Source organism: Callospermophilus lateralis, chromosome 10, assembly GCF_048772815.1.
Source record: "Callospermophilus lateralis isolate mCalLat2 chromosome 10, mCalLat2.hap1, whole genome shotgun sequence".
NCBI classification, from domain to species: domain Eukaryota; kingdom Metazoa; phylum Chordata; class Mammalia; order Rodentia; family Sciuridae; genus Callospermophilus; species Callospermophilus lateralis.
In genome coordinates, this window is record NC_135314.1 from 26,912,441 (window position 1) to 27,042,699 (window position 130,259).

The following is a 130,259-nucleotide window of genomic DNA, read 5'->3' on the forward strand; positions in this document are numbered from 1 at the left end:
CAAAGTTAAAGGCCACTTCAAACTACATTCAAATTATAGCATGCCAAAATGTTAGTGGACTACTACCGCAATGATCATGGAAAGCATGAGTATTGATAGCAAGATCTGGCTGAGGATTGAAATGGCAGAGTTCCAAGGCATAATTTCAAAATTCACTCTAAGTATCCTAGAGTCATAATGGAGCCTGACATTGAATAATAGATAACATGCTAATCTTCTACTAGTTTTTGTTTGTTTTGTTTCAGTTACTGCTTAATTTTGGTGATATAAGTCAGGCAACTCTCTATTCTGGCCTACTTTTAAAGTTCTTCATATAAATAATTGACATTGCAATTTTTTCTAGCTACTTCTCATTTTGGCATGGTTTTCCACTATTATTGATTATATATCTCTATTAGGAAATAAAGTAATCTCTGATTTATAGCTTTTAAATAAGAGAGAAAATCAAGGGCTACTAGATTATATAGGTGCATAGTTTTCTCCAAATCCTGCAATAATATATAAAAACAAAACCAAAACAATATAAAAAGGGAGAAAGAGAAAAGAAATATGTCTGGGTCAAACAACTCTAACAGTAGAATCTAAGATCTTTGGTTGCTTTCACTGACCCTAACTCACCAGTTAAGAACTGTTATTTCAGAGGTAATCAATTAATTCAAATATGACATTTTTTTACTCAGAGTGTTAAAGTTGTAACATAAGACAACTTATGGAGAACTGAACATTTCTAGAAAAATTGTATATTAGATATAATGAAGAGTCTTCTTACTTGAGGTGGGGAAAACAAAAGAGCGTCCATAAGGAAAAACAAGATTATTATTATTGTGAGCTAGGCTCCTGATAATTTGAGAATAACTTTTAAGGGACTAAAAAATAAGTTGCTAAAATTTAAAGGGAAAGCCTAAAAGAGTCCTCAATAGGCAGAGATACCCTGAGGGCAAATTCCAAAATCAACACCCAAATCCTGGGCCACTAGTAAGACAGGGAAGATCAAGTTGAGACTCAAGAATCTAGCAAGGGGGCTTTGGATGGGACTAACATGGCCCCAGGCAGGTTACTCTGATCTAGTTGGATCATCTTCTAAATTGTTTCTAATACTCACATAAAGAACAAAAGGAATAAAAAATATGCAACACATGCCTGAAAAAGATGTAGTAAGTTATTTGCCCTAATAAACAGCATAACCCACTACAATAATTTTAACTACATAATTTTAAAGACTTAGATCAATTGACAAATAAAACAGAATAAAGAGCTAAGAAAGACTTGTATATATTGAAACTTGACTATATATGAGAAAAGATCACGTAAAACATTATAGCAATTATGAAGTATTCAATAAATAGTACTGAGCTAAAAATTATACATATGGAAAAAATGGGATAGAATCCTTATTCTAGACCACACACACAAATCACAACCAGGTTGGTTAAAGACACAATCTGAAAGCTATAAGAACATAACACAGAAGGATATATGAACGACCTAAGTATATTTTAGGAGTTCTTAAACAAGATTAAAAAGTACTAACTCCAAAACTGACCACATTATATAATTTAAAAAATTATGATAAATAATTAAAAGTTATGTTATCTTATTTTACAAATATCATAAAATATCCTAAACATAAGCCACTGAGATATTTCTATATATTTATCCTGCAAAATAATAGTATTAAAAATATATAAAAACCAGCCACAGTGGCGCATACCTGTAATTGCTCTAAGGAAGGGTGATCACAAGTTTGAGGTCAGCCTCAGCAACTTAGCAAGGCCTTAAGTAACCTAACAAGACCCTGTATCAAAATAAAAATAAAAAATAAAGGGCTGGGGATTGAACCTCTGGGTTCAATCCTTAGTTTAAAAAAAAAGAACTCTTATAAAATAGATACAAAAAAATTATAAAAATGTGGAAAATGTATATGAACAGACATTTAGAAAAAAAAAGAGAAATGGAGACTAAACATTAAAAATACTTAATTTTATTAACAATCAGATAAACATGCAAGTATGTATCACAAAGATTTATCTTTCCGCTTTCATTAGACTAGACAATATTGAGCAGTATGATAATGCTAAGTATTAATAAGCATGTAGTTCAATTAAAACTTTAATATGGCATTGGTAGAAATATAACGTGGTAAATATTTCTGGAAGACAGGTTAGCATTATTTTATAAAATTAGGTGATAAGTCTCCTATTTATAAACCATGGAGAAATGGTTGTACAATTTACATTAGGAGAAATATATAAGAATATCCACAATAACATCCTTTATAAAAGCAAAAACTGGAAACAACTGAGATACCACATATAGTAGAACAGATAGAGATTTTCATAGTGGACCACAATACAGCAATGAAAGGTAAGGCTATATACCTACACAAAACAAGTTAGAAAGTTGTTTTTGAGTGAAAAAAAAAGTCACAGAAATCAATAAAGAATTAATACCTTTCTACTGTGTCAATTTAATTACCTTGGAATTACATGTCACATTTTTTTCTGTGTGATTTTGAATTAAATATTCTGTAGAGAAATTTATCTAATATTTGTATGGGGAAATTTGGAACAATACAATCAACAAACATAGTCTATACGAGTGAGTAGAGAAGGTACATTTATTTGTTTTTATGTAATTTTTAACTTTTCTTTTATAATCCATAATTTTATAAATATTTTCTAATTCCCATCAAGACTTTTTTTAAACAATAAGATATCAAAAGTTTGCAATTCAGTTTTCACATGTATTGCTCTTTTAGTTCCTTTTCTATTGTTGATTTCTACTTTCATTGCATTTTGAACACAGAAGATACTCTGTTGAGATTCATGCGTAGTTTCAGATCACACATTTCCACTTATTTTGGCAAAACTTCTCCTTCAGCTTCTCTGATTTTGGCCAGGTGTGGTTCAGCTTTCTGGTGAAGAGAATCACCTTGCCTTTCAGGTCACCTGCATCATCAGGATTGGAGACTAGCAAGACAGACTTGCTTCTGGCTTTGTCCTTGCTTTTTCCTACTTACTTCATTCATACCCACCTTTGCTTCCATGGTCAGGGCCTCTGACTTCAAGCTCAGAGAAGCAAAAAAAAAAAAAAAAAAAAAAAGGACGTAAATAGTCAATCTAATTAGTTATTAATTCTAATTAATTTTTATTTTAAAGCATTTTGGATTTTGGATTTTCAGACTGGGGATACTCAAACACGAAAGTTTATACAAATCTTCCAAAAATCTGAAAAACTCTGAATTCTGAAAAATTCTGGTCCCAAGCATTTTAGAAAAGAGGATATCCATAATAGACCCACAATAAAACCTGTGATAAAATGAACCGTTATTTTACATGACTCACATGGGTTCTGCTTTCCTGAGCAAACCCTGATACAAATAATATGATGTCACTGTGGGGCCTTTTAGGTAGCTCAATACTAAAACTAAATACTGTACTGCTTACATAAGTATCATAAATGATAAAACATTTTCACACTGCAATTATTTATTTTTATTATTTTAATTGAACACATTTATGGAATTCATTGTGATAATTCAATACATGCATCCAGTGTGTAGTGATCAAATCAGGGATATTTAACATTTCCCTCACTTTATAATTACTTTGTTTTGGAGGCCTTGAGCTCCACTTTTCTAATTGTTCACAAACTATAGAAATAAACTTTTTTTTTTCTTTTTTAAAGGACATGGCAAAACCAAAATTCTTCTCTGGGAGGGAAGTAGGAATTAAAAATTAAAATAAGGAAAGATTGGTAGATTTGGAGATATTTGGATTGATGGTCTTAGGTAGAAAGAGGGAATCACTTACTGGTGTTCATTTTATCACAGGTTTTATTGTAGGTCTATTATGGTTATCCCTTTCTAAAATGCTTAGGACCAGAAATGTTTCAGATTTGAGTTTTTTTCAGGTCTATCTACCAGCCCTAAAGAAAAACTGTCCTAAGAAAGAGCAAAGATTGGAAAGATTAGCAGGCTCAGAAGCAAGCCATAGAGTAATTACTATAATCTGGGAATGAAGAGTGCCCTTAAAGCACTTTGGTTTATAGCAGAACAGCTTGTCTGTCATATGTGCTAAGGCTGCAACTAGTGAGGGCTCTATTTTGCATGAAGTTGCAACAGGTTCCTAACATAGTTCCTATAGCCAGAGAAGCAATGGAATACTATCCCATCACTCTGCTTCATTACTGTACATATGAAAATAAGAACACCTGTAAACATTCATAGTTATATTTCCTTCATTATCTTTTCATTTTAGAACAAAAGACATTATCATTATTTGGAGATGACAGTTACTGAGATCAATTAAACAGACTAAATGTATCAAAAATTAATACCTTAAATAGATGGAGCTGGAGAATATCATGCTAAGCAAAATAAGGCAAACCCAAAAAACCAAAGGCCTAATTTTCTCTGATAAGCAGATGCTGATCCATAATATGGGTTGGGTATAGAGAAGAATGAAGGAACTTTAGATTGGGCAGAGGGGAGTGAGGGGAGGGGAGGGGGTGTTGGGGTGGGAGAGATGGTGGAATAACATGGACATTATTACCCTATATACATGAATGATTACACTACCAGTGCGACTCTGTACCATGTATAGCTAGAGGAAGGAGAAGTTATGCTTTGTTTGTGTATAATGTGTCAAAATGCAAATGTCATGAATAACTAGAACAAATTAAATTTTTTTAAAATTTAAAAAAATCAATAACTTAAGAGTGTTTAATTAGTAATGTAATTCTAATAAACACTGTGTCACAATACCAAAAAGCTACAGAGTATCTTTAAATAAACTTAACCCAGAATATACAATATCTATATGAAGAAACCTATAAAACTGTATCACAGTATGTACAAGTCCTCATTAAATATGGTAATATATCTTGTTCTTGATGAAATTTCATTGTTGTAAAGATGTACAATATCTTACGTTCAATGCATAAAGTTTTATTACAAATCTTAATGAGTCTTTTGGAGGAAAAGAAACTAGGTTGAGTTGATTCTTAATTCCATGTAGAAAAATAAATCGATTGAAATAGAAGACAAGATGGTCAAAATGAAGTATAAGAATACATTTGTCCAGCCAGATATAATATTTATGATAAAGCTTAAGTGAATAAAATAGTATGTTACTAATCTTTATAATCGCTTTAATGAAACACAAGTCAGGCAAAAAGGTCTATCTGCATATGGGAATTTAATATATGGCATATGTGGCATTTAAAACCAATGAGGAAAAAATAGTTTATTTAGTTAATTCTATTTTAACAATTTCTTATCTATTTAAGAAGAAAGTTGAAAATCAATCTCACAACATACATTAGAATGCACTTATATTAAATTCATAATTTGAACATAAAAAACAACAAATATATAAGAGTTAAAAGCACGAGTATAGTTGAAACTGAATTTGGAAAGTCATTTCGTTGAATGGCACCAACCTTATACGCCCTAAAGACTTAATTACATAAAAATCTAAAACTTTGACATAATAACAGATGGCATACACAAAACAAAAAATGAATGATGTACTGGGAAAAACAACTACAACATGTAATTGAGAGTATTTTAATGTGAATATTCATAACAAATATCTATAAAATACTAGGTAAAATGACTAAAAGATAAAAAAAATAGGGAACAAATAGCTCACTCAAATAACTGTAAATGAATCATGAACATTTTTTTAAATTTATTTTTTAGTTTTAAGTGGACACAATATATTTATTTTATTTTTATGTGGTGCTGAGATCGAACCCAGTGCCTCATGCATGCTAGGCAACCACTTTACCACTGAGCCACAACCCCAGCCCTGAATTGTGAACATTTAACATCATGAATAAACAAATGCAAAAATACAGTAATTATATTCCCCCACCCTGATCAGATCAATATTTATAATAAGCAGCATTGGCAAGAAGGCAGAGGGGCAGAGGCTTGTACACTTTATATTGGACTATAAATTAGTACAGTTCTTTGAAGGGCAAATTGGCAGTATCTGTCAAAATTCTGAATTTACAAAGTGTTTTACTTCTAATAAGTGATAACAAATAACTGTAAGGAAAAACAGACATACAAGGATTTTACTGCATAAGTATATGGTTATAGTAAAAACACTAGAAATAATCCAAGTATCCAATAAGAGGGATTATTTCAGTAAATTATACATATTCATGTAGTAGAAAATTATGTGGCTATTAGACCGACACAAAATTATGTACATCAACATGGAAAGATATCACAATATATTGTTAAATGAGATAATAAAATTACAGACCAATATATATGATATAAACACATTTCTGTTGATAAAAATGTATAGCTATGTTTATGTATGTCTATGCAGAAAAAAAAAATCAAGAAAACATACCACACAGGGAACTTGGATTGTTGAAAGGGAGCTTTCTTTTTAACTTATTCAACCATTGTGGTGTTGAAAGTTTTTAAAATAGGCTATATGAAGAAAATATTTGCAGCTGGTCTAATATGTAAAGGAAAAAAAATTCACATTAGAAAAAGGATAAATCTAGGGCATCAGTATATATTTAACCTAGTCCTCTGAGCTCATCATCTTCATGAATAAAACAACTCATTGCTAACATTTGAAATTCTTAAAGAAAATGGCACTGAAATAAGCTTAATCCATCCCCTAGGATATTGAAAAAACAGAAGTTTTAGGAGAAAGACAACTAATTTTACTAAAAATATATTTGAAACATTAACATTAGCTGGAAGACTAAAATTTATTATTTTCTTTATTGAAATCTTGGCACAATTAATTCTCTCTTTCATTACCAATTACATCTTTCATTATAATTTTTAAAAGACACAAACACATGCCTTTAATAAATGGAAGTAGATATATCTAAGTTAAAACATGAAATAGTGTCCCCAAAGCCCCCTCCACCAATATAAACATTTCCTTGAAGTAGTTATTACTCCTCTTAACATTTAATCACTATCTAAGCAACTAGTAATTAAATGTCCAAGCTCCTCCAACTAGGTTATGAACACCCTGAGCTCAGAAACCTTCCATCTTGATTTCCTACTGTATTTGGAGAATGTAGGAAATGGTAAAGGTAAAGTAAATATTTGTGGAAGGAAAGAAGAAAGGGAAGGAAGGAGGCAATTAGGGACAGAAAAAAAGGGTGGGAAGGAATCACTTTTTAGAAGAAGAACAACTGAATCTTCAAGGTCACCTATTTTCAATAGATATAATCAATGTCATGTCATCAATGTTTACAATATAAGCATCATACAATCAACGTCACAGAATATCTCTGGAAATCTCTTCTGATATGGGCCCATTATTCTTTCTGTTCTTATATGCAACAGATTTTATTCTGCTCCCAATCAGTGAATTTCATTCTAATTTGAACCAACAGAGTATCTCCATGTACACTATATAACAAACTTGATAAAAATTTAGTCAACTCTTCAACACTTCTGTTTTAGTCAGCTTTTTGTCTCTATAACCAAAAGACCTGACAAGAATAATTCAAAGGAAGAAAAGTATATTTGGCCCTCACAGTTTCAGAGGTCTAAGTCTATAGATGACCAACTCCAAGAAGGATGTAGCAGAAGAAAGCAGTTCAGGACATGGCAACAAAGAAGCAGGGAAAGAGTTCTATATACCAGGAACAAAAATATATTCCCCAAAGGCACATCTCTATTAACCTATTCTCCAACCACACCTTACTTGCCCACAGTTAGTCACCACCCAGTAAACCCAGTCAAGTGAATTAATGCACTGATTAGGTTAAGGCTTTCATAACCCAATCATTTCAGCCCTACACTTTCTTGCCCTGTCTCACACATGAGCTTCTGAAGACACTTTATATCTAAACGATAACAACTTCTAAGGTAGTTGTTAAAATATTTGAATCAGAACATTTGTTTAGGAACAATGGGCTGGTAACATTTTTGACCCCTTCCCTTCTCTCCTTTATCTGCAGCCTGCATATAGTAGAGATTAGAAAGCTCTTCTTTATGTGCCTTTATTGAAGCTTTTATTGTGTGCCTTTGTGTCAATCAACAATCTAAGATCATAATTTTGTATTATTAAAAACTCAATAACTAAATACTTTAAATATACCACTGAAGATTTTTCTCTGTTGAAAAGAGAAATCTAACCTAAAAACTGATACATGCTGTCATATTGCATAATCCATAGTATATTCATTCTAGTCTAGCTTTGCAAAACAAGTTTTAACTATCAGTATAGTTTGACTCATGTATTCAAAAGCCATATTGTAAATCTAATGATTTTGCTATGGCCAAATACTGTTTTGATGGGTTCAGAAACAATGAAGATGACAATAAGGATTAAACTATTGAAGTCTCATAAGGCATAATTAAGTCTAGGATACGAAAGCTAACTTGAGACATATAGCACTTATTTGAATTCTAAAGCTGCTAGAAAAAAAATTAAAGGGTATAATTTGCATTGGAAATAATGCATAACTTAGTCATACTTTGGAGACAAAAATTAGAAAATCATACAAGAACACAAATCTGTGTGATCATCAACTTGTTCTTTTTAGGGGGTGAAGTCACTAATTAATTCAACAAATATTATGTGCCAAAGAGTTATTCATGGAGTTATTAATTACAGTTCACAAAGTAAATCATGTATAAAACAAAAGTGAAAAATAACCCAAGGTATTAAATTATTTCATCTTTAACAATTATAACAATACTAAGTATAAAATAGTATTTTATATATGTATCCAAGAACTATTACAGACAGATTGTGCCCCTCCCAAATTTGTATGTTGAAGTCTTAACCTCCAATGTGAAATGTGACTGTGACTATCTGGGGATACAGTTTTTTTTTTTTTTTGGGTGGGGGGGCAATTAAAGCTAATGAGGTCATAAAAATTGGGTTCCAGTCTGACAGGGATGTGGCCTGGTAAGAAGAGGAAAATGCTTCTCTTTCTCCCCAGCTTTTTTTCAACCAACTGAAAGGCCAAGAAGAAAACTCCTAAAAGAAATCAAGTGGTCAGCACTTTTATCTTAGACTTCCCAGTCATCAGAACTGTGAGAATAGAAATTTTCATTCTTTAAGCTACCAGTCTATGGTATTTAATATGGCAGTCCAAGCTGACTAAAACAAGAACATACGTTTCATTAAATAAGAAGATGTACTCTTAAATTCTACCTTTAGTTTCCTGTTCGTAAAAAAGGTATTAATTCACCCCTAAAATCCATTTTTAGGGGAAAAAATTTATAATATGTACAAATCAGCTGTTAAGAAATCAAACAAATGGTAACTTATTACTTTATTCTTTACTCATCATTTAGACTGGTTAGCAAATCACACACTTTCACAACTTAAGAGGAACTTAATACATATTTAAGTGCTAAGTCATTCTTAATAACAGGCAGTCCAGAATGAAGTGATTTTTCTCTTATGAGTCCTTTCTCTTAATTTTTAACATCACAGTAATGTGACTTTTAATGACTAATTGCATGACACAAAACACAAATGACTATTAAACAAGATAAAAGATTATACAGTTATTTCACAAAGTTTATGTAGTATTTGATGAGTTTTTTAAAATACATGATTTAATTGTTTGTAAAAATTTACATAATAAAGTAAAAATTAACCTTAGAATGATATTTGACACCATAAAGTCAAAGCCTATATAATAGATAGATAAGTCTAATTACCTTAGAAAAATGGAAATATTTATGATGATCTGCCCAAAACAAATTCATTAAATCACTATTCAAAAACAACTGATCTCCATGTATGGAATGCTGTGAAAATACTAAAATAAGTCTTAATTTTATTCTTTAAGCAGTTGGCTCCTCAAGACTTAATGAAAAGTCCCAAATATGTTTTATTTTCATATATGCTTTGTATTTACTCTATTTTATTTTTATTGACTATATTTAAGCATCCATAATGTATTTACCAATGTACTAGGATGTGAACATGCAACAGAGACCATGACAATAACTGGTATTGTTACTGTGTGTTTACATCTTTATACTCCTTATGACTTGGGCACACTCACTAGTGAAACTTTTGGCACTCTGTAATAAATAAGGTATTTAGACATAACAATATCATATGTGCCACACTCCAATCTACTCCCATGGCAGACATTGTTAATTAATTATGGCTGTCATTCTTAAAGAGTCTAAATATGATGTGAAAATTCTTTTCATTACAGTATTTACATCAGCCATTATCAATCAATTACAGTTTAACAAATAAGTTAAAATATCTATTTCAACCTGAGTAGAATGCAAAATGGAGGGGACAACATACTATCACTTCTACTTTAACAAATAGAGGCAAAATGCACACATCCAAAAGTCAAGTTTGTAAAGACATCAACAGTCAGGAAGCAAACTGGACTACATGAACTATTTCCAGAGATGAAATATGCCTTCTTAGGAAAGATGAAACTAATAGTTTTATTTATTGGGAACACAGGAAAATCTGTGCACATACTAACAATCAAGCTGACTTAAGCAAAAATTCACAATGAGAAAGAAAAATCAGCACAGCTTTTGGTGGTCACTGAAACTAGAATCTCAAGGAGCCCAAATATGTAACCGATGTGATTCTCCAATCTGTATTTGGGATAAAAATGGGAGTGCATAACCCACTTGAGTCTAATGTATGAAATATGATATGTCAAGAGCTTTGTAATGTTTTGAACAACCAATAAAAAAAATTTTTAAAAAAAGGAGCCCAAATATGAATGCTGGTTTGGTACAAAGGAAAACAGAAACTCCTGCTTTCTTGTAATGCTTAGGTAACAAAGCTCCTAAAAAGAGATGGATCTGCAATAAACACAGGATATGTCTCTACTGGTCTCTACTTTAGAGAAAGACTAAATTTAATGAGATAGACTACAATAGTACTAATTTTTAGATGTGGGGTTTTAATATATTTTATGTACAAAAGACCCCAATAGTTCAATGACAGCAGTGCTAAATGGAGCAAAAAGTGCTATAAGATTCTTGTATTCTTCAAAACATGATAAGAAGACCATTTGTGATAACTCAAAGGTATGTGCTAAAATCACTGATAGCCACTAGAGAATAAAAGAGAAAATAAAATTAAAAAAAAATTTAAATCATCTTAAGAAAAGTACAAAAGAAGTAAAAGAAAAAAAATGAATTAGGAGATTTTTTTGTTAAAAGCAACCTTGGTAGACTAAATCTATTTATTAAGCAATATCCATAGCTATATTTAAAGTAAATAAACTAAAGATTTCAAGTAAAAGTCTAATTGTCCCAACTTGCATTGAAACTAAAGCCTAACTGTATACTATTTACATGAGAACCTTTAAAGACATAATTGGATAAAGAGACACAGGATTGGAAAAAAATGTACTAAGCATAGACTAGCAAAAGAAAGCTATAGTTACTATACTAATATGATAAGGCAGGGCTGGGAAGAGGGCACAGCAAGCAAGTGCAAGTGCTTAACCCACTGACATTAGAAAGTGAGTAGCTCCTAAAGAGTGAGGCATCTATCACACAATTTAAGGAGATTCTTCCCATTATAATTTGGATCTGGAATGCCCGTCCCCCAAAAAAGCTCAGGTGTTAAAAGCATAGTCTCCATTGCAGCAAGGTTCAGAGATGGCACAGATTCCCTGAGCTCAACAAGGACATTGTGCTCTACATGGGATTTCCTTCTCTATACTGTGGCCTTGGCAGTTCTATCATTAGCTGCTAAATAAAAATTGTCAAAAATAGGGCAGGCCATCTCATTGGTTAGTTCTGTGAGAGTGTTCCTAAAGCAGGTGTCTATGACCTGAGTGTTTTCCCCTTTTCTCTTGATGACAGTCTCTAGTTTCATGGGGTGTGACAGCAAAGACTCCATTCTTTAGAATAAAATTTCAAATTATACAATGAATCAGCAAATCTAGACTGTGAAAAACTTTGTAGGACAAATTTCTTCAAAACTACAAATTGAAGATTTTATTTGGATTGGAATTCAAAGAGTCACCTGGAAGGCAATAAAATATTTATTAAGCATTTGGAAACTAGAGCACTGACAATTACTAATAACAAAATATAACTATGGATATTTAGGATTAATAATATTATTGTGTGTGTTTTTGAAAACACTGTTAGATAAATCTATTAAAATATTTAAGGATAAAATAATATATCACACATTTGATTTAATGCAATATAAAATGAGAACTGGGTAGAGATAGACATAAAATTGAATCTAGATGAGGTACATGAAAATTAGTTCCCTCTCCTCTAATATATATTTAAAATTTTGTATAATAAATTTATTGTTTTTTGACCCCAAAATGTGTTCTATTTTCATTTACTAAAATGTATTGTTTCGGTTTTAGGATAGTTTGACAGCTTTTTTCTTTTATTCTTAAATTTACTTCTGTGGATTTTATCTTCTTTTTTGCTACCACAAATGTGATATTTCCTGCCATATATTGTTTTATAACTGGTTCTTATTTGCAACAGGAAAGTTATCTTTGTATAATATTATTGAACAAGTTCCCACTTAATTCTTATTGCTTCTCAAATATTCTTAGCTTATTTTCTTTGTAAATAATCATATGTTTATAAAATAAAAAATCTACCCCTTTATTCTTTTCCCAAATTTGTAACTTCCATTTTATTTTTTTGCACTAGATATTCAAGAGAAATATTATATAATAGTTGTAAATAGGCATTTTTATCTCATTTCCAATTTTACTGGTTGTAATTTGAAGTTTGGTGATGCTTTATTGTTTGAGATTTTTTTTTACATGTAAGGAAATATCCTTTTAATTTTTGTGTTTTGTTGTTTTTAGATATGGATTTTAAAGGAACAATCTGGTAATTTTTGGTCTACCCCATTTGTATTTGTTAGTATTGATCCTAAATCTGTCATCTATTTTTTTGTTTCTAGTGCTTTATTGATATGCTTGTCCTATGAATTTTAACAATTAAATTGACTCTCTTCTATAGAAAACACAAAAAATTTACATATTTTTATTTTGTTCCATTTATTTTTCTTTATAACCTATTCTTTTTTTTTAGTTCTTCTAATAGTTGCATTTTTTTACTTTGAATTATATCTTAATTTCTCCATTCTACATAACACCTATTAGCTCCATGCCATGAAAACAAGAATAAATAAGTACATCTACTTTTATTTCTCTGTTCCTGCTCTTCTCATTTCCCAACACCGCTGTCGAGTTCTTGGTCCTCGGGAATATAATAATATTAAAAAGAACAGATTTGGGCTTTTGAGCTGATGAAATTTGGAAGAGCTCTTCAGACTTTAAGTTAATGTTAACAGGATGAGATTTGGAAGGGATGCTGCATTTTGTATACGTACAGTTATGAATCTTTGAGAACAAGAGGGCAAATCATGATATTGGAAGAATAACTGCCTCCCAAAGAAGTTCACACTCTTATTCATGGAACTTTTGATTATGTTTCCTTACATGCCAAATAGGATCTCTGAAGATATGATAACGTAAAGAGCTTGAGATGGAAATTATCCTAAATTTTCTGAATGGATCCAACTTAATCACATGACCTTTTTTAAAATATAATTTTTATAATTTAATTTTATTTATTTTTTATGTGGTGCTGAGGATTGAACCCAGTGCCTCACCAGGGCTAAGCAAACAGCTCTCCCACTGAGCTACAGCACCAACCCCAATCACATGACCTTTAAAGGACACAAAACAACGTCCTCTAAGAGGGACCTGACCCACTGTTATTGGCTTTAAAGATACAGTAAGAAATTTCTGAGCTAAGGAATGTGGGTGGCCTCTACAAGTTGGGAACAGCCTTTAGTTTACAGACAGAAAGAAAATGGGACCTTGATCCTATAATCACAAGGAAATAAATTCTGCCAACTTGAATGTACAGGAAATAGATTCAAACCTAGAATCTCCATAAAGGAATACACCCTGATTACTACTTGATTTTTATTTGTTCTGTATAGTTGTACAGGGCAGTAGAATATATTTTGATATATTTATACAAGCCTGGAATATATCTTTAGGATCCCAGTCTTTTGGATGTACACAATGTTTAAATTCACTGAAGTGTATTCACATATGTGCACAGTAAAAGTATGTCTGATTCAGTCCACTGTCATTCCTAATCTAGCCCGCCTATTTCCCTTCATTTCCCTTTGTCTAATCACTGAAGTTCTATTCTTCACTCCCCTTGTTGTGGTTAGCATTCACATATCAGAGTGGACATTCAACCTCTGGTTTTTTGAGATTGGCTTATTTCATTCATTATGACAGTATCCAGATTTTAATCCTGTGAATTCCATATCAAATTTCTGACCTACTGAATTGTAAAATAATAAAATCTGTATTAGTTCAAGACATCAAATTTGTGGTAAATTTAAGACAGCATAGAAAATTAATGTTCAATTTAAATTCCTCCCCTTAGATAAAGGCCTGCCACTCTGAAAGCATATAAACTCTAGCTACTCCTTGAAGAAGTGAGAATACTTTTACCAAGGAGAAAGGAATGGGTGGCAGGAAGCATGACAATGAGCAGTGACTGACACAATCTTCCTGATCTGCTTTGACTTCTCTAGTCCTATTATAGCTCATACTTCCACCCATACTTCATGTCCCTAGAGTTTCTAACCTAGGGGATGTTTTTCGGCTCCTATGTTCTTAGTAATACAGTTTCTTCTACCTAGAAATCCCCAGCCTACTATTCATACTACTCCACCATTAATCTATGTTTTGGTTCTCTTTACCCTTCAAAATACTGCTCATATTCTCTTCTACAAACCGCTTCAAGTTAAGAGTATAGTATTTCTTCAATTCTGTTTCTGCTAGCTGTCCAGGCTGGTATTATAGTATATTCCATATACTACAGTATATAGCAACTCCCCAGCAATATTTGTTAGTATCATCATTTCCCATAACAGTATTCAAAAATTGAATATAAATTCTTCACAAAAATTTTACTGAATAGTACTTGTTATAAACATGTATACATAAGTTTCACATTTTACATGCTTAAAAAACACAAATAGCATATTAGAATGAATCCTCAATAGTCTTAATTCAGACTCAATAACCATTTATATATACAATTGAATCAGCTAGAAAGCTAATAGAGGTTTATTCCCACAGAAAACAGATTCAAGTCTCCAGGATCTTCAGTCTCAAGAACTTTAGCAGTTAAAATGTTAGGGAATTGACATATATGAATGGTGGGAACATGAGGTTAAGAGAATAATTCTATAAAATTGGCACCTTTGTGGCTGACCCTCACATGCTTTCTTTTCCAAGAAGCAATTTACCTGCGGGCCTGTCTGACCAAAGTGAACAATGTATGTCACATTCCTGAGCAGACTACCTGTTAACTGCAAGAGAAATGCAGGCCCAAGATAATGGCAAGGGAGAAATCCAGGAGACTTTTGTGACCAGATCCTAAAACTCTGGGAGATAAGAAGAGTTCGTCCCAACTGTAAAATCTGTAAAAATGGATGCTTAAGAATCCAATGAGTTCCAGTCAGCATGGGCCAAGGTACCATGATAGTGGGCACTTTGAAAGTCTGATGTCACCCTTCTGCCAGATAAGTCATGAGGTGTACCTGGGCAGGACTCTGGAAGCTTCTCTAGGATCCCCAATAAAACTGGAGTGCGTGAGAGGCATATTGTTTCTCTCCTGAGAGAACAAACTCCCTCCCTTGAAAGTGCCCCTTTCCCTTTCCTAGCCCTTAATAAATCCATGCCTATTACTAGGAACGACATGTCTGAAATCCTTCTGACTTAGTCTCAAGGATCAGGGTTTGAAGAGGGTGGTCCTCCCTTTGCCTCAGTTTCTCACAGGCCCCAGCTCCGTCACAAAAACAACAAAAGTAGTGTCAAAAGGAGCCCACGACTAAGAAACCAGAAATCAAACATTATCAACTAAAAACTTAAAAAACATTTCATAAGTATTCTAACTAGCCAATATATGTTATAGGACCATAAAGGACATTCTGGCCACTTTTGATTTAAGATAAAGCTAGGTTTATTGTTTAGTTAAGGGCCCACTTTGATGCTTAGCAATAGAAAAATGCGCTCTTAGATAAATCGCATTCACTGAAGATTACTTGAATTCGTTTGTCCCAAACCAAAAGCAGAAGCCTGAAGAGCCTACTAGAGTTCCAGGTCTGTGTCCAGGGTAATGAGTAGGGACATTAGGGCCTCCTCTGGGCTTGCACTGAGGCAAGGGGAAGCTGGCGGGGCCTGCGGGTTTAGAAGAACTCCATCTAAAATCTAGATCACAGGCAAAGAAACACGCTTTACACGGAAGCCGAAGGAAAAAACAAAGGCTAGCCCCCTAGGGCAGAGACCAAAGAAAACATCACCCTAAGGGTTTCCACCCTCCTTCTCACGCTTTCCGCCAGATAGGGCACAGGACTACACTTCCCAGAATGCAAAGCGGAGGGGCGGAGCTAAAGAGACTGTGTTTACCTCAAGTTGGCCCCAGGCGTTTGAGGTTTGATAATAAACTCTAGTCCGTCCCCGTGCCGGCCCTCCATCTCAGCCTCACTGGTTCCGCAATCCGCGCGTGGGAGGGCGTCTGGGTCGTCACTGGCAGCGGTTGAATGGAGGCTCTCCGCCCCGCGGCCTTACGGTACTTGATGTCCTCGCTGTGGACGGAGCAATAGCTTCTTCCACTGCGTCAGAACAGAACTACTACATTTCCCAGGGGGCGGCGGGCTGGCGGGGCGGCGTGGGGGCGGTGCCTCACGTCTGGTACAGTCATCCCAAGCTCCTTCGGCGGTACTGTAATGGCCGGAGAGATGACGATCTTAGGTCAGTGTCTAAGGGGTCTCTTTTGCCTGGGTGGATGTCAAGGCGCTCCGCGGAGGCCATGGTGGGCGGAATGATTGTCTCAGCTCTTGGTTCCAGCCGGCATAGAAGGGGACTTGGAAAAGCTGACTTGGAGGCGATTTGGGGCTTTTCGGACCTGGTGGGGGTGGAGGCGCCTCCAAGAGATGTCTGGCCCTGGCAAGCTACGTACAAATCGTACCTCTCAGGGATTTGCGGCTTGGAGATGGGTTTTTTACAACAGAACCTCGGTTTTGAATTGCTGACCGAAATGGGGCCTTTGAGAGGCCGCGGGAACCTACACCTCCGGGACCCTTTGTGGAGGAAGGGGAGGAGCCGCAGCAGGAGCATCCTGTGCTGTAGATGCCTGGGATGCTGAGCCTGAAGGGATGTAGGGCCTTTTGATGCTCTTTCCACCGTATCGGATGGGATTTACCTTCCCCTGCTTGGAAGGTGATAAACTCTTTATGCAATTTGCCTGTAGGTGGAAGGAAAGTGACACTTGATTTCATTTCTTTGAGTTAGTGTTGAAGAGGATGAGCTAACACAGGCCTACTAACTGACGTTTTTGGTTGTAATGTAATATAAGTGTACACAGGTGTTTAACACAGCCTCCTGAAATCAAGAGCATAATTCCAAATTTAGAGTAGTTTTTTTTATACTTCTCCCCTAAATATTATTGCTACAATATATATAATTAAACTATATATATATATATATATATATATATATATATATATATATATATATAAACTATGTTCTGTTATGAAGTGATGGTTTAATACCTGAGCAACTTTCAAAGTCATTGTATCTGATGTATCCATTTTATCCTTTTGAAAAGGAAAAGGAGATACAAAAGTAAAGAGTTTTAACTTTATATTATTAGTAAAGGTTTTGGTGTGAGAATTTCAATAATGGAGCTTCTTTTCAAAAATGATAACATAAGCTTTATAAAATTTAAATATCAATTGTTCAAGAAAATTGGATAAAATTTAACTTTAACTTCAGATGAAGGGTGTTTCCTGACATCATGAGCAGAATTATTCTACAAATATTATTAAATATTTTTACATTTTATTCCTGTATTCTACTAGTGAACTACACATACAATTACAGGATTTTTTTGTTTTGGTTTTGTCATTACTTTATTTTTAATTATAACTAATTTACATTATAAAAAACTAGATGTCTTAGAGAAGTATTAACAGTTCTATAAAATTAAATGAGATATATTTTTTAGTCTTGTTTCAAAGATTGGTATTAAAGGGACTGCTTTAGTAATTGAGCATATTAGACTTTGCTATAGTAATTTAGTATATTATCATAATCTGATAAGATGTATCTTTTAATTTGCCTGTTTTCAGGATCAGCTGTTTTGACTCTCCTATTGGCTGGCTATTTGGCACAACAGTATTTACCATTGCCTACTCCTAAAGTGATTGGCATTGACCTGGGCACCACCTATTGTTCTGTTGGGGTGTTTTTTCCTGGCACAGGAAAAGTGAAGGTGATTCCAGATGAAAATGGGCATATCAGCATACCTAGCATGGTGTCTTTTACCGACAGTGATGTATACGTGGGATATGAAAGCTTAGAGTTGGCAGATTCGAATCCTCAAAACACAATCTATGATGCCAAAAGATTCATAGGCAAGATTTTCACTCCAGAAGAGCTTGAAGCTGAAATTGGCAGATACCCATTTAAGGTAAGGGATTAATCCAAAATATGTTTTGTTTATTTTACTGTTAAATAACTTATTTATTGTATTGTTTCAATTAATACTTTACCTTCACGTTATAAAACATTCTGTTTTAATTTACTTAATCTACATGGATGTTATGCTCTCTCATTCAACAGGAAATTCCACAGCAGCTCCAGGGTGAGTTATTACAAAGACTCTCCAATGTTATCAAGAACTTAGAATCTTATTATACTTGCTCTGCCATTTTGAGAATGTGTCCTTAACTTTTTCAAGGTAGCAGGAAGGTTGATGAAGCCCTATATACTGTAGATAGATATTATCTATGTATGTACATATTTGTTTATGTCTGAATAGATCATACAAGGCATGGTGTTTTCTGACTTACTTGACACTCAGCAATACGTCATAGATGTTATCTTAATGGTTGTGTGAAACGACTAAATTGATCAGTCTCTTTTCACTGTATATTTTCTTATTTTCCTGACTTGAATTCTAGAAGTGGAATTGATAGGTCAAAGGTGCACATGTTTTTAAGGCTTTGATTTTTATTAACAGATTGTGCACCAGAAAGGTTATATGCTTTTAACTGTTATTTTTTAGAGCACCTCTATCTTCCCTGGTTATTATTGTTTTACAATATTTACCAGTCGGATGAAAGAAAAAATGAAATGATGAAAGAAAAATCAGATGAAAGAAAAATGAAATCTTCTGTTAAATTTCATTTCTTCGCTTTCTACTGAGATTTTTTTAGAAATTTTTTTATTCATATTTTTATTTTCCTTGGTGAACTATTTTTTGTTGTTGTTCTGTTTCTTTGACGTGATATTTTTTTCCTAAATGAAAATCAGATACCTTTGGTTTTGTTATTTTTTTTAATTGTTTATACTTTTAACTGATAATTTGTTTTTGAGTTGTCAAAATTTTAAGTTTGTATGCAGCAAAATTCCCTCTTAATTTTATAAAAATGGCATTGACTCTTACTGTGCTCAATATGGCTTTCTTATCCACTTGTTTTGCTGTTTTTGTTTTGTTTTGTTTCATTTTTCATCCTGATGCTTTTATATAGGTGTGGGTTTGTGTTTTGTTGCTGAGTGTTTTTTTGTTTTTGTTTTAAACATTTAAATCTTTTTTATTAATGTACAGTTTTTCTTCTAAGTTATGAACTAGGATTCTAAATTAATTTTAAAATCATTAGGCAATTCAGTCACTGCTGCTTGTTGAATAACCCTATCCATAAAAATTTTTAAACTTTTAATCTATTTTCAGAGAGAAAAAAAAATTGCTGTACTTCTAACTTTATTACTTTGTTTTTAGTTTCTTTCATTGGGATTCTTTTGTTAATTTATAATCTTTAGTGATAAAATACTAAAGCTATACATTTTCTCTAAGTTACAGCTTTGGGTGCATTACTTACTGGTTGAAGAGTTATTTTAAGTTATTAAATTTCAAATGATTCTAAACAATTTGTTTTGGTTTGGGGTGGGCCTTATGGTACTGTTATCTTTGTATCTTATATTCATAGTAGATCTATAGCTTGCTTTTATTTACAAGGTCAGATTTTCTTGATTATAACTTAATTATGAGGTCTAGAATGGCTGGGGAAAGAGTCTTATAATTTCTGGATAAGATTAATTTTCTTTGCTATTGCTGTTAAAACAATCTGTTCATGGTTTATACTAGGGTGTGTACAAATGTACTAGGTAAAATGTACTAAAGTAGTACATTTTAGAGTTAATCTAGTTTTTTAAATGTATGCATGCCCACATTAGAGAAAATGAGCTAATACATAGTAAATATTTTCATGGAAATAAGAATGTAAATGATGTTTGATTCTTGGATAAGGACATAATAAAGTACTAAAATTATTATTATCAATATATATTAGGAATTTCTTTAATTTTATCTTTTACTCTAGGAAACAAGCTAACTTGGAACAAAAGAGAAAGGGAAGATCCTGAGTTATATACATGATTGAGCAACTGTTATTCCTTATATTACTCTCCCCCTTTATTTGTGATTTTGCTTTCTGTGGTTATTTTCCATGGTTTTAGTTACCTGTGATCAACCACTATCTGAAAATATTAAAGGAAAATTTCTAGAAATAATTCACAGATTTTAAATTGTATAACATTCTGAGTAGCAAAACGAAGTCTTTGGAATGTTCAATCCCACCCAGAACTGGTATCACCCCATATCTATTTTGTATGCTACCAAGTCCTTTGGTACTTATACTGATTATCAACTTGACTCTTGAAGTATTGTGCGTGTGTTCAGGTAACTTTATTTTACTGATTACTGGAACCAAGATTCAGGAGTAGTGATGCAGACAATTTGAGTATGCCAAAGAGAAGCCAAAGCAAATGCTTTTCTTTCAAGCTGAAGGGTCATCATCCACTGGGGAACTTGGAACATATCCCTGTGTGGATAAAGGGAAATTCCTGTCTTTCATCAGAAATTCATTAAACAAATCTATATACTTGGTTATGAATTTTATTCTGCTCTTATTAAAAACTGTAGCATATACTTTATTTACTTTATAGATCTTAAAGTATAACATTTAATAAGCTCTAATCTTGGCAGATGGATACAAATATGGAATTTATCACTTTGTAAAGGTAAGTTTTTATTAAAAAAAATCTAGTATGTATGTGTGTAAGTACTTACATATGTTTATACTTAACAGACTTTTATTCATATTCCTTTTTTTTTTTTAAATCCTATTCATAGGTTTTAAACAAAAATGGATTGGTTGAGTTTTCTGTGACAAGTAATGAGACCATCACCGTTTCCCCAGAATATGTTGGCTCTCGACTATTGTTAAAATTAAAAGAAATGGCAGAAGAATATCTTGGAATGCCAGTTGCTAATGCTGTCATTTCTGTACCAGCAGAATTTGACCTAAAACAAAGAAATTCAACAATTGAAGCAGCCAACCTTGCAGGTAATAGCATTCTTGCCTATGATGGATTTTTCTCAAAATTTTATTTGGTATTTGTCACTTTGTAAATCACTTAACTATAGGCACAAAAACAACCTATATGGTGGGTAAATTAGTGGATTTTTATATAGGTTGATAAGTGATAATTACAAGAGCTCTGTAGCATGATGTAGAATGTGTATATTAAAATAAGAATCAGTCATAGGTACATGACAAAGGTAGAAAACATGGACACATTAGCGGGAGGGATATTTTTCCCCTAAAATTTCTTTATCAAAGTTAAGGTAAACATAATGTCAAAAAATCTGATGTGAAAATATTTTAAAACTTTTCAAAAAATATTGGGGCTGGGGCAGGGGCTCAGTGGTAGAGCGCTCACCTAGCATGTGTAAAGCACTGGGTTCAATCCTCAGGACCACATCAAAACAAAAATAAAAGCAGATGGAATTTAAAATAATAAAACAAATATTGAGTGTCTCACAAAATAAACAGGTACATCCCTGTTTTTGTGCACCTTATGTTTGACAGGAACATAAGGAACACAGAACATTTTGGGCTCAATAATTCTTGGGTGTGGTGGTGGCAGTCCTGTGCATTTAAGAATATTTTGCAGCATGTTATGACAATCATGCTTTCATTCATTGCCATAGATCTCTTGGAGATAAAATCACCTCTGACTGAATATCATTGATACAGTGTGTATCAGAAAGTAACATGCTATGAAAAATAAAGGGACAGAATTGTTTGTGGTGGTCAAGTGATTAGAGGCAGCTTGTTAGCTTTGAGTCAGGGTGATCGAAGTACCTGATGAGAACAACTGAAGAAGAAGAAAGATTTATTTTGGCTTATGTTTTCAGAGGAATCAGTTTATGGTCAGCTGGCTTCTAGGCAGAAACCTCTTGGCAGAAGGGTATGCAGGTATTCAGATCATGGTAGCCAGGGAGGAGAGAAAGATAAGCCAGAGAAGAAAAACTTCTAGGGCGTGCTTCCAGTGACCTACTTCCTCCAGTTAGGTCCCACCTTCCAGTAGTCCCTCCAAGCCATCAGTGGATTAATGTTCTGATGAGGTGAGAGCCCTCATTATCTAATTAATTCCCAAAATCTTTACCTCTGAACACATGAGACTTGGGGAGACATTTCAGACCCAAACCATAAATAACAGGGGACTTACACATTTAAGTAGGATGATCAGTTGGCCTCATGGAGATATTTAAGCAGATTTGAAGGAAGTGAGGTAGTTAGCTATGTAGACACATGCAGGAAGTTCATTATAGGGGGAGGAAACAGTACAATTATAAAATAGGATTTTTGGTGATATATAAGGACAGGAAGACGAGTGGTGGCGCTCGCCTGTAATCCCAGTGGCTCGGGAGGCTGACACAGGAGGATTGCAAGTTCAAAGCCAGCAAAATCGAGGTGCTAAGCAGCTCAGTGAGACCCTGTCTCTAAATAAAATGCAAAATAGGGCTGGAGGTGTGGCTCAGTGATTGAGTGTCCCTGAGTTCTAACTTGGGTACCCCACCACCACAAAAAAAGGAATGGGAAGTTGTCTAGTGTGACCAGAGCAGAGTGATAGAGAACCACAGGAATAAAGGAATAGGTATTAGGATATTTAAAAGAATTCTTCATTTTGAATGTTGTTTTAGCTCCTGAAACATATATTACTTTTCAGTCTACTCTTGAAAGTTAGTTTGCTGAGCGACAAGAAATTTCTTAATAACTTCCTCTTATCAGTTGTCCTTTTCTCCAATCAATCTTTACAGGACTGAAGATCCTGCGAGTAATAAATGAACCTACAGCAGCAGCAATGGCCTATGGTCTCCACAAGGCTGATGTCTTCCATGTCTTGGTTATCGACTTGGGCGGAGGAACTCTAGATGTGTCATTACTGAATAAACAAGGAGGGATGTTTCTAACTCGAGCAATGTCTGGTGAGAAAAAATAGAGAATTGAAGAGATTCAAGCAACACTTAACTTACCTAATATGTAGTTTGTGGGGTTTTGGGGTTGGTTTTTTTTTTTTTTTTTTTTTTTGGTTTGTTTGTTTTGTTGTTGTTGTTTTGTACTGGGGATTGAACCAAAGAACATTCTCCCTCTGAGCTACATCTGCAACCTGTTTTTAAATTTTTATATTCAGACAGGCTCTGGCTAAGATGTTTACACAGCCTTAAACTTGATCCTCTTCTTTTAACCTGCTGAGTATTTGGGATTATAGACGATGTACCACCCCAGCTTATAATTTTCTATGTTATTTATGCCACTATTTGCACATAAAAAGTTATGTTTAAATGATAGAAAACCCTATAAATCAAATTAACTTCCAATTTTATCATATTGCGCTAATAAGGCATTCATGGTGATGGTGAAGGAAACAGTGGGAAGAAAAAATTCCTGAAAAATAAAAAGGGATAATTTCATTATATTTGTTAACATATGTTATTATAGCAAGCCAATCTGTTTTTTCATCTCTAGTTTTGAAAAATTATCTGATTATTAAGATACTTCTTTCACATCATTTAGATATTTTAACTTTAAATGTGCACAGTTTTTTAATAGTATGGGTCAGGGTTCAAATCATTTTAACACAGTATTTAATAATGATCTTTGAATAAAATTTTAATGCATTTTAAAAGAAATTTATTACATTAGAATATAATTTTATATACATACATATATATGAATATAATACAAACTTTTTTGATTTTTTACTTAGGAAACAATAAACTTGGAGGACAGGACTTCAATCAGCGATTGCTTCAGTACTTGTATAAACTGGTGTACCAAACATATGGCTTCCTCCCATCTAGGAAAGAGGAAATCCACAGATTAAGGCAAGCTGTGGAAATGGTCAAATTAAATCTGACTCTGCATCAGTCTGCCCAGATATCTGTATTGCTAACAGTGGAGGAAAAGGATGGAAAGGAAGCTCAGAGTAATGACACTGAACTGCCAAAGGACAAACTTAACCCAGTAGATGGTCATGCAAACAGAAAGTTTGGACCCGGCCTTTTGGAAAAGAAAAGTGGAAAAAGTCAGATTTTATTTGAAACAGAAATATCTCGGAAGCTCTTTGATAGCCTTAATGAAGATCTCTTCCAGAAAATACTTGTGCCCATTCAGCAAGTATTAAAAGAAGGCCACCTGGACAAGACTGAGATTGATGAGGTCGTTTTAGTTGGGGGCTCTACTCGTATTCCTCGAATCCGCCAAGTCATTCAAGAGTTCTTTGGAAAGGATCCCAACACATCTGTAGACCCTGACCTAGCAGTGGTGACAGGTGTGGCCATCCAAGCAGGGATTGATGGAGGCTCATGGCCTCTCCAAGTCAGTGCTTTAGAAATTCCCAATAAGCATTTACAAAAAACCAACTTCAATTGAATTCTGGAATAATGATGTGTGAGCAAATACAAATACATGATCTTATCTGGTGAGCTCTTCCCCTTTATCAGAGCACCTCCTCCAAAAAAGAAAATTACTATCTAAAATATGTCACAGATTTACCTAGAAGGCAATATTTAGATAAAATAAAATTTTACGTATTTTTTTTTCTTTTTTTTTTTTTTTTTTGGAGAGGTCTCATTCCAGTACATACTCTTATTAGAGGAGCATAGGTGGCTATATTTTCTGAATTCTGGAAATAGATAACCATATGCACTTAACATTGTATTCTGTAAACATTAAATAGTGCCAATTACAAGATTTCCCAGTTCTTAACTAAATTGTGTTAATAGGAGCTGGTAATTTCTTTACTTGGTCATCACATGTAACTATAAATTTGAACTATACTTGAATGAGAGTGTTGATGTCAGGTATTTACATTGGAAGGTACCAGTATTATTAAGCTGCATATGTATTCAATAACGGCCATATACAAATTTACTTTTACAAATTCAGTGTCCAGTTATGTGTCATATGCACATATTCTGCATTTTCCAGATTATCTTAATGTATTTCATGAATCAGTTTTGCTTTCTAAAATAGGTACAGATTTATTCAGATTTTTCTGTATCAGCTAGTAGAAATACCCAATTTTTATTGTAGGTCCTTCATCTACTGTGCATCATTCTCTGCTTGGATTTCCATGATTCTGCTTGGCTAGAATACAGTAGGGAATTATTAGTTGCATTCTTAAAATGTGTTATTGTCACAATAAAGTCATTGCTATTTCATTTTTGTAATCCAGGACGTGCAGATATTAGTAAATAGCATTAATTACCTATTGTGTTTCTGTTTATTTCTTAATTTACATTTTCAGTGAGTTCTGGAAAATATAGCATGGATTTGAACTACAAAAATTAGTCTGATTGAGTTTCATTGAGATGTTTTTTTTCCCCATATTTTGTTTCAAATGAGGAAAATGTATCAAACTGTAAAAACCCTGTTATTTAGTCTGTATTATTTTTAAATAGTTACACTTGGATTATTTTAGCCATAAATTGGGGTATGATGAGATCATAAAATTTGTGAATACTGGAAATAAATCTAACATAGAAGGCAATATGGGAAAATTTTCCACAAATCAGCATTTGTGGAACTTGGATATTTTGTTGTGTTTTATTTGTTTTCTTTAAGAAAACCCAGAGACCAAGTAAGAAAAATAATAGCAGTTTGATTTCTATGATTTCCATGTATTTTCACATGTATTTCTTTAGTGGAGACCTACTTCATATTAATATTCAAAAATTTTATATCCTAGTCACCTTTTTTTAAAAATTCTTCTTTATCCGAACTTGAAAGATGTTGTTTCCAGTCACTAAAGATGAGAACCAAGCAAATACATTTCAACAATATCAAAACATTGAATAGTGTTAATATTTTTTCAGATATAAAAATAAAACGTTTCTTAGCAGTGAAATTGATTTTGAAACAAATTTCAAATACATTTGTATATAGAAAATACCTGTAGTAGGTAAAGAAAATACAAAATTCTTATTTTAGAACTAATTGAGAAATGCCAAAGATGAATCCACCACTGCATTATGAAAATATTTAAGTGTTCTCTTGGACTTTATATAAATTTTAATAGATTAGAATTGAAAAATATGTTTGGAAGGTCTTTGGGAAAAGTGTTCAATCTCTACAGAGTATCAGTTTTAACCTAAAATGTTTTAAGATTAAAAACCTTGAATTTCTTGGATACTTGATGTGGTTCATGACAATCTGTTAACCTGTTAACTATTTTTTTTTTTTTTTTAAGGAAGCAATGTGCAAAACAGGGCAGCTAATCACACAATAAAATTGGAATTTAAATAATTTGACTCTTTGAAAAATAGAATAGCAGTGTTGGAATTTGGGGGCAGTAGTTTAGCATATTCTCTAGTATAATTATACCTTTAAAAAATGAAGGAATTTCTGTCTTCAGTCATATTTTAGGGCTCTATCTATACATAGTCTTGACATCAGTGTAGTTTATTTAAAAGATAAGAATGCATCCTGAAAGGGGTCATTTATTAATAACAATCTGAAGTTGTTTTTTGTAAAACAAAACTTTTTTAGTTGTACATGTGACTAGTTTTTTTTTATTTTTTTCAAGTACATAACAAATGTCTTGTATAAATAGAGTATGTGAGTAATTTATTTTGTATCAGGAATGTTTTGGTACTATGTTGTCACTCAAACCACTAACTTATCAACAGATAACTGTAATGTGTGCTGAATATTACAATATTGTGCAAAACAGATTGTGCCTCTTAAATGTGTGTGTACAGGTAATTCATGTTTTAATGTAAATAAATACCATTTTGGAGTTTGTTTTTTAAACTGTGTGCTTTATTTTCTATTAAGAACTAGACTAAAACACAGTTCTGATGTGTATAAATTCAAAAGTTGGATAGAGGTGGTCTGATGCTAATGGTGTCCCTCAACCTCAGTCTCAATGTCTCGTTCCAGAAATGTACATTTTCCTGCTTCGTCTCTGGGATTTCTAATAGACTTTTTGCTTATTTCCCTAATTTAGGAAAAAGAGTTCCTGCATCATATGAACAGTGTCTTTGGAATTCTGAATATGAGTTCATTGCTTAAGAATGTAATGAAACCACAAACTGAGCTAATTAGATAGGTATTAATTTTGCAAAAATAGGATGTTGTAATTCTATAAAGTTTGTGTTATTCTTTGGATAACTGATGCTTTTTAAATTATCCTTATGATAGTCCCAATCCCTTCCGGAACTAGTTCCTGTGATTTCTTCATACTTATTTAAATTACCTTACTGAGGAACTCAAACAAATAAGGAAATATAGTGATACTTACATATTTATTTTACTTAACAAACAAAAATACAGTGCCTTTTTTAGGTAGGCAGCCTCTAATTTGGATGGCTCCCAGTAACACCCCACCTTCTGGTATCCATCCCCACAAGATACCAAAAAAATCCATCTTCCCTTGAGTTTGAGTGAGATTTAATAACTCTGCTAATGAATGACATGGCAGAAGTGTTGGGATATCTCTTCCAAAACTGAATTTTTTTAAAAAGACTCTTCTATCTCAGGTGTTTCCTTCCTCTTGCTGCTGGCTATCTCTCTCTTGGAATTCCAACTGCATGTAAAGTTCAGCCTATTCTGTTGGTAAATACTGGTAAAGAAAAGGCTCTAGGAAGAGGCATTCCCACTGACTGCCAGCACCAATTCACAGCTCCTTAAAACATTTCAATGCTAGTCAAGGCTTAGGTGTTGCAGCCATAATTGAAAATGTGAATGTAACTTCATCAGAGACCTTAAGCCAGAAACATCCATTAGTTAAGTGACTTCCTGATTCTTTACCCACAAAAACACTCATTTTTGTTTTAAAGTACTAAATTTTGAATAATTTTACCCAGCAATAGAGAATAGAACTCTTAATAGGAACCAGGACACTGCTCCAAATGTTTTACTAGTATTAACCAATTTAGTTTAGTCCTCCAAGCAAACATGAGTAGGTGTTGTATCCCCAATTTCAAATGGGGCGATTAAGGCACAAATGTATCAGGTAAACTTTCCAGGTTTATGCAGCTAATAAATTGGCAGTATCAGGATCCCAAACCAGCTCAGCCCCAATGTTGTGCTGCCTTATGTGATGACAGAAACCTCCGAAAAATAAAATCTAGAAAAGTGAGACTAGAGGGAAAGCTGGAAGGAGCTAGGAGATCTGCCCTCACCCCTTCTTCCTCACCTTTGTTTGATCTAACTGGAAACATGCATCATTGAGAATCATGCCTCACTATAATCTCCAGTTATCCCAATGTTGTCCATTGAACAGACCTTCATAAATATTGGCTTAGTTTTATTTTTATTTGCATAATAGTTTATCTTATGATGTGACTTTGTAAACATGAGATGTTATTCAATGTTTTCTATATGGCAGACACTGTTCTGATTATATATTATATATACTATATTATATAATATTTAGTTTTCCAAACAACTTCAGGAGTAAATAAAATTATTACTCCCAAATAAGCACAGAGAAGTTAACTTGCCCAAATTTGTACAAGTCTAAAATGTTTGAGTAGAGGTTTAATAAAGGCACCCCCATTTCAAGACCCTGAACCCTTAACCACTGTAATATTTTCATATTTTAACTGTTTTTATTCCTTTTTCCTGAAAAAAAGCCCCCTGGATCAGGTAGAACTATTTATAATTTGTATGCATATTATAAAACAACATTAAATCTTCTTAACCATTAAGTTTGATATCAAACTGTGTTTAAAAGTAGATGTAATTGCCACTACTCCATCAACCTATGAAAATGATTATTGTATATGGTTCAAACTAATACTATATATAAAGAAGCATAGCAGCCCCATCCCAATATTTAATTTAATTTACTATACCTACAATATTATTGTTTCAATTTCCTCCCCCATTCTTGAATTACAGACTCTTAAGTGTTTCTTGTAGGAATGAGACATTGGTGGAAAAATGGAGTCACGTGGACTGGATTTTGAATCTTATTGCCTAAGATTCTCTTGGAAACTTAGTGTCATTTTTGGTGAAATTGGTAGATAATATGCTGTTCAGTAAGGACTGAAAGTAGCAAATACTTCAAATGTCTTCAAATGTCTGGCATTGAGGACTATCAGTAATAAATATTCCTCTTGTCTTCAAAGTAGTTCATGCTGTTTAGGATTTTCTTTCTATCTGATAAGGTAGATAATTTACATATTGAGTTTATATTCTTAATCTATTTTGAAGTTACAATCCTTGAACAAATTAGATAATCATGGAGTAAACTTTTTTCTTAAATACAAATGTATGACTTCTTTGTAATCTAATCATTTTGAGTACCCTGTACTTTGTTTCGGGCATATTTCATTGATTAGCAAGCTTAATGTGGACAATTGGAATATAATGTGGAAATGAGAATAAAATAATAATTTCTCAAAACATAATGAATTCATCTTTGAATAATTTTGACAATCAGTCATTTTTTTAAAATTAATTTTTATTGTAGGTTGTTCAAAACATTACATAGTTCTTGATATATCATATTTCACACTTTGATTCAAGTGGGATATGAGCTCCCATTTTGTATATGGGGTAAAAATGGGAGCTCATATTAGTCATTTTTAATAATTTTAGTTTTGTTTAACTCTTAAATATCATATGTAACAATATATAATAATACTGAACCAATACTCAGATTAAAAAAACAGAACACAGCTATTATCCCAGGAGCTTACTTTACAGACTCCATCACTACACCCTCACATACACACACCAAGGATAACCAATATCCCAAATTTCAATACTATAGATTAATTTTTTTTTGGTTTTGATTTTAACTTTAATATAAATAGAATCATAGAACCATACAATGGTATTTCTTTGTACCTAGCCTCATTGATTCAGCATTATGTTTGTGAGATCCATCGTATTGCAGCTGTCATACATTTCATCCCATGACTACACAAAGTTCCGCCATTTATGCAGGCTACTGTTGATGTCACCTTAGATTTTTAAATTGTGCAGCTTCTCTGATTTATTAAAACTATAAGAAAAGAGAGGCACTATGGGGCTAGGGTTATGGCTCAGTGGTAGAGCGTCTGCCTGGCATGTGTGAGGTACTATGTTTGATCCTCAGCGCCTAATAAAAAAATAGATAAATAAAGGTTGTCCATCTACAATAAAATATATAAAAAAAAAGAGAGGCACTATGGTATGAATTTGTCCCCCAAAGTTCATAGGATGGAAAAAATCCCAATCAACAGTGTTGAGAGGTTGAGACTTTTAAGGGTGATTCACTCATGAGGGTTCTGCCCTCATGAATGGATCAGTACCATTATCACAGGAGTGAGTCCTAATAAAAAGATGATTTCAGCATACTTCCCTCTTCTGTCTCTATCTCTTCTCTTTTAAAGTCTTCCACAATGAAATGGCAGAGCAAGAGGGCCCTTGCCAGATATGAACCCTCAATATTGGAGTTTCCAAACTCCAGAACAATAACCTAAACAAATTTCTGTTCTTTATAATTTACCCAGTGTGAGATATTCTGTTAAAGCAATACATAATGAACTAAGACAAAAGCTAAAACAAGTTTTAATGGTATTTCTGAAATGCCTATATCCCTTAATGGATTCTAAATAAATATTTATTCAGCGTTTATAAATTACATCAAGGATTGTAAAGCCAGGACAATATTTCGAATATCTTACATTCTATTAGAAGGAGATTTAGTTAATATTTAGTTTTATAGATTAAGGCAATTTTTTTCATAAATACCCTTAGGAAATGAAGCAAATATATATATATATAGGGTTGCATAGAAAGGAAAAAGGGGAAGACAAAGAAATGGTTGATGGCCTTAGCAAACATGTTAAATAATTGTTTAAAATCATGTTGAAAATGCCACTGAAGTTTGATCACTTCAAATCTGAAAAGCAATTCAGACACAATGTTGATTTTATTCCAAAAATCTGAATTAAAAATTCCTTCAAAATATGATTTGTACTATAAGTCAACAATATTATCACAAATGTATACCAGCCAATAAATATCTCTCTGAGGTTGATCCAGATATCATAGAAAATTGATATTTTTTAGGCAAATAGTAAAAATTCTACAAAACGTTTTCAAATAAATCAGACAATAAAATTCAGTTAAGATATAATTATCAAAAATATTGCCCTTTCTTTAAACCTAAAAGCAGCTCAACTTTTCTTTGATTTCTCCATCATTTCATAAACTATACAATAATTCAACACACACATATACACACTCTAACACCAAGTTCATTATTCTATAAAAACATTTGCTGGGCTTGAGCAATGTGAAAGGGTCTATGCTAGGACCTATCATATAAAGAAGATTAAAACTGAGCACCTGCCTCAAGTAGTTTTTTTTAAAGGGGGACAGACAAGAAGTAGAGCAGAGCCCATCACTACCATGATAAAGATATGCACAAGAGGTAAGTAAGGGGACAGATGAGGGGCACTCAGATCAGACTGGAAGGCAAATGAAGATGAGTGGTCCTGCACTAAGGAAGTTACTCCTGAGATACTTAGCTCATGGGGGAATGCAGAGAAAGCAGGCATGAACAAAGTACGAAGCCTGAATGCAGTGCCTGATGGTGAGAAATTGGGGCGTCTGTTAGTGTATGTGCCAACTCACAGTCAGGAACTTGCCTTTGAGCATTTCTCCCCATCCTTATTTTTTCAATACTAATGCTGAACAATTGTTCTATTCAGTATCATCAATAGGCAGCTAAAGTAATTGATCTTTTGTCTCCAAGTCCTGTGTCATTCCAGCTTCTGTTGTCATTTGAAAGAAGAGTCCTTTCTGGTGTATCAGATTCTGTGGTGCCCCAAATTCTATAATCCTTCCAGAGTCTAGAACAAGCACTCTGAAATAAGAAGAAAACCAGTTAAATAACCTGCAATAGGGTTTTCTGATCTTAGAAAGGTAAGATTTTTAAATTGTCTTATGAATTAGAATAAATACAATAAAAAATTTTTAAAAAACAAATTACCATATGAGTTATTTCATTCCAAAAAAATATAGATACTACTTAACTCGGGAAATAAATCAAGTTTTCTAATATTCTTCTAGCATTAGAGTTTTCCTCTAATTTGGAAAAGATCTTCTATATCATATGGGGAAATATAGTATTTCTAATACAGGTAAACTTTCTTATTAGAGGCAAACAATTAACGTGTTTCCTATAGATATTGTTTATTTTTTTGAAAACAAAGCATACCTGTCTGAATCAAAGATAGAATGTAGTCTATGAGCAATGGTCAGGATGGTGCAATCAGAAAACTCCTTCCTGATTGTGTTCTGCACCAAGTTATCAGTCTCAAAATCAATAGAGGCTGTTGCCTCATCCAAGATGAGAATTTTTGTTTTCCGAAGCAAAGCACGAGCCAGACAGACGAGCTGCCGCTGTCCAACACTGTAAATGTAAACACAAAAAATGTAAAATAATTTCAGCATTGGACTTTATGGTAATGACTCCTGTTCCTAAACCCTGATATTGTTATTCTTTTTTTCTCATTCATTTTCTCATTCATTATTATTTTTTTCTATAAACCAGACACTTGTCTAGGTTCTAGAAATGGAGCAATGAAGGACAGACAAAAATCTGAGTAGAGTTTGGATTCTCCTGGAGGACACAGAAAATAATAAAAATAAAATAAATAGAAAAAAAAGAGATAATTGAGTAAGTGCATAACAATAGTAAGGATACCAGTATAGTAGAAGTGTATTATAGAATTTTCATAAAAATATGTATATAAAAAGTGCTAAGAAGAATTCAAACATTCATGAAGAGGGGTTATAAAATGTGGGTGAGGAGTGGACATGAAAGGCTAAGAAAACCCTCACCAAAGGAGTTGCCTTTCAGGTCAAGGCCAAAAGTTAACCCCCAGAATTCTGGTGCAGACTTATTCCAGGCAAAGTGAATAGCATATGCAAAACCCTTGAGGCAAGCAGGTCTGGCCTGGCAAACTCAGGAAACAGAAAGAGGTCATTGTGCAGAAACTGGATCAGGAGGGAGATTAATCAAAGAAGTGGAAGTCCTGCTGTGCAACCTTGAAAGGGGGTAGCTCATTTTCCCTGGGTCTCTGATCACCTGAAAGGGGTTGTCTTAAGACAACACACAGAGATGAAAATAATACCAACATTTACTGAGGCTGCCCCTTTATTACCTGTCCCTCTTCCCTGAAGGGAACCAGCAAGGGTATACTTTAAACAATGCCAGTTCTAAAACCCTTGGAAAGCTCTGTTCTTGCAACTTACCTGAGGTTTTCACCACCTTCTGAGATCTCATGCAGCAGCTTCTTGGGAAGGGACTGCACAAATTCTTTTAAGTGACACAATTCCAGCACCTCCCACAGCTCACTATCAGAATAATTGTCTAAGGGGTCCAGGTTCATTTGAAGAGTTCCAGAAAATAAAACAGGATCCTAAAAAATAAAGTAGCCTTCTGCGATCTTACTGTCATATGAGTCAACACATTTTTTAAAAACATATCAGAAAACTAACAGGAAAAAAGCAAAATGATCAAACCTATTACATTTATAAAATCCATTTTACATAAATAAATAAACTACACAGTACCACCCCCCCCCGCCCCAATCTGCTGTTCTATTCCCCATGGTTTCAGTTACCCATGGCCAACCATGGTTAAAAAAATATATTAAGTAGAAAAGTCCAGAAATATACAATTCAAAAGTTTTAAATTGCATGCCATTTTGAGGAGTGAGATCATATCTCCCACCATCCCACTCTGTCCTATACAGAATGTGAATCATCCCTTTGGTCAGTGTATCCACACTGTATAACCTACATGCCAGTTAGTCACTTAGAAGTCATCCTGGTTATCATACCAGCTGTCTCAGTATTGCAGTGCTTGTGTTTAGAAAATATTTATTTTACTTATTAATAGTTTCAAAGTGCCAAGTAATGCTGGCAACTTGATATGCCAAAGAGAAACACTCAAATGTTTCCTTAAAGCAAAAATGCATCTGGGCACAGGGGTACATGTCTGTAATCTCAGCTAGTTGGGAAATCAACTGGGACAACTTATTAAGACCTTCCCTCAAAAGAAAACAAAAAGAGGGCTGGGCATATTTCTCAGTGGTATAGTGCTTGTCTAGCTTATGAGAGGTCCTGGTTCAACCTCCAAGACCAAAAAAAAATGAGAAGGAAAAAAAATTTAAAAATTTATGGTGCTCAATAAGGAAAAAATAATTGTTTGCTGAGGTTCCTAAGACCTACAGTAAGAATGAATCTTGTGTGAAACTCTCACAAAAGAAAAAGAAATTTGTATTAGTTTTCCTGTTGTGCCTTATACTAAAAAAAGGGGGGAAAAGTCATAAAAAACTCATAAAGTTTATAAATAAAAATTTAACCAAATTAAAAGAGAGAGAGAGAGTGCGGGGTGCATTCTCAAAACTTACTATTTTTTTAAGAGAATATGGCTATAACTGTTCTGTCGATAGTTATTATTAATCCCTCATAGTACCTAATTTATAAGTTAAGCCTTACCATGGGAATATAAGGATAGGAAGGAACATAAGCAAAATGGTTGGAAGTGAGGAGAGAAAGAGAGAGAGGAAAAAAAATAAGAAGAAGAATAAAGAGGAGGAGGAGGAAGCAAGGGAGGGAGGGAAGGAGGGAGAGAGGGAGGAGAGAATGAGGGAGAGAGTGTGAGCAAGATAGCTCACCTGAAATGAGTTAAGAGATACTGCTTTCAAAACAGGTCTTACCTGTGGAATTATATTGAGTCTACCACGAAGGTCATGAAGCCCAATTGTTGATATGTCTATTCCATCAATAATAATTTTGCCTCCTGATCTCTCCACAATTCTAAATAAGCTATTTGATAGTGTTGATTTACCTGCCCCAGTCCTTCCCACAATTCCGATCTGTAATGAAATGATCATAAACAGTTCACATGGTACATTTTGTAAAGGAACAGAGCCTTTGCTCTACCCAAATGTGTTATTTGTCTCATTTGGGTCAGTGGGATCTAATTCTGCCAACTAGACTAACTTTGACTGGTGTGGAAGATATAATGTGTCTTCCCAAGATCTGTTGTGTGTAGACCCTCTTTACCCACTGAAAAGACTCTGGATACTAAGTTTTCCCTCTAGCTTTGAGTGAACTAGTTGCCACTTAACTAGAGAATCCCAGTCACTCCAGTGACAGTAGGTCATCCCCGAACCATTCCTGAACATCCAGTATATGGGCATCACTGAGGATGAGGTAGTTTAACTGGAACTTCAGAATGAGAATTTTCTCTACCCTTCCTCCCCACAACAAACAACTAATTAACAAAGGGGACTGGAAACTTTTGCCAGACAGGTTGGAAAATACGAAGGGATATCTATAATTATCCCTGGTGTATTAAAACAACTTCATATTAAATTATCAAGGGACCCACAGGTAATGTTAAGGGTCTTGGACTCCTGACCAAAATAATAACCACCCCAGTGACTGAACATGTTCCTATAGTCATAAAAATTAGTACACTATTTTCTGGTTGCTGATTTGCATATTGGTGTTAATAGAAGAACACTAGGAAAAGAGTTGTTTTGCCCTAATGAAAGATCTTGAATCTGACAAAATGCATCAGAAAACCAAACCAAACCAGAATCTCTTGTATTAACTGGGGTAAGCCAAATGCTAGATTAATTTTACTTGTTTCAATAATATTTTAGTCTTTAATACCATGGCAGCAGATCTGGTTTAAAGTGTTGGAACAAAATTCAGGTTACAAAAGATGAATCTCTGATAAAACCCAAGTAGAACATTGCTGTTATTTTTTATGTTACTTCCATTTATGTGTAAAGCATATTTTTTAAATGAAAATAATGTTTCAAATACAATTGTAAAAAAAATAAAGGAAAATTACAGAAGAAAGTAAAAGATCATCTGGAATTATATCAGAAATAACAGAAATAACAGCTATGTTTGATGACTATTCTTATATTTTTGCTAATGTGTCTGTTTACTTTTTAAAAGACAAAACTGATATTACACTACCAAATGTTTTTCAAACAATTTTTAAACCAAATTTCATCTCAATCATTAGAAAACATAATATCATGAACTAATTATGCCATTATATGGATTTACCATATTTAGGTGAATATTTATTTATTTTTGACATTTGCTTTATAGAGAAAGTAAAAATAAAATGTACTAAAACTGTGTTTCATAATAGTGTACAATTTAAAAATATATTTTTTTCTTAATAGAGGGAAAATTAATTTTCTACTATCAACCACATGTCTTTATTCCTCTTGCATTTATGAAATATCTTTAAAAGACCATCTTATAATAAATATTATATTATACTTAACAAAGTGCATTAGATATGGTACCTTCTCTTCCCCATTAGTCTGGAAAGTGATGTCTTGTAATGCCAAACCAAGATCATCTCGATATCGAGCTTGATAATTAATAAACTCCACTACCCCTTTATTGGGCCATTGTAATGGAGGCCTTCTAGACAAAATCCAAGGTGCCTTAAAACAAAGAAATATTCTTTAAGTTACACTTACAATAAAATAACACCTTCTTTTCCCAAAAAATAATTCTTCTACATGCAAGCAAAAGTGAGGAAAAATGATAAAATACATTTATAGATATGATTTTCTGAAAATAAATACTTAGGAACATAAAACTTCTCATCAGATTATAAGAAAATTTTAGAAATAAATTTTTAGAGAGAGCAAAGCTTCCCATCATCTATCAAGTTTTCAAGACAAACTTCTTAAAATCCTATAAAGGAGTTTAGGGAAATTTGAAATTTTAGCTGAGAGGAGGACAATTTGTCTCTCATTCATTCCCTAAATACTAAGTGTTTATAATGCCAATTTTACTTACTGGAGATTCAGCAAAGAGGAAAACAGATAAAGTGATCTTCCACTTTTGAAGGATATGTGCTAACAGGGAGGGAGATAGAACTACATAACATAATAACATAACAGGAGGAACATTGGATGAACAAAGTTTTGGAGAATAAGCATTTGGTAGAGGTGGTAGGAAGAGGGCATGATTGTGAGCAGGGTCATTAGCAAAGGCTACACTGCACACCGAGAGGGAACAAGTCACAGGAATGTCAGCAGAAGAGGATTCAGGGCAAAGGAAACTGTGTGTGCCAAGGACCTGAGATGGAAGCCTGCCTGGAATACTGGAGAGACTTCAGGAGGTAGAACACACAGGACTGCGTGTACCTGGGTGGCTCAATGAAGTACTTCATGGGAGGGTGTAAGGATGGCCTTAGACCTTATTCTAAGCAACTCCATTTTAAAACTCCAGTTTGAAACCTGCAGTCTCACCAGGCACACCAATGGAGCCCTCCAGTATGCCCCTCAGGCTCAAACAAGTCACTTCTCCCCACCCTGACAAACTCAGAGTGAAGACTCTGGCATGTTGCCCTCACCCTGATAAGAGCGAGAAGCAAGAAAATCAGGGAGAGGATCACCAGACCAGATTCTTTAACCTCAGGACGAATGATGTCACTGAGAAATCAAGTAGCAGCTGATAGGGATTGAAAAGACAATCAGAAGCTCCCAAATTTAGTATAAATGATGGAGCAAATGAGCAGACATTCAGTCAGCAAAGAAGGATGCACACAATCCTGAGAGCCTGATGAGGAACTGGACTGACAGCCCAACTCTTCTCATCTGCCTGATCCTCTGTGTCATTCTCACCGCTCTCAAACTCTACAGCAGCTTCATGATTTTGGTGAGAAAAGGACTTCTCCCTGACCACCTCCTCATCCAGCCATTAGCTCCACCCCAGGAGAAGCCTGCCTTGGTTCCTGACCTGATCGCCATGGTCTGAGTGAGTGTGCATCTGCTGAACTCAGAACCTAAGGCTTGAGACTTTTGATCTGACACTTGAGCTTAGAACGCAGAGGGAATGTCTGTCGTGAGTCTGTCATGATTAAGTGTGTTTGCAGTGCTTAGAATTAATCTAGAATTGTTTGCTGTGAATTGATTATGTCTATTGTAGTGCCCAGCATTAAGGACTGTCATTTTCTTGATTAAGAACCTATGGAGTGAAATAGATTGACTGATTTGAAAAAATCATTGAAAAGGGCAGAAGCGCATGGAAATTCTTTATTTCTCCCCCTCAACTGCATAAATTGCACCTTTTGCCCATCGCGGCAGAGAGACAGATGGCCAATGTCAAGTTATACCTCAGGTAACATGAGAACTGAATATGGAACATTTGTGATCTAGGTAAGAAAGGTTCCATGAAGTGGTGGAATCAGAGGCCTGTTTAAAGAAGAAAGGAACTAGAGACAGCAAGTACCGGAAAATGTTCCAGAGAATTCTTCTACAAAGGGAGCAGAGAAAGGGGGCTCTGGAGGGGGTGAACAAGGTTATCTAAACAGATAAACCTCTTCTTCATCAAGAGTTTTTGCAGGGGTATTTGTCACAATTTGCATCAAATTACATGAAAATGTTTCTGTTTTTTAAATATGTGTATACCTACACATGCATTATATTGTATTTTTCCAATATGAAAGAAATATATATTTATTAAAAATTTTCATAAAATAAAGAAAATGTTATTTTTATGTAAGTCATCATATGGTAAATGGACTAAGAAAACTGAAATTTGGTTCCTAAAGATTATGAATATAGAATAATTGTCCATGAGAAGGAAAGGCAAGAGCTAGGAGAGAATCCAGAGGACAATTCAAAGTTTAGGAAGGAGTTGGAGGATGTGGAAAATACTTTAGCTTATTTATAGGTTGTGTAAAGTAAGGGAGTAGGAAATTAGAAAGGTAGGAAAAAAAGGTAGAGAGGTGGTTAATGGAGAAAGGTCTGAGAAGACAGGAAGAAATAAAACAAAAAAATATAATTGGAAATGTTAGATTGTTATGTGGGGAAGATGTATTTCTTCCTTAGGGTCCAAGCAAATGAGAGTTATATGCAAAAGAGGAAAAAGAAATTCAAGTCACCTTCACTATCTGCCCTATTAATTTATGGAACTTGGAGAGGGAGATCACTTGATGAGCAAAATACAAAGATAACTTAAATTTTATTCTTTATCAATAGTTAAATTTTTTGCCTTCCCAAATTATAGTTGATTAAAAGGAAGATTTATTTTCCTTCTCCTTCCCATTCACTGAGGTGTTAATGATGAGTTAATGAAACAGAAGGTATAATCACTACAAACAAAATTAATCTAAAAACTGTGAGGACTCCAAATAATTATAAGATGACTATGTAAAGACTTTTTTCACAATGTTAAATACCCCACAAAGTTATAATTGTAAATTGTGTATTTTACCCTATATCAGTAGAGGACAAATCATCATGTCTTTTGAAAACAGGTTATCCTATTTCATTCTCATAACTTGTTGAAACACCTTACAATTTGTGGAGAGTCTATTTAATCAGCAAGGTTTTTATTTCTATTTTAGTGATATATACAATAATGGTGCATTTTACAGTATTTTTTGTTTCAATGTCATTGAAATGCTGAATATTAGAATGTGAATTTAGAAATTGAAGGCTTTGTTTAAAATTTAGTTTTCAAGATGTCAACTGAAGGTGCATCACGATGTCTTAATCCTACAACATTTACTGGTTATTGATGAGTACCTACCTCTTTATCAATATCTTCATATTCACACACTCTTTCAATGGACACTGCATTGGTTTCAATTTCACATGCCTTCCTTACCCAAAAATTCAGAGATTGAGTAATCTTGGGGATGAGGATAAGAGAGGAAGTAAGAGATTAATTCATATTCTTTCATCGTATATGTAAAAAGTAAAACTATATTTTATAAAGTTTCATAAAACTTTATAAAATATAAAAATTCTCTGAGTTTTAAAATGCCTCCTATCTTTTGATTACTTAACAACTCTAGAAGAAAACATATTTATACATATGTACACATCTGTGTTCCTTCAAATATGTTAGACCTACAATATAATAAATAATGGAATGATTTGGAAGACAATAAAATGACCAGAATTCAATACATAGTAAAGAAATCCATACTTGGTGTAAGGAATAATGACTAACAAGATGGATAGGATATGCCTCACAAAATCTATATCATAAATGAAAATAAAAGATAATTAATGACACTGGGGATTTCTTCTCTACCTTCCACAGAAGGAAGACTCTCCTAACTATTTTATTTCCTCATTAAAAAAAAAAATTTATAGTCCTCACTACAGCAGTGTATATACTAAAATTGGAACAATACAAAGAAAATTAGGATGGTCCCTGCGCAAGGATGACAAACATATTCGTGAAGTGTTCGATATTTTTCAATAGAATATTACTCAGCATTAATAGAGAATAAAATTATTGCATTTGCAGGTAAATGAATGGAGTTGGAGAATATCATGCTAAGTGAAGTAAACCAATCACCAAAACCAAAGGCTGAATGTTCCCTCTGGTAAGTGGATGCTTATCCATAACGGGGAGCGGGGAGACATGGGAAAAATGGAGGAACTTTGATGAGGCAAAAGGGAGGGAGGGATGGGGCGGGGTCATGGGGGCAGGAAAGATGGTGGAATGAGATGGACATTATTACCCTAAGTACACGTATGACTGACTGCACATATGGCACGATGCTACATCATGTACAACCAGAGAAATGAAAAGTTGTGCTGCAATTGTGTACAATAAATCAAAATGTATTCTGCTGTCATATATACTTAATTAAAATAAATAAATTAATAAAAGTTTGAAAACACTAATTTGTTTGTTTGTTTCTTTGTTTTTCACCGTGCCCTCAAATATAGGTTCTCCAGGTTGTAACTTCAAGTTTACTTCTGGAAGTCAAAAGCTTTGGCTTTTATTTTATCTTCAGTTTTGTGCCAACTTATATGATTGCCTACCTGACTTGAACAGATGTGGAGCTCCTTAAAATGTTTATTGAACCCACTTGAGATATATATTCACACATTTCACTGAAGAAATAGTAACATTTGATTATGGGATTTTGCCCCAACCCCTGTATATGTATTTTATATTCTCTTTCTAGAAATCTAAGTCCAGAATACTGAAACGCCCCAAGGGTTTTGAATACAAGACTAAGGTACATACCCAAATCATCTAGACTTACCTGTGTAATTAATGTGTAATTACGTTAACCAGTTTAAGGCATTTACTCTTTCCAAAGGAGATATGGACACACTCTTAACCAGTGCTTTAACGTGTAATATAAAATAGGGCTTAGGGGAAAATTCATAAGCAGAAAAGAAGTGGAGCATATACTGCCCCCAGAGCTTGCATGTATCTGCTTGCTTCAGCAGGGCAAAGTGAACACACCAGCTATGGTGGGGAGAGACCATACCCCATAACCCTCTGTAATTATAAGGATGGGGAGCAAGAGACTTGTGGGTCATTATGGAAGGTTCCTGTTCCTCCAGGGCTCAGCCCATTCTTTCTGGGAGCTAACTGAAAATTGCTGAGCCAGCTCCTGGCTACTACCAAAAGAGAGGAAGAAATGAGCCTCCAGGGTAATCCAGATTTGCCTCTCATTACTTAGTTAATACAATCTATAATTCAGACAGGCAAAGGAGAAGAGTGTTTAATTAATTGCATTATAAACATGCCATGTACCACAAAATCATTATTACTTACATTTAGGGCATAGGATATAGACAAACCAACTATTGATGAATCTATGGAATTGCCAGCCAGCACAGCAAGCAGAGCAGTAAAGAACAGCATTAAGTTGCCAAGAAATTCAAGCCTAACGGACAGCCACCTGTAATAAATGGAATGTTCCTGAGAACTGAGATGCAAAAGTTTTGGTGCAGTTATTACTAACTCTACTCTGGGAAATTGAGAAAAAAACATCAATGACTACTTTCTTTGCCTGCCTCCCACCCCTGTCCTTACTTGGAACTCAATTAGGAACTCAATTAAACCCAGGATTATCACAATGATGCTAGCTTAAATAAAGGATTCCTCTGCATAAAAGTTCACATTACTTTTGCAGAAGTTTGCTTTAAAACTTAATCAGAATTAAAAAGCAAAAGACAAGAACTTTAGCTAAGATGAGTTACTGGCTAATAAGTTACTTTTCCAATTACATACACTATAAAATCAGATGCATTTCATACTGATTAAATAATTCTCTAAAAATTAAAATATGCCCAACTACTATTCATTATTTCATTATTACCTCCTTATAAGATTATAACTTGAAATTAAAACTATCATAGAAGAGTATACACAAATAAAATATATTCTACAAACAGTGACTACAACAGAAAGAATCATGTTAGTCATTCTAATAGCATCCTATAATTTCTTCAAAAAACAGAACTTTGTTTTCATATAAAGTAGTATGTGCCTTTTATATGAGTATATATGTAGATATGATTTAACTGAAATGCATATTAAACACTAGAAAATATTCATGATTTACATGTATATATGTGGGTGTATATATAAATATATATTTAACTAATTAATGTATACTAATTTGATGAAATGGCATTAGAAAACAGGGTTTTTGTTTTTGTTTTTGTTTTTTTGGTATTGTGGATTGAACTCAGAGGCACTTGACCACTGAGACACATCCCCAGCCCTATTTTGTATTTTTTCTCTTTAGATACAGGGTCTCAGTGAGTTACTTAGTGCCTTGATTTTGCTGAGGCTGGCTTTGAACTCGCGATCCTCAAGCTTCAGTCTCTGGGATTATAGGAGGGCGCCACTGCACCTGGCTAGAAAACATTCTTTCATTTAAAAGTCAGTGAACAAAGTATCTAAGAATAGACAGATTCTATGCTAGGTTTATTGATGAAACGTACCTGTTTGAAATTACATTATTGTAGAAACAGACCAAGTTCTCATTCACTACCTCTCTGTTTTGCTGGATAAACCTCTGTTCATGTCCGAATGCTCTAATAGTGGACACTCCCAATAAAGTCTCACTGAAGTGAGAAATGACAGGGGAACGGGACGCTGCTGATAACCGCCGAATCTGTCGAGAGCTGGCTATGTAGTATCTCTAATCAGAAGACAGAAAGAAGTAGTTGGAAAGATGTAGCAGAAGTTGCTTCAGTGACTTAAAAACTACAAGAACCTTGTGTTGTGACTTAAAGTGTCCCCCCCCCAAAAAGCTTGCGTCCAAATTCTAACACCTCTCTCTGTATCTGTAAGCATCACCTTATTTGGAATTAGAACCTTTGCAGATGTACATAATTTAAGGATCTCAAGATAAAATTATTCTGGATTTGTGGTAGGCCCTTAATCCAATGCTGAGTGTCTCTACAAGTCTCGGTAAAGGACTCAAAACAGAGAGAGAATGCCATGTGTGGTGAATGGCAGAACTTAGAGGGATATGTTTACAGGATAAGGAAAATGCCAGGATTGCCAACAGCCCAGAAAAGCAAACATAAAGCATGAAACAACTTCTCCTTGGAGTCCCCAGGAGTAATCAACCCTGCCTGAATTTTGATCTTGGACTTCTGGCCTCCAGAATTAACAGAGGATAAATTTCTCTCATTTTTAAGCCACCCAGCTTTTACTTGTTACAGGAGACTTAGAAAACTAATACCCCTTTATAACAGTGAAGACCCCAAATTATGGACAGTAGAACTAGGACATAATGAGAAAAAATTTCACTTGCTTGGTCTCTCAAGTGACCATTATTGAGTACCTACAATAGGAAAAGCTCTGTGTCACATGCTGAAAACATGACCAGGCAGTTAACCCATTAAGTGAGGGAAGCTGACCAAGGGTACCTATGATATTTTTTTACCTGAACAAAATTGCAAAACAAAAAGCAAATCAACTTATTTTTTTCCTCCATGAAAAAGATATAGTATAACCAGAATTATGATTGAGTTACTTCCCCTTAACCTTAGGGATTATGAAGAGTTTGGAAGGACTATGTCCTAAATTAACTGAAATATCATTAACCATGTACAGAAAATTGCTACCAATTGCAAATGAAAATCAGGGATTACAGATCTTTTACTTTATTTTTTTTTCAGAAAAATCTCCATATCTGGAATTTCATGTAAAATCCCTGATTTAAATGTCTTCATTTTGGTAAAAACGCTGATCAAGCTAAACAAACATGTATCCCAAGCCATTTATAAAACTATCAGTTCATAGTTCATAAACACTGCTCTATAATGCTCTGGAAAATACAAAGGATTATCACATTCTAGAGGCTGTAAAGGGACTTACCAGACTGTCTAGTTCATGGATGCTGTTTTTGGAGACACTGACTCTGAGAGTAGCTGATTAAGAGTGAGACACTTATCCCTAGGTGTATGTATATGTGAATACTATACATCCTTTGAGGTTTTTTTTTTTTTAATTCATTGACCTATAGAAGCCATGCAGTTCTTCCAGGGAACTCTCTAGGGAATCTAGTTTAAGAACCATTAATCTAGATCAGTTTCTCATACTGTAGTAGGAATCCCCTGGAAGGTTTGTTAAAGTGCAGACCTCTGGGCCCCACACTGAGATATTCTGATTCAGTAGGCCTGGGTATACCATATGTTGAATAGCACATGTCAAGTGATAATTCCACAGGGAAGAGAAGTAGAGCCCAGAAAGGGAAGTTATATTCTTGATACAGAAAACAAGAAGGTGACAAGAACTCAAGGCTCCTGAATCCAAATTCAAGTATCACCTTGTTCAACTTCCTAGGGGGTTCTAGATTCTTTCATTCCTGGTCACCCTATTATAGTTTACCAACCATGAGATCATCACATAAAACTTCATTCATGACGTGTGTGTGTGTGTGTGTGTGTGTGTGTATGTGTGTGTGTGTGTGTGTGTGTGTGTGTATGTGTATGTATATTTTTTTAAGTGGATAAAATTGACCCTCAGTAGCATTCTTCTGTTTCCAGATTGATTTTTTTTTTTAAATAAGACATAGTCTCTGGCCTTTGGAAACATGATCTGATCAAAAAGACAATATGTGGTCTTCTAAAAAGTAACTTATAATACTAGTAATATAATACATTCATAGTACATGGGTGATTTTGCACTATGTTGGTAGAAAATGATTCACAAGAAAGTGGAATATAACATAGGCCATGCAGAGTAAGATCTAGGTAGAGAGAATAGAGAAAACATGTGAAGTAGGTGGAATAATAATAGCACATGTTCAGAAATAAGGAAATGATTAACATTCTGCCTTGAGCAGACTAAATTCTAATATGAATTTAAAAAGTTGAGTTTTGGGAAAGGATTTGAACTACAAAGATGGTATCCTTTTGTGAGAAAAGCTTTAGAATATTTTGATATTCAATTTAAAAAATATATTAGGAAATTGTCTTTACTTACTGTAGCCTCACAGTGACATAATTTTTAAGTTCAAATTGGTTGATTGTATTTTAATATACAGATAACACATGAATAACATGAGAGATATATTTAGTTCTTCCAGCAAAAATTTTCTGATATCTAGGATAATAGGACAAAAGGTAGTATCTGTTTCTGTCTTGATCATGTAGGCAAATTAGCATAGCTTAGAGACAGCATGGACTGCTGCTCTTCTAGATTTACTGCACTATGACTATTGAGGCTACTTTTTCATGGATAGCTCCCAGCCAATGACTGGATATGAGAGAGAGTGTGAAAGCAGACTCATTCAGAAGTCACATGGGACCCACCAGTCGTGACCTTGGTTGAGATCTTCCCTTTAAATTGAATGCACCTTTAATAAAAATGCTCTGCAACGACAGACTTTTCCTCCCCAATTCTTCTAGCTCTTTTTCCCTCACAGGTATCACATATACTTGCTGTCCAAGAGTTCTCCCAGCTAAGCCTTTTCCTGTTTCCTCTTCTTTATTTTGACATGCATTTCACAAAGTATATTTATAGTATAATTCACTTCTAGGACCCTGCTTTTTGGAGAATCTGAACTAATAGTAAGTTTAAGTGGGTGTAAAACTATATTGGACTGTAGATGCATGTTATTAATACAAATTAAAACCCCAATACTTACTTGTATGGTGAAATACAAGAAAACCAAGGGAATAATCCCAAGAATGAAGAGTGGAAAAGCTCCCAGGATGACCAAAATGGTTCCGATAACATCTAGTGTACAATTCAACCAGGTCCGTAAATAGTAATGGAAACGTATATCAATTATAAACATATCCTTAAAAAAAATTTAATACCAGATCACTTTATTTTGAACTATTTCATGGCTTAGAATAGAGAAAGAAGAAATATATCCTTTAATGGAAAATGAAAAAGAATTTACCAAAATGTTACAATTAGATGACTAATAAAGTCTAATTATATTCTTTTCCCACCACTATACATTTTTCTTATAGTCCATAGGCTATGCCACAAAGCAAGTCTTCACAAATACAAAAAAATAGAGATATTACACAGCATTCTATCTGACCATAATGGAATGAAATTTGAAATTGATGACAAAAAAAGACAAGCTACTCCAACACTTGGAGACTAAACAATATGTTATTGAATGATGCATGGATAACAGAAAATATCAAATTTGGAGCCCGACCCCACGAGATGGAGATTAGAGCCAACTTTTTCTTCTATCAGACGCAGAGTTTCTGGTTTGATCCCTAGCTCCTTGATCCATTTTGCATTAACTTTTGTGCATGGCGAGAGAAAGGGATTCAGTTTCATTTTGTTGCATATGGATTTCCAGTTCTCCCAGCACCATTTATTGAAGATGTTATCCTTTCTCCATTGCATGCTTTTAGCACCTTTGTCTAATATAAGGTAGTTGTAATTTTGTGGAATGGTCTCTGTGTCTTCTATTCTGTACCATTGGTCTACCCGCCTGTTTTGGTACCAGTACCATGCTGTTTTTGTTACTATTGCTCTGTAGCATAGTTTAAAGTCTGGTATCGCTACACTGCCTGTTTCACTCTTCCTGCTTAGAATTGCTTTTGCTATTCTGGGTCTTTTATTTTTCCAGATGAATTTCATGACTGCTTTTTCTATTTCTGCAAGAAATGCCGTTGGGATTTTGATTGGGATTGCATTAAACCTATAGAGTACTTTTGGTAATATTGTCATTTTAATGATGTTAGTTCTGCCTATCCATGAACAGGGTATATCTTTCCATCTTCTAAGGTCGTCTTCTATTTCTCTCTTTAAGGTTCTGTAGTTTTCATTGTATAGGTCTTTCATCTCTTTTATTAGGTTGATTCCCAAGTATTTTATTTTATTTTTTTTTGAGGATATTGTGAATGGAGTGGTTGTCCTCATTTCCATTTTAGAGGATTTGTCACTGACATACAGGAATGCCTTTGATTTATAACTCTGATTCAATTTATCAAAATCTCTGGGATACTATGAAGGCAGTGCTAAAAGGAAAGTTCATTGCATGAAGTTCATTCATTAAAAGAAGAAAAAGTCAACAAATAAACAACTTGACATTACATTTCAAAGCCCCAGAAAAAGAAGAACAAACCAACAAAAAAGTAGCAGAAGACAGGAAATAATTAAAATCAGGGTGGAAATCAATGACATTGAAACTGAAGAAACAATTTAAAAAATTGACAACATCAAAAATCTAGTTCTTTGGAAAAAAAAGTAATAAAACTGAAAAACCCTTAACCACTCTAACGAAAAGAAGGAGGTTGAGAAAACTCAAATTACTAAAATTTGTGCAATGAAAAAGGAAATATCATGACAGACACTACTGAAATTTCTAGAGGCATGTGATCAATCCAAACTGAGTCAAGAGGACATACACAATTAAAACAGATGAATTTCAAGCAAGGAAATAGAATATGCCATCAAAACCCTATCAACCAAGAAAAGCTCAGGAGCAGATGAATTCACAGTTGAGTTCTACAAGACCCTCAAAGAAGAACTAATACCAATATTCTCCAAATTATTTCATGAAATAGAAAAGCAAGGAACCCTTCCAAACTCATTCTATGAAGCTAGTATCCTGTTACCAAAACCAGGCAGACACACATTAAGGAAAGAAAATTTCAGATTTCCAATTTTCATATTTTCAATATTCCTGAAGAATACTGATGCAAAAATTCTCAGAAAAATTCTGGCAAACCACATACAAAAACATTAAAGAAACAGTGCACCATGATCAAGTGGGTTTCATTCCAGGGATGGAAGTGTGGTTCAACATGTGGAAATCAATAAATGCAATTCATCACATCAATAGAATTAAGATAAGAATCATGATTATATCAATTGATGCAGAAAAAGCATTTGACAAAATATAGCACCCTTTCATGTTCAAAACTCTAGAAAAACTAAGGATAGTAGGAAAATACCTCAACATTGTAAAAGCTATCTATGCTTAACCCAAGGCCAACATCATTCTAAATGGGGAAACATTGGAAGCATTCCTTATATATAAACTGGAACAAGACAGAGATCAAGGACCTAGGAATTACACCAGAGACCCTGCATCTAATAGAGGAAAAAGTAAGCCAAATCTTTATCACATCAGATTAGGCCCCAACTTCCTTAACAAGACTCCTAAAGCACAAGAAATAAAATCAAGAATTAATAAATGGGATGGACTGTAACTGAAAAGCTTCAGTTGAACAGAAAGCCTACATTTTGGGGAGCAGATTTTTGCCACCCGCACATCAAAAGAGGAGTCATCTCCAGAATAAATAAAAAACTCAAAAAACTCAACCCCCACACACAAAAACCCAATCAATAAATGTACTAAGTAGATGAACAGACACTTTTCAGAAGAAGATATACATTTGATCAACAAATATCTGAAAAAATGTTCAACATCTCTAGTAATTAGAGAAATGCAAATCAAAACTACTCTAAGATTTCATCTCACACCAGTCAGAATGGTAGTTATCAAGAATATGGACAGCAGTAAATGTTGGCAAGGATGTGGGGGAAAAGAAACATTGCTGGCGGGCTGCAAATTGATGCAACCAATCTGGAAGCAGTATGGAGATCCTTAGAAAACTTGGAATGGAACCACCATTTGACAAAGCTATCCCACTCCCCCACCTATACCCAAAGGACTTAAAGTCAGCATACTGTAGCAACGCTGCCACATCAATAATTATAGCAGCTCAATTCACAATGGCTAAACTGTGGAAGCAACCTAGATGCCCTTAAATAGACAAATGGATAAAGAAAATGTGGTGTATATACACTATGGAATATTACTCAGCATTAAAAGGGAATGAATTTATGGCATTTACAGGTAAATAGATGGAGTTGGGGAATATCATGCTATGCAAAGTAAGCCAATCCCAAAAAACTAAAGGCTGAATGTTTTCTCAGAAAAAATGGATGCTGATCTATAAGTAGCGGGGGAATGGGGAAAAATGGAGGAACTTTGGGCAAAGGAGAGGGAGGGGTGAGGAGAAGAAATGGGGGCAGGAAAGATGGTGGAATGAGATAGTCATCATTACCCTAGGTATATATATATGTATGATTGCACATATGGTGCCATAGTGCATCATGTACAAAAAAGAAAAGTTGGGCTGCAAATGTGTGCAATGAATCAAAATGCCTTCTGCTGTCATATATACCTAATTAAAATAAATACATTTTTAAAAAGAATATAATTCATACCAGATTTGAAGATTTTTAATTTATTTTTAAATCACTAGTTATATATTGATTATTGTTTGGATTAATGTTTTGAATATACTGTGTTGATTAAAATACATTATTATAATCAATTATTTTGATTACTTTTCACTTTTTTATTGTGTCTATGTGAAAACTTAAAAATACATGTGATTTGCATTCTAGCTATTAAACATGCAATTTTAAGTACTTAATAGTATTTAACACATTGAGAAACCCTCCAGGGAAGCAGGGACATGGATTATCTCCATCCATTCCCCACTCACCATAGGCGATTCCCAGATATCTCCACATGTACTTACATTTTCTTTCCCTTCTTAGCCTTAAACCAGTGACTGTCAACTTTATGCATGTGAGAAAAAAGAGTTGTAGATACCAAAGTATATGTTGTTCTTTAATTATTTAAGCAATTTTCAAGGTAATTTTAATTAAATGCTTAAGGTATGACACTCTTACACATCAATTACAAATTTCTTAATAAATTTGACAATAAAATCTACTCTAAACACATTCCCAGCATTTTATAATAACATTTTTACAAATGAGATTGCAAAGAACTACACATAGGTTATCACTTTAAGTATGATACTTGACAAGGAAAGTCTTTCCTTACCTTGGTGAACCGATTGATGATTTGACCAATGGGATTAGTTTCAAAATACTGGAGTGGGAGGTGTAGCACATTACTCAAGAGCTGAGCATATAAGGTTCTAGAAGCAGTCAAGGATCCTCTGGTGAGTACACAGGCTCCAAAGCAGACAAAGAGACCTAATCACAAACGTTGTTAGGATCAGGTTCACATCTTAAAGGAATTTGTGTTTTAATTCTCAAAAGTCTGCTTATAATGACATTTTTAAAAATAGAAAATCCAGTGTCATACTTAAAAAATGTACACTTGCGGACCAAAGCAAATGTAAATGTAAATGTACTTGGTGCACTAGAAGCAGACAGTCTGATGATTTGCATGCTACCATAGGTTTGTGGTCAATGGTTCTATACAAAATGCACGAAAATTAATAAGAGATCAATCTGGTTCACAGAATGTTAGCATCCTATTAACTGTATAATGTCCTGTGGGAAAATGTGGTTGCCACTAGTGTTGTCAGCCAAAATGTTCCAGGTTCTCTCAAGGTTCACTTAAGTCGGAGGATATGACACCAGAAGTCTTCAATTTGGAATAAGACCCAGCAGGCTGAGGCTTCAAAAGCCACAATAAGAAAACTTTCCTCTATATTTGCCACACATTCTACTATTCCTACTTTCCTCTATAAACATCATCTTTCTGGTTTCATTGCACTGTTCCTGTGTTAGTGCTTACTTTGGTTGTGATGGCAGTGGTGGTGGGTGTTGCAGGAGATGCTGATGGGCTAGTGGAATAATGCCTTAGTGAGTTATTTTTATGACTTCCATGTAATTTGATTTTTTTTCTTTGCAACCATAAAAACTAGTATTTTTCCATGGCTCTACCAAGCATCTCCCTCTTCTTTAGAGTTTCTCCAGTATTTACTCCTGGCTTCAGGTTCTTGTACCCTTGATTTTCTACAGGTATAATGGTTTATGTAGAAATTTGTCACTTTGAAATTCCCTGAAGCCTTTCCTTTTATATTTATTCACTGTCATTTCAGTGAAGTTTTGTGTGGTAAGTAAATGGTCCATTCAGTGATTTTAAAGTGGAAGGAACAGTATACTCTTTAAACATTACATTTTGGGAAATAAGGTATCTATGTTTTATACCTTAGATCAGGAAATAAAGTCCCTAATAGTGAGACATAAAACACAATAGATTAGGGATGTGCAGAGTATCCTACAGATTTTAAAGCAAATAGCTGAGACCCAAGGAAAAATGCTCAGAGCGATTTAATTTTTAGAAAATGAAGGAAGATCTTTATTATTGTTATAAAATTTAGAGTTTTCTGCCTCAGTACTCAGGTTCTGTTCAAATATTAGCCCTCTATATTATTTATAACAGATCTAGAATTAACATGTGAAAATACTGTTTTTGCCTTTAAGTTAAAAAAAATTGTTTTGAGCTAAGATAATTTAAATGAAGATAATGTGAGTATAGCCTGCACAAGGCCCTGCATTCAATCCTTAGCACAGGAAAAAAAAAAAAGAATGGGAGTCAGGACCCAGAGAGTTCTTTACGTAAGACATTCAAATAGCTCTGATCTACTAAGCCTTCGCAAGTTATTTGGTTGCTACTAAGCCTTTCCAAGTTATTTAGTTCACAACTTACTGATTCTTTATACAATTGAGTATATAAGTGATTCATTCTGCTTCTCTGGGTTTTTATTTCTTTATGAAGGTTTCCAAACTTCGATTAAATAATATGCTTTTTTTCTTGTTAATCTATCTTATATCAATTTAACTCTCAGCACTAGATGAAAAGAAATACTAAAAAGGAAGAAGAAAAATCCTGCCCCTCTCTCTTACGCATGTATCTATTTTCCCTTCATATTCTTAAAGACTACAATGTCCATGTAGAAGGCTCTGTTATTTTCTTTCTGATTTGATATTACTGTCTCTCAAGTTGACTTCCTTTCTTATAAATGAAACTAGTTGCATTTATTTTTTAAAATTTCCTTATGTTTATACTATGTTTTTGAGTATCTTTGTTCTTTCAAATTGCCTAACATCTTTGAAGGATTATATAGTATAATTATATTACATATACATGTAATATAATTATACCACATATACAACGTGTATGTGTGTAGGTGTGTATATATGTATATATTGTATATACCTGTATATATATATATATATATATATATATATATGTAAAATACACTCCTTCATTCTCTAACAATTTCATAATTTCCTACAATGTGTTCTTTTCCCATTTTTCTCTCCATGATGTATCTTGGCTATACCAGGATTCTTAATTTTCTTTCTCCTTCTCATATTATAACATTTCACAATCATTGAACTTTGAAACACTAACTTTTTATTTCTAAGGTTTGTTTTGCTTCATCATGATTTTATGTCCCACTTTGAAAGCAGTGTATTACAGCCTGAAGTTTTACGAAGTATATTCTATAAAATAAATGTTTTTCAAGATGTTAATGGGAAAGAACATTTTTAAAATATCCATAGTCAATAGATTTAAGAAATATCAAGTCAAACAATTAAACAGGGCAGTTTATCATTTAATAACCTAAAACCTTTAATGAAATCCCGAAAGAAAATTTCAGACTCAGAAGAATACAGTTGCCACTTTTCCTAACCTGTTGAAATATAGAACTCAATTTGTGAAGCATACTGAAAGTTTCATGTAAAATCCTTTTGGAATTTCTAATTTAATATTTAAGAACAAGCACTTGGGAGTCAGGCAAGCATGGATTCAAATATTAGCTCCAAAATATGCTATCACAGAATGTTGATCATACGATTTAGTTTCTCCATTGCTAATAATACCCAACATTTATTGCACTATTGCTGTATGCTCAGTATTTTTCTACCTACTTTACCCATATTGTCTAATTTAATCATGATGAAAAATGTCTGTGTGGGAATATCAACATTGTATGAGCATTAAAAGTGAAAGGTTAAGTAACATCCCCAAGTTTAATGAGTTTCTCTTTAGGATATATATGCTAAGTTAATTAATCTAGTAGTTTAAATAGTATGAAATGGCCATTTTTGTGAGTTAGAGAAAGCCAAATCTCACTTGGCTAAATTTCTATAGCTAAAATACTTTGTCCTTCCAAAAACAGAGCAAACATTCACATTATTGTATTTGTTTTATCCCTATTTCACTGACTGTGGAATAATCTCAGCTCAGCTTCTATGAAGCTGGTCCACCAGGTAACTCTATGGACAAAGTCCTCATTCACCCTTATGGCCCTTAATTTTCATTTATAATGGTCACATATGCTCTCGTGGCTTCATTTATTCTCTGTGTAGAACGATTCCAAGTCTAAGTAGAACAACAGAAGTATAGAATATTAGAATTTGGAGGAAATACTGAAATCATCTAGTCTAAGTCTCTCATTTTACAAAGAAAATTGTTTGTTTAAACTTCCAGATATGCATTTTAATGGGTCTAATGGAATAAAAATGGTGGAAATAGTTATCAACACTTTCCATTAAATGTGTCCGAAACTGAATTTACCATCTGTCTGCCCCACCAATTAAGGATCCCTCCCTATTTCTTTATTTTTGCCATCATTGCTTTTCTAGTTACCTAATCTAAACCTTAAAATCATGATGAATGGATGTCTTTTCCTCACTCACCCTCAATTCTTATGTACATTTTCACTGCAATATCTTTCCCATCCATCCTGTTTAAACAATCCAATGGCAGCTCTCTATCCATTCTTTCTTTGGTCATTCATTCATTCATTATGTATTTATTCAATACTCTTCTGCCCTGTACCCATGAGTCAGCACTGGACTAGAGGCTCTGGGTGATACACAGATGTATCAGACAAGAAAACTTTCCACATTAGATTACCATCCCCTTATACTCCTAAATACCCTTGTGTATCAACCTCAAGTTCTCCCTGGTCCATCTGACTCTTATCCTCACAATAAGAAAAATGTATATTTTTAATCATTGCTGCTGATTTTTTTCTTTTTTTTGAAATGTAACTTCGAATATGTAACTATTTCTCTCCAATTCCCAAAGTTTTCCACTTGCTTTTTCAAATATGGTCTCCAACATGTCTCCAAACTACCTTACCATCTCTGGTTCCCTTCTGCCCTTATAGCAGCTGAGGATCACTCAAACTGACACCCTCATTCTTGCCAAAATACCTTTCTGCCTCTTATATACTCTGTTCTGTCACCTCAATGTAAAAAAAATTCCATATATCTTCTTAGTATCACTTTAAAATCCATGTATTCTTTAGAAGTCACATTAATACCTCAACCAAATATGACCTTCCTGCCCTGAATCCTCATAGAGCTTTCTTTTATATCTATATAGCACTGATTGCTTACCATGCAGTTTGATTGTGAACCTGACCTATATTCATTAGGCTTTAATTCCTTAACAGACTTTCCTATTGATTTTCACATCACTCCCAACACTCACACATAGAGTGATACCTAATCAGAACTTTTGAATGCTGCATGGCTTAATATATAAGTCTCAGTGTTCAGCTGTACAATGGTGACAATGGCATCTTTCTAGATAATTACTGCCAAGACTAAATGAGATAAATATGCAAGTTATTGTTGTGAGCCATGTAGCTGACACTGACAAGCTTTGGTATACTCTCTCAAATGTGGTAAATTGGAAATATATGCATTTGGTTACTTCCATATATTTGAAAATTATGGCTTTATTTTGAGATATCATGATGCCATATGCTTATGTTTGAATTAACTTTGAGTCAGTATAAAAAGAGAAAAGCAAATAGACATTTCTTTTTTACCTTGAATTAATCCCAATAATCCGTAGATATTAAGTTTATTGCTTCTTATTTGCTTCCATTCTGTGAAATCATTCAAGTGTTTTGCTTCTTTTGCCCAGAAACTAAGCCATAGATTCTGTCCAATGCTCACCAAATTCTGTCCTAGGCAACTGGCTAATATCAGCCACACCCAGGGCCAGCCAAAGGCTTGGAGATACTTCAGGATGATTGAGAACTTCACCTAAGGTAAAATTGGTCTAAAATTAGATTGCTGAGAACACTAAAATGTGACATGCTAGCTTTGAATGTTTCATTACTGATCATTTATGATTAGTATCAATTACATAAATACCATGATAAAAAGCCTCAAAGTTGTAATTTAGAGTCAGTCAAGACAGATTCAAATTCTATTCTGGTGTTTCCTAAGCTTTGGAATGGTGATCAAATTAGTACCTTGTCTAACTCCAATATTACTCATCTGCAAATTAGAATAAGAACAAGCAGCCATCTTAAAGAACATCCCAAGCAAAAATAACAGTCCTGAATACTTAAAAGTGGTAAATTAATCTTAGTTACTATCATTAGTAAAAGACTATACATAACTTAATACAGGTAATCATTACTAAACACAAGTAATATATCCAACAATTCCATTTAATTTAATTTTTACAAAATATTACATATAAATTAAATGGTAAATGTAGCATTTATTAATAATGAAATATAACATTTTATATTTGGATGATTAATAATATATGTTCTTCTGATTCTTACCCCACCAACAGGGATCTTTTCTTTTTTCATCGAGAACTGTTTTCCATGGTCCATTGAAGGTCTGGTAAACCAAGACAATGTTTAGTTTTTAGGTTTTAGATAACTTAACATTTTTTAAAAATATGCACTCTGAACCACTTTTTACATTTTTTTCTTCTACTTCCTTATCTTAATAGCAATCTGAATTGCCTTGATGATGACATTGGTCCTTCAGTCTTATCCAAAGGAAGGTGTTTCTTTCTTATTCCTCATATAGTTCAGGGTCAGGGCATGTTGTCTGCTTTTTTATTTCTTCTAAATAGTTATTTTTCAAAACTGAATCAAGTCACTGGGTGTATTGTACCCTACCACTCCTTCTTGACTCACTTCCTGGTATCAGAAGGCTCCCCAAATCCATATTCTTTCCACCTTGTTCTTCCACCATCCTGGTAAAATCATAGTGTCCATGAACAACTAAGTCAAACTCAGCCCTTTCCCAACCTCATGACCTTCATAGTTTCAGTTCCTTCATCTTTATTTTACTTTGATCATTACATTTCATGACTTTAAATCATAAATTGTATTATATAGAATCAACTCACCTCTAAAAACCCAAGTCTAAATATTTCAATCTGTGGTCATAACCTTTTCTATTTCAGTTGTAAATTTAGTTACTTCCATCACACCAAGATTTACAATTCCCAAATCCACTTTTCTATAATGTTTTCCCTATTCGATGATCAATAATCCTAGTTTACCTGGGATTTCCCTGGTTTTAGCATTGATTATTTCACATTTAAATAAAAATCAATCAAAAGAAAAACTATGCCCTCTCACTAATTCCTTCATTACCCTGCATATCCTCCATGATTTAATTTTATCCTAACTTTGATAATATGTTAAACTCCCAGACCTGGTTTCTTTCCCTTAAACCTCATCAGAACTCACTTATCAGTCCTCCTCACACCTACCCTGCAGAGTGCTGATTCAAAACATCATGTAACCCTGTAAATTGGTTCCACCATAAATGATGTCTTTCTTGCACTTGGGCTTCTAATACGACCAAAGAGTTTGCATCACTCTCAGAAAGAGGCCTTCTATCCTGCTTTATGAAGAAAATGGAAGCAGACAGGAGAACAACCACCAAACCTTTATAGGTATTTGCATTTCCACTCAGTCTTTTCTCATTTTCTCCTATAACAATCACAGAGATTTCCCTTGTTAGATCCAAGGATAACTCATGGCCGGAGTTCTACTCTGTCCCACTTTCTCAAAATACATTTATTAATTATAGAGTTTCTATACTTTCCTCCTAAAGAGTCTCCTGATAGTATTTGTTAAAAACACAGATTGTGACATTTCTCCTCCAGAAATCTGTCATTTAACAAACAATTCAAGAGATTCTCATCTTAAGGCAAGTCGGAAAAACGACTGTACTCTCTTTTCTAATCATCACCTTCTCCCTTTATACTGATGCCTTACCATCAGCCTACAGAGAACATGTGCTTCTCATTTTGAAACCAGTAACATCACCAAAAAACAAACAAACAAACAAACAAACAAACAAAAAACCACTCCAAACTATGTGTTCACTCCTTACCATTGCACATCCCACTTCTTGATTTCCTTTTGTTGCCAAATATTTTCCTGCCCAACCACCTTTTCCTCCTCAAACCTTCTGGAATCTTCCTAAAACAATTTTCAGCATGGGTGAGAGCCAACTACTTATGACTTTATCTACTCCACACTTCTGAAAATTACCATGAGAAATTCATTGGGTACTTTGACCACTTCTTTGTTTGAGGGACTCTTCTCTTTCTGCTGTATGTTCCTCGTACCTCTCTGGAGCACTATTAGTTTCTCTTCAAGCTCCTTTCTCTGCTTTCTCTTTAATGTTTATATTCCCGGGGCTCAGTTCTAGCCATTATTTTCTTTGGCTAATCCACACCTCCTAAACAATCTCATCCACTCTCATAATTTTAATGACCCTCTTTCTCGTGGATAACTCTCATATTGGTATATTAAGTCCACATCACTTTTCTGAGCTCCGGTTTCATGTCAAACTCCTACTTGCCACATAATTTATTTCTTTGCATTTCTCATACATACCCTAAAATGAACTAATTATTTTTCTGCCTTCTCCCAAATTTTTTGACTTTGCAAAGAGTTGCAGTACAACTTCTATCTCAATCATGGGACATTTCCAACCATTCCCAAGTACTTGTCAATTGCATCTTCAAATTATCTCTGAAATTATATTATTAGGGAAGTATTTGGTAAATGTCAAAAAACGTAAAGAAGATTAAGGAGAAAGGAGGCAGAGAAAGGAGAAGGAAGAGAAACAGGAAGATAAGAGGAAGAGAATGAAGAAGAAGTGAAAGTAGAGGAGGAGGAAGGGAAAGGGAAAAAAGAGGAGGAGGAAGAAGGGAGATAGAGAAGAAAAAAGATTCATAGTCCTATATTTCAGATAATCTGTGCTAAAATGTTTGTGAATATTGTTGTAGTTTCTATATGTGTAGTATGATAACATACATGTTCTAAAACTGGTCTTTATTTTTTTTGAATTTGTATATGGTCTTTGTAACTCAATATATGATGAATATTCAATAGCCTTCTATAACAGAATTGTATCTTATAAAAGCATCATATTTTATAATATGATAATATAATATTATTTTACAATTCTACCATAATGTGGTATAACAGGCAATACTTATTCTGGTTGTTATTTTCTCCTGATGTAATTATTGCTAAAATGAGCTTTTTTAAAAAAATAAAAAAGATTGTCCCTTGTAATAAATTCTATATGTAGAAGCATAGGTATGCTAAGTTCTAAGTCCTTTGATATATTTGATATTAATATGACCTCTAGAAATAATGGAACTGATTACACACCCATAAGCAGATCATGAGAAGCTTCTGTTTCTCCTTATTTTTTTGTTTTATTTATCAGAATAAGAAATGCCTTATTTGATCAGTTTGTTGGTTCTTCCTTTCCTGCCTTTGGCACTAACATCAAGAAGCATTTTGTCCTCTGTAGATCAGCTTCGCCATCAGAGAAAGACACACTCTTTTAGAGACACTTGCTTTGGAATAGCTCCTGGTATATGATTTGGGTTAATTACTGTCATCATCCTTCAAACCCTTGGCATGGCTTCTGTTTGAATAAGCAAATTTAGCATTGGTGCCAAGCCAAAAAAATTAATTCTTAATGTAGCTGGACATAAAATGCTATGAAATCCAACTATTAAAAGGGAATTAAAGCTTTCTAATTAGACATAACTAACAAAGACCAATAATTTATTGGACACTATACAGAAGGGTATTGCTTTTCTAAACTAAAATGTTTTTCATTATTTTTCCACACAAAAAAAAATATTGTATTTGGTTTTGGCCACTTTGTTGTCAATGACAGGTTTTGTTTGAGTCTTTTTCAAGAACAAATTACTTAATGTTGGTATAGAAGTTTTTAAAATGTGTCTTTTTCTGTCCTTCAGAAAAACCTCAGAAAATTTGGCACAATACTCATCTATGTATTTTTGTATAAAAGATAAAATTCACATATTAAAACCATTATACCTGATTAGACACACAATTGCAAAGGATAGAGTATGTATGAGAAGATCGGTGATTAAGAAAGATCGGCTGGAGAGCCAGGAGGGGGCAGTCTAGATACTAAGATTACATTCAGTTTTATTTTATTCAGAGTAGGTAGTACCAGAGAGTTAAGGAAGTAATTAAAATATACTATATAAATTTAGATAGAAAAAGAAAAAATATGGAAATAGTTAAAGATACTTTAACCCTGATTAGAAAATGGGACCAAAATTATTAATTAACTCATTCTTAAATTTTGAAGGGGGAAATTTTCAGACATTATTCCCTTTAACCCTCTTTCTTTTCCTTATTCCTAAAAGATAGTTAACCACATTTACCATGAACCTCTCCTCAAGGAAAACTCTTTGTATTTTATATCAATTGATCCCATTGGGGAGAGGCTTGAACTGTTGACAAGTTCCTTCCTGCTGTATCTTCCAATCCTGGTCCATGTTAGTTGTCCCTGTTCCATATTGGGAATAATCCAGTAATTCTGGACAGTAAAAAACTAGGCTAAAAAGTCAAGAAAGTTCTCTTCGTGTAATTTTGTTTATCAAAGAGTAGATTAAAAATAAAGGGAGAATAGAAAATAAAATGGAAAAAAAATAAACCATGGAGCCAAAAACTTATATTAAATTAAATTAAAACTGATGTCTTGAATAAAGATAAAAATATATTAAATAAAAGATAATCAATTCATTATTTGTTTGAAATTTCTTGCTTGAAAAAATAAGAAAAATCAGCACTGGGTGAAGGGCGGAATTCAAGAAAATTTTTTTTAATATTTGTTTCTTTATTTATTTTTTTGTGGACAAATATGTTTATTTTACTTTCCATGTGATGTTGAGGATCGAACCCAACGCCCTGCGCTTTCCAGGGAAGCACGTTACCGCTTGAGCCACATCCCCAGCCCAGGAAGGGATTCAAGAACTTGAAATAGAGTTTGGAACCAATTAGTTTTATCATAGTCCTTAAAAGTTAAGCTTGACTCTGGGTAATGTTAAGAATATGATGCACTGAAACTAATGTAATCTTCCCAATATAGTTTTCACTGAAAAGAAATTAGGAGTCAGTTTCAGAAGTCTGACTCCAGTTTGAGCCTCTGAAACTTAGAAATACATAGAAACCAATTTGTAAACAAATCTTTATTGGGATTTGTGTTCTTTGTTCAATGAAGAAAAGGGTAAATAGTTCCAAGAGTGGTTGACAGAACTTCAAGGGGTTCAGTTTTTATATAATGATCAACAATGAGTTTTGAAAATAAGAAAATTGATTTTAGAGGGAAGGTTCTGACTGAAAGTGCAAAAATATTTATTGGTTTTTAAGTTTCAAGCTTTGTCAAGCTACTTAGCGAGTGCATGATGAGACTATACCTAGATGGAAACTTTATAATTTAGAGAATATATGAGCCCTAGCACACAACTTTCAGAGTCTCTTTCAACACTTCTACATTGTTTTTTTCTAGGACTTCCTTTAAAAAATGATCCTTGGGGCTAGGGTTGTGGCTCAGCGGTAGAGCGCTTGCCTAGCACATGTTAGGCACTGGGTTCGATCCTCAACACCACATAAAAATAAATAAATAAAGGTACTGTGTCCATCTACAACTAAAAAAAGTTATTTTTAAAAAATGTTACTTAAATGAAAGATACTAAGTTATGATGTCCAAAAATATGAAATAAATGATGGATTAGAAGATCTGTGGTATTCTTTCGGTTTCTAGCAATTTATTCATTCATTTGACATATATTTATTAAGCACTGATTTATATGCTATTCAGTGTTCTAGTTGATGACAATACAATAATGAACACACACAAAAAACTTCCTGCCCTGATAAGACTTACAACTATAGACAGAAGCAAGAAAAAATAAATAAAAGTAAATCAGGACATTTTCCAGGGTGCTGAAGGTTAATAAGATTTATGAAAAAAATTAAAGTGGGAAGGAAGTGGGAAGTATTGTTATATGAAATAGGGTATCGAAGCAAGTTTTCATCGATGTTGAGCAAAGACCAAAAGAACATGGGTGAGGAAGCCATATGGTTATATGGGAAACTACACTTTAAGCAACAGAGCAGGAAGTGCAAGGGTATGAAGGTAGGGGCATGCGGGGGCTGTTTCAGGAACGGAGATTCTGTATTTCTGGAACAAAACACTGAGAGGTTCTGAGACCAGAAAGGCAGACAGGTCCAGGTCTCTGTACAGCTGTACAGTTCATTGTAAAAGATCTGGCATTTTCAGAAATGGTAATCCTCTGTAAATTTAAAGCCGAAGAATGATATGATCTGACTTATACTGGCAGAGGAAACAATCTGGATGGTACATTGCTAACAGCCTGTATGTTGGGGCAGGGATGGCAGCAGAAAATCCTGAAAGATGGCAATTATAATAATCCAGGTGAGAAATGATAGTGATTAGACAAAGGTGGCAGCTGTAAAATGAGGAATAGTGTCTGAATTCTGGATTACTGGGTATATTTTTAAGGTAGGGCTGCTGGGATTTGATGATGGATTCAGTATCACATAAGAGAGGTCAAGGATAACTACCCTATATATATATATTATTTTTCCTGAGCAACTGTAAGAAAGGCATTGTCATTAGCTGAGATCAAGAAAGTTGCATATGGGGCAAATTGTATATGGTATGGGAAAATCAGAAATTCTTATTTGGATTTATAAGTTGGAGGTGTTATTTAGACATTAAAGGCAGGCTGAGAGCATCAGCTGGTCATCCAACTCTAAAGTTCAGAGAAGAGAATCAGACTAGAGATTTTTTTTTTTTTTTAAATTGGAGGTGCTAGTGTATCAAAGGTATTTAAAGTCACGGGACTAGATGACAACCCCATAGATTGACAACACTAAGAGAGCCCATAAAGAGAATGATTCCGTTGACCTATCCAGTCAGCTAAATCTGGGACATATGCAAAGCTCCAACCTGCCACATCTGCATTATACACACGTCCTTTGGCATATCCAATCCTTCTAAAAAACAATGTCATTCATCTGGGTCAAATTCTAGAAAATTCTGACCTACTGGATACTGCAATGCTTGCTTCCCTGGAATCTATCTCAATGCTCCCTATAACTCTAGTCACTTATTTTTTTAATCTCCTTGTTCCTATTATTTCATTTTTATCATTCAGCTTCCAGTTTGGGCAACTTCTGATAGAAATTTTAAGGGACAGAATTTATTAGGTTAATTTGCTTCAGTCATTGATCATTTTAGTTATGTACAAAAAGCAAAAGCAAAAACAAAGACAAATAAACCCACTTAAAATATAATAAAATCTAATCATTGACAAAGTTATTTTATTCCTCCCATCCGTTCTCTCTCTTCTTTCATGTTTTCTTCCCTTCTTTGCTTTATTCTTTGCTTTTGTTTTTAAAACAGGTTATTTGGATCCTACACTTAGTCACTATTTATAGGTCACATACTCTGGACCAATAATCATCCCAGACCACTGTGGAATTTTTATGTCCAAAGATTATCTTCACATTCACATCATTATAGTGTATAAATGCTATGAAATGGGGATGGTTTTGACATCAGTCTAATTAAATTAGCTTTCTACTACCGGACTTTGGCTAGAAATAGCTGCAAGTCTAATGAGCATATGTTTCCAAAATGAAGTCACATCCATCTCACTTAAAAAATTAAACACATTCATCTAACAACTTAGAGCTTCAAGTTGGAAACAACAAAGCATTTTATATTTATTTTAATGTGAGGATCCTTTTTATAAGCTGAATCTTAAATACTAAAAAAGTAATTAATCAGTCCACATTTCCAAACAGCCTGGAATTCTGATACTTACTTGTTTTCTTGTTCCAGGATTTGGTCTTTCAGTACATTTCTGGAGTTGATTGCACTCACTTGCTTTAAAGCAGGACCTGGAGAGGAAGAGGGTGAGTGCTTTTATGTCCATATAAGCAAACAATTCATTAAATAGAACTAAGATGAAAGACCACACAGATTGGCTCCCAAGGTCTACAGGGAGCCTTTTCATTTTACTCATTATTTCCATTTCACCTAATATGTTTTGCAATTTTTAAAAATAAATTTAAGACTCCATAATCAAAAACCCTAGAGAGAAAGTTTGGTTTTCTTTTTCTTTTTTTCTTTTCTTTTTTTTTTTTTTTTTTTTGAGGGGGTGCTAACTTATTTTGGATCTTTTATAGAAGAACCAAGTATTTGCCAGAGGAATCCAACTCCCAACTGTAGCCTTTAAAAGAACAATAAAACTCCACCAATCCTTATGTATGAGTGTGATTACTGTAAAGATTCGAGAAAAACAGATGGTAAATCCTCCAAATCTGTCATCTGCTGATATGTTACCAATACCAATAGTCACTTCCCATGCAGCAGACACTATTCTAAGGGATATGTATCTAAAAATTTTTTTCATCTTCACAGCTACCCTAAAGGGAAGCTCCTATAGCTGTCCTTGTTTTACAGCTTAAAAAGACCATGGCCCAGAGGGGTGATGCAGGTCACATACCTATAACTAAAAGAGAATGAAGTTCAAGTAACTGTTAGTGAATTTGCTGGTAAACCCCTCAGAGGTAGCATAACAGATTTTGTCACACCTCCCCCCCACACACACACACACATACACAGCATTATGATACTTAAACTCCTTAAATTTCCAATCTCTAAAAGAAAAGAAATAGACTTGGAGGTCTTCAAGGTCAGTATGTAAATTCTATGCTTTGTTATTTATAGAAGTAAGGGCCTAGCCCAGCAGGAAAGAATATGATTTATCTCGACTACCTCTATAAACACAGGATCCCCAGGCTTAAAGAATGACAATTCAGCTTGAAGATGTTTCAGCCTTTCTTCCCAATGTGCATTATCATTCTTATATCTTCTAATAAAGATACTTAAATTTATATATTTACAGTTTCTAGTGTGTATCACATGCATCATATATACTAAGTTCCAAACAAGCTGATAAGGTAAAAAGAACTGGGAAAGTTACTTGTAGTTAGTTTGCAAGACGGAAAATAAAACCGAGAGAGGATAAGCAACTTGCCTGAAACCCAGATTTGTCAGAAAGACACAGAGAGGGGTGCAAGCTACACAAGGAAGGGCCTTCGGCCCTGTCTTTTCACACTAAGTCAGTGTCTTGTGCTTATTCCAACATGTTGATATATGTTTAAGAATTTCTAGGCTCTCTGGCATAAAACAGAGGCTACATTGGATTCTCTTCCAATCTGTCTTAATTTAAGCAAGATACCTAATCTCTTTGTATAATAAAGATCATTCAGCCTTAGGAGGTTTTTTAGGGATTAAGTCAATGCAAAACACATGAATATACTAATATAGTTAATAATCAAGATATACCAACTTTCACCAGTATCATTAGTATGCACAAGAATTAACCAAGACTAGACTTGTAAAAATGTAAAATATATTCTCTTACATCTTTCATCATACGCCAACTTCTCATAATCCCTATAAAGTGAGATGCATAGATTTTTCAGAGCTAAATCTTTTTTTTTTTCCTATACTGAGGATTGAACTCAGGGGCACTCAACAACTGAACCACGTCCCCAGCCCTACTTTTTTTAAAATTTGTTTTAATTAGTTACACATGACAATACAATGATCTTGACATATCATACATTTGAATCAGATAGGGTATAATTTCTCATTTTTCTGGGTGTACAGGGTGCAGAATCACATTGATTATAAAGTCACATATATACATACAGCAATAATAATATCTATTTTATTCTGCTGTCCTTCCTTTCCCCCCTTCCCTTCCTCTCCCCTCCCATCACTTCTCTCTACCCCATCTAATGTGACCCACTTCTTTTTTTTTTCTTTTTCCTCACATCGTCATACATGTATTCTGTATAACTATGAGGGTCTCCTTTCATCTTCTGTGCAATTCCCCTTCTCCCTCCCTTTCCCTCCCACCTGTCTTCCTTATTTAGTGATAATCTTCTTCTCATGCTCTTCCTCCCTACCCCATTTTGAATCACACCCCTTATATCAGAGAAGACATTCTGCATTTGTTTTTTAGGGATTGGCTAACTTCACTTATCATAATCTGCTTTAATGTCATCCATTTCCCTGCAAATGCCATGATCTTGTTATTTTTTAGTGCTGAGTAATATTCTATTGTGTATATATGCCACATTTTTTTTTTTATCCATTCATCCATTGAAGGGCATCTAGGTTGGTTCCACCGTCTAGCTATTGTGAATTGTGCTGCTATAAACATTGATGTGCCCAGCCCTACTTTTTTTTTGTATTTAATTTAGAGACAGGATCTCACTGAGTTGCTTAGTGCCTGGACATTGCTGGGATGGCTTTCAACTCATGATCCTCCTGTTTCAGCCTTTCAAGTCTCTGGGATTACAGGTGTGCGCCACTGCACCCGGCTGCTAGATGAAATCTTAAAGATCTAATATATCTCCAAACTCAATTTACACTAAACAGTCTTTTTACTGTTTACTTACTATATTATCTGTTACCAACTTCAGCAATGAAAATGAGAATGTTCTAGAAAAAATAAAGTGTGAGTCACAAGCAGTCTCTTGAGTGTATGGGGGGGGAGAGAGAGACAGAGAGAGAGAGAGGGAGGAAGGAAGAAAGAGACAAAGAGAGAGAGAGAAAGGAAGGAAGGAAGGAAGGAAGGAAGGAAGGAAGGAAGAAGGAAGGAAGGAAGAAATTAAGTAGGTAGGTAGGAAAGAGAACACACATTGTTCAGTTTCACATCAGCCACCAGGAAAAACAGCTAGTTCAAGGCCTATATTTCACAAATAGGAAGAACCAAAAGAGTTCATTCCTGTGAAGACCAACATAGTGTTTCAGTGCAAGGACTAAATCTGAAGAGCTCCTGACTTCAGACCACTGTATTTCGCCACAATGTTGTGCTAACTTATACCCCAATTATAATGTCATATAACTTAATTTAAAATGAAGAATTATGTATCATTTAAAGGAATTTCTGAATAGGTTCAAAACCAAAAATGGTGAATTATAATAGATGAATGACAGATCACAGGGTGATTTTAAAACTGGGGATCACATTTCTCAAACTGTACTCCCTGTCAAATAGTTCTCTTCTCCTAAATCTTGGCCAAAAAAGCCCTCAGATAGAATTTGACTTTTCCTTATCACTTATGCAAATAAATCTTCACAGACAGGCCTATATCTAACATCTGTGTGAACCAAAGCAAGAGTTCAAATGAAGGTCCACATACCCTCTAATCATTTTAAAGTTATAGATAGAGCTAGCAGACTCTTAAATAAGCTCTACTGCTTACCATAACAAATATGCCTCCCCAAACACTTGGAAGAAAAGGTCAGGGGAGATGTTTGAATTCTTGACACTTTTCCCTACTCTGTACATAGCAGTCTTTGGTGAGGTAGTTCCTTAGCTCTCAATCTTTCCCACCCCAGTTCCATCCTAAAACAGGAGAACTGCACACATGTTCAGTCCACGTGTTCAGGCTCTACCCATCACCACCATTCCCAGGGGGGAAAAATTCTCAGGTCAAAAAGTTGTGCAGCTGGTTCTTTGCGCAAGCAGACCCAAGGCAGATACAATCGTCCTGGTCCTAGGAGCAAAGAATTCTGGAATCTGAAGACAAATGTAGAGCGGTTAAGAAACCGCAAGTAGAGAGGGCTCAGGTGGTGGATGCAATCTCTCAACCAGAAAGTCAGGCACGAAAGGCAGAACAGAGACTCTATAAGGCATCAAGTATTGACCTAAGTGTAAAGGTAGTACTGCAGGAATATCACACTGGATGTAATGAGTTTGAAGCTATTATTTAATGAGGAATTTCATATCATTGAAATCTATTTCTGCCCTGCTTTCACAGTAAGCTAAAGAAATCATGCCATATATGGCTAACCTTCGCAGGTTATCTATCTATCTATTATGAGTAAAGTATTTTTATGGGTTTTTACTGGATAAAAATACTAGATACTAGATTTTTAAAAAGCCTTTATATTTTCATCTAGTATCCAAATAAATTAAAATCCCAGAAATATTCAATTTCAAACATATTCTATTCCTAGCACCCAAACTCTCTTTACTTTCTATCTTCCTGAATTCTAACACAAAATGCAAAAATATTGAAGTCATTAGGGAAAAAAAAGTTCAAATTATACATTTCTAATGGCATATTTCTGGAGAATTGGTAGTATCTGTTAGGATAATTCTAAGAATAACATTGCTTTTAACCTGTTACTGTGGAGGACACATAAATACATAAAAAACATACAAATGCAGAGAAGGTATTGCATTTGTATGCTAAAAGAGATTTGAAAAATAGCAAACCCACAACTTTTAAATGGTCCACTGTTCATACTTTGTAGTAAATTAACTATGGAATTAAAAATATATTCTGTTTGATTCTGGAGATATCTTTTCCAATATAATATAATCTATTTTTTATGTGACTTTCAATAAATGGCAAAAAAAAAAGACACTGGCTCATAGTGTTGTAAATCATCCTGTTTACTTCTGAAGAGACACCTATTCTGATGCAGTTATTCAACAAACATCTAGCTGGCACTTGTCATTTGTTTGCATGTGGCTCCATCAGTGGTGAGGACAGAGAAAATAATAAGACTCCTTCCTTCTGGAGATGCACCGTGTATTTTTAAATATATGCACAAATAGAATATTTATAAAATGAGAAGTAAAATCAGGGAATTAAAAAAAATAGAACTCAATTTGTGTGTCTTAGCTAAGGTCCAAAAAAAAAGACAACTGAAAAATGACTTTATTTTTGGATTTCATGACATTAAAATAATAATTGATCTTGATAATAAAAATTGATCTTGTTTTAAACCAGTTTCATATTCTATGGCATTTATATATAGGTCAAGGGTAAAGTGAGTTTAGACTAGATATTGAGTCATTTAGAAAATACAGAGACATATCACTGTATGTCATGAAATTACAAAATAATCCAGAAAAGGTACAGGAAAATCATCAGGCTCTGATGGTCTACATGAAAAACCAACTAAAGCTTTAAAAAGAGATGATGTGACATCCCACTTTCAGAGCAGGCAAGGACTGATTTCTGTGAAATATTAAAATACAGCTGGATTTCAAACATCCCTGTGTCCTAAGCATTAAACGGGGATGGAACCACTCCTTTTATTTAAAAATGTCTATGAATCTGATTTTCAAATTCCATGACTATAGTTACAAAAATTAGTGAATAAAGCCAATTTCTAACTCTTCAAAGTTAAGCTGTTATGTTTCCCTGTGTTCTTATTTTTTTGTGCATCCAATAATTTACCTGAAATGTTTCAAATAATTACTTTTTGTTCCTTGTGGATTTATGCTTTAAACTTTGTATTCTAAATGTTAAAGACAGAATGTTTTGACCCATTATATTCTAGACTAGACTAGAATTTATAAATCATCTAATCTCTTTATAGATGAAGAAACAGACGCTGGTGCATTTATATTTATTCTTAAAAGCCATAAAGGAGTTGATGTTTAACTGGTCTATCTCATTTTCTTTGTTTCTTTCCTATTGAAATAAAGGAGCCCCACCCTTGACTTTAGCAGGGTCAATGAAAAAGAAATGTACAGCAAGAGATTAGGTCATTAATAGACTTTCAAAATGCGTAGGCATATTATGTCTTAGGTTTATTTTTTATTGTATCCTTACCTTCTTCTTGTCCACTGAAAACCTGAAGCAAATTATGGATGTTTTGGGTTTTCGATAGCAGCTCCTGGTATGTTCCCATTTGTGCTACCCTGCCACTTTCCATCACGACAATAAAATCCACATGTGGCAGAAGCGTGAGGTTGTGTGTGACTAAAATACGAGTCTGAAACACAAAGTATTTTATTCTACAGGTTACAAAACATGGTATAAATAGGGCTGGGGATGTAGCTCAGTGGTGGACTGTTTTCCTGGCATGTGTGAGGCTCTGGGTTAGATCTCCAGAAAAAAACTGAAAAACAAACAAACAAACAAAGGCACATTTTTTTTTTTTTTTTTTTACTAAAGTCACTTTTTTTGGTCTTTAATATTCGCGAGTGTAATTTTTGTAGGTGGCAATTGAACACAGCATCCATACTGTCTCCTAGACATACTGCTAGATCAGGAAATATCTTACAAATGTAATTTTAATCCTTTGATTAGGATACTGTTCAGTCATTAGAAATTAATTGATTTCATAGCAAATTTAAAATAATTTCATATCTGTCACTTCTGCTTAATGTTAGGGTTTAGATTGGGTGTCCCCCAAAAGTTCATGTGTTAGAAAATTTGAGCAGATTCAGAGGTGAAATGATTGGGTTATGAGAGCCTTGACCCAATCAGTGAATGAATCTCCTGATGGGAATTAACTGAAATCAGGCAGGGTGTGGCTGGAGGAGGTGAGTCAGTGGGAACATGCCTTTGGGGTATATATTTTGTATTGGTGAGTGGAACTTCTCTCAGCTTCCTGATTACCATATGAGCTTCTTCCCTCCACCACACTCCTCCATAATGATGTTTTGCTTCACTTCAAACCATGAGGAATGGAATTGGCTATTGACTAAGACCTCTGAAACCATGAGACCCCAAATAAACTTCTTCTCCTTAAAATTGTTCTTGTCAGATCTTTTAGTCACAGTAGCAAAAACCTGACTAAAACATTTGCCTTTTAAAAAAAATATGCCACCGTTAAAAAATGTGTTTTGTTCAAATTACAATTAATAAGTTTTATGTTTTAATCTTTCATATTATTATACACATAAATACAAGTGAATGAGAAGTTTTTATCTTGGGTTCATCTCAGTAAATCAAGAAATTTTTGCATTATTTACTGAAATAAGTATTTTAGAATTTTACATATATTTTCCAGAATGCTATATATTAATAAATCTACAAACATATTATCATGGAATGATTGTGATTATGTAGTCAGACAGACTTTGAAAAATCTTTGCTATTCTTAAGTTGAGAAACCTAAATAAGGTCAATTTAGAGTATGATTTCCTTCATATGTAAAATAGGAGTAATGATAATACCTATCTTAGAGAATTGCTATAAGAACTGATGACACTAATTTAAAGAATCAAACTTGGTAACTATTAATTTCTATTTTCTTGGCCCCGTTATAAAATAATGGAATCATTATTATTGCTATGTTTGTAATACCAAATTTTAAGTAAAATGATTCTATTTTTTTTAAAAGTAGTACATACCAAAATACCATTTTTCAAATAAAGTTAACTAAACTAATTATAATTCATACTTCCCCTTAGAGTAAGGTAATTGTTAATGAGGTAACTACCTTATGTACATACTTATTACTGATACAAAGTTATGCAAAAAATCTCAAAAATGATCATTGAAATTTATCTCTTAAAGGGCAATACAAATTTATCTTTTCATGTGAAAGTCGACTATTTTGCTTTAACTAATAGGCAAGATAATTGGAATAGTAGGCACAGTGCTAAGCAGATTATCCTCCTTTTGACTCCCTCCAGGGCAAAAATGATACAATGAGTACCTTGTTTTTCAAAAGGCCCGAGGACCCTATCACTTTTTCAAAGAGCTGTTTTCCCACGTGAACATCCACAGCAGACAAGGGATCATCCAGGAGGTAGATGTCAGCCCCACTGTAGACAGCTCTGGCCAGACTTACTCGTTGCTTCTGACCTCCACTTATATTCACACCCTGAGTATGGAATAGAAGTTACATCTAAGTGCTCTTTCATAGCAAGGACAAGATAACAACCCAATATGAACACTCAAAACTTTATCAATTATTTCCTAGTCTTATCTCCATCCCATTTCCTAGTTCTACTAACTTGGGCAAATTAACAACTATGTCTACCTCCTTTTAACTACTTACTCTCAAAAGAAGAGGCTACCAATTAAGGAAAGAAGAATTTTCAAAGCTCTATGTCTGAAAAGTTATGCCTGTAGAATATTAAACAAGATATCTGGCTGCCAACTATATACTGACACTAAGTGATCATTTTTAAATTGACACATAGGAAATCGAGAATAATGGCTAAATTACCAAAGCTGTAATCAACATGTCCTATTTTCTCCTGTAGAAAGATTAGTGCAAGTCTTGTTGGCAAAAGGACAACTCCAAGAAGCAAAAGTAAGGAATATACATCACTATGTGAAAATTAAAGTTGACACATACAGCTATGTATAGAGAATTATGGGGTAAGGCACCCAATTCACTTGATTCATTTATGTTTAGTGTTTACTGATCTTATTTTAAAGCTCTCAATGCAACGCAGAACTTAGCCAACGGCCTACAATTGCAAAATGATATTGCTTCTTTGCATTTAACAATCGTCCTGTTACTCAACAGCTATCTCCTCAATATGATTATATTCTGGGGGCTATGCTAGCCCTTCAGACTCAAAGATAATAAGGGAGTTGAGCATGAAAATGTATACATTAAGGAATGTGGTTCACATGTGTGTATTATGTGTGCATTTGTTTGCATGTAATTATGGTAGCCCCTGACTCATATTTTGGGAGAATTCAATAAAGTGTGTAAAAATATTCCTAAATCCAACACTGAGTGTGGACACCGTTGGCATTTGGTATTATTACCCAATTACTCCTCTCTCTAATTAATCTTCTGACATGTCATCACTTATCCTGTAATTATATTACCATCTTGCTTAAATACCTTGGATTCCCACATCTCACTCTTCCATCATCCATGAGCAAAAGCATTTTTCTCAGTCTAAGTGCTTTTATTATGGTATTAATACCCCCTTCTACCTCTCTCCCAATGATGCCCTCAAGTGAATATGATTGACTGAGCAGATTGACCTACCCTTTCATAGTAGACCCCAGGATGTTCATTCTGCTGGGGAGCCCACATTTTTTCTTTTCAATTTGAAGGACATCCTAAAAAGTTCTCTTGGACAGCAACCTCTCTCTCAGTGTATTGAGTATAATGATGTCTTCCCTCCCTTCCCATTTTGCAGAACATTGTTTATTCAGCCCAGTCTCATAGTCTCTCATGAGCCTATCAGCTCCCACCTGATTCATCCTTTATACCAAATACTTAGTGTATGACACCAGATAATGAATAAATATTGGTAAAGACAATTGATTAAAACTGTTGGTAGTGTTTGGCTAGATTACAAATTACTTGAAGGCAGAGTGACAGCTCTCTCACTTACCATCTTATACCCCAAAGCAGAATCAGAGTATATAATAAATTCATAAATGTTTGTGTTTAATTAAAAAATGTCAAAAGAAAAGATCATTGAAAGAAAAGGAAACTCTATAGTCATTGTCTTGGTTATCTCATAAACAGCTGTAAATAGATTTCCTTATGAAGTATTCAATTCCATGTTTGTTTTAAAATACATCATATCACATTGAGAAAAAGCTAATTAAATGAATTATAAATCAGGAATTATAAATAGTAATATCATTTAGTTCCTATATTAAATCAGTATATCCAATTTTGAATTTTTTCCTTTTAAAATTCTTTATAGTTACATACAATCAGATATTCATATTAGGTTTGACGTTAACAAATAACATCAATCCTAATGCGCCCACTACTAGGGCTAGACAAGGTTTTAGGAAAGAAAAAAGATTAGGAAAACAAGGGCAAGGTATAACAGCACCAATTCAAATAGATCAAGGAACAGACAGACATGGGTTGGATTTTCAGAAAGGGCCACTGAGACAATAAAAATTACTTGGCTGATGGCTCCCAGCATGTTTTTTAGTATGCACTAACAAGTTTGAAGAAATCACATTTCTGCATGATTTTAGCTATGGCATCATTTTGATCAGGGATAATGAAGATGCCCAGAAAAATCCAGGGGGTTGAAAAAAATCTATTTAATATTATTGAAAAATTAAATCTACAAAATAGCAGACTATGAAGGAAGCCAGTCTTATTTAGAAAGTCAATTTTGGTTCCTCCTGGATTTTATAGATTTCTACTTCCTACAATTTTGTTGCATACCATATTTTATTTATCAATGTATAAAATTGCCTATGCCTGCTCCCTTTTCAGATATTTGAAGTACTCAGTAAAGACTATTTATTCATCCTTATATCCACATGGATTGTAGACCTCAAAGATACTTCCACATTCATACTTAAATGAAGATTTTTGTTACTGGTCAGGGATAATAAATTATTTAGGGGTTCATACTTAGTGATCTCTCTCTCTATATATATATATAGAGAGAGAGAGAGTCTGAAATACTGAGCAGAGTAATGACTATTCATTAACGCAATGTAAATAAAATAGAACAGTGAGATGATTAGGAAACAAGTCCCTTTTAAGCAGGAATAAGCCAATGTAGAGTAGGCACATTAACAAGTGTCATCTCAGAACCTCCATAGAACCAGAGCTTGTTGCTCTGACGCTCCTATCCTGATTGACCTTATACAGAGAAAAAGAAAAATACAAATCTCTTTGGAAGGAGAACAGCATTGTGCTAGGAACTAAAACAAAAATGTTGACAATCTAGTTGGGAGACTTTAATTCCACCCCCATGGATACTAACAAATGAATTGTTTTTTAATGTTGCTAATTATAAATAATTTTTTGCCCTTAATACTGCCATCTTCTTCACAGGAATTCTATAATGAGTTTTTAAAAATTGTAGTTGGATAACTCTCCAAGACCTCAATAAAAAGACTATTAACACTTTATTAGTATAGCTGAATGCTATTTTATTCCTGCATATGATAAATTATATTTTCCTTACTCTTTCTCCAATCTCAGTTTGATCTCCGTTCGGTAACTGCTCCAAGTCAGGAAGGAGAGCACAGGCTTCCAATATTTGCTCATAAAACTGCTTCTGCATGATGGAGCCAAAGAGAATGTTTTCTTGCAAAATGCAATTCTGAATCCAGGCCTGCTGGGAAACATACGCCACAGAGCCCTAAAGAAAGAAAGAAGTAAAGGAATATTCTTAACAAGGAAAGAGGAGAATTTGCATGCACCACATTAAAGTATATACAGTCCATGAGTTCTGTGCATGCACACACATATGTACACACACATACAATTTTAAATCTAGGTTATTTCCCTACATGTAAACATACAGATCATTGTATCCTATTTTAAGATTATATCTGTTTATTAGCAGTCCCTTCAAGTGAGTTAATTTGTGCTTTTTACTTACTTTCACTTTAGCTTCCATCACACTTATATGTCTTTATTAGGACTTTCTGGAAGCAGATGCTAAATGTGTTATTTTCTAGGTAACAAGGTACCACTGACGGAATGGCTTAAATAATAGGAATTTATCTCCTCACAATCTGGAAGCTAGAAATTCAACATCCAAGTGTCAGCAGGGTTGGTCCCTTCTGAGGCCTTTCACTTGGGTTGTGGATGATGGCCTTTTCCCTGCTTTACATGGCATTCTCTTTGTGTATGTGTCTGCATTCTAATCTCCTCTTTCTAAAAGAACTTCAGTCATATTCCATTAGAGTCCAACCTAATGAGATTATTTTAACTTGATCAACTCTTCAGAAATCCTGTGTCCGAATGCTATCACATTTTAAATTACTGAGGATTAGAACGTCAACATACAATTTTGGGGGCACACAATTCACTCTATAATAGAGACAGAATTTGAGGTGCATATTGTATATTGTATATTGGGGCTCAACCCAATGGAAAGAAAGCAGAACGGAACAGTAGGTAGAGGGAAACGTCATACTGTCTGATTCAGGCCTGATAAAGCTGTGGCCAACCTTCCAGAGCTTTGGAGGAGTGTTGTCCATTAGTTGTCCCATGTTAGACTGAAAAAAGAATAGGATCTTGGGCTGGGTCAAGGCCAACCCTGATGGAGCTGATACGCTGACCATGTATTTCCACAACAGGCAGCAAGTCCTTTTTAAAAGGATGTACTGATAGCACACATGCATGTCTTATACATTGATTATTACTCCTGAATTCATTTTTTGATTATTTATGGCTTGAAATGATCCCTAAACATGTGGCAATTTAGTCCATCAAATGTCCTCTTAACTAACCCTTCTTTTCTGGAAAAGAATCTATAATATTTGAGCCAGAGACCCACCTTTCATTCTGACCCATGGATTCTATCCAAACATTGATTTTGGAGTATCTTAAACACTGCCCGCTCTACAACAATAGCAAATGTTTAAAGTACTTTCTGAGATAGGCATATATGCAACTATTAGCCTTTTGATTTCAACCAACCACTTTAAAGATCAAAGATTAACGTTTAATTCTTCTTTGTTGAGCATGTAAGACACAGAATGGCTTTTGATCAAAAACAGTATAGTTCTGATCTGACCTGATCTTGAACACAAGAGTAATTGCTCTGGAATTGCATTGTGAAGTGAATAATCTGAACTTTGATTAGAACAGCCTATGAAATCAGCCCACAGGTGAAAAATATTTTGAATGCTTGTGGCATATTAAGCAAGTTAAGCAGAAAAGAGAATAAATTAAAGAACATAGGAGAAAAGATTGAAGAATATGAAAAAAACAACATAATTTAAAATAAAACCTACATGGTCTCACATTGCTATTACAGGGATTAAAACTGGCTAATCTGTTTTTTACAAAGATGTAAATGTTTTCTTTTATTGTTATTATAATTATTATTTGCCTCTCACAAAGGAAAATGCATTTTGCTTCACACATAATAATGAAACTACAATTGAATTTTTGGTAATGCAAAATGATCTTCAGATCTCTAATATTCTATCAAAGAACACTGAATACTGAATATTCTATATGAATGACATCTGATGTGAGCCCTTGATACAGAATAGGGGATCCTAGAGAGTCTTAGAGTTTGACTATTATGATATAAAATATGCCTCAAAAAAGTAATCATACTCTGAATGTTACACACAGAAAAGCACTTTTTTTATTTTATTTTTTGTACTAGGGTTTGAACCCAGGGGCACTTAGCTACTGAGCCACATTCCCAGACCTTTTTAGTTTTTATTTTGAGATAGGGTCTTGCTAAATTGCTTAGGGTCTTGTAAGGTGCTGAGGCTGCCCTTGAATTTATAATCCTCTGGCTTCAGACTCCCTGGCCCTGGAATTATGGGCATGAGTCACTATGCCCAGCTCACAAAAGCACTTTTTTTTTTTCCTCCATGGTCCTGGGGATTGAACCCATGGCCTTGTGCATTCAAGGAGAATACCCTACCAACTGAGCTAAATCCCCAGCCCTAAAAAGAAACTTTTTAAACTCTAAATGTTAAATTGGTCATGCCATTATAATGATCACTTAAATAGTGCTTATCAATATGATACTTATACATTTGTGATAAAATATTGGGGAAATAATTCAGAGTGTAATATGTCAAATCCTGCGATAGATCCAAAATAAATAATTCTGAAGATAAAGCAACCACTTACAGAGAGAGCTTATAGCTTCTATCTCGGACACCTACAGTTTAAAAAAACAGGTGGGGGTCCCTCTGCTTTACTATTCACAATGGCATTGATACGGTTTCTTTTATTACAATGAACATGCTTTTTAATTTAAAACACTCAAAAATGTCAGAAAGAATCCCTATGTCTTACCATAAAAACCTCAACAATCAAAATGAAAATAATGCTAGTCATTAATATTCATAGGGAGCCAGCTGACTGTACCATAAACTAACTAGGTCTTGGTATATCCTCTCATTTTAATCATTACCCCAGGCCTTTTTCTCATTGTCATTATTAATGCATTATGTAAAACCTAGAATTGATATAATTTTTATGTTTATCAATTCCTAATTCTTTTCAAGATCAAATAAAGACTACCTCTTCTCTGATTCTTTTTCTTACCCTTCAAAACAGAATTCTTTGTTTTTTTTTCTTTGCCGTTGTTGTTATGTGTGTGCTTTCATTCATTTTTAATAGCTTGTCATAACTGACTTTGGTATTTACCTCAGTTGACTATGATCTCTGAAAAAAAGAGGATCATATCTTGTTCATGTTTGTTACTCTAGTACTATGCTATGGATGCATAGTATGTGCTTCATAGCTGCTTATTGAAAATAGCTGAAAATACTAAATGAAAATGAAATTACTATGATCCTCTTTAAGTTTGCAAAGAACATTCATTGGTCCAAGAAAAGTTACAGATATCTTGAACTATAGAACTCAGGGCTGAAAAATGGTATACTGAAAGTTCAAAAATAGTAGTACTTATTAAGTGTAATCTTATCTGAAAAAATCATAGGGATTATATTTGATCCTACACTAGGTAACAATAAAGCTTAGAGAAAACAGAATAATACAAGTTAAGTCATAAAGACTAGAATCAATAAAGTTTTAAGGATATGAGGAAATATATGTTATGAGGAAAGAAAAAGGAGTTGATAGAGTTGATTTTTTCCAGGGAGGAAAAAAAAAGTAAGGGTAAAGAGGAACTGGTCTCAGATGCATAAAGTTTCTCCCTTTTTAGAGGTGAGAAGGAGGAACTGGGCTAGTATTTTACCTGAGGGTTAATTAGGTTCAAGGAAAAACTCACAGGGTAGTCTAATATTTCAAAACCATTAAGAACTTGTTGAGACAGTGTGATGGTGCATGTGTATAATCCTAGAGACTCAGGAGGCTGAGACAGTAGGATCACAGGTTTAAGATCACAGCCTCAACAACTTAGCGAGGCCCTAAGTTGAATTTTTATCTACTTCTAAGAGTAGAATAAATATCTGAGAATAGATTCTTTATAATTCAGTGACTGAATATTAAATATAAGCTATTAATATCATTTATTATTTTTTCTGAGGTTTCTTTTAGGCCACAGATACCACCCATGAGCAACTAGCTAGAAGACTTCTTAGAAATGGAATGGCCATAATTACTTACGGAAACTTGTAATGAATGGTAATTAGAAAACTAATCAAATTACAGTATAAATCACATTCATTTCTTTATAATTGGTTGCAATTTGGTTAATATCATCAAGCAATTACTATAAGCATTTATAAATGATTTGCTGAAGAACTTAGAGGACAGATCTCTGTTACTAATCTATCCGTAGCTAATCGATTTTTATGGATATTGAAATGTTTGTTATAAACTAGAAATACCCATTAAATTCTCGAATCTTCAATTTGATTTGATAAATTCTTATTGAAACTAATGACAAATTGGTTATGGCCACTTCTACAAGATTTTGAAAGAACACATCGGTGCTACCTTTCTCTGGACGACTCCTGTAAGCTTCTGCATTTCCCCCAGGATGGCAGACAGCACAGAGGACTTCCCAGACCCAACTTGCCCGACTATTGCCACCAAAGCTCCTTCAGGAATCTTCATGTTCAAGCTGTATGATGAGAAAAGGGGAGAGGTGATGGAGGGATTTTTCACATTTTTCTACAAACACTTAGGCTTCCAAATTGCAAAGAACAGGTGAATTGTAAAGTCCTGAGAGAGGAAACAAACAGAAAAAAATCACTAAGAAAATGAAAGGTACAATGAAGGGTCAAAAAAATCTTATTCACTATATTAATTTGTTAAACTCTAAAAAATGAAAGTTGACATAATTATAGAATCTGATACTAAAATAATTTTTCAAATGTGCCTCAAATCAAGACTTACTTTTTTAGTACTGGAATCCCTGTTTTATCCCAGGAGAAAGAGGCATTAGTAAACCCAATGGCATGATCTAGGAAAAAAATAAATAAATGCAATAATGCATTTTGGATTAGAACTGATTACCTTGAGCCCCGAAGTCTAATAAATATTGAAGGTAATGAGTAAGTGCTGACCTCCTACGTAGTTTGTTTCAATATTTCGAAGAGAAAGCTCCTCAGAGTTGAGAAAGTCTTCCAAACGACACAATGATATCCTTGTCTATCAAAACAGACATACACAGGATCTATCTGTTGTTGAAGCAAAATGTAAACTAAAAAGCTCTTACTGTAACCTACAGACTGAATAAATATTTTAGATGCAATTTCAAAATATTGATATAAATAGAGCAAGCATAGTTTGAATTGTTTTAATGATATTAACAAGTTCATCCTTAAAGAGCAGTTTCAAGGGTCAAAGATCAAAACACACATCATCTTTTGAAGGAAGGCAAGAAAGGCAGCAGTAAAAATTCCTATTATTGTATAAAAATATAATTAATCAATAATTATAGAAATATTAATTTTCTACCCTTGTTGAGGTAAAATTGATAAAATTACATATATTTAAAATGTATAACAGTATGCTTTAATATACCTATACATTTTAAATGATTTTCACAATCAAACTAATTAACATACCCATCACCTTACACAGTTATTTTTTCTCTATGTAATGAGAATGTTTAACATCTACTCTCTCAGCAAATTTAAAAAATATAAAATACATTATTATTAATCAGAATCACCATGCTGAATATCAACTCTCCAAAACTCATTCATCTTACAAAAAGTTTGTACAGTTTGATCAACATCTCTCCATTTCTTTCCTGGCACCTCCCAACCTTTTGTAACCACTCTTCTACTCTGTGCTTCTACAACTTTTTTAGATTTCACATGTAGGGGAGATAATGAAGTATTTGTATTTAATGTGTCTGGCTTATTTCACTTAGCGTAATGTTCTTCCATGTTTTCACAAATGGCAGGATATCCTTCTTTCTTATGGCTGAACAATAATTCCTCTGTATATGTGTGTGTGTGTGTGTGTGTGTGTGTGTGTAAGAGAGAAAGAGAGAGAATATGTGTATGTACCACTTTTTCTTATACATTCATCTATCAATGGACACTCAGCTTGTTTCTATGTCTTATTGGTTGTGGAAATACTGTAATTAATATGGGAGTTATTACTGAGTTATTCTCAAGATAGTAATTTTATTTCCTTTAGATACATATACCAAAAGGGAGATTGCTCGATCATATGGGAGTTCTATTTTTAATTTTTTAGGAAATTTTCATGTCACTTTCCATAACGACTGTACCAATGTACATTCCCATCAACCATGTGCCAGCATCCCCTTTTTCCATATCCTCACCAGCATTTTTTGTTATCTTTTGACTTTTTGATGATAGCCATCTTAACAGGCATGAGGTGATAACTCACAATGATTTAGAAAGATTAGATTTTAAAAGAAACTTCAGATTGATGTATCAATTGGGCTTCCAACAATAAACAAATCCATGGTTTTGGCAATAAAAGCAATCAATTATAGGAAAAGAATTATAAAATATTGAGCTACTATTAAGATAAATAAACCCCCCCCCCCGAAACTGAGTACATGAAATCTCCAGTACATTTTTATTTTGTATTAGAAGACATCTACTGTTAACATCAAAGATGTAACTGGGCTGTGGTTTCCTTTATCGAGTACATCATATCAATACTCACTGCTGCTGCAGCTTTTTCTTTCCTTTAGACATTTTGTTTTTTAATTTAAATGAAGGCAGCAGTAAGCCACTAGATCTTTAACACTTTGAGATACCAGACCTTTAGCTAGATTCCAGTTTTAAAAGCAAATTCAAATCATTACTTTAAGAACTAACATTTTCTTCAAGTGAAGTGTGCTGTGGAAATAAGAGTTAAAAGCATCACATCCAAGGTACTTCTGTGCCCTCTGTTGGTTATTCTAAGGAAGATAATAAGAAAAAGATAGGCTGTAACTAGAATGACTTAATTGGTATTTACTATTCATTTGTTATTCTTCATTCAAAAAATAATAAAATAAAACAAAAGCAAAGTTCTTAGGTCAAAGAGCTGATTGTAAGAAACAAAGACCCACTTTATGGACCCAAACTTGAGGAAATGGTTCCAATGGAAGATGCGTGAAGAATCCAAGCACGATTTTAATTGAGTGGATTTAGGGGGAAAAGAAGGATACAGGAACTCACTTTTTTGAATGCCCCGTGGCTTTTGCAGTTTTTACTCATTGTAGTAGGTAAATAGCCTCTATGGACTAGAGGTTACACCTAAAAGCATGCCGGAGCCATCTCTCAGGTTTTTTTTTTTTTGTTTTTTTTTTTTTTTTTTTAAATCAGACTGGTGTAATCGCTGCACTTTCTCACTGCTTGTCTTGCTTATTCAGTAGTGATGACATGTTGCTGAACCCAGGGGAAACCTTCAGATCTGGGTTCATACAAAGCACCTGATTATAAACCTTCAGTTATAACTAAGTGAACTCTGTAATGACACAGGAACTAAGTAAAAGAAACCAACACCTAACAATGAAAATAGCACAGCGTGTTGAAATATTTAAAAGTCACAATGTTCTCTACCACTTATTGAATCAGGAAAACAAATTTTGAATGCAGAGTTAAACAACTACAAAAAGGGAATATATGATATAAAATGACAAAAAAATAAAATGTACAAAATCATTGATTTTATAGAGAAATGATTCTTAGTTTAAGGATACTCTGAATGTACCTGAACCACAGCTGAGATCACTGTTGGTAAATCAAAAAGAGGAATCCTCAGAATATTAAACAAAGACATAGATGTGAATGCTTTAGTGGCTGTTAAAATGTTTCCTTCATCCAGTGAGAAATATACACCAAAAGTGGCCAGAGACACCTAAAATTAGATTCATAATTTAAAAATATATTTATGCTCGCAACCTAATAAGTTTTACAGGCTTAAAAATTAGGGAAGAAAATTTCAATACTTTTCCCTTTGCTATTAACTGAAGAATATCAACTATGATACCCATCTGTTTTTTTTTAATTAAAAAGTATTTTAAATTATCAACAAGGGAAACATATAGAATTTCTCTAATTCTCATCACTACCTATGATGAATACTCATTTGATTAAAGTTAAAAATTAAAGAATACTCATTTTGATTAAAGTTAAAGTCCAGTTGAACATGGTTTGTTTGTTCTTTGTTTTCTTGCCCATTGATTCATTCCCCAAGGCAATTTATACTGTAGTTTAAATAGCATGAGATACCTGATGATTAAATGATGTGAAAGAAAGAGAATACTTCACTTTATATCAATTCACTTCTGAAGACTAATTCTACAAGTTTGACATTGTTTTTCAAACCTCTATAGACTTTCATTTTCCCTTGTGAAATGAGAAAAATAATTCATATTATTGTGAGAATAAAAAAAAAGGCAACATATATAACTTGGCTTGTTCATAGGAAAAATACTCAGTGTTACTTCCTTTCCCAGCCCCTCCGTATAGTGTACCTTTGGTTGCTGCTTAAAAGGAATTAATCATGCCAAATGAAATTTTAGAGCTGTAATGAAGCTCTGAAGAGAAGATTTTTCTTTTTAAGAATTAGAAAGGCATATGTTCAATGTGAGAAATTTCAAAGGAACAAAATGTGTAAAAAATACGAACCAATAGGAACACATTTTCTTTGAGCTATTTGTTCTCTAATCTCCCAAAATTAATGATTAAAATTATTAAAATTTTTAATTTAGACATAAAATTTTACTTTAAATGTTTTAATTTCAGGCAATTTGGAAGCAAATCTACAAAGTTAAATTAAAAATCAAAAGAGGAAATATATACACTTACCAAAAATGGAATGCAAGTTAACATCAGCATAGAACATACAGAAAGATATGTAGATGATTTTTGAAACTCCAATTCCTGATCTCGAATTTTAATAATCTTATTTTTATAGGCAGGTTCCCATGCATAAAGTTTGAGAATCTGTAAAGAAGTCAGACAATGAATATTTGACAACTAATATTATAGAAGAAAAGACTGCATGCATACAAATGCACACTACACACACACACACACACACACACACACACAATACAACTGAGGGTAAAAGTAAAAAAAAAAAAAAAGCTCCTATTTTTGACTGAATCAAAATATTTCCTTGAATTATGTGGCCTTAAAGAGGGGGGACGGGGTCACAATCAGCCTTATCTTTCTTTTATGCACCAGCAACTTATTTCTGAGCTAGTTCTGATGAAATCCCAGCTCTATGAATGAACTCCATAGCAGTTTCTGTCTCACTCAATTCTGTCACTATTCCTGCTGGTCCAATTCTCACTTCTTCATAGCCAGCCTATTTTTTCTGGCTTCCCAATTTCTTTAAGACTGATGTCTTGGAACTTAAAGCCAATCTCTTAAAAGTGATTGATATTTTCCCATTGTAAACTACTTCCTAAGACAGAAAATGTGGGGAAGCAGGATCATATACTGACTCACTGTACACATTTTAAAGTGAGAGACCTACATTCAAATTCCAGTTCTCTTTGAGATGCTTTATTTTGTGTCTATTTGACTGGACTATGATGCCTAATTGTTTGATTCAATACTAGACTGGATGTTGTTACAAATATATTTTCATATATGATTAAGATCTAAATCAGTAACTTTGAGTAAATGAGATTAATTTCTAGATTATGGTTGAACCTCATTCAATCGATTGAAGGCCTTAAGGAAAAAAATTAAGGTCATCCAAGGAGGAAAAAATTGTGCATTCACACTGCCTACGACCCAATACTAACTGCCAGCCTGTTCTACAGATTTCAGACTCACCAGCCCCCACAATCATGAGTCAAATTCTTAATTTTTTTATTTTGTAGCTCCAGGAATTAAAGCCAGGGACTTCACACATACTAGGGAAGCACTCTAAAACTAAGCTGCATTCCCAACGCCTCATGAGCCAGTTTGTTAAATTCGCTTTTCCTCTTTCTCTCTCTCCCTTTCCCTTCCCTTCCCTTTGCTCTCTCTCTAAATACACACACACACACACACACACGCGCACACACACACACACACACACACACACACGTGTTCTCTATTTTCCTTTTGCTTCTATTTCACTGGAGAATGCTGAAACACTCTCATTTGTTCTGTGAACTTAGACATGACACTTAACTGACCAGTGTCTTTGTTGTGTAATTTGTAAATTCGGCATAAGAAATATTTTACTCAAGGTTTATAGGAATTACATCAGGAAATCTTATCAGCACTTGGCACATAGAAGATGTTTAGTAAATGGCAGCTCTTCTTAGCTTATCAGAGAGAGGCTTTATGGCACCTGTTATCCGACCCCATGGAATCCAACTGCTCACAATTTTAGACCATACTACTTGATCGCTATTGGGACTTCCACTAATTTTCAAGTTTATTTGCTGCTGTGGATGCTACTTCAAGTCTTGAGTTTTGCTCAGATCTTGGAGAAATGTTCATCCATTTTACCCACACTGTACTAATTCTACTGATAATGCAAATATCCCTTTGTGAATATAAATATTAACACCTGTGAACAAATGCTGGTATACTTTTTATTTTTGGATGCAAAGACTATCAATCAATGTACTGAGAATTGCATTCAGATCATATCACTTTACAGTATGTGATCTTGTTAAAAATGTGAGTTAAATTTCAGAGATACTTAAGGCTTCTCTTAATTTCAGCCAAGTAGGTAAATATCACTCCTTCTTCAAGGTATATTCAATCTAACAATTTCTTTCACCTTGGTAATTTACCATTTTGTGTAAGTCCTCCACAGAACGCTACAGCAGATCACTTACTGATTCTAAGGTGAATCTACATGTACATATAATGGATATATACTGTGCACATACAAATAGAAAATAGGTATTCCAAGGATTCCTCATCAAGATGCAAAGCACAGCACACACAAAGCAACAATAGACAAATGAGATTACATCAAACTGAAAAGCTTCTGTGCAGCAAAGTGAACAATCACCAGAGTAAAGAGAACCTACAGAACGGGAGAAAGTATTTGAAAATTAAACATCTGATAGTAACTGGTGGGGAGAATGGAGAGAAAGGGAACTCTTGCACACTGCTGGGAATATAAATTTGAATAGTTATTATGGAAAACAGTATGGAGGTTTCTGAAAAAATTGAAAATAGAACTACCATATATGATCCAGCAATTCCATTACTGGGTATATATCCAAAGGAAATGAAATCAGTATGTCAAAGAGACATCTGCATTCCCATGCTCATTGCAGCATTAGTTACAATAGCTAAGAAGTGGAAAAAGACCTATCTACTCAACTACTGATGAATAGGTTTTTAAAATGTGGTACTATACACAATAGAATACTACTCAGTCATAAAAAGAATGAAATTCTGTTATTTGTGACAACATGAATGGAATTGAAGATCATTATGTTAAATGAAAAAAGTCAGGCATAGAAAAACTAGTGCCTTATGATCTTACTCATATGCGGAATCTTTTAAAAAGTTGGTTTCATGGAAGTTGAGAGTAGAATGATGGTTACCAGAGCCTGGGGTGAGTAGTAGCAGGGAGAGAGGGATGGGTAAAGGTTGACCGTGGCTACTATGTTACACTTAGATAGGAACTGTAAGTTCTAGTATACTATCCCACAATAGGATGACTATAGACAACAATTGTGTACTTCATATTTCAAAAACCTAGGAAAAAAAGATTTTGCATGTTATTACTAAAAAAAGGATCAATATTTAAGCATTGAGATATATATGTTTTACCTGACTTATATAGTATATGATGTATACATGTATCAAAACATCACATGGTACTGTATTAAATACATATAAATTTATGTGTTTATGTGTCAGCCAAAAAATAAATTTAATTTAAAATTTTAAAACTAGATGTATTACAGAGGGAGTCCCATATGTGATTATAAGGCCAGAAAGAAATTCCATATTGGCTTTGCAAATTTTGTCTTTTAGAGAATTCTGTAAAGCATAACCTATGTCATAATAAATTAAAATGTTGTGTGTATGTGTGTGTGTGTGTGTGTGTGTGTGTACACACATACATGGAGAACAGTATGAAAACATATATGTATGTATATACATATATATATATATGTTTATGAAAATGTTCATTAAAATTCTATAAAAATGATAGGGTTGGGGCTGTAGCTCAGTGGTAGAGCACTTGACTTGCAAGTGTGAGGCACTGAGTTCTATCCTCAGCACCACATAAAAGTAAATAAATAACGATATTGTGTCCATCTACAAGTATATATATATATAAAACTTTATAAAAAATAAATGAAACCTTATGAACTTAAATAACTTCATAAGGATTCACTCATTATTTTGTGAAGAAAATGTTGGTGGCATGAGTGATATAGCTTGTTTCAACCCATTTTTTTCTCATAATTCTTTAAAATAAGTAATATTCTGTATCTTATAATACTTACATTTAGTTGTTGAGAAACGAAAATAAAATGCTATTTTAGCACAAATATCTCCATGTACCTCAAATCTGAAATCTACTCCCAGTAATTACACATATGTCATCACTGTGAGACACAGAGAACATTACAAACTTTATTTATCAGTTAGCATGTTAGCATAGTATAAATAGTCAAACTTAATGTAAATCTTGTTATTTTACCTTAATTCCATGTAAGATTTCCTTGAGTAGTTTTATCTGTGTATCTTTGTTCTTTGTTTGGTTTTTCTGTTTAATGGAAACAAATCATACAGGGAAAAGGTTGTTTAAACTTTTGCTGATATGGCCACAGCTATTTTAAAAATACATTCTATTTCCTGTGTTTTATATAAATCTTATTTGAGAAAAGCATCTTACCAATACTTGAACAACATTCTTCTATTGCTAATGTTAGAAGATAGTTATAAATAGGTAAACCATATGCAGTCACTAATAGAATAAAAGCAGAATCAAATTGTAGAAAAAATATTTAAATGTGAGTAATTCAGAATTTAATAATGAAGTAACACCTGCATTCTATTAAAAATGGAATAAATTTCCCAAAACTCTATCAAATAAAAAGTTCCAGAAATAAAAGCAAAACTCTCTTTAAGTTTGAGAAGTTTTGGGAGAATTTGAGTACTTACAATGCATATTTTCAAATATGAGCTGTTTATTTTTTTAAATACTAGGTATAATTATTTGAATATTGTATACTTCTTCAAATATGTAATGATTAAAATAACTTATATTTATTATTGTTTGGGAACCAAGATTCAAGAAAAATTTTCTTCATCTTGAAATGGGATACTATAAACAATTCTAATGTCAACTTTGATCATATAAACAACTTCTTAACTTGAACAATAATTATTAACCCAATAGCTAACATTGTACCTTCAAACCATTTGAATGTATTTCATCTTATGGTTTAAATCATGAGTTGGAATCAATCTTTCTATCTTTGTTTTCCTAGCTCTAGTTTATACCTGTTTTTCTTACCCTCTACTCATCCTTTTATGTTATCTGCTACTACCTCAAATAACACCCATTATCTATTTCTCCCTTTGGACTTTGATATAAATTCTCTTTTTATAGTTTTTTCTTCTCTATTTCTGTCTCTTCTTTTTTCTCTCCCATTTGCCCAATAATTCTTCCTCCTCCCTTTTAGCCCTAACTTAAGGTTTTAGTAAGTTACTAAATTTAAAAACTTATTTTTTGACCTGTTCCAGAATTTATATAAACCTATGAAATAGGTTTATACCTGAATTTGGGGAACTACAGGAAACAATTGCAATGAGTGTTTTTGTTTGTTTGTTTCTTATGAAGTTGAATAGAATGAGGCTTGGCTCAGAAGTGATTACAGTAAATAGGACTCAGTGGAATCTCTTAAAGTGGTACTGATATTGGTATCAGCAGAGGTCACACATTGACTTAAAATATTGTAATCTGAATATTTATCCAACCCAGGGCTCTTGAAAAAAAGAAGCTCACAAAGTAGTCCTTCACTTAAAAGAAGTCAGAACTATACTGATAGATGAGTAGACATATAAACAATATGAAAAAGCAAGGGGAAAAAACATCCCAAATAGTCCATAATGCTTTAACAGCAGACTTCATTGACACCATAGTGGAAAATATGCCAGAGAAGTACTTTAGAAAGTCCATAGTTAAGCTGTTCTATGAACTAAAAGAAGATGTAAGGAATAAAATCAGAGAGAGATTATAGAAAGTAAAAGATCACTTCAAATAAAGAGGTAGAGATTCTTAAAAAAGAACCAAACAAAAATCCTCAAAATGAAGTAATCAATAAATCAAATTAAAAATCCAATGGAAAGCATCACCAATAGATTAAACTACTTTGAAGATAGATTTTCAGACCTCAAGGACAGAGTATATAGCTGAAATCTCTGAAATACAAACTAGAAAATGTGTTATATATGCACAATGGAGTATTACTCAGCCATAAATAAAAATGAATTTATGGCATTTGCCAGTAAATGGATGGAACTGGTGACTATTATGCTAAGTGAAATGAGCCAGTCCCCAAAAGTCAAAGGTTGAATATGTCCTCTGATATCCAGAAACTAATTCAAAATAAGGGGGGGGGGCATGTAAAAAAAAAAAAGAAGAAAGATCAATGGAGTAGACAAAGGGGAATGAAAGGAAGGGAGAAGAAATGGAGGGTTGGGCTAGGGAAAGACAGTAGAATGAATCTGATCTAACATTCTTATATACATATATGAATATAAAAAGAATCTCACCATCATGCACCTCCACAAGTCACTAACTTAAAAAAAAGTAAACTAAAAATAAATGGCAGAAAGATCAGTATAGCAGAGTGAAGGAAACAGGAGGAGGGAGGGTAGGAGGGGAAGGGGAAGTACTGGGGACTGAATTAGAACAAACAATATTCCATGTTTTTATAATTACATCAGAATGAATCCTATTGTCACATATAACTAAAAAGAATCAATAAAATTTTGTAAAATATAAAAAAATTTGTTACATTTTAAAAAATAATCAAAATATATTATTATTATGAGCAAGCATTATTCAAAACATTGTGTTTAATGCTTCAGAATTATATCCTATTTTCTAGTTTTCATCTTTATAATTAGCCATCCTTTATTTGAAAATTTTAGAAAAACAAAAAAATATTCAACTTTCCATCACTTAAATTATTTAAGTAAAACATTTCCCTCTCCCATATATCTAATTCTACTCTATGGGTAATAAGAGACTCTTCCTTTTTCTCTAGATAATTCTATAGTTAAACAAATAAATATGTAGTTATATATCTTCATTTACTTATTTCTATCACACACATGTGCATGAGTATATTCATGTTGTAAATACTGGAGTAGCATTATATAGACATATGTATGTATATGTATGTAGTAGTCCCGAACTTTGTATCAGTGATTTCTCTTTGAGTGATTTTGATTACCAATGGTCAACAAAGGTCTAAAGATACTAAATGGAAAATTCCAGAATGAAATAATTCATAAGTCTTAAACTCAGAGAAACATGGCAAAACCTCTTGTTCTCATCCATTCTGTCCTGTTGGGATGTGAATCCTTGCTTTGTCCAATATATCCATGCTTTGTAGACTACATGCCTGTTAGTCACTTGGTAGCCTTCTCATTATCAGTTTGCCTGTCAAACACTAGCTGTGTTCATGTTCAGGTAACCTTATTTAATGCATGGAATCATCTTTCTCTCTCATTGCAGTGTGATTTCCTTCAGCACAGTGAACTATGCTGTTTCTCTATTCCTGTAGTACAGCATAATAGTACACACTGTCTGACACCCCATGGGTGTCAATAGACTTTCTATCAATGTATGGATATTGATAGAAAGATGAAAAATTGACTGTAAGGAAAGAGTGTCAAAATTATTTCTGTGAAAAATTTACTGTTCATTCACTCTTTGCTCATTGGAGCATGTGGACCCTTTCTACTCTTCAGACAAACAAGAATACCCACCTCCAGCCTTTGCACTTATTGTCCCCTTCACTTGGTTTATCTTTTTCTGAGACATACACACAGATGTCCAACCATTTGTTGACATACCATTTCCTTCCTGAGAACTTTCCTACTTCTGCATGTATGAAGTCTCTTTGCTCCTCTATCACCTTATTTTGACTATTTTTATGCATATACATCTTACTATGTATCTATTTAATACCCACTTGATGTCTGTCTCCCCCCACAAGCCTCACGAGAGTTGGAACTTGTCAGTTCCTCTCACTTACTGCCCTTTCTGTGTCTAGAGTGGTGAGTGGCACAGAATAGGTGCCTCATCAATATGGGTTAAATGAATTAGTGAATGATAAATCTGAGTGGTTTCCATTGATAACCTTTAATTTTCATAATTATAGAATTAGCCAGATGACTATTGTCAACTCAAGTCAGAAAACTCAGCTTCTGTTCAGCACACATAACATGAGGCAGTGATTTTCTTACCTTCAGCTTTTTCATTCTAATTGCAACAAAAGCATTTATTGGTAATACAAGAAAAAGGACTGCCACTCCTGCTAACACAGCAGGACCCAGTTCTTGCCAAAGAAGAAAGACGGCCATCAGGATTTGGAAAGGGGCTGACCAGAGGACACTGAGGTTGGCTGTCAAGTCCATGAGCTGCTGGGCATCTGCTGACATCAAGTTGATAATTTCCCCAGTGGAAAACTTTTTGTGAGAAACATTTGATAAATGTAGGACCTGTAAAAAGAGAAATAAACTATTTTAGAATTCTTTAGTTATGGGACATCTTGTTATCAAACAATGGTAAGTTTTATTTATCAGTCATTAATATATTTAAGAAAACATGACTTTTAAGTGAGGAATTATAATTTTGATTAAATACATAGTTTTGGAATCAACTGCATAATGGTAGAGAGTAACATCTGGCTCATAAGAAAATAAGGACCCTCTATAATTATTTTCTTTAATTACAAAACTGAAAAAGAAATCTGTTCTGAATATGTTGAACTTTCTTCCATTTCGTGCCACCTCCATAAAGCTAAATGTAACTGATAAAAAATACACACATAAATCAATGAATATCTAATGAATACTGGTGAGCAGTATTATTACTGAAGTTGTGAAAAACTAAAAAAAAAATAATCCCAATTATTAAGATGATTACCATCTAGTTGGGGAACTGTATTCATATATATACATCCACATCGGCCAATTCTAAGTATAAAAGCAACTGGAAAGGGTTATGGAAACAAAGAGGCATAAGATGACTAAAAAGACTTCATGGAACAGATACATCTTTCTTCCAAGCCCCAATTCTTACTTTTCACCTGTGTATACTATTTAATATTTGTATAACAAATTCAATATTCCCAAGCAAATTTATTGGTACCATTTTTAAGGATTCTAGTAGAAACGCATTTATTTAATTACCACTCACTTAAAACTTTCAGTGAGATACATAAATAACTAAAAATAGTGGAAGATTTGTATTTGCACTGGAAACCAGGCAGAGGCCCATTTACATACCTAATATTTTATGAAATTTTCACTACATTGATTTAAAAGAAACAAGACTGAGAGTTGAGGCTACCAAGAATAACGGGGTACAAGAAGCAAGCAAAATACATTTTTTTAGTAAGTTAATAATACAAAAAGAAAGCCCACCTGGCAGGACTCACAGTGAAACTTACCCAACACTGCCTACCTTCAAGCAGAGGGATTAAATGCAAGGTGGGGTTGGGTAGAGGGCCAGAGGGACTGCACAGTCCTGGGACTTTCACAAGGCTCCAGCATCCCCACAGGCTTGGGCTCTATGACTGTCCTCTTTACTGGTCAGTAGCAAAAATGTCTCCAATCCTGCACCACAAATTGGAGACATTTTTACTACTGACTATTAAAGAGGACTGTTGTATTCAAGATAACATAAAATGACTATTGCCACATGAGAAGAAAAGGGAAGTCATTATTTACCCAGTTAAACTTCCAGTCATATTTATTCCAAATATTGCTTTTTAACTTCCCTCTAGTAAGTTACTGACTAATGTGGACAAGTAAAACACTAGAAATCCAAGCACACTACTCATTTTAATAAGAGTATAATAATTCATAAGCTCAATCCATTGATCTTGAATAGAATCCTCCCCCAATTTACAATCATAAACAAATATAGGCTCTTTTTCTCCCTGTTTTTCTCAAATACTCACTTAGTGTTTATGAACATATTAAAAGTTTGTAGTTCAAACTAAGTAAATTATCTAAGGAATCAAAAAAATGTCCTGCTCCTGGGAAAATATATTATGATAAACATAAGAAAATAGTTGACTATCTCCTTATTATCTTTGTAGGAAAAAAAATAGGATACCCAGCAAAAATGAGTAAGAACATGAAAATTTTCAATATCTGAAGTACAACTATCAAATTTTATAAAAACATAATGGAAGCATCCAAAGTCCAAATAGACTAATACTTTAAAATGGAATTTGTAAAATGTTAGAGAAATTAAAAAACTTTCCCAGAAATTAGAGAAAACATACTTTGAATCACAAAGAACTTGTGTTGATAGTGTATTTTCTCAATACTTTTTCTCATGGTCTATTATTAAATAAATCATATATTTCTAAGTAAATAAGATTAAAAAATAAATATCGAAAGAAAATATATCAGTGATTATTTTTTGGAGTTAGAATAGATGCTATTTTCTCTTTCATATTTTATGTACTTTCTTCAATGAACAAAATAATCTTTAAAAATTAATTTCTGAATAGTGTTCAGCTGCAACTTACATTTTCTTTATCATTTATGTCTTGTATGAGATTTAGTTTGTTTCTACATTTTGGTTATGGTGAATAGTTGTCTAATGAATACAGATATAAATGTGTCTTTGAGATATTGACTTTAATTCTTTAGATATATATATCCAGAAGTAGGAGTCAGATTGCTGGGTGGCATGGCATCTCTTTTTTTGTGGGGGGGAGGGGATACCAGGGATTGAACTCAGGGGCACTCAATCACTGAACCACATCCCCAGCCCTATTTTGTGTTTTAAAGGGTCTCACTGAGTTGCTTAGCAGCTCCATGTTGCTGAGATTGGCTTTGAACTAGAGATCCTCCTGTCTCAGCCTACTGAACCACTGGGATTACAGGCACAGCTCCTTTTTAAACCTTTGAAAGAATCTTCACATTATTTTCCATACTGCCTGCACCATTTTGCATTTCCACAACAGTGTACCAGGGTTCTGCTTTCCCCATATTTTTGCCAAATCTTGTCTGTATTTTTGCTTTTTGATATTTTGGTAGTGGTCATTTTGGCAGGCATGAAGGAAGGTATTGACATGGTTTTGATTAGTATGTTCTCATGATAAGGAAGATAAGCATTTTAAAATACTGTTTGGGCACTGTGTGTCTTCTTAAAAAAGAAGGAAATATATGGCAACATACATGAATTTTGAGGATATTATGTGAAATGAAATAAACCAAATTCAGAAAGATATGTGTTGATTCCACTTAAATACTGTATCTAAAAGAGTCAGATTCATAAAATCAAAGGCTGGCGTGGTGTTTACCAGAGGCAGAAGGGAGGAAAAACTGGGGAATACTTAACAAAGTTTCAGTGTAGTAAGAGGAATAAGTTATAAATATCTGCTATGCAATATTATATAGACAGCAATATAATAAATAGGCAAAAAGATGCATTTTATACTTAAAATAGGTTAAGATGATAGCATTCATATTAAATACTCTGACAAAATTAAATTAAATAATTGTTTTCAGAATATTAAAGAAAAGACTAAAGGGCACCATATAATTTAATGCTATTTGCATGGCATTTCTAACATTAGGAGAACTGATTTTTCTTTCAAGATCTTTTATTCTGACAAATAAACCTTCACATTTCTGTAAGGGACAAAATTCACAGGCCATGAAGGACAATTCAGTTACCATTTATTGCTAAATTATACAATCAAAACTGCCTTTGTGTTACAGGAAACAATTTGAAAGAATATTGCAATATGCACCACAATTACAGTAGATCGTGCAATATTTCTAGAATTGTCTGGTAGAATTTAATCTAATGAAAAAGAGAAAGTGTCATTGAGATAAAAAGAAAGGATCTCATCTTTAAAATCTAAAATAATTTGAAAAGTCAGGATATTTATAAATATCCCTAAAGTCAAAATTGAAATTAGCCAACATATATTTGTATCATAATTACTTTTTTCTAAGAAAGTTCCTCCAAACTCCCCAAGTTTTAGATTTCTAATACACACACACACACACACACACACACACACACACACACACAAGCATAATTGTGTGGCTCATCTCTTCCAAAACTTCATTTATTCCACCTATTATTACAATAGAAGACGATCCAGATAAACTAGATAGAGTTTCAAGCTTCACAAAACCTTCTTAACTAACTGGAAACATCTTCATTATCGATGAGTTCAATTCACTAATATTTAATTTTATCCATTTATGATAAAATTTGTTTTGCAATTTCACCTCTCCCTTTACTGTTTTTTTTTTTTTGCTGTATTCATTGCCAAGGCTCTTCTTCAAATCTTCAACTACTGCAAAAGTTCTATGGTTTTTCTTCTCTCTACCCTATCTGTTTTAAATCTTTTTGTCTTGAGTATCCCCCTGTGGTTCAATTGCATCCTAAGTTTTTATATAATGCAAGTACATTTTCACAATATAGTCTTCAAGGTTCTTCAATTTTTTTTCAAGAAACAATCCCTTCTTTCTGTCAATATTTTCTCTCCCCATCATACTATATAGGAAAAGTGTCGATCCAATTAACCTACTAACCATTTTCTGAGCAAGTCTTATATTTGTTTCCACCCTTTTCTCATGTTATTGCTACATAAAAGACTTTACCTCATGGTATTCAGCCTACAGACCCACATTTGTATATTGATCATGACACTTTTTCCGACTTTGCTAGCTGGAAGCCATACATATCATGCAAAGCTGAAAGGGCCCTATATTCCCATGATCCTCAAATGCAAGCATGAGGCATGAACTTAAAAGTGTATCCTTAACATTTATGGGAATTTGTTCTTCTTCAGTTCCTTTATATGCCAAAAACGATGCCAGGATTCTCTTGACTCAAAGTGCAGGGTTTGGATTGTGGCTCTCCTTCTCTCGACCACCCTTAAATGCAATATCTCTACTTTACAGAGTGCAACTAAATTTTATCAGTTTTCTTTGTATTTTATAATTTGTATAAATAAAGTAAGATAAAAACTTTAAGCTACACAGGAAGATATTTTAAACATTGTACTTTCCAAAATGGCAGCCACTAGCCAGGTATGGTTAGCAAATTTAAAGTTAAATTAATTAAAATTAAAAATTCACTTCCTTAGTAATACCTGTCACTTTTCAAATCTTCGACATCCATATGTGACTAGTAGCTACCACATTGCACAGTGTAAATGTAGGACAATTTTAGAAACACAGAAATTTCTGTTGGATGGTGCTTAATGAAGGAATATACCCAGAGTGCCCACACTAAGCCCAGGACTAATTGACGCTGCTTTTGAGTCATATCTTTTTCTGAGTCTTTATGAATTCTCATGGAACCTGCACCTATAAACCAAAGAATAAAAAAAAATCTGAGTTTAGAGACCCATAGATTCTTAAAATGACCAATGTAAGGAGACTCATGTTCTTCACTGAGAACCTAAAAATAATAATCCCTGAACTATATTTCAAACAAAGAATAGTTATGTGAATGACACAGAACAAGTGAGTCCTGCCACCTCCACTTTTTGTCAAGCAAAGGATCTGAGAGCAGCTTTACTCAACTCTATTAACAAGATCCTGATGAAATAGACCCAGTTTCAAGTTAATATAGGTCATCTGGGGTCTGCTAGGACAGTCACTTGAAGATATCTAAATATGAAATAAATCACAATCCCAAAACCTGTAAAGAAGAAAGGAAATTTATCTATTCCAATTAACCCCAAGGAGAGAGATTTGTGTTTCCTACCAAACTTCAGTCACTACAGCAGAATCTACTGAAGAGGCATGATGTACTCCTTTGATCCTTCAGTGATCTTTATTCTTTAACAGTCTCATTAGAGCCATAAGGGATTTCCCTTGGAGTCACTGTTCCCACTTACTTCCACAGACTTTCTGTCCTTGAAATGGACTCACCCAGGATACTTGATTTTCCTTTTCATTTTGGATACTTTGCTTTAATTTCTACTGCACTCCCCTTCAATTAAAGACTATTTTTTCGAGAAATGTTAGGTTCACAGCAAAACTATATCAGAGGCACTCTGATATAGTGCATCTCCCCACATAGCATTGACTCCTCTATTATCAACATTTCTGGAGTAGCACATGAGGTGTGAATGATGAACACACACTGACACATAATTATCACCAAAGCCCAGAGGTTACATTATATTTCAATCTTGTGTTGTGCATGCTATGGGCTAGGACAAATGTGTGACATAGTCACCAGTAGAGTGTCATAAAGAGTAGCTTCATTGCCTAAAACTTTTCTGAGCTCTGCCTTTTATGCTTATAAATCCACCATCTTTTGCTTCTGCTCTTTCAGGGTAGTTGATACTTTATGCTTGTAAATCTACTCACAATCCACATCCAAATACTAAGGCTTTAGTCACTGAATAAAATCCTGTTCAGTAGAGAATGTACATCAAAAGACAAGCGGCAGCATTTAAACAGATCCTAGATTCTTTTGTATCTCTCCTGCATGTTTGAATTCCTCTGTAATTATGATAGGACAGTCTCTCTTGCCCCCAATTTTAGGCTGAGCTATATAGCTCTGCTACAAGTTTACTTAATATTTATTGACTCAATGGGTCCTGGGTTATTCTAGGATTTCTAAAACACTCTATGTCCCCGTTTGACCCAACAGGATGAAATAGCCTATAATGCTTCTTGCTCAGCTCAATCTAAATTCTAATGTTTCCTTCTACTTAACAAGTTCTATAGGTCTCTAAAAGACTCTTTCAAGACTTTGTGTGAAAATTTCCATAACTATATTCAACTCTTGTAGATTTTCTGCTTACTTGATCTATTTAGTTCCACATACTATGTATGTTAACATTTCTTTCCAATTTCTTGAAGGCTTCTTTGTTCATTAATTTATTCATTCATTTACTGAGCCATCCAGCATTTATAAAAATATTAAAAAATCATATCTTAGATGACAAGGACACAACAGGCAGATGCATTTCTGTTCCAGATCTTGAAGCACCCAGAATTTACAGGAGGAGCACAAAGAAAGAACAAAACACAACCGCTGATTGAATAAATGGCTGATAACTAGGGGAAGGAGGAAACTCTTTAATTGTTGATAATTATGATATAAATGAAAGGCTCTGTATAGAAACAAGGTAGTGTTTAAAACAGTATTTTCTAAAAAGGATAAACTTTAAGTCTGAGGGATGAAACTTAGGATCAAAGAGAAGGAAACAATTATTGCACAAAGCAGGATGGATTTGTTGCATAAAAAATTGAGCAGTGAAATCAGACAAAAGTAAAAAGCATGACAGTGAAAAGAAGAAATTTTATCAATGCTCAAATATACAATCAGGAAAACATTCAATTCCATTTGCTTTTGAAGGAGGAGTTAAGTGACATAACAGTAGACAAAGAAACCATTTAGTTTCCCAGTTGAAGGCTGTCTAGAAGTTTTAGGGACAATAGGGAGAGGGAGAGAATCCCCTAGGGAAATTAATGCAACCAGATTGATGAGTCAGTTCTGTATTGGAGTAAAACAAATGTTCATGCAAAGGACACCTTAAGCACTTTTTAATATATTCCGCTACTTTCCCAGTTCCATTATTTTAAAGCATATCAAGAGTGCAATCCACTTAAAATTGGGAAATCCTTGAATATTTTTACCTTTTTGTAGATCAGTCCAGTTACAGCTGTTTTTATTTTTGCTGAGGTGAGCAAGCTAAAACGTTGATACTGCTGAAGGATCAAGGTTTGGGAAAAGGCTACAGCAAAAAGTGCAACAGCATAACCATAGCCAGTCCAGCTTGAACCTGGGGTGTGTTCACAGAAAATGATCATTTGCCTGGATGTCATAAAAATTGAGAAAAGGGAAGAAATGTTAAATACCTGAAGTAGTTAAATGCTTGTGAGAGTTAGGTATTGTTAACACCACACACAACACACACACACACACACACACACATACACACACCTGTATGTTCTTCTGTACCTGCTCAATTTGGTGTCCTTCTCTTTCCTTGTTTTTTAAACTCGTGCATTAGATGACAAAGTAAGTAAAATCATCAATTACTATCACAGGCTTGTGGGTATGAGGTTATTTTCTGGTTTTCATATGGTAATGTCATCAAATAATTAACTCTTCTAATCTGACTTCATCAGAAATGTTGGGACAGATACATTAAAAAGCAAACTTTTTTTCTTCAAAATGATGCAAATGTAGGAAAACACGAAAATCAGAACTCAAGAAGTGGTATTTTAGGATGAAACACAGGTGTCTTATTTATTTGTTTGTTTGTTTTTGGTAATGGGGATAGAACCCAGAGCCCCTTTACTGCCGCAGTCTCTCGGCTGGGCACAAATCACGAGTCTCCACACAGCTTGTAGATTCAAACAGCAATTCTTTATTCCCGAACTCACACCGGCCGTCTACAAACACGTTCTGGGGGAATCCAGGTTCTCTGCCCAAATCCAATCCGCCCAAATCCACTCCTGCCTAAATTCCCCGCATGGGCTTCTGTCTCTCAAAATATACTGTCTGACCCTAAGCACTCAAGAGGAACTCAGCAGCAGGATACGCCCTATTCCAAAAGAGGAACACCCTAATCTCCTATTACTAAACCACCCTATTCTAAAGGGGAAACACCCTACTCTCCTATTATGCTAAACTGCCCTATTCTAAAGGGGGAACACCCTAAACACGGATCCTGCCCTGGTCCTTGAGCAAGGTCACCTTTCAGAAGTCCTTCCACTAGACAGCATGGGAGTAAGCTGGCAAGGAATTTGTCATACCTACTTGGCTGATGGCTCCCAGCACTTTACTACTAAGCAACATCCCTATTTCTTTTTATTTTGAGATAGGACCTCAAACTTGTGATCCTTCTTCCTCAGCCTCCTGATTTTCCAGAATAACAGGCATGTACCACCACACTCAGCCACAGACACCTGTATTAAAGACTTGGTTTATGTCTCACCTTTTATTGTTACTTTTATCCATATTCAGTTTCTCTCTTCTCTACATTTTCTCACTTTCTCAACTTTGACTGTGACCAAAACTTAGTCATGATCATTACTGCCAAGGAGATGGTGAAACAGTGGGACAGTTCTAATCGTAACTATCTTATAACTATCTCGATTGGCTTTTGTCTTTCAGTTGTAAACATTGATTAAGATTCAGAGTGCCTTATGTCCAATGTTGATAACATTTACATATGGTCTTACCCTGTTTTAAAGCATCTACATGACTGAAGATAATAACTTTAAAAGACTACATATATTCCACATAACTGTGAAAACAACATGGGCATATAGAATGAGATAGTAAATAAATCAGTACATCATTTATTTTGCAGACCTACAGTTCTTGGTTTATTTAAGTGGTCCCTTCTAATTCATAGGTAAAATCCATAAGATTAGAAGTTTTATAAATATATTTTTTTCATTGTGAACTCTGGAGATACAAAAATGGTCCTTATCATCCAATAGCTATCTTGAGTGAATTTGTAAGTTATATAACCAGAAAAATAAAGCATATGTAATTAGGTAAGATCATATCTAAATATTTCTAAAAGACTAATGAATTTAAAAACTCACTCTTTATATAGCTTAACAATTAAGGTGGTAGATAAAAATAAATTTCTAAGAGTTGATCTCTTATATTGACAGTTTGAACTGCTAGTGGATGTGTTGCTCAAATTGCTTTATAAACCAAGGACTTCAAATATTAACATTATTAAAATCAGCTTTTAGAATAATATATATGTATATATGTGTATGTGTGTCTCTAAAACTAATATTAAAACTTCTTGAAAATTATTTGGGGCATTATATATTCTCAGTGACATTATTAAATTATTCCATTTCCCAGAGGGACATACTAATAATGGGAGTTTCTTAACTGATCTCTTAACTGAATTTCTTAACTGATCTCTATTGGGTGGCATCTACTAGAACAATAAATTATTTTTGCAAAGGCAATTTAACAAAATGCCTTTTGGGTCTCTGAATAAGTACCACACAGATTCTACACATTATTTATGAAATATTAAAAATAATCTGTGCTCTAGATATGGTAAAATCCATAAAACTATTTGTGATATTAGATATAAAGATTCATTTTTTGTTTGGCTGATGTTAGAATAAATTCCATAAAGAGGGATAAAGAGAAAGTATTATAATCCAAAAAGAAAAACATCTCTTCTACTAGCAAATTAACAAAAGCATTATTTTATATGCTTGATCACACATATGTGTCATAATCATATGACAGAGTTCCCTCATCTTTAAAAATAGTCCTCTCCATAACTTTTCCTTATGAACAGAATATATATATATATATATATATATATATATATATATATATATATATATCTCAAAACTAGCTCATAAATTCAGCTCTGTTGAGTCTAAATCATGTTCATGCAAACTCATAAAAACTCATTCTTTCTGATTACCGAGTTGCTCCTCAGTGTAGAAATTTTAAGGTTATTCAGTTACTGTAGAATGAGAATCTCTGGGAAGAGTGTACTTTGCTGATGTCCATTTATTCAGTGTGCAATTCAGGAAATGTGTTGAGGCTCTATGTGCCAGGTTTATGGCAGCGGCTGAGGAGTGAATAACACCTGGAGGAGCCTGTTGTCTAAACAGGGACAAAGGCTGACTCATTTCATTGCCTAAGCAGTGACAAAGGCTGACTCATTTCAATGAAATATTAAAATTTCTGTTTTGCAAGTGTGGTCAAGTATGTGTGTTGCAAGACACAGGCCTTCTTTGATAGTACAAATTTTGGGAGAATACAGAGACACTGACTTGCTATAACACATTATTATTTTAGGAGAGACTGTGGCCATAGTGAGATTCTCTAATGACTTTCTTGAGCAGCAGTCATTGGTAAATGGGAAGAAAGAGATGGATAACTGGCCATTCCCAGCCATCTTAGCTCAGGTGTCTGAGTTAAGAAGGTAGGCAGCTATCTGGGACATTCCAGTACCAGCAAAGAGGGAGAAGAAACAAGGTCACCCAACCAACACCCAGAACCAGGGCACCAGACATAACATCTCCATTTGAGTTACTGCAGCTATGTCTAGCTGTTCAAGACACTGAACTGTGAAGTAGAGAAAAGCAATACTTGCCTGAAGTTCTGACCCTCCAACTTATGAGATTAATGAAACTTCTGTGTTATGTCATTAAGTTTTGACATGGCTGATTTTGCCACATTAGATAACCAAAGCAGGGCAGGAGAGGAAGAAGATGGTGCTAAATGCCTGTGATAAGTAGCTTTCTCTTCACACACAAGGAAACTGTAGGATCACTCTTGGCATAAACTGAGGTGAGGAACAAAGACGTGGAAGGAAGACATCTTTTATTGTGTCTGGGGGTGAGTGGTTTAATCCAGGGTACATTTGGTTTATATTTCTAAATAAAAGGAAGTGAATCAGAGAATTTTAGGGGGATATCATAGGAACAGTTTTCTGATACCAATGCACACCTTCTTCTTGGGCTTCCTGATGCCATTCTTTCTTCCTTTTATTTATATTTTTTTTATTTCTTCATTTTTTTATTGGTGTATTACAGTTGTATATATTGATGGGATCCGCTGTTACATATGTGTGTACACGCACACAATATTGACACCATTCTTTCTTGGTTCTCTAGTTTCTACACTAGTCATTCCTTCTCAATATCCCCTGATAGATTTCTTCATCTTCACCAACTCTACGCATTGGAATAGCTGATGGCTTTGTCTATGGACATCTTTACTTCTCGACACGTGTGCTCATAGCCTCATCCAGAACAGTGGCTGGACCCCCACCCCAGTCCAATTCAGAATAATCCCAGTTTAATCACTGATGCCTCCACCTTTCCCTCTTCCAGACTTGTATAGAGAGTTGCTTACTCAACCTTTTAATCTAAATTGCTGTGTCAGGAATACCCAAGACCATTCAATGATTCATTAGGAGAACTTACAGCACTTGGCATACAGTCATAAACACAGCTGATTTATTATGGTGAAAGAATACAAAGCAAAATCAGCAATGAGAAAAAATGTGCATGAGTTGAAGTCCAGGGGAAAACAGGCACAAGCTTCCAAAGTTCCTTTTTCTCTTTCAGCAAAATCACAAAGAACACACTTAATTCCCCCAGCAACTAGTCACTGGTGTGAAATATTTTCTGCCAGGCAAATTTGGTGGAAAACCAGTATGTAGGGTGGTTGGCCCAATATTTTTCCTTTTTCTTAATCCATATCAAAATTCTGGACTCCTAGAAGGACAGCAGGTGTTTGGCACAATTAACTATATCAACAGTTTGGATATAATTGAACCCCTCTCTATCCGTTCAGGTCGTGAGAACCCTCTTGAAATCTCAGCTCCAGATGTCAGCCACAGACCACTCTCACCAGCAGCCCTTCTGGAGTGCACAGTCAGGCCTGCTATGTCAATTCTTTCTTGCACAGTGGTTGATAGATATTTCAAATTTAGAAAGTCCAAAAGCAAACTGAATTCCCTAATCTAGTCTTTCCTGAGTATTCATAATACACAGTGACTTCATTACCTTCTGACTTAAGTTAAAAAAAAATACTCTGAAGGCATTCCTGATACCTCTCCTCCTTCCTCAACCTACATTCTAACCATCGGTATGTCCTCCTTTGTCTCCACTTCTAAACCAGAGCCAGACTCTGTCCACTTTTTATCACCTTCATCACCACAGCCTATTTGAAGCCACCACTCACTTTCGCCTGCATCACATCAATGGACACTTAACTGGTGTTCCTTCGGATCCACTTCCTCTTCCTTACTTGATTCTCTACACAGCAGCCAGAACAATCACAGAAAAACTTGAGTCTAATCACATTCTGCCCTTGAAATCTTCCAAAGGCCTCTCTTCTAACTCTCTCCATCATCTTTTCACAAGGCCCTTCAAGATCTCCTGACTCACTCTGAGCCTTTCTGACCTTAATCTTATCACTTTTCCTTTCAGCCTTCTTCTGCTCCAATGTCACTTGCCACCTTACAAGCCCTCAAAGATGCAAACTATGTCCTTAGCTCTTACCTTTTCCCTTTATGTAACCTCAAATTACAACAGATATTGTCTTGGTTAACTTTCTAACTTCTTTCAGGACTTTGCTCAAATGTCACCTTATCACCAATGTCATCTTCAGTCACCTAATAAATCAAATAGAAATGTACAGTTCCTCATTTGGCTTTGTTCTTTTACTTTCCTAAGCACTGATTATTTCTAGATATTGTTTATATTTATTAATTTGTTTATTCTCATATCATCCTAAGTGTCACAATGGAACTTTGTTTTGATTTTTTTCTATCCCTATAGTCTACCTAGAATAGTGTTTGGCATATAATAGATGCTCAATTAATATAGGATAAATATGCTCCTAGAAATTATCTGAAATTCAGGTAACTCATGATTAATTATATTTTCATGAATTAAATGACTAAATTGTTTTTAAAAACTCTAACTAGTTTGAAAAACTATGTATCTTCAATGCTAAAATAAAATAACAGGTTAATAATAAATGTTTTCTTCAAATAACAGAAGTAAGGTAATTACTCCTTTAAAAATGTGGTACACAATCAAGGCTTCAAGTTCATTGCCTTTAATCCCTTGTAGGCAGATATTATAGAAATGCTTTAACATAGATATTATAAAAAATCCTTGAGAAAAATACATATACAAAGATATATCTACAAATATGTACATGTTAATTAGTAGTGATGTATATACATATGTGTGTGTATATACATCACTACTATAAATTATTATTATATATATAATCTGACATAGTCATTATATATTAGTACCTTGGTTGATAAAGTTCAATTCTCAAAAGACCACAGCTAAAAACAAATATCAAAAGTATCTATCACTGCATTTTATAAACATACATTCAAACTATTTTTCAAGAGTTCAATCATTACCCTGGTAGTTTTTACCTATGTGGACTAGGCAAATTAGTTAAACCTCTCTGTTTCTATATTGTAATCCTAGGTGTAAAAATACATGCTACTTCCTTGTTGGATGTTGTAAAGGTTAAGTAAACTAATTAATAGAACTTTCATTTTATGCTTTAACTTGACTTGGTGAAGGAAAACCCAGATAGCTGATAATACAATTTTCCATGAGGGAGTTCCTAGAAGAGATTAGCATTTTAGTTAGTAGACTGATATTGGAAGGCCTAGTGTGTCATCCAGTCAATTGGTGGCCTGGATAAAAAACAAAAATGAGAAAAGGGCAAGTTTGTATTGTTTTCTGAGTAAAAATTACTATAATTCCCATTTCCTACCCTTGAGTGTCTTACTTCCAGGTTCTCGGGTCTTTAGATTTGTATTGAATTACACACTGGCTTTCCAGTTTATTGACTGCAGATTGTGGAAATTTCTTGATTTCCCTAATTTCATGAGCCAATTCTCATAATTAATTCCCCTCTTATAAATCTGTCTGTCTGTCTGTTTGGTCTGTTTCTCCAGACAACTCTGACAATACCATTAATACAAAGATTTTATAGCATCACTTACTACATTGTTGGCCTCAGTAAACACTGACTATAGTATCACAATTTATATTCACATCACAGATAATCCCAATACAGTGTTCATACAGTAAATAAAATTCATAAAAAAGAAACTTTCCTACTCTTTTCTAGGAGAAATTTTATAGTGGAATATTTGCTTAGCATTTACCTGTGAGGAGAAAATAAAGAAAAAACAATAAGCTTTCAACTTACTTCATTATGATTGGGCTAGTGAAGGACAAAATATCAGCAAACATTTTGAATAAAGCAACTTGAATCAGGGAAGACTTAAATGTATTCCACAATGCAGAGAGTAGAGATGGCTTCCTGGTATGGTCCTCTCTATGAAAAGATGCCTATGTAATTAAAGAGAATGGAAACAATGAGAAAATTGGACAGAACTAATATAAATAAAAGTAAAATATACATACAATATTACTACAAAAATAGCAATCCATTCCAAAGTTAATAAAGCAACATTGAAAGAATAAATTCAGTTAAGTTGAAAATGTGACCCATATCATTGATATCCAGGTGCACAGGTGTTAATTACACCACATGGGAGAAAAAAAGCAATGGCTGTATTTAGTGAAAAACAACTTCATTTACTCATCACTTTTTGAAATTATTTCATTAATACCAATACTTCCTTATCTCCAAGTTACATTTTCTTTTGAGGATGTTAAACAAGGATATATGTATATATATGTGATGCTATATATGGAATATTTGCCCCACAAACTTGCTGTGGTCACCATGTGACTTACTTTGACCAATAGATGTATACTATGAGATATAGGAACCATCTTTGCCACAATGACTGACAAACCAAATATACATAAAGGGAAGAGATGCTGAAAAATTTGAGTATAGAAATTGTGCTTATGAAAATGGTTTGTCACTGCAAATAATTTAGGGGATTTTTGTATTAATAACAATAATATCTCACATTTAGAAAAATCTTTATCTAGCTTTACATAGTAGTCAACTTCTTGAGTAATTAATAAAATTTAATAATTAATTACCCTTACCTTTTGCCTGTCTTGATTCCTTAAAACTTCCTTCCTCCATTGCTTTTCAAAGATGGGACACACAATGTAGGGAGAATCACTTTCATTTAGTTCACAAAGATCCTCTCTTTCCAAAGGTTTCTTATAGCCTAAAATAATTATTCTAAAAATAAAATGGTAAGGTAAATAATTCAGCATAATCAGTAATTAATTTAAATAATTTTACATGCATTTATTTTACTCCCTGGGTTATAAATTGCTTTATTGATTAGGATAGAATGACCAGATTGTATATTTTAAAATTCGTACAACTTTATTACAGAGTTAAATGATGTATTACAATTATTTGTAGTTTTTAAAATGGCTATTTAGATATTCAATAATTTAGTGAAACACCAACTTCATTACTCATCTTACATTTGGAAAACGTATTACTCACGTATCTTACCTCCTTTACTGAAATATCAGTAGCAAACTTTTACAGTTAAGTTATTCACCCACTTATTCAAGAACCCACATTTGCATTTTAGGCTTGTGCAGAGGAGAAATGGATCCACCCTTTGAGTTTGCAACTTTTTGCTATTCTATTGGAAATTTATTTGCTTTTTCTGATTTGACTGTAGAGATTTTCCAACAATATGTAGACTATCTGTCCTTAGCCCATAAACTTTGACCTTGGCTATATGACTTACTCTGACCAGTAGAATACCAGCCAATGTGAGAGTGCCATTTTTGAGTTGACACCTGAAGATGGCAAGTTTCTGCAAACCTCTTAGAGTTTGCATCCCCCTTCCTTCAAAGGGCCCAAGGTGCACCGTAAACGATTCTGTGAGAACAGTGCGTCTAAATTGAAAGGCAGACAAACATGCACAATCTAGTCAGACCACAAAACTTATTGTGGGAAATGATGAACTGCACATTCCCTCAGCAATCCTTCTGTTCTACCATCTTCCTGCTAATGGAAATCTTACATTATTCAGTTGAAAGTCTCGTGAACTTGGGAACAGCCCATATTCCAGTAGCTGAATTATGGATTATGGTTGGTCTAAAGCAGTCCTGGAAATCCCATTACACTTTACTTGGGGTTAGGAACATAACTAACTAGTTATGGCTAATTATACTGAAACAAAAATATGTTGGGGAGAAATTTTGATTTCAAAAGAAACTATAAAACTTGAAGCAGAGAAATATTTTGCTACCCCTTTCCTTCTGCTTACTCTTGTTCACATACTGAAGAAATGATGTTCTGATATAGAACCTGCTATGGTTTGGATGTCCTCTCCAAAACTTATCTGGAAATGTAATTGCCATTGTAACGGCATTAAGAGGGGGACCTTTAAGAGGTGGTGAGGCAATGTGGATTAAGTCATCCTCATGAAAAGGATCAACTTGTTGGAGGGAGTGGACAATAGGGTGAGATCTACTGATTTCCTGTCACCTGTTTGTCCATTTGCTTTTCACCAAGCCTATGCAGCATGGAAACACTAACAGCACAAAGGCCATGCTTGGAATCTCCCAGCTTTCACCACTCTGACAAGTTAATTTCTCCCCCAAGAATTTATGCATATCATATTTCATACATTTGATTCAAGTGGGTTATGAACTCCCATTTTTACCCCATATGCAGATTGCAGAATCATATGGGTCACACCTCCACGTTTTTACATAGTGCCATACTAGTGACTGTTGTATTCAAGAGCTTTGTAATGTTTTGAACAACCAATAATAAAAAAAAAAATTAACCTAACTCTTCCACAAGTTCAGCATTAGGGCTTATTATTCAATCATGTTGATAAACCTTCAAATTTAAATAATTACACTCTTTATATTTTAAAGTGCAAAAAAAAAAAACAGAAAAGAATTTATGCAGTCTGAGGTATATGGTTACAGAACTAGGAAGTGGACTAAGACACTACCTTTGCCATCAGAGGTGAAAAGCCAATGAGAAGCATGGAAAGTGGGAAGACAGGAAATGCCGGGGCCTTTCATAGCACTTTTGAGGTAGCTCACCAGCATGTTCCATGTCTTTCTCTCACTAACATAAGAAAATAAATACAATTAACCCTTGTTGAATGATGAGACACATTCCCAGAGATATGCTATTAGGCAATTTTGTTGTGCAAACATCAAAAGGTGTCGTTAAAGGAACCTAGATGGCATAGGTCAGTCACTTGGCATGGCTTCTTTATGCAATCAGGAGCCATGGTAAACCTGAGATGTACTAGGGTGTTGATGGCATATCCCAGAAGATAGTTTTACAGTGCATTTTTTTTTTTAGTAAACAGAAGGCATACACTCTAAAATAATGATAAAAGTATAATACAGTAAATATGTAAAGCAGTAACAGAGGTGTTTATTATTATTATAAAGTATTAGGTACTATATATAATCAGATGTGATATACTTTTACACAAGTGGCAGTGCAGTGGGGTAGTTTACACCAACAATGCCACAAACACAAAAGTGAGTAATGCACTCTTATGACGTTGTGACCAAAATGTCGTTATGTCAACTCATAGTCATGTCTGTACTTGTTTAAGCTATTATTATTTGACTATTCTGTTACTTAAATCCAAACACAATCCTCAGTGATAGAATTCAGATATAGTCTGTGAGCTTCGTGATGTGACTTGCACAGTAAAAAAAAAAAAAAAAAATTAAACTCATTTATATCTAATCCTTCCAACTCTCTAGCCTCAGTTCCTTCAATTATAAAATACATTAGACCAAGAAACCATAGCCAAGTATTATACTACTCCAACTGGGTCTACTTCATTTTCATTGATACTGAAAAATCTCAACCGATTGACGCTGGGATGAATGTAAACCCTGTGGTAACTGGATTCTCCACTGGATTCAATTTTACTTTTATTGTAATACATAGTAGCATACTACAATCCTTATTTAACAAAAAGGCCCAAATGTAATAAGAAAGTACCATCAGTAATCATGTTTCTGTTGGCTCAGATATGCTGGACATTTTCCTGAAGTGCACTTTTAAAAACATATTAAGCAATAAACTCCTTTCATGTCATATTAAGTCCTTCTATTCCATTGCATAAAATAAATATTCATTTTCAAAATAAGATCACATTGATTTTTCAGAAAAGCATTTTTAATAACATTTACTGCCTCAGCATTTTGAGATAGAACTGTGCAAAACTCAGCGGTTTTGGTTCAGGGATAAGTGACCCCTAGCTTTCATGCTGAGTCTCCAAATAATGCAGTATCTAGAAGTGACACTTCAGCTGAATTGATTGTGATTTTCATGGCTCTGTAATTTAGCTACCTTGACTTCCTTTTTCCCAGGTGTGTGCTCCCTCCCCATCTTTTGTTCTCTGTGATAAACTTTTAAGACTCTGATCACATGGGGCAGTCTTATATTCCCACTTAAGAGTTTGGGAAAAGAGGAAGTGTACAAGTGGTATTTCTTTATATTAAATGTTGAGGGAGCTTTTTGGGAAGCAACTAGAATCAATAGTTGACCTTCTCCATGAGTGAAATTTTGCATTTGCTGGATCCTATCAACTTGTGGTCCTTCTTCTCAAAGCAATTATCAGATTCCAATGTGCATCTAGTATTTGTTAGAATAATTTTTCTCTTCAAAGCGTATTTTTTTTCAGTTCACCTAATCCTCACAACTCTTTAAAGTAGGCAGGGCAGTATTCATTTCAATTTTTACAGGTGGTTAGACACCATGAACTCTAGGGACAGGTTGCAGTTTTTTCAATGTGAAATAAATTAATGCTACTTTAACAAAAGGCAGACAGTTGCTTTGAAATGTGATAACATCACTCCATTTTTAATTTTGTCATCATAGACAGAATTTTGAACATATGTAATATTAACAAGTGTCATTTAATTAGAAAGATGGGGCAAAATATAATTTTGTAGATGAATAAATTTGAATACTTGCAAAACAAAAACAGAGAGCATTTTCATTTATATTACTATTAGTCACCTTTTAAAGATTTCTGGGAAGGGGTGATTGTCCCTTTTTTTTGAGTAGATAAGAAAAGGAATGAATCAATCTGTCCAAAACTCATTGACTGAAATAAAGCCAGTTAATGTGTACATTTTATTAATGTGTGAATAAGAGGTAGGACATATTGGAGAATGTATGTCTAGTTAAAATAATGACCCAACTGCGACCCATAAAAACATTAACTAGATTTTTCCACATATATCAAGGGGATTATTCCATGACCATGATCATTATACACTAAAGACAGATTATATTTTCTAATAAAGGCTTGGTAATTATTTGATCATCAAAATGATCTAGATTTCTAGTACCTTAGGAATTAAGACTCATAAGCATATCATTTCCTAAGTAATGTATTGTCTGAGCTCATTTTTAATTGAATTATTCATATAATTTTGGGCAAAGTCGGCCTAGGAAATAATTTCTGACTTTATTTTACAACTGAAAACCAGACACAAGAATATAATTAAACAATGATTTCAGAGGGACATTCTCTTAAACAATAGATCTTTCCTTTGTTTAAATTTCAAATGTATTTATTTATTCTAATTTGTTATACATGACAGCAGAATGCACTTCAATTTATAGTACACATATAGAGCACAATTTTTCTTGTCTCTGGTTGTTAACAAAGTAGAGTCACATCATTCATGTCTTCATACATGTACATAGTTAGGGTAATGATGTCCATCTCATCCACCATCTTTCTTCCCCCCATACCCACTTCCTTCCCCTCCCTTGCCCTTGCACTATTTAAAGTTCCTCCATTCCTCCCATGCACCCACCCTACACACATCCGAATATGGATCAGCATCCACATATCAGAGAAAACATTCAGAATATTAGCATAATATTCTCCAACTCCATCCATTTACATGCAAATGCCATGATTTTATTCTCCTTTAATGCTGAGTATTATTCCATTGAGCATATATACCACAATTTCTTTACCCATTCATCTACTGAAGGGCATCTAGGTTGGTTCCACAGTTTAGCTATTGTGCATTGTGCTGCAATAAATACAGACACGGCTACATAACTGGTTTAAAGTCCTTTGGGTATAACCCAAGGAGTGGGATAGCTGGGTCAAATGGTGGTTTCATTCCAAGTTTTCCAAAGAATCTCCATACTGCTTTTCAGATTGGTTGCACTAATTTTCAGTCCCACCAGCAATATATAAGTGTGCCTTTTCCCTTATATCCTTGCCACCACTTATTGTTGTTTGTATTCTTAATAGCTGCCATTCTGACTGGCATGAGATGAAATCTTAGAGTAGTTTTGATTTGCATGTCTCTAATTGCTAGAGATGCTGAACATTTTTTCATGTCTTTGTTGGTCAAGTGTATATCATCTTCTAAGAAGTATCTGTTCAAATCTTTGGCCCATTAACTGATTGGGTTATTATTATTATTATTATTATTATTATTATTTTGGTGTTAAATTTTTGAAGTTTTTTTATATATCCTGGAGATTAGTGATCTATTTGATGTGCATGTGGTAAAAATTTGCTCCCAAGATGAAGGCTCTCTATTCACATCACAGATTGTTTTTGTTTTTTTTTTTTTTGCTGAGAAGAAACTTTTCAGTTTGAATTCATCCCATTTATTGATTCTTGATTTTATTTCTTGTGCTATAGGAGTCTTTCTTATTAAGAAAGTCAGAGTCTAATCCAACACGATGAAGATTTGGGCCAACTTTTTCTTCCATTAAGTGCAGGATGTCTGGTTTAATTCCTAGGTCCCTGATCCACTTTGAGTTGAGTTTTGTGCATGTGAGAAAAAGGGGCCATTTTGCTGCATATGGTTTTTCAGTTTTCCAAGCAACATTTGTTAAAGAAGTTAACAAATTCCCTTGGAATTGGTATGCTTTTGGTACCTTTGTCTAATATGAGATAACTGTATTTATGTGAATTTTTCTCTGTGTCCTCTATTCTGTACCATTGGTCTACAAATCTATTTTGGTGCAAATACCATGCCGCTTTTTGTTACTATTGCTCTGTAGTATAGTTTAAGGTCTGGTATTGTGATGCCTCCTGCTTCATTCTTCTTACTAAGGATTGCTTTAGCTATTCTGAGTCTCCCATTAAACAATAGTTATTTTCCAACTGCAATTGTCTAACTATCAAATAAAAAAATCAAGCCAGCGACATTTCCAAATAATAGCATACTATAAAAATATTTTGTATTTACTTCTGTTATGCTAAATTTAAATAAAATAAATATGATAGTCAGCAATTATAGCATGTTGGTATGTTTAATTAACTTAAGATATGGATTTCAAAATATTAGCATTTACAAAAATGTTATGCTTAAACTTAATTTCAGTTTCTTGCTTTAGGAATCCTAAAATAGTATTCACAAAGTTAAATATTACATACAATTTTATAGTTTTGTAATAAAAAATTAAATCTATATTTGACTGAAATTAATTTAATCTGTACAATTTAAATTCTTTGATATCTACAACTTTAAAATGACCCCAATTTTTTAAAACCACAATAAATAGGACTCTTTCTCTCAATTCACAGATGTTATAGAATCCAGGTTTGGAAAACATTTATATACAATGTGAATTTGAAAAGTCAAAAATCATTAACTGTAAATAGCACATAAGCACATATTACTATAATTTCTACCTAATTGTTTTTCTTCCTAATATGTAGTTTAATTGTATTAGTATAAAATTTTTGCCAAACTCTTTAAGTGGTTCCTAGGTTGATATAACTTGGAATTCTTACCATAATTCAGTTTTGTCTACCTGGAATTTGCCCTTAAGTATATACATTTTCTACTTAACCTGATTTCAAAAAAAAAAAAAAAAGACTAATCTTAAGGTTGCTAAATTTAAGGAAGAATATCCTGTATTTATTTTAATTTACTCCCTTTTTAACATTTAGCTCTATTGAACATTTTGTTTTATTATTATATTTTTTGATGGTGGTGGGGATTGAACACAGGGCCTTATGCATGCTAAGCACATGTTCTACCACTGAGCTACATCTGCTTATCTTTCTCCTTTTTTGATAACTCCTTTTTTCTTAATTGCTAATCATATTTCTGTCCTTGGATATTCCTCTTACATTGTGAATACCTGTATATAGTTTCCTTTGTAGACTGACTACAACTCCTCTCTTCATTTAAAAATGAAGGATTCCCAACAGAACATCTGTATTCAGAGGATTTTATTTCTTGACAGTCATATTCATACCAATGGTTTCAGCAACTGACCTATAATAATAAGTGACTCCCAAATCCATACTAGAGACCACATATCCAAATACCTGTTTAAATGATGCTTCTCATGCATCTCAGAGTAAAACTTCCCCCATCTGAGCCTACTTTTTTTTCCCCCACCACACCGGAACCTCACAGTTACCTGAACTAGAAATTGGCATCTAACCTACACTTTTCCCAGTCCTTCAATAATCTCATCCAATCCACACTTTTCTAAATAAATCTTCTAAATACTTTCTTCCTTTTTATCACCTTTATCATTATCTTATTTCAAAATGTGACCATAAATCTCCCAGGACACCCAAAGAGACTCTTTATAAATTTTCCTGTCTCCATTTCTATCTCTTATACACCTTGTCTACAAAATTGCAAAGGTGATGTTCTGAAATGCAAATATGTTCACATCACTCTTCTGTTATAGTTCTCCAGTGTCTTTTCATTCCCTTCATAATATTCTAAAGAAAGTCTCATGATCTCTCCCTCTGGGTTAGTCTTATGCCACTCTAATGTCCTGCAAGGTGTGAAGGGGCAGTTCTCTGTTCTTTCTGTGGCTTGCATGTGGCAACTTGGAATGCAACCTGATTCACTCCTACACATCTCTAAATATTGAATTAAGGTACATGTACTCATGAAACATTTCAAAGCAGTGCAAAATTTTTTAGATGACTCTACTGAAAATTTGTTTCTTAACCTTATTTATGTTGCTTTTTTGATACATCTTTGTTACCTTTTGATAATTGATGATTTACTTTTTAATCTTTCTAATTCTGATATGAATTCCAAGAAAGCAGAAAATAAATTATTTATCCCTATATTTTTAAAGGTTAACAGAGTTCAGATCATCTAGTGTTCAATCAATTATTTTAAGGATTCATCTACTCTTGAGAAAATATTTGTAGATAAAAATTGAGCAGTTTTGTTTTACTAAGCAGGGTTAATGAAGTTAACAAGGTAAATTTAATTTCATATTATCAGAAACTTTCTCTTAAGAGTGAGAAAGAAATCTACTTCTAAAAAAGCTTCTGAATTTATAAAATAAGAAAGTCAACACTTCTCATTTGATTTCATTCCTGTGTTAAAGTCAGAGATCATACTAGTATCCCTAAAAGAACTTCTGAGCCCTCATTGTACTATATAGCTTAATTATTCCTTGAGATAAAGCATAGTATTTTACAGAAATGAGTTCTTGTATATGTACGTGTATGAATTTTTATAGTAGAATATATAAGCATATATGAAACCACTCCTAGTAAAGAGTAGAAAGACATACGTGGGAAAAAAAGAGAATAAAACATGAACTCAAAAGAAACTGACTTATAACACATACTTGATCCTACCTGGGTACCAATCCAATGGATAAATTCCATACACATGCACACACACACACATACATATACACACACATACATATGTAATATATATGAATATATATGTGTATTACATTTACTTGATGTTAAGAAAAAGTTCCTTTTTCCTTTCCCTTCTTAGTGCTCACAGACACAATTCCTAAAAAGAGTAGCCTTATTGTCATTACCTATGATTTCTGTGTAATAGGTGACATGAAAAGAAAGTCTTTACAATGACATATTGTAAATATATTCATACTTAAAATAAAGGAATAGCATTCCAGTGTCTTTTCCCTTGGAATTGTTCTTATCTCCACATGCTGCAAATAAGTAAGTATAATTCTTACCTGCTAAACCAAGAGTATGTCACTTTACTGAAAAATGAAGCACTTTTCTCTGGACTGCATTTCTAAAATGAAAAACATAACGAGCACATACTTAATGCCTTTAGTTTTCATTTGGAATTCAGGTTGTATAAGCCTTATCTGTAATATTTGAGATCAGAAGTATTTTGGATTTTTTTTAAGGTTTTGGAATGTTTTCATAGACATAATGAGATATCTTAGGATGTGACCCAAATCTAAATTTGAAGTTCTTTTATGTTTTATGTATACCTTATACACATATCCGGATGGTAATTTTACACATTGCTTTTAGTATGCCTGCATTTTGACTGCAGTATATTCCAGGAAGTCAGGTGTGAAATTTTCCACTTGTGGCATCAAATTGGTGTTAAAAAAGTTTCATATTTTGGAGTATTTCAGATTTTTAGACTGTTGAATTAAGGAAGCTCAGCCTGTATCTTGGTCAGTAGGTGGAAGAGTAAACATTAAATAAGTTATTTTACTAACAGTTAAAGATACATTGATTTCATAATCTTCAAGGAGTACAGTTAAGTGAATATATTCCTGGGTGATTATGGAGTAAAGGAATTTTAAGATTTTCACCAACATTATGACTATTTACATATCAGTAAATGATGTTGGAATAGACGATAATTTCTAAAACTTACTCTTCTCTCTGTATATGTCCATATACATGTATATAATAGCATGCACTATAATATATACTTATGATAGTTATGTATGTATGAACATATATACCTACATACTTTGACTTATACACATATTTTAAAATTGTTGAATTAAAGATAGTTGTCAGGCTGAAGTTGTGGTTCAGTGGTACAGCATTTATCTGGCATGCCTGAGGCATTGGGTTCACGTCTCAGCACCACATATAAAAATAAATAAAATAAAGGTCCATCAACAACTAAAAAATTTTTTTAAATATAGTTTTCAGTTTTTCTGAAAACCAGAAAAAAGACAATAGGTATTTGGTATACTTCTGTATAAGTACTTAATTACATATTTTTATAATGGCATTCACAATCATGTAATTATCACAATTACATATTATTTTAAAGTTAAAACATTTCCCTAAAATTTTTCTCATTAACTTAGTTGGTTCAATGAAGAGAAGAGAGATTTTAAAAAGGAGGCTTTCAAAATTGACTTTTTTTTTTTTTTACATTTTTAGAGTCAGCATCCATCTGTATTTCAAAAAGTAAATCTGATCAATCCCTAACTCAAATTTGATTCTTAAAAATTGTCCCATGTTTAACAACTTTTGCATTGATCCTCTCTAACCCAGTTTGGATTCCATACTTAAACAAAGAGTTTACCATATTTTACAAATTCTGAACCTAAAAGAGAGAAAAGAAAAATTTCATCCCATACAGCAAGATGTCCTGAGCATGAAGGGAAAACATGATATTCAACTTTAAATCTATTTTCTGCATTATAGAAAATGATAAAAATCATTTATATAAAACTTTTCCAAATGGAAAAGTTTATAATGATGATTATAAAACATTTATCACAATTTTGGCCCCAAAGACTCAATAAGATGAATTATAATATTGCCATCACTGTTTTGATTAACTATATTATTTAAAAAACAAATACACAAGTTATTGGGGAAATATTGTTAAAATTCTCCAATTAACCTGGAATTCAACTTTTGTGACATATATCCAAGTGTCAGAGGGAGTTCTCAATTTGATAATTCACTGTCAATGAAAGGATCTCTTCCACCTCCCAAACAGGTACATGTCTGGCACATTGTAAATGGCTAATAATTCTTTGCAGCTTTTTCCACCGAGTAGATCTTATTTCCCACCTGTTGAGTCTTGACAATGTTGCTTTGATCATGAAAATGCCACAGGAGCAACATTGAAAAAGCTCTAATTCTAAACTCAAAACCTTACCACATCTGTTTTGGCCAAGACCTTGAAAACTGTCAGGCACATGGGTAAAGAGGGGCTGCATTATCCAGGCATCAGTTGAGCTGCTAACTGATTGTAGATGCGTAGGAGCTCAGCAGGTATCAGTGTAGCTGACTCAAGTCAGGACACAGTCCAATGGATCCAGAAAGTCATCAGCTAAGTATAATGGGTTGTGTTTTAAGCACCTAAGTCTTACAAAGCTACACAGATAGTTTCTTTAGAAGACCAGAACTCAGCATTTGACTTAACATTTCCCTTAGAATAATTTTCCAGGTAGTATCTTGTATGAGGCCCACTGATTATTCTGGTAAACAGCCTCCTTAAGTGTGGACCTGGCATCTTACACTGAATTTATCCTAGGAAAAGTCCTAGTATATTTTATGTCTGAGAAGGAATAGCAGCCAGGTTAAAAAAATAATGGCGAAGATGCTTAATTCTAACAAAACATCAAGGATATATAAATAATTTTTCAAGGAATAGTTACTGAATTCATACTGTAGATTTCACTGAGTTTATTATGTAAATATCAATGCATTGCAACTTGTATATAGAAAAATAGAATATATAGAACATGTTTCTATTTTTCTATATAGAAACATGTGGGATTACACTTCAATTTTCTCCATTAAAGATTTTTTAGTCCTTCTAATTTATCTCTTCTTACTTATACATGTCTAATCTCCAGATCTGCTTGACCCCAATTGGTGTCTCTTTTGCCTTTGTCTTATTAAGCTTGCACAGGCCTTTGTCTTCTAAGTCGTTTTTATTATCCATTGTACTTCTCTATCACTGGACTTACAGTAGGCATTTCATAAACATAACACTGTTGACTTAAGGGCAATTTTCACTTGACTAGAGGCACTATTATTTCTGGATTATGGCAGAGAAGCAAGAGTATGCTATAGTTTGAATCTTTAATGTCCTTTTAAGGTCTGTTCAGAGGTAATGAAAATCTTAAAGAGTTAGGGCCTAATCAAAGGTCTTAGATCACTTAAGGGCATAACCTTGACACAGATAATGGAACCCAACTTTTTCCTCTTTGTCTCCTTTGCAGGAAGTCATGAGGTAAAAGGACATCCTCCTTCACATGCTTCCTCCATGATGTCCTGTGCTGCTATATACTCAAAGCAAAAGAGCCAGTCATAGAATGAAACCTCCCAAATCCTGAGCCTCTTTTTAAGTTTCTTGAGATCAGGAATTTGTTAACACTCCTGGAAAGCTGATATACACAAATTATTTAGACCACTGTGCCACAGCATAGCCAGGATCCAGCACTTGGTAAAATGTCTACTCATCTTCTTTGTGAGATGTGGCCTCACAAAGATAGGGTTTCTGTGACTTATTGCTAGGTTTAATACCTCATATCCCCTAATTTCCTTTGAGGGTGTTGTATAAAGGATCTAAAAGTAGAGAAAGTTGTGGGAAAGTGGAAGTATAGACTCATAGAGAAGTGAAAGCATTTAGAAATCAAAAAGAGGTATGTTTTTAATACCTTACTATGTATCAGATTCTGTACTAAATGTTCTCTCTCATTAAATACAAAATACCTTTGTGATGGAAACATGTTTCTGATTGCCATGTTTTTAGACAAGGAAAATAACACACAGAGGTCAAGAAACTGGTGCAAGACCTTTTAAGAATTTAACAAACTAGATTTAATTTAGATAGTCCATTCTGTCTTCTATTTCTACATTCTACACTCTCAACTCTGTACCTGTCACATACTGCTTTCTATGACTTAGGCCTTTGCTCCTGCCCATGTTGTTCCACTCACCTCCCCTTGCACTTCAGTCCTGTTCAGGATTTACTTACTGCCTTTGCTTTTCCTCTTTTTTTTTGGGGGGGGGGGCGGGTAAGGGGGTGGTACCAGGGATTGAACTCAGGTTTACTCAACCACTGAGCCACATCCCCAGCCCTACTTTGTATTTTTATTTGGAGACAGAGTATCACTGAGATGCTTAGCACCTGGATATTGTTGAGGCTGGCTTTGAACTTGGGCTCTTCCTGTCTCAGCCTCCCAAGCTGCTGAGATTTCAGGCATGTGCCACTGTGCCCAACTGTTTTTCCTCTTCTCTTATTCACATGGTGGTTCTATGTCATCAAGGAAATCTCAAAGTACTCCTTAGGGAGGACTTGAGGGCTCCTTCAGATCTGCACTCACTAAAGTTCACCCCATCCTTCCAGAATGTCATCTTTTCTAGCATATGCTTTTCTCCTAGTATAATCAGTATCTCTGGAGGACAGACAATACATTAAATTTCACTCTGGATGTCTTGTTTTTTCTTAGAACCTAGTTCATAATAAATATATTTTGGATGAATGAATAAATAAATGAATGAATGAACAAACAAATAAATGTTAGTTACTACCAACAAAAAATATTTACAAGCATTCTAGTCTTAGATCACCATGCCAGCCCTACTGAATCACAAAATCATGTTCTTAGCTTATAGGTTAGGAAGAGATTTGTAACCTAAAATTCATTATTTCAAAAATATTGTCTCAACCATGAATGTAATCATGTAAGGTTTTCAATATGCTTTCAAAACATTAACTTTAAATTTTTTTGCATTATATAATATAATTAAAATGGACATTTTTCTATTCTGTTTAAGCAGATTTTTTTTTATGATGACTATCAAGGTTGAAAAACAATCAAGAAAATAAATATTATTTGAATTCTAGAGGAAGAGCACAGTGGAATTTTTGATGAGGAAATTGCTTGAGTTTTATAATTTCCCACTATGTAAGTTTGTAATTTAGGGCCTTTGGCAACTTCGCTGTACAGTAATGACATTAAACCAATTTGACTGATTGAGCCTGTTCTCTCTACTGTAAGATGAAAAAGGCATATTGTCTTCAGGGGGCTTTTCCATATTTTAAGGGTTTATTGAACCCCTCTATTATATACACTTTTAAAAGCATAGTTTACATGCAACTTTTTTAATTTAAATTTTTTTTATAGTTTCATTTTATACATAATCAGAAAAATAGCTGTTATATTTATTTAATTTCTGGAATTATAACAAAAAAACAGGAGTTTAAAAACAAGTTCCCCAAAATATCTAGTTTTTTTTTAAAATTTTTTCTTGGTTTGTTTTTGGTTAGAACTATAGAACAACTTGTATGAAGGGCTGTTTTTAAAGACCATGTCTTGTATAGTGATAATAAGTGAAACGAATGCAATATTTGTTAGACAAATCTCTCCTAATTCACAACGGAAGGTTTCATTTCTCTTGGCTACTGCCTTAGCACATGACTCCTATTGTGGGAGAAGAATGAGTCATTATGGGGTAGGGCAAAGCACCATTAAGTGTCTACAGTTTCTGGATTTGTCCCAGACCCGAGTGTCCCCATACCCAAGTCAGGGTTCTCTTGAGTATTTGTCTCTCCTGGCTCCCGCGGTTTTCCTGGGATGAGCACCTGGTTGTACAATTTCCCGACGGGCCTCCACTCCTTCAGCAAGGACAAGCCCATTCAAGCTCTCAAACGCTTGCTTTTCCTTATGCAGGAGTCAATTGTTCTTCAGAGGTCTCTTCACCAAGGCAGATCACGGTGGCTCAGGTTTCCCACCGTCCTGGGGACTGATCTCAGCGCTCACGATTGGAGCGTGTGCATGTGTCTGTCTCTGCACCACTAAAATATGACTCTGAGACCTCTGCCTAGTCCAAGGTCCCAGGAGCCAGCCCGTCCCCGCTTTTCCACTCCCGCCCCCACCGGAGCCGCCAAGACTTGCTCCGCCTCCGCCCCAGGACCAGTGGGCTTTACCTGCGTATCCAGCCCCCCTGAGACCGGCTCGTAGAACCTGCAGGCGCCCCACCTCCGCAGGCTGGAAAACATGCCGCTGGGCACCTGAGACTGGCGGCGGAGAGGTGCTGGGGTTGTCACCTCCCTTGGGAGGCGCTACAATGCAGCGCTCTGGAGGTGGCAGGACCCGTGCGTGTGAGTCAGCTGTCTCCTTGCGGGCTGTACCCACTGCCCTTCCCGGTCAGAGGACTGGGGGCGGGGTGAGGGTGGAACCCGGTAGTGCTGGAAGGAGGAAGAGTTAGAAGGGAGGGAGAGAAATTGTCCATCTCAGAGGATCCCAGACTTGCACTTGACTTACTGGTCCTCAATTTCCCAGTTTCTAGGTTGGCCTGTTAGAAAGCACAAAGCTGGTTCCTTCCTCTCATGACACGTATAAGTTTGCACACAGAATGTTACAGCTGTCTCCTACAGAAAAGGACAAGTATCAGTAGAATATAGGGGATGTAAATTTATTGCAATGGCCTTAACAGCAAATGTAAACATAAACTGGTACCAGAAAACCATAACATTATTTACATCTAGATTATATTCTTTATATTAATTATAAATTAAGATAAAAAATGAAAAACTCCATAGTAACTAGAAGTAACAAAGAAATAAAGGGGAATATGAAAATTAAGAGGTGACATTTAGGTTTTTAGTAAAAACCATGAATCTTGATACTTGAACAAGTTACTTTGAGACAGGCACAGAACACACGGCATGTGCCATTGGTTTGGTGGAGCATTTTGCTTCATTTAGAATCTGAAGAAATAGAAAATGGATAAATCTTAGGAATTCCAAATGATGGGGATAAAGATAAGGCAGTGGAGAAGGATGGGTAACATATTTCAGAACCAAGGAATATTCTTGAGACATCTGCCTGGTCCAAGGTCCCAGGAGTCAGCCCCTCCCCATCTTTCACACCCCCCTACCCCACCAGAGCCACCTAGACTTGCTCCGCCTCTGCCCCAGGACCAGTGAACTTTACCTGCCCATCCAGCCTTAGCCTGAGGGGCTCTTTCCCTATCTGTAACTGTCAAACTATCCACTGGAAGATTCTCTGCAGAAAAGACAGATTTTATCGAGTTAGTCCTTGCTTTTTCAGATACAGTTACAAGGAAAGAAGAAACTTTGAACGTGTGTCATAGAGAGGGAAGCCAGGAAGAAGAGAAAGCCTAAAAATAGCACAGTCACTAAGCATTGGTCTTTCTCCTCTAGGAAACAGTTTCCTCAGGAAAGACTGGTTCTAGGAACTGCATAGAAATACTTCTTTAGTTGCTCAATTCTGCAAACAGACTCACCTCCTTGATAGAAGTGAAGAGAGAAGAATGACTAAATTAATTGAAAAGTGGTAGGTCAATGGGGGAACTGGAAATGAAAGGGAAAGCATGGTTTCTATAAAGAAAACTTAGTTTTCAACAGTTATTTAAAGAACATAGATTTGTATAGGGAAATTGAAAGAATAAAATAAAAGGACATGATATTTACCAAACCTAACTGCAAAGTTAGCATTCTGACTTAATGATTTCTTATGCCAATTGGAGTGTGAAATAAATACCTTCCTTAGCTAGCATAAAGAAAATCATGGAAAGGTGGAATAAAAGTGCAGTTGGACTTAGTAATGGGCAGAACATATTCATGTCACAATATTCCACTCTTCAGTGTGTTGGAAAGTTTCATTAGTCCTTCCAGGAATTCTGAGGTGCTTTCCAAGTTCTGCAGGCATGCAGGTCACCCTTTCCTGTTGAGGAGAGCCACATGGAACAGAGTCACTGTCTCTGCAGCTGTTGGAAGGCAAGAGCTGACTGCATAGTTAGCATGGCATATAGTTGTCACCATGGCAGAGAGGGGAGAATTCTTCTTTAAAGTGATTGTGGGTTATATTCTCATAGAGGATATTGAGTAAATATTACTTTCTTGTTCTTATTAACCTTGGTATAAAAGTGTGAGTTAACAATATTATTCAATTTATAGAATAATATCATTTTCATTTCATGAAGGGCCTTTTAAATTTTATTTCATTTTATTTTTATTTTCTCACCTATTCATTTTCAAATCAATTTTCCCCTGTCATGGGTCCATTAATCAGTATTTTTTCACTCCAACTTCTATACATTTATCAAGATACTTGTTTATCCTTGAAAACTATCAGGAGCAATTTTATGTGTGTATAATACTTATACCAATGGTATTTTATACAAGATTGCTTCAATGAAATTTACTCTTGTCATGTAGCTTTGAAATGATTTCAACTCTTACACAGTTTGCTGTGTAATGAATATGACATATATTTTGCTGTGCCAAGAACATGGAGTGGCTTCTCCCCTCAGGACTATGACACCATGCCTTATCAGATCACCCTGTGTGAGTTACTGACCTGAACTCAAGAATTCGTTAGATATATGAGAGTTTAGGCCATGGCAGGCTACATTATGTCAATGGCTTCTTCTAGTATGCTGTGACAAGTCTGCAATCAGCCACTTCTCTGAAGACTGAGAACTTAGGCTGTGACAGTGCCACACCCTAATGAGTGCCTTCCACACTGGTTTGCTGCAAGTATTATATGACTTAATTGTGGAATGAGAAAAGTGCTTAAAATGGCAAGGGCACATGGTAAATACTGCCTAAGTTATTATTACTTATCTATTTGTCTTTTGGGCATTCTGCTCACCTATGAACCTTGCCTCCAACTCTGGCACTGACTTTTAGAATCTAGGGACCTCATACATCATCAAAGATCTCTGCTTTGCAGGTCCTTCCAGTTTCTCTCTGAGAACCACTTGTATAAATGTATACCACCAACATTAATGAGATTTTACCTTCCCAAGGGACCTGCTTCCATCCCAATGGAACAACTAGACTTTAAGAATTTTGGAAATTACTAGGTGGTTAAGGAACATCATTTATGGAGTGTATTTCCTGTGAGGTTTGTTCTTCTTATTAAGCATTGTGAACCTAAGGAGTGTTCTCCCTGTATGGCAATAAACTGTGCAATGCATAGACTTATACTTTGATAACATCCTTTTTCCAACCATACCAACACATGTCTCTGGTATTTTTTAGTTCAACATTATTTGTGAAGTGTCTACCATGTGAAGCTATGCTGTCCTCACCGACTCTTCCTGACTGCAGTGTGATGCTTTGTTCTATGCAAATGTGAGCTCCTATAGGAGAGTGGTAAGCCCACAAACACAAAGCCAAGACTGTGGGAGTAAGTGGAGGCTCCACTCTTCACCAGTTTGTCTTTAGTACCTCAGCTAGTAACTCAGCACTCACTGTCTTTTCTGTAAAACAGAAGTAATGAGTGCCTTCCACATAGGTTTGCTACATGGATTATAGGGATTAACTGTGGAATGGGTAAAGTGCTTAAAATGGCCAGGGCACATGGTAAATACTGCCTAAGTTATTATATCTATTCGCCTTGTGATCAATATGTAGGCTAACTCCATGGTCAGTACTGTGAGTGACATCTCTTTTTAAGGATCAGTGTGTGATTCAGAAAGTGTTTATAGTCTTCAAATTTTATTAAGGATCTAAATATCTAGTTTATGAGCATCATACTTATATTTGTCATATTACAATTTAAAATTTAAATAAAAAATATTAGATTTAAAGTTAACAATAATAAGCCCCTTACATTTCTGTAATATATATTTATGATGAAATATGCTATCGTGAAAACATTTATGATAAAAGGTAGCATCAGAAAGTTCTGACAGTATAAATGAGGGAGATGTAGAAGGGCGTAGGCAGCCAGGGCAAGATGACAAGTGAGGAAGTCAGGGGGCAGGGTTGGACAAAAGGAGCCTGAGGAGGGTCTTCCAATGAGGTCAATGAGTATAAACATATCTGTCTGATTTGGGGACCCAATCAGACAGATATGTTTATACTTGTGCTTCTAAAGGGGATATCCAACAGAAAACCTAAAATAGATGTGTGGACAATAGAAAGTACTGTTTGGGAAGGGGAGGAGAGAAAGAATGAAGGAAATTCCAGGGACCATAAAAAGAACAAGCCAAAATTTTCCCACTGGCCTCCAGGCCCCGGGATCTCTTCTCTTTGAAGAAATCTGCTCCCTCAGCTTTTGCAATAAACCTACTGCTTGCCAGCTATCTCTGTGTCCTGTTCTTCACTTCTTTCTTGGGCATAGACAATGAACCCAAGACCCCTGGATGGTAACATAATAATTTCAGAAAATATAGCACCTTTATATATGATGCATTCATTTTTAAATATATATAACAATTAAATTGTTTTGTTTAGAAATGTTAGATTAATTAACATTACCAATAACTAGATATTAATAGTGGCCCCTACTAGGAAGTGAAATTATGAATTATTTTTGTTTTATTTTTATTTACATAGTTTCAAAAATTTCCTACAACAAACATGCATTTGTTTTAAAATTAGAGAGAAATAATGTGAGGAGAATTTTCTTCATTAGGCTGATGTGTTTTTTTTAAAAAAAAAAAATCAACATTTTTCCAAAATGTGATTTTCAAAGTCCTTTACCCCGCACCTCCATGGCCCAAATTTTGCCAGTGTTTTATCAGCATGGAGGGATTAGGAGATCCAGGGCTTAGTTGAAGACAAGGGATTGCCTGCCAAAGAAACCAGAGGTAAATTCTCCAGGGCCTTTTCGAGCTTTGAGAAATAAGACAAGTTACTTACCCCTTCTTTCTTAGCCTTACTTTCAATGGCCTCCTTCCTACCTCACAGGGCATCAGAAGTACTAAATCAGAGACTGAATGTAAAATGCTGGATGTAGAACACCAGTAAATATCCTCAATAAATACTACACTCATTCACTTAGAGCCATATCTAAAAAAGTCTAAAGGCTAAGATCCAGCAGAGGTTGAAAACCACAAATGTGAAGCAGCTGCTGAGCTTAACTTTGCAACCTTCTTAGATCTGCTTACAAACATGAGAGCAGGAGTAACAAAGGGAATGATCAGATTTATTCAATATAGAGAATCTGAAAAAGGTTAAGAAGTCACAAGAATTCAGAGCACTGATGATGGGGTCACTGAGGATAATAAGTGCTAATCGAGAAAAAGTAGAAGCTGAGACCGGTTTTAGAAACTGGAGACCAGGGGATCAAAATACTGAATATCTCAAGGAGGACAGACCTTCATGAGTTATATTTAAATAGTCAGTCACCAGATTGTAATTCCAACGATGCCCTGGAAATGACAGACCCAGAAGTATTTTGCTCTCTCTGCCAACAGAGTGTTGCTAGTTAAAAGTGAACTTGGCTTTGTTTTACCTTTTTTTCCAGAAGAAGTTCTTATGGGCAATCTGCATGCAGGTCTGTAATTTGGAATCCAGCGTGTTATTCTTGATTGAACATGGCTACTAATTTTTTTTCCAGTAGTGAGCAGGGCTAATCTCTGCAGAACTCACACACTGATCAAAAGGGCAGATGTTGATTTCCACAGACAGAATCAACTGTTTTTAAAGATAGAACCTCTTGGCTTTTTTTCTGTAAAATATGCATGGGCTTCTCTGTGAAATTCAGATGCCAGGATCTGGCGGTACTGGAATAACCAACTCTTTATCTTTGCATTCTTTCTAATTTGGGAGCCAATAGAAAAGGGGGGCTAGGAAAACATCAGTGGATATAGTCTAGTCCCTTGCTTGCTGGATTTTAGAAGAAGCAAGGACAAATGGCATCACTTTAGACTGTTCAAAAGTTAAAAACCAGCAGTGGTGAAATACAAAGCAAAGCAACAGGAGAAAATATCACAGTTTTTAGAGGCCAGTAATGGTAAGACTTACCAACATGGATCTCTTAGATCCACTGAGAGGAATCCATTCAAGGGTAAAGATTTTCAAAGGAGTCTTCTCATTAAAAATATACACCATCGTGTGTATTTTAAAACTTTAAAAATAGTTCACAACAGGTTGGTACACAATTTCTACCTCCCTTCCTTGTCAGGCCTTGATCAACATTCTCACTTAGAATCACTATCAATTTTTATCTGTTAAAGAAAGGGTGTGGGCTATGCATACAGTCTTCATCTTTCTGTTAACATTAACTAAGATGAGTTGATGGGGTAAGGAGGAGCCGAAAAAGGTAGAGTTTTATTAATTTTGTTTTTAAATGGCATATTAATGAACAAAGAAGTCAGAAAAGCCTTTAGGTTCTCCAAAGACTATTATATGATTATCTAGCTTTAATCATAAATTTGTATAAAAAATAGTATTCTTCCTAATGATTATTGAAAATTATTTTAAGAATTAAAGAGAAAAAAATCCTATTCATAAACTTGGACAAAAAAGAAGTAAAATGTGAAAATGTATTATTTAGTATTATTAAATTTTCTCTTTGTAATAGCTGAAATGAGCTAATTAAAGCTCTCTCTGATAAGGAAAAATGGAGGAACTTTGATGAGGCAAAGGGGAGGCAGAGGTGAGGAGGGGGCATGGGGGTAGGAAAGATAGTGGAATGAGATGGACATCATTACCCTAGGTACATGTATGAATGCACATATGGTGTGATGCTACATTGGGTACAATCATAGAAATGTAAAGTTGTGCTACTACAGGTGTGTACAATGAATTAAAATGCATTGTGCTGTCATATATACCTAATTAAAAAAACAAAACAAAAAAAGAAAACCTAAGGCTAGCATGGTCTGCTCCAAAGCTCAATAGACCCGGTAGTTATGATTCTAGTACCACTCCTGACCTTTTTCCATGACCCAATGCATGACATCCATTCTTCTTGTGCTACAACAGAAATTGACATAAAATTTGAAGGTAGACTATGACTCAAAAATCATTGCTTTCTCAGTAGGAACACAATTGACCAAGAGAAATCTGAAAAAAAAAAAATGTTCAACATTACTAATCCTTAGAGAAATGCAAATTAAAACCATAATGAGATACCCTCTCACACCTATTAGAATGGCTATTATCAAAGAGACAAAGCAACCAGTGGCACAAGCCTTAATCCCAGTACCTCAAGAGACTGAGGTGGGAGTATTATAAATTCAAGGTAAACCTCAGCAACTTAGTGAGACCTGATCTCAGAATAAAACTTTAAAAGGTCTGCTGTTGTGTATCGGGGTAACATACCCCTGGGTTCAAGCCGAGTATAAATAAAAGAAAGACAAAAGATATTAAGTACTGGTCTGGATGTGCATAAACTAGAATTCTTGTACAATGTTTGGAGGAATGTAAATTAGTGTAGTCATTATGGAAATCAGTATGGGAAGTTTCTTTAAAAATTAAAAATACAGCTCAGTTGGTAGAGTGCTTGCCTTGCAGGGACAAGGCCCTGGGTTCAATTCCCAGAAACAAACAAACAAACAAAAAAATTACCCTATGGTCCAGCCATCCCACTACTTGGTATATATCCAAAGGAAATGGCATCAGTGTGTTAATAGACATCTGCACCCCATGTTCATTGCAGCAATATTCTCAGAACCAAGAAATGGGAAAAGCTGTGTCTATCAGTGGTTGAGTTGATACAGAAAATGTGGTTAGAAATATAAGGGGACACTATTTAGTCTTTAAACAAAAATCAGGATGTCCTGTCCTTTGTGACATTGAATGAGGCCAAAGGACATTTTACTGGGGGAAATAAGCCAGGCACAGGGCAACTATCACATGATCTCACCTACATGTGGAATCTACAAAAGTTGAACTCACAGAAACAGAGAGCAGAATGGTGACTGCCAGGGGCCCAGGAGTGGCTAGGGGGTGGATGGGGGAGATGCTGGTCCCAGGAGGCCAAATTACACTTAGATGAGAGGGATGAGTTTAAGGGATCTATTGTACAATAAGATGACTACAGTTAATAATAACATACAACAGAATGAATACAGTTGATAATGTTATATGCACTTCAAAATGACTCAGAGAGTAGATTTTAAGGGTTCTCAACACAAAAAAGAATATGAAATGATGTAAATGTATACATGTTTCAAAATATGTTTTATGCCATAAATATCCACAAATTATTATCATTATGTCATCATCATCATCATCATCATCATCATCATCATCAGGGATTGTACCGAGGGTTGCTTAACCAAAGAGTCACATCCTCAGCCCATTTTATGTTTTATGTTGAGACAGAATTATGTCATAAAGCCCACCCTGGAAGTGAGGGAAACTGGGAAGATATTTAGTTGGTAGCTTGCTACCTCCTCCCCAAACTGGAGCTCTGTTACAACCAAAAGGAAGAAGTGGAGCTAGGATAAGCGAGGAGCACTGCCTACTTCCATTAGCACTGGGCCTGAAAGGGGGATAACTAACCATCACCAACATCTCCCCATAAACCATATGACATGGTCTCTGTATTAGCTGCTTTCTGTTGCTCTAACCAAATACCCAAGGATGGGTCCTTTATAAAGAGATGAGGTTTATTTAGCACAGAGTCCAACATTTGGCAGCCCCTGAGACTGATCTTTGGTGAGAGTGATCACAACATGGTGAATGGCATCATGGTGGGAAGACATGCAAGGGGTGGAGACTGAATGGCCAGAAACTGGGGAGGATGAGTCTTGTTCTCTTTATAACACCCCCCCTCACAGGAACTAACAGGGACCCATGAGAAGGTCATTACTCCCTTCCAAGGGCCTCATCCCTAGTGGCCAAATTACCTCCCACTAGGCCCCACCCCTTGCAGGTTCTACCCCCTCAACACTGCCGCACCGAGGACCTAGCCTCCAGCCTATGAACCTTTGGGGGATAAACTACATCCATCCTCACAAGCTCCAACAAAGCCACCATTGTAAGAGCAGGATGTCCCGTCTATAAGTGTGTATGTGAGGGCAGGGGAAGGTTGACATCAGTGGGCACAGGAAGCAGCCAGAGCCCCCATTCCGGAACCTCTCTGATGTCACACTTGTAGTCATGGTACTCTGGGGGCCAACCCAGGAGAAGGAGCGGTTGGCTCTCATTTGTTTGAGAGCAGGCATCGCAGTATGACTGTGTCAAACGATTTACTGTCCCCACCCCTACCCCCAGCCAGATCCTGGCTATTTTCAAGCCTCTGGGCTTGTCTCACAGTAGCAGCCCTGGTGTGTCTAAGTGCTGTGTTCTTTATGTTTCCGTGAGTCTCCGGGCCAGCTGTCGGGTTCTCACCAAGAGACAGAAGGGAAATAGACAGTGAGAGTGCAGAGGCAGGGAGGTGGAGGGAGGCCAGGGGGGGAAGGAGGATATTTAGTGGGAAGCACAGAGATGTGGGGAGCCTGAGGATTTGGGGGGACTGTGGGAGGCTGGTAATGCTGGTGACATTTGGTGGAGGGAATGGGGTCTGTCTCTAGCCTGGATATTCAGATCCGTCCTTAAGGTGTGTGGGTCTGAGCTCAGGTGAGCCAGGCCTCGTAGGGGCTCCGGGTTACCCCCGACTAGAACTGAGTCTGGCTCTGATTTCAGAGGCCGAGCACTGGCGCAAGATGGAGACTGGGCCTACCCAGTGGTCTCCGGACTTCTCTGCGTCCTGAGTTTCTGTAGCCTCATTGGCATGAATTTTTCGGACCCAGGAATTTTACATAGAGGTAAGGCCTCAGACTCCTCAGAGAGGGAGGTGGCACCCCAAGGCTGGTGCCTAGAGGGGTCATTTGTAAAGGGCTGACCCTACCTGTGCCTCAGGATCCCTTCTTACCCTGTCATTATTACTTGGGCCCTGACACTTTATTTCCCAAAGCACTGAAGTGTGAAAAACAGAATCCTGGCAGTTTTCCAGTTGCTTTAGAAGGGA

General features: G+C 34.4%; 2 protein-coding genes and 1 non-coding gene across 3 annotated transcripts; 2 read left to right on the top strand and 1 right to left on the bottom strand.

Annotated features, from left to right (window-relative positions):
• Positions 1–16,724: 16,724 nt before the first annotated feature.
• On the top strand, positions 16,725–27,203 carry Hspa13 (heat shock protein family A (Hsp70) member 13). The gene is made up of 5 exons (XM_076867509.2): positions 16,725–16,788; positions 18,168–18,508; positions 21,233–21,446; positions 23,207–23,374; positions 24,157–27,203. Exons 1-5 carry the CDS (start codon positions 16,764–16,766, stop codon positions 24,819–24,821), a joined length of 1,413 nt encoding a protein of 470 aa, XP_076723624.1. The 5' UTR covers positions 16,725–16,763; the 3' UTR covers positions 24,822–27,203.
• A 3,977-nt stretch (positions 27,204–31,180) lies between these two features.
• Positions 31,181–120,607, bottom strand: LOC143407775 (multidrug resistance-associated protein 1-like). Its single transcript, XM_077110388.1, has 28 exons — positions 120,524–120,607; positions 114,819–114,880; positions 105,923–106,070; positions 105,111–105,253; positions 98,039–98,216; positions 90,638–90,892; positions 86,853–86,918; positions 83,036–83,173; positions 81,936–82,082; positions 79,313–79,397; positions 79,143–79,209; positions 78,741–78,867; positions 74,317–74,493; positions 71,109–71,276; positions 69,272–69,434; positions 63,439–63,514; positions 56,051–56,111; positions 55,298–55,517; positions 50,530–50,684; positions 46,333–46,488; positions 43,172–43,371; positions 41,994–42,120; positions 39,993–40,094; positions 36,746–36,889; positions 35,126–35,284; positions 33,654–33,820; positions 32,614–32,808; positions 31,181–32,259 (listed from the first exon to the last, which is right to left on the bottom strand). Exons 1-28 carry the CDS (start codon positions 120,593–120,595, stop codon positions 32,121–32,123), a joined length of 3,897 nt encoding a protein of 1,298 aa, XP_076966503.1. The 5' UTR covers positions 120,596–120,607; the 3' UTR covers positions 31,181–32,120.
• Positions 40,568–40,670, top strand: LOC143409095 (U6 spliceosomal RNA). The gene has a single exon (XR_013092603.1). It is a non-coding gene; the product is annotated as a U6 spliceosomal RNA (small nuclear RNA).
• Positions 120,608–130,259: the final 9,652 nt, after the last annotated feature.

Excerpts from the sequence above, each read along its gene's own strand:
- LOC143407775 (XM_077110388.1), bottom strand. The coding sequence starts at position 120,595 with ATGTTTTCCAGCCTGCGGAGGTGGGGCGCCTGCAGGTTCTACGAGCCG. Across the intron at positions 82,083-83,035 it reads TAACTTGCATTCCATTTTTG|GTGTCTCTGGCCACTTTTGG; the intron begins GTAAGTGTATAT and ends ATCTAATTTTAG. Across the intron at positions 56,112-63,438 it reads ATCCTGGAACAAGAAAACAA|ACCTTCAATGGACCATGGAA; the intron begins GTAAGTATCAGA and ends TTGGTTTACCAG.
- Hspa13 (XM_076867509.2), top strand. The coding sequence starts at position 16,764 with ATGGCCGGAGAGATGACGATCTTAG. Across the intron at positions 16,789-18,167 it reads CGGAGAGATGACGATCTTAG|GATCAGCTGTTTTGACTCTC; the intron begins GTCAGTGTCTAA and ends GCCTGTTTTCAG. Across the intron at positions 21,447-23,206 it reads TGAAGCAGCCAACCTTGCAG|GACTGAAGATCCTGCGAGTA; the intron begins GTAATAGCATTC and ends CAATCTTTACAG.